This window comes from Dryobates pubescens, chromosome 25 (assembly GCF_014839835.1).
Source record: "Dryobates pubescens isolate bDryPub1 chromosome 25, bDryPub1.pri, whole genome shotgun sequence".
In the NCBI taxonomy this organism is placed as follows: Eukaryota; Metazoa; Chordata; class Aves; order Piciformes; family Picidae; genus Dryobates; species Dryobates pubescens.
This window is the reverse complement of record NC_071636.1, coordinates 1,621,531-1,749,090: the sequence shown is the minus strand read 5'-3', so window position 1 is coordinate 1,749,090 and position 127,560 is coordinate 1,621,531. Positions and strand designations below refer to the sequence as shown.

The window sequence follows — 127,560 nt, the reverse complement described above, 5'->3', positions numbered from 1 at the left end:
CCCACCCACAGCCTTTTCCCAAGCCCAGGAGGCAGCTCCCACTGGATCACAGAGAGCTGGCTTCAGCCTGGACAAGCTGCACAGCCCATGGATGACCAATAAAAAAGCCCAGCAGCTCTGGGATGCAGTCCCCCCGACCCCAGCAGCCCCAGCCTGCCCCACCGGCTCTCCAGAGGCAGGCAACTAAAACCCAGCCCAGCAGGTGATTCAATTACCAAACTTCCCACAGGGAAGAGGGAAGGGAGCAGCCCTGGCACATGGGGAGCTTTGCAGAGGAGGCAAAGGGGAGAAGGGAGGGGAATGCAGCAGCAGGACTGAGGCTGGTTTCCCCTTCCTCACACTGCCCAGACACAGTGCCCAAAGTGGGACACACACTGTCTGGGGCTAACAAAACCATCATCATGCCTGTTTAGATGGAGAAGGACTAAGCTCATAGTATGCTACACACCAACACCTATTCATGCCCATGGAGGGGTGAGTAGCTGCACACCAGCAAAGAGCTTTGTGACCCTGCCATAGGCTCCAGCCCAGCCTACAAAAGAGTCCAAATCCCTCTCTTCCCAGTGTGAGCATCTTTGAGTGCAGCCTCAGCACTGCAGGGATATGTGTGCTGGTGATTATCAGGGAAACTGGACCAGTCCCTCTTGGATGGGATGGTGGACAGATGGGGGTGAGTGCAGCATGGCTGGAGGTCCAGCTCAAGCAAGTATGACGAGTGTGATGGCACTTGCATGGTGTTCAGGGGGGCTCTGCACTGCCAAGGCCCCCCTGACACACTCCATGAGCTCCAACCACCAGCACCTCACTGCTCTTCTGTCCTGCTATTGAGGCACATGTGCAGGAGGCAAAAACCATGCTGGGGAAGCAAAGCCCTGACTGCTGGGGTGCTTGTATCCAGGTGAGCAGGACACAGCTTGCCACTGCAGCTCATCCATCCCACCCTGCAGCTTCACCCTTGGCACAATCCCAGCCCTCTCCACTAGCCCAGAGTTTAAAGGAACAAGATGAACTGTGCCCCTCTGTGGGCCACATCCCCACCATGGCAGCACTTCTTTCACCTGCAGAAAACTCCATGGGACAAAGCTCCTCTTTTGTACCATCTGGAGCTTTTCTGAATCCCATAAATCTGGGCAAGCCAGGAGCAAAGCATCAGTACAAGAAGAGAGCTGCTGGTCTGTGCATGTCCTGTGCCTCCCCCCCGAGCCAGGGAGGAGCCCCAGGTAGCCTTTTCCTCCAGCTGGTAGCCATGAGTCAGCCTCAGAGATTCAGAAGCAACTAATGAGACAGATGTTAGTCTGCAAATTAAGAAGGTGGTGCAAGACCCTCTCCAGCCCATCTGCACCCAGAGAGCCCATTCCTCTGAAGCTCTTGGTGTGACAGCAAATGTTTGTACATTCCTTTCATCCAGCAAAGAATGTTGTGGATAGGATTGCTCCACAGGGAGCATATTCCTGTAATCCTGTTTCATCCTGCTTGGGTAGCTGACAGCCCTGGAGAAGAGACTCAGCTCTGGAGAAGCACCCCTCCCTTCTTGCCAAGCCAGCTTTGTCCATGGAAGTTGCTTCCCCTCTCTCACAGCTGGGAACAAACACAAGTGGTGCCAGCAGCAAGTTATCCCCCCCCCCAGACTGCTCAGGAGAGGGACAAGCCTCCTGCCTGCCCCTCACCCAGCTGTTCCCCAGTTCCCCCTCTCCTCTGAAATCAGCTCAGCGCTGCTTGCTCCTGGCCATATGCTGCCAGCAGTCAGAGAAGCCAAATATAAACCCCAGCAGCTAATCATAGAATCATAGCATTATTTCAGTTGGAAAAGACCTAAGATCATCGAGTCCAGCCATCGACTTAACACCACCATACCCATCAAACCACGTCCCCAAGTGCCAGGTCAACACGTTTCTTGAATGCCTCCGGGGACAGTGACTCCACCACCTTCCTGGGCAGCCTGACCGAAAAGGCTCATCCGACTTTCCTCTCCCTCCTCCCCCTCTCCCTCCCTCAAACCTGGGCTCTTTTCCTGCTGCCCCTCATCCTCACCCACCTCTCTGAGCAGCCAGCGGTGGCCGTGCGCTCCGCTGCCGTGCCAAGGAGCTGGCGAAGGCTCTGCCTGGAGGGCTGGGCGGCCGGCAAGTCTGCTCGGCTGCCGAATGTGCTGCTCAGGATGCTCAGCTCCCTAAGATCCTCAGGCAGCCGTGGCCTCGGCAGGGATCACACAGCCAATATCCCCGGCAGCCGCGGCGCTGGAGTTCGGCGGCTGCCGTTCCGCTGCCACTCGCGGCGCGTTCGAGGGATTACTGCCCGGGGAATAAAGAAAGGGCTCAACATATTTATACGGAAGCTTAGGGAGGCTGTGTAACTGCACACACAGCAGCTGAGAGGGGGGTCTGGCACGGGGACTGCGGTGATTTGGGACAAATCCCAGGATTGTCTGTCCGTGCTCCAGTTTAGAGCAAAGCGCCTATGCTGGAGCTTGCCTAGAGGTGGCAGTGAGCCTTCGCTCTTGGCCTCTCCCCGAGCAGAGCAGGAGGGCTTGGGAAGTCCCCAGCTGAGCTGGAGCTTTTGCACTCTCTGCTGGATTGGCCGCAGGTGAAGTGTTTGCTGTGGGCAGAAATAAAGGTAACCTGTGCCCAGCATAGACTCCTGCTGCCTCCTTCCTCCAGCCACGTCACACACACCCACGCCACGGGCTCGGGGGGGATGCTTTGGCATCTTCTCCCCTGAAAGGTGTATGGGGAAAAGGTTGGGGTGTGATCAAATCCACACTGCCTTTAAAGCCTGGGAGGACACAGCCAAGGGATCTCACTCTCAGAAATATCCCGTGCCAGCTCCCAAGCTCCAGGACACACTGGGGGCAGGGGGAAACCCTTTGTTCCCCCAGCTTCTCTAACAACTCCACGGCTACCAGGCAGAGATGTGGCAACGTGAACCCTTCCAGCACAAACACTGACATCACCTTTCCCCACCCCCACCCCCTTCCAACAAGACACTTGCAAATCCCACCAACACCAGATTTATGTCTCAAAAAACCTCCCTGTACCAGGGGGGGTTAGAGTTCAATCTGTGCTGCAGGAAAGATTCTTTGGGAGTGCATCTCACAAGCTCCAGGGGTATGAAGTGGGTTACAGAGGCTGATCTCTCTCTGCCTCTCTCACACGTAGGCGTGGGCACACAGGCACACACCAAAATCTAATCAAAAGATATTAGTCGAAGAGTATTTGGCTTCTGGCATTCAACTATCTCCAGCTTCATACAGACACCAAAGAAATGAAATTATGGGAGAACACAAACAAGAAATTCCAGGGGGATGAATTTCTGTTTCATCACTGTTAGAGGGCAGAGAATTACCTGCCTGTCTTCCCTTCTCCTCCTTTTTTCCCCTCTCTCTCTTTTTTTCTCCTCTTGTACTTCAAAAATATGAAGCCCCTACCTCGGAAAAAAAGAGAATCACAGCAGCATGTTTCCTCCAGCTCAAAGCCCTGCCACTTCCCCGTCAAAGCCAAACTTGCTTTCATTATCGTTCTAAGGACACGTCAGGGAGGTCTAACAAAGACGCCAGAGTTCAAGGACTTGGGATAAATCCAGGGTCTAATTTCGACAGATGAAAAAACCTCTGCTTTAAGACCTCACTTCACAGGCTGAAAGGGGCTCGAGTTACTTCTGGGTTATTCAGATGCAAACGCTGTTTTGGAACGCAAGTGCTTGAGCCATCCACCGGCAGCTGTAAGTTTGGGGGCAGATGCTCGGCAGCGCGGCAGAGCTACACGACTCCACTGAAATCAGCAGAATCGAGATCATTAAAGCCAGCTAAAACCAGCCAGTCCTCGGTATTTCAATCCATCCGAGTCCCTGCTTCAAACCCCTTCCTTTCCAGTGGCATCCAGCCCCCACATGGCACCTTTTCACCTTTGGATCAATTATTGGGCTAATTACAAAGCGGGGGACGGGGGGGAATCACTTTTGTGTCAACCTTAAACAGGATATTTAGAGGTTTGTGGTGGTTTAGGGTTTGGTGGTTTGTGGGGTTTTTTTTTTTCCTCTCAAGTGAAATACTTCAGAGGGCTTGGAGGTTAAAGACTCTTTTGAAAGGACCCAAATCCCTAATCTTGAATGCAAAGTTATCACCGGAGGACCTTGGGGTGGGTGGTGACAAACACAGGAAAGGGTCCTGCGTCAGCCAGAGCCCTGGGTAAATAGGGCTGGGGAGGAGAGCGGAGGGCTTGGAGCAGCCTGATAAGGCAAATCTGCAAAGCATTCACTGCAAAAAGGAACACAAAGCAAACCCAAAAGCAGAGAAACAGCTGCTGTCAAGTTCTTAATTTCTAAATAAGAACAAGAAGGGGGAAGGAAAAAAAACTATTAAAGAAAGGCAAAAATACTCCACTACACACCAGCAGAACCACTCAAGTGCCTCCCCACGGGGTTAGGGGGGGAAGGTTCCAGCATCCCCAGTCCCCCACTGAAATGAAGCAGTGTATTTGGGACACCCCATGAGGAGGAGTGAGCTGGGCAGCCCCTCCCTCACATTGAGCCCAGCTGGAAGGAGCTGGGCTCGAGCAGCAAAGCAACACAGCCCCAGCTGCAAAGAATCAAGACCAAGGGGAAGGTGACACTGAGGGATGGACACTCCATGGAGTCTTTAGGTTGGAAAAGCCCTCTAAGGTCATCGAGTCCAAACACCAACCCGACACTACCACGGCCATTAAACCATGTCCCAAAGTGCCATGGCCACACACTTCCTGAACCCCTCCAGGGATAGAATAAACCAGGTTGGAAGAGACCTTCAAGATCATCATGTCCAACCTATCATCCAACACCACCTAATCAACTAAACCATGGCACCAAGCATCCTGTCAAGCCTCGCCCTGAACACCCCCAGCAACGGCGACCCCACCACCTCCTCTGGCAGCCCATTCCAATGGGCAATCACTCTCTCTCCCCCACCTCCCTGGGCAGCCTGTTCCAGTCCCTGACCACTCTGGCAGCAAAGAAGTTTTTTTTCCCCAATATGCAACCTAAACCTCTCCTGGCACAGTTCCAGGTGACCCTGGGGAAGGCTGCTCCCAACCCTTAAATTATTCACAGCTCCAGCAAAAAAATAAATACCCAACAAAGCCTCGGGGGCTTTGGTCACCCACCTCTGAATCAGCACCATGGCCAAACCACAGCCAAGGATGGCCTCTCCCAGCCCAGATGGGTGAGTCAGCAGCTCCCCTCCCCCACACCCCCCAAAAAAAAAGAGGGAGAAAAGGAAGAAGCTGAGAGACAGAGCTGTGATTTCCCCCCATCCACCTCCACCCCCACCACCCCCACCCCCCTTTTCTTCCACACAGCAAACAACAGCAAAGACAGCGTGCAGCCTTCCCACCGACTGGGGAGAACTTTGCAGGAGCTATGCCAGGAATTCAGATTTATTCCTGGAATGACTCTAATGGGATACAGAAACACTGCTGGGATTCAAAGGTATGAAACTGCTGCTTCTGGTTGAACCAAGCTGAAGCAAACCCTTCCCTCAAACCACTTAGCTTGGAGCTGACAAACCCCAGCGTGGCTGGGAGAGCTCAGTGGCCCGACACGAAGCCCCTGCAGCAGGTTTGAACCTGCCAGCCCCTGAGTTCACAGCTGATTATCATCATCATTATTATTATTAATTATCATAAAATTAAAGCCATTTACAACTTTTTGCCTACCTCCAGACGCAGCTCAGCCTCAGTGATTCACCTGCCTCCAGGCTGCAAGAGGCTCCTCACAGCCACTTCCTGGCTCACATGCAGCCCCTCTGGTTTGAGGCTCCTGGAAGCTAGGGCTGGCCCCACTAATGAGAGGAAACTGGGGCTGAGCATCTCACTTCATTCCTGCTTCGTTAAGCACCCAGGACCCCAGCCTCAAGCAGGGCTGACGTCAGCTCTAATGAGGTTGAGGGAGACTTTCCCTGCAGTCGAAAGCATCCCTGAGGTTTCCTTGCAAGGTCAGCAGCACCACGTGGACTTCAGTCCAAACCCCAGCCCCCTGCCTGCCATCCTGCTCAGTTTCCCCCACCTGGCACCCATTTTCAGGACTCAGCTCCCCCATTAAATGTGGCCAACATGAGCTGGATTTTGTTGTAGGACAAGGAGGACAGATAAAGCAGATGAACCCTGCTTCCTTAGGGAAGTTGTACTAAGGGTATCCCCAGAAAGAAAACCAACCCCTCCCCCCCAAAGCCTTCTAGTGTTCTGGTGCTGTTGGAGCAAGGGAAGTGTCCCTGTGTTTAAGAGCTGGAGAATTTCCACCACCCCACAGCTCCAACAGGTGATGGTAACTCCACCACCAATAGCATCACTGCTCACCAAACCCAAACCAGCTGCTCAGGGTGGGGCTAAAGTCCCCAGCTGGAGTTACCCTCCCATTGTTAAGTCCCAGGCAAGAAGAGGTTTCCTGATGGGAACACAGACCTCTCTAGCCCCACCTAAACCTGGGATCCTGCCCAGTTTGTAGAGGCAGGAAAGTGAAATCCCAGGAAACCCTGGCTCTCCGTGCCAGGAAAATGCTGGAGGGGCCCTGACTGTTTCCATTTCCAGTCTCCTGCTTTCCTGCTGCATCTCAGCACTTAGGAGGTGACTTGGTTCAGGCCAGATTAAATGGATTGCTGGGACATCAGCTTCTGACCTCAGGTTTTGCCTGCAGCCAGCTATAGCCCTGTGCTCCTTGGGCTTTGCCAAACAAGCTTGTGGATGCCCTCACCTTTCCCTCATGCTTCCTGCAGAGCTGGTTGGTGATCTGTCAGCCCAGGGCCATAGCTGTGGGACTTGTGAATCCATCTGGTTGAGCTTCTGCTTCCACCCTGTTCCCAAAGCTGGGTAAAGTAAGGGAGGTCCCAATGGGAACAACACTGCCATCCCCATCAGGCTCCCTCAGTGGTCACTTCATGCAGTCACAGAATTGCCTAGGTTGGAGAAGACCTTGCAGTTCATCATTGTGGTGCTGAGGGACATGGTTCAACACCAGACTTGGTAGAGTAAGATCATCAAATCCAACCATGGCTTCTAAAGGTCTTTTCCAACCAAAATGGTTCTCTGATTCTCTGAGTCCAACTGCTAATCCCAGCAGTGCCAAGTCCACCACTAAACTATGTCACTTCAGCCCAGGGGATGATCCCTTTGCCAGCAGGCCACAGCCAGAAGCCCTTTAGGCAATGGGAGTGGGGTTGTGGCTGCCAACCTCTCTACACTTCATCAGTGTCCCCAGACAAGGCTGTCACCATTGATGTGTTGAATCCTCCTCTGACCCCACCACTGAACACTGGGAAATCTCTTTCCTATGAGGAGAGGCTGAGAGAGCTGGGGCTGGTTAGAGGAGGCTGGGGGCAGATCTCCTCAATGCTCACAAATATCTAAGGGGTGAGTGTCAGGAAGATGGGGGCCAGACTCTTCTCAGTGGTCCCCAGTGACAGGACAAGAAGTAATGGGTACAAAACTGAACACAGGAAGCTCCATCTGAGCATGAGGAGGAACTTCTGGATTTTGAGAGTGCCAGAGCACTGGAACAGGCTGCCCAGAGAGGTGCTGGAGTCTCCATCTCTGGACATTTTCAAGGCCTGCCTGGACATGTTCCTGTGTGGTGTGCTTTAGGTGATCCTGCCCTGGGAGGGGGGTTGGACTCAATGATCTTAAGAGGTCCCTTCCAACCTCTACCATCCTGTGAGAAGAGTCCAGACAGAAGGATGGAGACCCCTGGGCTTTGCCTCCACACTGCCCAAGCACCATGGCAGGTGGAGCAAGACAGCCCCAAGCCCCCCTGCACCCATCTCCAGCACAGCAACGTTTGCTGCCCTGCTGAGCCCAGTATCAAAGGGTTGTGGGCCAGGAGGAAGGAGAGGTGCTGAGAAGCTCCCAGGAGGGCTGGCTTCCAAAACCCTCAGATTTTTATTTTATATTTAGCAATGTTATTTTCCCATCCTCATTTGAGGGCTTTTATAACAGCAAGAGCAGCTGATGGCCTGGAAACAGGCTCTGAGTTAGGAGCAGGAGGCACCCATCCATGCATCCTGAGGGAGAGCTTGGAGGCAAAAACCAGAGTAAACAGGAAACCAGCCCAGTGAATAAAGAGGCAACCTTGGACCTGTGAAGCACTGCTCCATGAAGTGCTGGAAAATCACAGAATCACCAAACCCCAGCATGGAGAGGGTTGGAAGGGACCTCTGGAGATCATCCAGCCCAATCCCACTGCTAAAGCAGGGCACCCACAGCAATTTGCCCAGCAGCACAATAGACAGGAGAGGTTGGAAGCTCTCCACAGAGCAGCCTGCTCTAGCCCTCCAGCACCCTCACACCAAGCAAGTTTCTCCTCCTGTTCAAATGGAACCTCCTGAGTTCCAGTTTGCACCCACTGCCCCTTGCCCTGTCCCTGGGCACCACTGAGCAGAGCCTGGCCCCAGCCTCTTGCCTCCCACCATTTATCTCTTGCTGAGCATTGCTCAGCTCCCCTCTGGGGCTGCTCTTCTCCAGGCTCAACAGCCCCAGGGCTCTCAGCCTTTCCTTCTCACAGAGCTGCTCCAGGCCCCTCAGCATCTTCATGGCCTCTGCTGGGCTCTCTCCAGCAGTTCCCTGTCTTCTTTGACCTGGGGAGCCCAGGACTGGACCCAGGTTTCCAGGTGTGGCCTCACTAAGTCAGAGCAGAGGGGCAGGAAAAGCTTGCTGGAGCTGCTGGTCACACTCTTCCCATCCCTCTCACCAATCCTTGTTTGAAAAGTGGGGAAACTAAGGCACAGGAGGGGCCAGGCTCAGGTAACTCGATTGCAGCTCTCTCGGGGCCAAATTCAAAGTCAAATCAAATCCAATAACAAAAACTCAAATTAAAAATTAAAAGAACAAAACAAACACATAAAAGAAAATTCTAAACTAAAACTAAACCAAATGAAAGGTAAAAGAAAACTCTAAAAAGAAAAGAAAAAAATCCAGTTAAAAATCCCATTAAAATAAAAATGAAAATCAAATTAAAATAAACCAAAATAAAGTAAATTAAAAGAAAAGAAAAGAAAACCAAATAAAATAAAGCAAAATAAAGCAAAATAAAATAAAATAATAAAATAAAATAAAACAAAATAAAGTTAATTAAAAGAAAAGAAAACCAAAGAAAAGAAAACCTAAGAAAAGAAAACCAAAGAAAAGAAAACCAAAGAAAAGAAAACCAAAGAAAAGAAAACCAAAGAAAAGAAAACCAAAGAAAAGAAAACCAAAGAAAAGAAAACCAAAGAAAAGAAACCCAAACATCCAAGGATTTTTCTGGCTCCTCTCCTGCTGGGTGAGAGACAGAGCTTGGAGTTTTCGCTGGGAGGTTAAAGGACCATCAGGAATCCCTGGAGCAGGGGAGGCTGAAATCACTCACCCAAAGCACCAGCCCCAGCCAGAGAAATCCAGCCCGAGGCTTGGCAAAGCAAAAGCTTCTCTTTGCCGTTTAGACAGAAATAAATGCGAGTCAGACACTCAGAAAGGGAGCCCAGAAACAAAACCCAGACGAGATCGAGATCAGGCAAGAAAGGAGCAGTTGCACAACCCCCCCCCGGCCCGGCGGGCAGATCTCTCCCTGCTCCTTGGGCTGCGTCGAGAGCTCCCAGCCCCAGGCCACTCCCAGCAGAGCCCAAGCTGAGAGCAGCGGAGCCAAGAGCCCAGCCCTGCCCCACGGAGCTGGCTCCTCATCCTGCGCTGAGACAAGGCCAGCCGGGGGGGCTTGGCAACGCCTGCAAGCAAGGGGATGGAGGAAGAGGGGAGGGGTGCAGCCCTAGCAGCACATGCAGTTGCATCAGGTGTGTTGCTAGAAACCCTGCAGCCGAGTTCATGACAGCCCTGCACCCCAGCCGTGTCCTCCTGGTGAGCCACGTGTCCCTTCTGCCACCAGGGCCACCCCTCAGGGCTCAGCAGAGAGCAAGGAGTGACCCCAGTGCTCTCCACAGCCCCTCAACAGGAGCAAGAGAATGTTTTCATGGGAAGGGAACTTTGAGGCTCACCCAGACCAACCCCTGCAGCCAGCAGGGACAGCTGCAACCAGAGCAGGTTGCACAGAGCTACAACCAACCTCCCCTGCAATGGTTCCAGCCATGGGGCATCTCCCACCTCTCTGGGCAGCCTGGCACAGGCTCTCACCCTCAGTGCCAAATATTTCTTCCTTCTCTCCAGGCTGAATCTCCCTCCTTTAGTTTCAAACCATCACCTCTTGTCCTGGCACAACAGGCCCTGCTCAAAACTCTGTCCCCAGCTTTCTGATCAGCCCTGGAAGCACTGAAAGGCCACCGGGAGCCTTCTCTTCTCCAGGCTGAACAATCCCAACTCTCACAGCAGAGGGCTTCCAGCCCTCCCAGCATTGATGTAGCCTCCTCTGCCCTGCTCCAGCAGGACTCTGTCTGTGCTGAGGACTCCAGAGCTGGCCCCAGCACTGCAGGGGAGGGTCTCAGCAGAGCAGAGGTACAGAATCCTCTCCCTCACCCTGGGGGTCAGCTCACAGAGGAGCTGTGTGAGTCACAAACAGGTTGTCTGAGGAATCTGCAGGCTGGCTGCCCCTGGTCAGTGAGCCAAGGCCACTCTGGGTTTTCACCTAAAACCTCCCATTATTTCCAAAGGTGAAAGGACAAATTCACCTCTGCCCTGAGTTCACCCCAGCCAAAGCACCAGGGGCACAGCAGCACCAGCCTGGGGCAGGACCGGTGCTGAGCTGCCCCAGCCCAAAGCCTTGGACTCTGCCAGCAGCCATACCCCAGACCCCTCCTAGAGAAGAGCAGAATGCTGCTGGCTTTTCCCTGCTGCAGCTAGGACTGAAACCAAAGCTCACTTTGGACATTGTTTTGGGTGGAATTCAGCTTTCCTACAAAGAAATCCACACCTTGCTGGGGCACATTTCCTCCTCCCCTGCCCAGCAGCCTGTTTCCCCATCCCTCTCCCGGATCATAAGGAAGCCTCTCTTGCCTTCTCTGAATTCTGGAGCAATATCACAACCTCAGATGTGTTTTTCTTGCTCTCAGAGTTCTATCAACCCCCTGCAGAGGAGGACAGGGCAGCCTGTTGCCCTGAGCTGCACTCACAGGGCGCAGGAGCGAGCTGCAACAACCAGGCACATGGGAGAGCTCTTCAGATCCGTGATCCAGTCGAGATAGATGGAGCCTGAGACAGCCTTTCCCCCTCCCCTTCTTCTTTACTTTTTTTCTTCCCCTCTGACCTTTTATTCCCAGTGGCCAGGAACATTTAGTCTGGCCGGGAAAAGGAAATCTCATTACAGAATTAAGGTTCATTTAGCAGGTCCCACTGGAAGCCCTGCAATAAGCACTGCCTTCCTAACAGCATTAGCCAGCGTCTCAACCTCCCGGCCCCCCTCCTGCCTTCTCCACTCCCCACAACAGGCTCGAGGGCCCCAGAAAGCCCCAGGCAGCCACTGAGCCCCATGATGCAGGTGAGCACAAAGGAAGACTGAGAGGAGCCAAAGAGGGCCTGAGGCATCCCCCAGCAAGTCTGCGGGTGGCACCGGGCTGCGTGGTGTGGTTGGCAGGCTGGAGGGAAGGGATGGCACCCAGAGGGACTTGGACAGGCTGGAGAGGTAGCCCCAAGTCAACCTCATGAAGTTCAACTAGTCCAAGTGCAAGGTCCTGCCTCTGGGTCAGGGCATTCCCCAGCACAAATCCGGGCTGGGTGAGGAGTGGCTGGAGAGCAGCCTGGAGGAGAAGGGCTTGGGGCTGTCAGCTGGTGACAAACTCCCCCAGGAGCCAGCAATGGTCACTGGCAGCCCAGGAGGAAGCTGTGAGCTGAGCTGCAGCCAGAGCAGGGAGAGCAGCAGCACAGGGAGGGGATTCTGCCCCTCTGCTCTGCTGAGACCCCACCTGCAGCACTGCATCCAGTTCTGGTGCTCCCAGCACAAGAAGGACCTGGAACTGTTGAAGAGGGTCCAAAGAAGGTCACAAAGATGATCAGAGAGATGGAGAACCTCCCCTGTGGGGACAGGCTGAGAGAGTGGGGGCTGTTGAGCCTGGAGAAGAGAAGGCTCTAGGGAGATCTTAGAGCAGATTCCCAGTACCTGAATGGAGCTACAGGAGAGCTGGAGAAGGACTTTTGACAAGGGCTGGGAGTGACAGGATGAAGAGCAATGGATTGAAGCCTGAGGAAGGCAGATTTAGATTGGATATTAGGAAGAAATTCTTTGCAGTGAGGGTGGTGAGACACTGGCACAGGTTGCTCAGGGAGGTTGGGGCTGCCCCCTCCCTGGAGGTGTTCAAGGCCAGGTTAGATGAGGCCCTGAGCAACCTGGGCTGGTGGGAGGTGTCCCTTCCAACCCAACCTTTCAATGAGAGGAGATGAAACTCCTGCCCAAAGGATTGGTACAACAGCAGCTCCTGCACTGAGGGATCAGGAGCATCCTTGCCCTGCTGCTCCAGCAAGGCACAAGGCAGTCCCTTTCCCTCACCATCTTCAGCACCTCGCTGCTGGTAGCCAGGACAGACAGACTGCTGGACAGACATCGGCTGTCTCCCCACCTCCTTACTCACATTCCCAGTGATGTGAGGTCGGTGGCAGTTTGCAGCCTCCTGGGCTGCTGCCTCCAGCAGGGGTGGTGGCAGGCCAGATGTTCTCATTAGCCACATAAACACCTTGTCCCTTTGGCCTCTTGCTCAGCTCCTGGCTTCAGGGAGAGGCTGCAAAGTGAATTACCTGCTGCGTGCACCAGCAGAACTTCTGCTCTCAGCTCTGCATTGTCCCTCCCCCTTCTCTTCCCACTGCCTCTCTCTTCACCCTCTCCTTTGTCCTCCAAGCTGGTCATGCAAAACCCATGGAGCCTCCACAACCTGCTTGCAGGAACATCCCTCTTCCCCTGTGAGCACAAAGCTCCTCTGCTGCTCCTACCTGACCCCCAGCACTTAACCCCTGCCCACACAGCTTTGTTAGCAGCGATGTGAAGGCCACCACAGCTCTTCACCTCCAGTAAAAGTCTTGCTAATGATCTCCACATCTGCTGGTGGAGCTGGAACAGCGTGGGAGCTGCAGGGGTAGGGATGCTGTGCTCAGTCTTGAAACAACAACCTAAGGTGGCCTTTTATTTCCTCCAGCACTAATGATGCTTCTCAGCCACTCCAGCTCCTTTGGAGCATCAAAGGTGGGAACCAACACTCTGGGCTCTTTGTGTCAGAGAGGAGAGGTTTGCCTGGGGGTGGGGCTGTGGTGAGCTCCAACAACTTCCAGTGCTCCCACTCCTCACTGGAGAAGGAACCCAGCAGGCTCTGGCAGAATCACACTGCAGTGGTGGAGGTTGGAAAGGACCCTCACACCCTCATGCCAAGGTGGAACTCCCTGGGTTCCAGCTGATCTTAAAGGTCTTCTCCAAGCAGCAGCATTCTCTGGTTCCATATGGGGCTTAACCTCACTGACAGCACATCTTGATAAACTCCCCTGCCCAAAGCAGCCACACAGCCTCTCCCCCTTCCCTCCTTTCCTTTTTCTCCCTCTCCTTGTTTGTTTGTTTGGCCATCCAGGCAGTTCTCCGCAGCAACAGGGTCTGGCAACCCAAAAGTTTCCCTGGGGAAGAAGTTCTGGCATCCAGCAGCCGCGTCAGGAGACTCTGGAAAGTTGCTCTGAAGCCTGTCTCATCTCACAACTTGACATATCACCGCTGTCCATTTCCCTTCCCAAGGAAATCTGATTTGGTCCAAAGTTTATAGTTTCAGTGACCTAATCCCAGCATAGTTGTTCCTGTTTCCCTCTAATTTACTGCTGCAGCTTGTATTAATTGATGGATTGCAGAGGGCTTGAGCCAAGCTTAATTGTTTTAGACAAGGGGGGGAAAGAAAGAAAGAACGGAGGAGAAGAGAGAAGAGAGAAAGGAAAGTCCCTCCCCAGCTTTCTTGGAGCCCCCTTCAGATACTGGAAGGCCACAATTAGGTCTCCTGGGAGCCTTCTGGTCTCCAGACTGAACAGCCCCAACTCTCTCAGTCTGTCCTCACAGCAGAGCAGCTCCAGCCCTCTGCTCAACCTTGTGGCCCTTCTTGGGACACCTCCCAGCACCTCCAGATCCTTCCTGGTTCAGAGGCTCCAGAACTGGACACAGAGCTCCAGGTGGGGTCTCACCAGAGTGGAGAAGAGATCCTGGGAGAGAAGAACCACCATAGCTGAGCTTGGCCAATGCCAGTTGCCACTCTGGGCTGTGTTATTACCCTGTATTTGGTACTCACAGTGTCCACTTCTGGGCTCCTCAGGGTAAGACAGACATGAACACAGCAGAGGAAGCCCAGGGGAGACCACCAGCCTGATCAAGAGCACAAAGGGAGGCTGCAGGGGGTGGGTTCCCTCTACCCCAAAAGAGGAGAGGAAGAAGAGACCTAATGGCTGCCTGCAATGATCTAAGTGGCAGCTGGTGAGAAGGCAACAAGAGGTCAGCAGGGAGAGGAGGAGATGCAACGACACCAGTTGGAACAGGAGAAAAGCTGAATTGCTGTTAAGGAAGAAGGAAAAACCAACTTTCTCCATGAAGGTGGTCAAAGACTTGGGATTGTCATCCTTGGAGTTCTTTGAACCTTGGCTGGGTGATGGCCCTGAGCGAACACCTCTGGCCCTGACTTGAGGAAGGACACCCAGAGTGCAGGCAGAGGAGGCAGGGGGGAAGGTGGAGTGCAGAGATTACCTGCACACAGTTTTGCTGGCTGGCTTTGAGCAGAAGCCAACAGAGAACAAGACAGAGGAGGAAGAGGCTTCACCTCTACCAGCTCCACCTGATGAGACCACAGTGTTTCTAGTGCTGGGCATGCAGTGTGGGGATCTGGGAGGATTTCCTCTGCTCCCCCTCATCTCCCTGTCCCCATCCCTGTCATCTGCCATCCTTCTTCCCTAGGAGAGATGAGGTCAGAAGCCAAGCCACAACACCAGGTTGAACAGAGACGTTTGGGGGAGCACTACAGGGCTGGGCACAGCTGCTGGCAGAGAAAGGCTTTGGAGATGAGGCTGCATGGAGTCCCATCCCCACCCCCAGCACATTATCAGACCCCAGGATCAAAGCCTGGCTTCCACCAGTCTCTAACACACTCTGAATCACAGCACCATCAAAGCACTGAAGATTTTGTGGCCACAAGATTGAGGGAGAGGATTCTGCCCTCTGCTCCACTCTGCTGAGACCCCACCTGCAATGCTAGGGCCAGCTCTGGAGTCCTCAGCACAGCACAGACAGAGACCTGTTGGCCAGAGGAGGCCACAGCAATGCTGGGAGGGCTGGAAGGGCTCTGCTGTAAGGCCAGGGAGAAGGCTCCAGGGAGACCTTCTTGTGGCCTTTCTGTGCTGAAAGGGCTGATCAGAAAGCTGGGGACAGACATTTGAGCAGGACCTGTTGTAACAGGACAAGAGGTGATGGTTTGAAACTAAAAGAGGGAGATTCAGACCGGAGAGAAGGAAGAAATGTTTGCCACTGAGGGTGGGGAGAGCCTGTGCCAGGCTGCCCAGAGAGGTGGGAGCTGCCCCATGCCTAGAACCATTCCAGGTCAGGTTGTTTGTGGCTCTGTGCAACCTGTCCTACTTGCAGCTGTCCCTGCTGACTGCAGGCAGGTTGCAGGAGACAACCTTCAGATGTCCCTTCCAACCCAAAGCAGCCTGTGATTCCACGATTTTCCAGGCAGGACACGTGCCCTGTGTTGTTTTCCTGACTGGAAGCTCCCCCCTCCTCCCCCCGGAGCCCCACACCTCCCTCAGGCCAGGCTCTTTCAGCAGGGCTCTCACAGAGGGGTTGATTTATTTGGGAGCAACACAGGGAGTTTCCAGATTAACACTAATTGCTCTCCCAAATGACTTAATAGTTTAAATTGCAGCCCTCTTCTTTGGAAACCATCTCAGGCAGTTCAATAAAAAACTATCAGCAAAGAGACAACTGCAGATTGATAAAAGTCCCCGGGACCAGGCTAATGGCACTGCTGCCTGGCAGATTTCTGCAGCTGAAACCAAACTGAGGAGGATGAAAACCTCACTCGGGGAGGAAGACGCTGCCTGCCACCACGCTGCTCGATTTCCTCATCCAGAGAGGCTCTGAGCGCTTGGAGAGAGCCACCGCGCTGCTGAGCCCAGCCAGCAGACCCCGACGCCTGCCAAGAACCAGCCCCAGCCTCTTCCTCGCCGAGAAAGAAACTCAACATGACCAAAAACCACATCAGAATTAGAATAATAATGCAGCCAGCACTGGTTGTGAAGGGAGGAAGGGGCTGGTGTTCCCATCTCGGGGGGAGGGGGAGGTTGCTGGGGACCGGTGTGGACCGAGGAGCTGGCTGGCAGCCACCGAGCTCCCGCGGAGTTGAAATTGTCACCCAGGAGGGGAGGGGAAAACTTGTTTCATTTTGGCCGTTTCCCAATTTCCTTGCCTCTCCAGGGGCAGGAGGTGGGATGTGGTTGGGAGGGGAGGGTGAGGAGGGACAGTTGTGAGTAGGGGGGGAGAGGGGCTCAACACCCTCCTGCTGTGAGGAGGGGGTTGCTGCCCGGGACAGCAGTACGGGCACAAGCCTGGCAGGGAGGCTGAAAACAAGCCAAAGGTGCAGGACCAAGAGAGTAGGGGCAAAGGAGGCACCAGAATGATCGGGGGCAATGCTGACCAGGAGAGACACCACCAGCACACTGGGAGCATCCCCTCTGCCATGCAATATTTGGGGCTCACTGGGAGCATCCCCTCTGCCATGTAATATTTGGGGCTCACTGGGAGCATCCCCTCTGCCATGCAATATTTGGGGCTCACTGAGAGCATCCCCTCTGCCATGCAATATTTGGGGCTTACTGGGAGCATCCCCTCTGCCATGCAATATTTGGGGCTTACTGGGAGCATCCCCTCTGCCATGCAATATTTGGGGCTCACTGAGAGCATCCCCTCTGCCATGCAATATTTGGGGCTTACTGGGAGCATCCCCTCTGCCATGCAATATTTGGGGCTCACTGGGAGCATCCCCTCTGCCATGCAATATTTGGGGCTCACTGGGAGCATCCCCTCTGCCATGCAATATTTGGGGCTCACTGAGAGCATCCCCTCTGCCATGTAATATTTGGGGCTCACTGGGAGCATCCCCTCTGCATGCAAAGTTTTGGTGTCCCAGTTCAACCCAGGAAGATCTGTCAGCAGGGCCAGGGTGGCCAGGCCAACCATTCTGGGGTGACCCCACTGGCTGACAGCCCCTCAGGACCCTGCATGCTCTGCCAAGCCCCTGCTCCTCCCCACAGCACCCTGCACTCCCTAGGACCAAGCAAGCTGCTCCTCTTCTCGATTTTAAAACCCTTTTTTGGAAGGTTTAGCTGGAAGGTGTTGGGGGAACAGGGTGTTTGCTGGCACCAGCTGACAGGCAGCAGCTCAGACCCATCTGCCTCTGAGACCACCTCCATCCGTGCCAGGTCCTGCACGGCCCTCAGCACAGGGCATCACACCAAAACCCACGCGAGAAACAGCTCGGGGGGCTGAAGAGAGGGTTTAGACAGAACACGCCGAAAAGAACAGGCAGAAAAATCCCAGCTCTTTCCCTGGGGAGCAGCATGGGAGCGAGGGGGTTACCGGGAGCCGCTGCCCAGCGCGGTGCCAGGAGTCACGGGGGTTTGAGAGAAAGCCCGGCCGATGGCTGCCATCTGCTCCTGGCACCTCATGCCGCCGCCGGAGCCCGAAAGCAAACGAGTGCACGGAGAAAACAAAGCCAAGCCAGCCCTCCTCCCTGCCACGGCCAAGAGCAGCCAGCAGCTCGGCAAGCCTGTGCCGCTGGGCTCGGAGCAGGCAGCGGGGAGATGAAGGCAGCCGAGGCATGCCCAGGCGACGAGAAGCAGCAGCAGCAGCGGCGGGGTCTGCTCCAACCAAGTGGCAAAGTCCTTCGGGGTGCTTAGAGGGCTGCCAAATGCTGCCCCTGATTGTGGTTTCACAAACGAGGACGTGAGCCCAGGTCCCTCGTGGGATGGCTGGGAGCGGTGGGGCTGAAGGAGGCAGCAGGTGGGAGGGGGAGGAACTTGGGGGGATGCTGTGGGATCCCTCCACTGGAGCTGCCCAGCCCCCTGGCTTTTGCCACCGAGGGCAACGCACCAAGACCATCACTCCTCGCAAACACCAATGCCAAGAGGTCACCGCGGGCAGGATCTCATCCTCCCGAGGACACGTGGAAACTCCTAGGGCTCAGCTGAAGCAGGGATGCAGCGGTGGAGCCCACAGTAAAGGGCACTTCCACAGCGACCTGCAGGGCTGAGGCTTTGATGCTCGTTCCCCCCCACCCCCCAGCCACAGGGAACAGCAGCGCGGAAATCCATCCCCATCCCTCTGGGAAGCCATCCAGGGGAGCTGGCTTGGCAGAGCAGTCAGTTCAAACAAGAAATGGGCAAACGGTGGCTCAGAGCCTTGGCTGCCACGGTCCGGAGGGCCTCGGAGCCGCGGGGGAGAGCGGCTGAGTTTCCTGACCCGTATCCCACCCCCCACCCTCAGGGCTCAGAGAAAGCCAAACCCTTTAAAAAACCAAACCAAACCAATATAATAAAAATAAATAAAGTCTCATTCATCACTCAGCCTCTGTTTGTTTTCTGCACTCCGCTAAGCTCAAACAAGCAAAACAGATTAGCTGGGCTCGTTTGTTTCCTTCTTAATTACACCTCTTCGGTGCTGATGGGAGATTTCAAGATTTGGGTTGCTAGGGCTGAAAATCCACCTGCCCCCCCCCCCCCCCCTCCCACACCCACCTTGGCTTTTCATTCCCATCATGAAAAAGCCCAGATGGGGTTTGTTGTTTTTTTGGGGGGTTGGTTTGGTGGGTTGTGGTGGGTTTTTTAGCAAGAAACCCTCTAATTATTGAGGAATTCAACACTCAGAATTCTGAAGCTGCCAGCGAGCGCTCAGGTTGTCAGAAGCAGATGGACGGCGGCTCCAGGTTTTGATCACGGGCTCCCAATCACCCACTCCCCCCTCTCCATCCCCCCCCCCCCCCCCAAAAACCACCACAGGGAGAAGGCGGCGGGAGTAAGGACCCCACATCTGCAGCCGCACGCAGCCCGGGATAACTTCAGTCGTTTCCCCCCCGCCCCCACCGAGCCCAGCATTGCTTTGGCATCAATAGGACTTCCCAGGAAGCCGGAGCAGCTGCGTGCCGACGCAGTTCGGAGGATGAAGGTCCTTGCTGGAGGAAGGAGCACACACGCCTCCCCGCAGAAGCTGCTGAGGTGCTTCCCCTCCCCTTTGCCTGCCTTTTTTCCACCACCCCCCTCCTCCTCCCTTCGCCAAGCCCCATGGCTGCCCCTCTGCACCCCACATATCTCTTCACCCACGCTGACGTGTGCCAGTGGTTACTCAAGGTGGAGCACACCTTGGCACCAAAGAAGCTTTTCAGTTAGAAAGAGGCCTTTGGGATCATCAAGTCCAACCTTGCTGGACCACGGTGGGTAGGAGAAGCTAAAAGAGCAGCAAGATGCACACGGGAGGGATTTTCAAGTCTCTCAGCGCAGCAAATGGTCCTGCAGCTCCCCCCCCCCACACACACAACCTATCAACCTGCTGAGCCAGGAGGCAGCTGCCGAGCTCCTGCTCCAGCTGAAGCGCTGGAGATGGCAGCGCCAGCCCCCAGCTCACCGCTGCCAAGGCCAAACTTGTGCCCGAGGGAAAGAACAAGTGAAACACCCGGAGAGCCGGAGGAAACAAACCATCCCTCTGTAATTCTCAGGCTAAGGCACCAGCAGGGCAGGAGGGCAGAGCCGGCGCCACCATCCCATCCCAGTTAAACCACACTCCGTCCACACCTGGAAACCTCCCAATTGCTTTGGGAGCCAAAGACATTCACACCCCTTCGGCGGGGTGCGGAGCCACCCACCTGCCTGCCACCCCACAGCCAGGTCCCCCAGGTTCTCCTGCCACCCCCAACCTTTCTGGTGCCCGGAGAGAACCGGCCACCGGGCAGCTCGCCCGCTCGCCCCCGCTGCAGATAGCGCTTGGCGGAGGCCCCGCTTCCACCCCCTCCCTCGCCCATGGGATTTCAGCCCCAAAAGAAAGAGCAAACAAAAGGCACAGACCGAGCCCATAGCTGCGGAGCCATCCGAGAGGTGAGGGGCTGGAGAGCTGCTGGGCGCCGAGCAGAAAGGGCTTGGCTGGCGGTGGAGCCGCGGGAGGGCTGCGTGCGCGGTGCCGAGCCGGCTGCGCGGCCCCAGCCTGCTTTCCCACGGTGCCATTCCCACACACCGGGGCCCACCGGTGGCCCCGTCCCGTCCCCTCCCCAGCCCATGCCCAGCCTCAGGCAGGGAATCGTCCCCTTAAACTCCCCGGGGTTGGGAGGGGGGGTGGGAGTTCGGATGCCCCAAATACCCGCAGGGCACCTGGCAGTGCCCCGGCGGCAGCCGGAGGAGTTTGGTTATTCAGTAACTTTTAGCCTCCCCAGGTGGAAGCTGCTTTACAAGCTGCCGAATTGCTCAAGCTGGGGGGTTTGGGCTGATTTAAAAGCATTTGGTGGAGTGGGGGCTGCCTCTGCCTCGGGCCAGCCGGTGGGGTTGGGAGAAAGGAAGGCAAGGGGGGGGAAAAGCTTCGAGTTTGAGTTTAAAACACCAAACTAATAGGGAGGGGAAGTAGAAAGTGAAAATTGAGCAGAGCCTCACTGCTGTCCTCTGCTTCCTGAGGACACAAGCACAGGGTATGAGGAACTTCCCCTCTGCAAAATGCTTCTTACAGAGCACAAGAAGCCTCAGGCTCAGGGAGAGGCTCTTTCTGCACCCACAGCCAGGGCAAGCAAGGCTCTGGTACCCCCAGCCAAAGGAATTTTAACTTTCCACAAGGAAGGAGCTGGGTTGGTTGTTTCTTTTAACCCACTTCCAGAAGAACAGGCAAGGAGCCCTCACCCTTGATGCAGCAGTGGGGCTTGGTTTGAACTTTTCACCTCCCCAGCTGGATCAGGAGCTAACAGAGGTTTCCAGGCATCTTGAAGGGTTTTGCATTGATTTCCCCTCCCTCCCCCAGCTACAAAGTGAGGGGAAGCAGAGAGGCACATGCAGGCTCCTCACCACAACTTCAGCCCCCACCTGCTGCAAGCTCAGGTGTGCCTGCACCATCAGGATGCATCCCAGGGCTGCTGCATTAATTAAACCAGGGCTCTGAGAGGAAATAATCACCTGGTGGCCTCCTGTCTTCTCCAGACACCCCCTCCAGCATACAACCAGCTTATGGGAGAGTGGCACCTTGATTCAGCATCAAGTTCAGCTCCTGCAAAGCCCCTGAACTTCCCCAGCTCAGCTGGCACAGAGGCAATTCCCTCCTGAAGTTTAAGAGAATTTAACCCCAAGCAAGAACACTCCAGCCCCAAGCAGGGAGTGACCCAAGAGCCCCAGCAGGGTGAGGGTTGGAAGGGACCTCTGGAGATCATCCAGTCCAACCCCCCTGCTCCAGCAGGGCACCCACAGCAGCTTGCCCAGCACCACAATGCCCAGGGGGGGTTTTGGAAGCTCTCCAGAGAAGGAGAGTCCACAACCTCCCTGGGCAGCCTGCTCCAGGCCTCCAGCACCCTCACAGCAAAGTTTCTCCTCCTCTTCATGGAACCTCCTGGGTTCCAGTTTGTGCCTGCTGCCCCTTGTCCTGTCCCTGGGCACCACTGACAAGAGTCTCTGCCCAGCCTCTGGTCCTTTCTCTCTTGCTGAGCATTGCTCAGCTCCCCTCTGGGGCTGCTCTTCTCCAGGCTCCACAGCCCCAGGGCTCTCAGCCTTTCCTCCTCACAGAGAGGCTCCAGGCCCCTCAGCATCTTTGGAGCCTCCACTGGGCTCTCTGCAGTAGTTCCCTGTCTCTCTCAAGCTGGGGAGCCCAGACCTGACCCAGGACTCCAGATGTAGCCTCACTAAGGCAGAGTAGAGAGGAAGAAGAACCTCCCTCGACCTGCTGGCCACAGCTCTTCATGCACCCCAGGGGACCATTTGGTTTCTTGGCCACAAGGGCACATTGCTGGCTCATGGGGAGCTTCTTGTCCCCCAGCACTCCCAGGTCTTTCTTCATGGAGCTGCTTCCCAGCAGGTTCCCCCTCACCTGTGCTGCTGCAGGGAGCTGTTGCTCCCCAGGGGCAAGACCCTGGTTGAACTTCATGAGGTTCCCCTCCACCCAATCTCCAGCCTGGGCAGGTCTCATGGAATGGCAGCACAGCCTGACAGGGTGTCAGCCCCTTGCCAGTCCCCCACATTGCACCAGCTCAGACATGGAGCTCCTGCCCAGCAGCCTCAGCTCAGCCCCAAGGAGCCCAAACCTTGCAACATAAAAATAGTTCTCAATAGTCACATCCTGCCCTGAGTGCTGTCAACACTTAGAGCTCAGGTCCCTGCTACACTTCACACAAGCCCTTCCCATCCCCAGGTGACCTCTCCAGAGCAGGAACATTGTCCTGCATGTGCTCCATCACTCACCACTTGCCTGCAAAACTCTCCACTTTAATCCTGCTTTGATCTGTTTAACCTGGCATTTTCCTCTCCCAAAGTCAGTCAGTCCCCACTGCTTTGCACCATGAGAAAGACTCTGGAGCAGCTACCTCGCCACAGAGGCATTCCCTGTTTAGTGCTCATGCCTTTAAACCCCAAGCTGTGGCTTCCCAGCCCTGGATCCTGGGATCCATCCCTGCACATCGACCAGCATCGTGGAAACAAGGAGGGGGAAGCCCAAGAAGGGGCTGTGTGCTGGTGTCTATTGGTGTAATCAACTGCAGGCATTTAGAGGCATCTTGGACCCCCTCAGCAGTGCAGGGGGAAGCCCTGGAGGGATGCCCCTGGGCTGCAGCCAGCCAGGCAGCAGCTCTCACTGGGGCAGTTGCTATCTTATCAGCTCCTCAAGCATTTGAAGGCAAGCTCTGCCCCATCCCCACCTTCTTTCCACCAGCAAAAAGTGTTTTGAGACTCCAACAACGGTCTTCATCTGCCCCTTCAGAAGTTCTGCATGACCTTCCCCGGGTCTCAGCCCCAGATTCTCCTCCCCCACCCACCAAGCATGACAGGCACCCCAAAATATAGCTCACAGCACTCATCCCCACATTAGAGCCCCTCCCAGCATCACCCCAAGCTCCTGGGCCAGTCCTGGCACACACAGACCTGACCCAGGGGTCTCAGCCCAGCAGCCCCAGCACAGCCCTGGTGTCTCTCACCACTGGGTCCAGGTCCAGGCACAGCATTGTTCCCCTGGGGGGGGAAAAAACCCCACAGGTGCTCCCTGGGAGGTTGGAGTTGAGTTGCTCACCTGCACCCACAAGGTGTAGGTGAGCAGCACCCAAGGGCCCCTCTCCTGCCAGCTGCATTGTATTTAAGGTGTGGGAGAGAGCTGGATAATGGAGCAATCCATTTTCCTCCTGGCACCCAAGGCAGGTTTGCCCTGAGCCAAGCCCTGGGGGAAAGCACCAAGAGGATTTGCCCAGCCACAGAGCAAGGGATCCCCACTGCCCAAATCATCCTCTTCCTGATACAGCAGCTGCCTGCAGCCTCCCCACATCCCTGTGGATGCAGATGAGATTCACGGTGTGCAGGCTGCAAACCAATGCTGAGCCAGCATCACCTTAGGGCTCTCCTCAATGCTCATCAAGAGCTAAAGGGTGAGGGGCAAGAGGCTGGGGCCAGACTCTTGTCAGTGGTGCCCAGGGACAGGACAAGGGACAACTACCACTGGAACCCAGGAGGTGAAACTTGTTTGGTGTGAGGCTGCTGGAGGCCTGGAGCAGGCTGCCCAGGGAGATTGTGGAGTCTCCTTCTCTGGAAAGCTTCCAACCCCCCCTGGCCATTGGGGTGCTGGGCAAGCTGCTGTGGGTGCCCTGCTGGAGCAGAGGGTGGGTGGGACTGGATGATCTCCAGAGGTGTCTTCCAACCCCCACCAGTCTGTGATGCTGTGAGCTGGCAAAGCCATGGTTTAGTTGCTCCTCCAGCACAGATGCACTGCTGTCAGGGTAAAACAAAGCCAGAAGGAGCCCAGCACGTTGGGGTTTTGTTGGGCTCTGGGTATGGAGCAGGAAGCAGTCCCTGCGTGGTAGGATGCTGTGGGTTAATCTGAGCAGGAAGCTCCTGGTGCAAGGGGTAAGCAAGGACCCAGCTGCACCCAGGATGCTGGAAAAGGAGCTGCATGGAGTGAGCAGCTGAAAATCAGAGGATGCAAGTTGGATAATCACAGAATCATAACAGAAACACAGAATGGTTTGGGTTGGGAGGGATTTTTAAGGATCACCCAGTTCCAACCCCGCTGCCATGGCCAGGGACAGCTCCCACCAGCCCAGTTTGCTCAAAGCCTCATCCAGCCTGCCCTTGAACACCTCCAGAAGGGCTTCATCCACAACCTCCCTGGGCAACCTGTTCCAGTGGCTCACCACCCTCACTGTAAAGAATTCCTTTTCAATCTCCAGCCTCAATCTACCTCTGAGAACAGAGCAGCAGCGTGGCCAGAAAGGACACCTCGCTCCCGGGGTGACTTCACCACACACACAGAGTCACAAGCATCAGCACCATCAGGGATTTGCAGCCCTGAAAATAACCACCAGCCAGTGAAACGCAACCTGGGGCTTGGCCACCATGCTGGCACCACTCTAAACTCAGCATCCAGCAGCCTGGAGGTGGCTGTCCCCTCCTGTGCCCCTCAGTCACAGGGCAGTAGCTGAGGCCATGGGAGCTCGCTGGTGCAGTGTCAGCAGATGCAGAGGAACAGAGGACCATCCAGTCTCAATCTCCCCACTTCTAGTTCTGCTCCATCCCCCCCAGTCCTATCCCTCCCTGACACCCTCAAAAGTCCTTCCCCAGCTTTCTTGGAGCCACCTTCAGATCCTGGAAGGCGACAATTAGGTCTCTTCAGAGCCTTCTCTTCTCCAGACTGAACAATCCCAACTCCCTCAGTCTGTCCTCACAGCAGAGCAGCTCCAGCCCCCTGCTCATCCTCATGGCCCTTCTCTGGACATGCTCCAGCACCTCCAGATGCCCTCACCCTGCCCTTCACCATGGAGCTGGAGGGAACAGCACCCAGATCCAAGGAAGAGAGGAGAGGCTGAAGGCTCACCCATAGTACCTGGTAGCAGCCAGGCTGCTGGGATGTTTCTCTTCATCCTTGGGAAATGAGGACATGGAGACATTAGGTACCACAGAGCACCCCTGCCCTGTAGCTGTCCCTGGGATAGGGGGCACAAGGTCTTCCTCATGCCCTCCAGGGGCCCAGCACAGCAATGCCTGGCACCCCAAAGTGCCTGGAAAGCTCAGCCCATGCCCACTAGGACAACCTCTCCTACAACCACAGCTCTCCTGATGCCACCTGCCCAAATGCCCCCTGGGTGAGCACAGCCCTCCACGTGCCCAGGCACAGCTGGGAGCTGATTTTCCAAGGGGCCCACGGGCCCATCTCCACACCCTGAGGGCCACCCAGCAGTGGGTGGAGGTCCTCACACCCCCCAGGCCACCCTGTCCCGACGGATCAAGGAACCAACAAAGAGCTGTGAGGCACTGGAGAGCCTCCAGCCAGCTGTTTGCTGCTCCTCTACCTGGTGCTGCCGTGGATCTTTAACCCTCAGAGGAAGCTGCAGGTGCAAAGCTTAGGACAGAAAGCTGGGACCTGGGAATTGCTGCTCCTTCCCAGAGCTGCCCGGAGGAAAGGGTCCTGTGCTGGAAGCCGAGCAGGAGGAGCTCACATCGTGTCCCCAAGCACAAAGCAAAAGCAGTGAGGGGCTCAGGTTTCTGTCCCGGTCTGAAAATAGAAGTGAGGAAAGGAAATCTGCTGAGCAATGGGACAGCAGGGCCACGAGGGCCAGGGCAGCCCCTTCCCCAGCAGCTGGGCAGGGGAGGGGGTGGGAAATGCCAGGGGAAAGCTGGGCAGCTCCCTGGCGTGCCCCAGCTGCTGTTAATCCCACTAAGGAGCCAGGTCGTTCTGCAAAGTGGCATCAGCTGTGCTCAGAGACACACTCCCGTTACAGGGCTGGGGGCCACCACAGAAGAGGCTAATTAGTTCATGCAGTATCAGCTGTCAGCTCTCCCCAGCCCCTCACAAAGATCTCCAGGAGGTCCAGAGCAGAGCAGCATGTCTTGCTCGTGGGGCAGGAGACCCTTTGCTGAGCTTAAATCAAGCCCTAGCAAAGGGCTGGAGCTGTGCTTTGTCCCCCAGCCTGTGCCCATGCGTGCATCACCCAGGCAAGATCTCCCCAGTCTTTACTGGGGTGGCTCTGGGGAGCTCAACCCTCCCAGGGCCTCCCCCAGAAGGGACCAGCCCCTGCTCCAGCAGTGAAGGCTCACTGAGGCTCCTGAGAAAGCCCCAGCAAGCCTGGGGAGGAAACATAAATTACAGTGGCCAAACAATACCTCATTGTTGGGCACTGCCACAACCCCAGCCCCTGCCAGGGCTGTGCCCAGCCTGGGGAGGACCAGCACCAACAGGATGGATCAGTGTTGCAGGACACCCACCAGCCCCATCCTGGTTAGGGCTTCAGTGCAAGTGTTGAGGTCATCCAGAGTGGTTTTCATGCACTGCAAACCCTGTGCAGCCCTGACCTGCTCTGAGAACCCCCAGGGCTGGGCTGGGCTGGGTGAGAGAAATAGAATGGGTGAGGGCACTGGGCTGGCTGATTCTTGCCCTGTGGGCTCACCCAGGAGAGGCATCAGGGGGGCTAGAGGCAGTGTCCTGGGGATTTAGGTCTTTTTTTCCCTCTCTCCCTGCTTTTATCCTTCTCCTGTGAAATATTAATGGCTCCTGATTCACCCAGAGCAAGGAGATGACAGACACGTGTGTGTGCTCCTGGGGCTCCACAGGCACACTCCCTGCTGTGCATCCATGCAGATCTGTCTCCAGAGGCACCTCTCATCCCCCAGCACCGTGGCTGTGGGGATATGTGGCACATTTATTCCCACCCTGGTGCTGCCATCTCATTAGCCAGGAGCGAGCTCAGCATCCCTGTGCTGGGCACAGCAGGGGCTCAGCTTTTCAATTAGCAGCTGGCCCCAAAGACCTGCAGCCACCAGGGCCCTGCCTGCCCAGTCACACCCCAGTGCCAACCAGTCATACTGCAGACTGGTGGCAGCCTCCAGACTGATCCCAGGGGAGCCTGGGCTGCAGCAAGAGAAGCATAACCAGCAGGGCCAGGGAGGGGATTCTGCTCCTCTGCTCTGCTGAGACCTCACCTGGAGCTCTGTGTCCAGTTCTGGAGCCTCTGAACCGGGAAGGATCTGGAAGTGCTGGAAGGTGTCCAGAGAAGGGCCACGAGGATGAGCAGAGGGCTGGAGCTGCTCTGCTGTGAGGACAGACTGAGGGAATTGAGGTTGTTCAGTCTGGAGGGGAGAAGGCTCCAGGGAGCCTTGTGGCCTTCCAGTATTTGAAGGGAGCTCCAGGAAAGCTGGGGAGGGACTTTTGAGGGTGTCAGGGAGGGATAGGACTGGGGGGGATGGAGCAAAACTAGAAATGGGGAGATTCAGCTTGGATGTGAGGAAGAAGTTGTTCCCCATGAGGGTGGTGAGAGCCTGGCACAGGCTGCCCAGGGAGGTGGTGGCAGCCTCCTGCCTGGAGGTGTTTGCAGCCAGGCTGGAGGTGGCTGTGAGCAACCTGCTGTAGTGAGAGGTGTCCCTGCCCATGGCAGGGGGTTGGAGCTGGCTGAGCCTTGAGGTCCCTTCCAGCCCTGACAATTCTATGATTCTAACCACCAGCAGGGTTGAACCCCCTGGCTATTGCCCCCTGTGCAAGGGATGGGGACATCACCATAGCTGCATCCCATTCGGCCTGTGAGGGAGCTGGGGGGAGGTGGCAAAGCCTCTGGCAGGGAGAGGGCATCAAGTGGTGGCACCTTACTCCCCAATCCCCTCTTTCTCTGTCCTCTGGGAGATCCATGCCCCATCACAGCATCCCCTTTCCATCCTTCCAAGGAAAATCCCCCTCAGCCAGCCATCCCCACCACCCCTCCCTGCCCAGGATGTGACTGGTTTAATTGGTTACCAGCTCCTGCAGGCTTTGAAAGATGAAAAGCCCTCACCAGGAGGAGTGTTGAGTGTTCATGGATTATTAATGGTGAGCCATCATTATTATACCTTTCAAGCTCTTGGGAGATAGTGAGGAGGGATTGGGGGGGGAGGAACACAAATCCTCGGTGATTTCCTTCTCCGTCTCCCTCCACCGGGTGCTGCCTGTGCCAGCCCGGCAAGTGAAGGCTGCCGCTGCTCTCCAACGGGCTGGGATGCAGATTTATGGTGGCTCCCCAGTAAAACAGCATGGGAGAAGCAAACAAACAAAGCAGCAGATGCCAGAAGCCTCCAGCGCTTCATCACCGGGCTCAGCCATCCCCACAGGGGGAGCAGCGTCCCTCCCCCGCCCCCAGCACCCGGCCCAGCCCCTCTGCCGAGCGCAGATTAATCTGCTGCCTGCCCTGCACTTCGCTCCACTCCCATCTTCTCAGCTGCTGCGTCTCCTTGTGGCTCCCATCCAAATGCTCACCGTGAATTACCCTCCCCAGGGGGCCAAGCTGCGAGGTGATGTGGTGGGAAGAGAGGAAAAGGAGCGGTCAGAAGTGCTTGGAGCAGACCTTAGCACTGAGATGCTCCCAGGGGTCTGATGGAGGAGAGTGGTCCAGATCCTGCCAGGGCCAAATGCTCCCACCTCGAAAGATGCTGGGGTCAAAGTGAGGACAGGGGGGAAGCACCTGAGCACCAAGATGCCCCTGGGGGCTGGTGGAGGAGAGTGGTGCATGGACAAACCCTCCCACCCCACGTCTGGGAGGTGATGCCAGAGCAAGGCAAGGGCAGGGAGCATCCCTGGAGCACTGAGAGGCTCTTGAGGGTCCAGACCCCAGCACAGACAAATCCTCCCACACTATGACTGGGAGGTGATGCCAGAGCAAGGCAGGGAGCATCCCTGAAGCAACAAGAGGCTCTTGAGGGTCCAGGCCCCAGCAAAGACAAACCCTCCCACCCCACGTCTGGGAGGTGATGCCAGAGGCAAGGCAAGGGCAGGGAGCATCACTGGAGCACTGAGAGGCTCCTGGGGGTCCAGACCCCATCACAGACAAACCCTCCCACACTATGACTGCGAGGTGATGCCAGAGCAAGGCAAGGGCAGGGAGCATCACTGGAGCACTGAGATACTCCTGAGGGTCCAGCCCCCAGCACAGACAAATCCTCCCACACTATGACTGGGAGATGATGCCAGAGCAAGGCAAGGGCAGGGAGCATCACTGGAGCACTGAGATGCTCCTGAGGGTCCAGCCCCCAGCACAGACAAACCCTCCCAGCTCATGCCTGGGAGGTGATGCAGCACAGGGAGCGAGCGGTGCGGGAACAGAGACAGAGCAGAGGGTTGCAAGGGGTTTCAGAGGTGGGGTGTGTGTGTGTTTGGTTTAGTTTGGGTTGGGGTGGGGGTTTTTTTGTGGTTTTGGCTTTTTTTATTGGCATAAATAATTCATACACTGTCACCTCACCAAACACTGCACGAGAAACCACGGGGAACAAATGGCTATCCACTTCTGCAGGTCACAGCGATTCGCACCCAGTCAGACAGCTGAAATTAGAAATAAACTTTCTTCAAGTGTAGAAAACGTTAGAAATGTTACTGTACAAATTTACAGAAGCCATCCTGCCTTTCTCAGGGTTTAGCATGTGGAGGGGGAGCAGGGAGGGGGGGAGGGGAGGGATTTTTGTTGTTGCCGTTGCTTTGCGGGGTGATTTCCCATTGATTCTTCCTGCTTTCCGCACCAGGATCAGCTGCTCTTGGCGGGGGCTGGGGTGGTTGCAGCAGAGGTTTGCCATGAGGACAACGAAATAGAGAGAGAGAGATTTGTGTGTATGGTTGTAGTAAAAGAAAGAGGGAGGGAGGGGGAGAGAGAGAGAGAGGGAAAGGAAGGGAGGGGGAGAGAGAGAGAGAGGGAAAGGAAGGGAGGGGGAGAGAGAGAGAGAGGGAAAGGAAGGGAGGGGGAGAGAGAGAGAGAGGGAAAGGAAGGGAGGGGGAGAGAGAGAGAGAGGGAAAGGAAGGGAGGGGGAGAGAGAGAGAGAGGGAAAGGAAGGGAGGGGGAGAGAGAGAGAGAGGGAAAGGAAGGGAGGGGGAGAGAGAGAGAGAGGGAAAGGAAGGGAGGGGGGGAGAGAGAGAGAGGGAAAGGAAGGGAGGGGGAGAGAGAGAGAGGGAAAGGAAGGGAGGGGGAGAGAGAGAGAGGGAAAGGAAGGGAGGGGGAGAGAGAGAGAGAAGGAAAGGAAGGGAGGGGGAGAGAGAGAGAGGGAAAGGAAGGGAGGGGGAGAGAGAGAGGGAAAGGAAGGGAGGGGGAGAGAGAGAGGGAAAGGAAGGGAGGGGGAGAGAGAGAGGGAAAGGAAGGGAGGGGGAGAGAGAGAGGGAAAGGAAGGGAGGGGGAGAGAGAGAAGGAAAGGAAGGGAGGGGGAGAGAGAGAAGGAAAGGAAGGGAGGGGGAGAGAGAGAAGGAAAGGAAGGGAGGGGGAGAGAGAGAAGGAAAGGAAAGGCGAGAGAGAGAGAAGGAGAGGGAGGGAGAGAGAAGGAGAGGGAGGGAGAGGGAAGGAGGGGGAGGGAGAGAGAAGGAGGGGGAGGGAGAGAGAAGGAGGGGGAGGGAGAGGGAGGGAAATGAAAACTGAGCTCATTCTTCAACAGTCAGAAACTAACCACAGAGAGAAGAAAGAACCAAACCGAGCAGGCCATCGAGCTGAGGCTGGAAGTGTCCAGGAGCAAGAGCTGGTTGGTGCTGCAGGTATCTCTATAGATCCATATAGAGATGTGTATATATATTTATATATACTTTATGTACAAGGAAATGGAACAGCCTACTTTACAGGGGCACTGGAAATCCAAGAAAGCTTTTTACAGTTGACCAAACTTCTCCAAAACAAACCCCAAAAAGTCACTGTCAGCCCCTCCCTTCCCCCCCCCTCCCCTCCCCCCCTCCACCACACACACAAAAATAATCAATAAATTAAAATAAATTAGAATAAATAAATGGTGGGGGGAAAAACAGAAAGGTGGAAGGAAAGTGAAGGTGCCCAGTGGAGAGCTGGATGCTGGTGGGCTTGCAACCCTCCCCCACACCCACCCACCCACCCAGGGCTCCCCCATGGCACTTTTGGGAGGGGGGTGCAGACAATATGGCACCAGCAGAAGATTGCCCTGCTCCTTAGGCTGGCCAAAGAGGCCAAGTTGGCACCGACTCTTCCGTTGCATCCAGCGAAGGCTGAGCAACTCCTCCACCACCAAGACATTCATTTCTGTCAGGCTGAACTCTTCACCAGCTCAGCTCCTGCCATGGTCAAGTATTGGGTGATCAAAAGTCATCAGGGCTGGACTCTGAGCTCACCAAGGACCACCCAGTCACAGCTCGGTGAGGTCTGGGGTAAGCTGGGGAGAAAGGTGAGAGAGAAGCAGCAGCAGGACCAGGGGACATCATTTAGCAGCCAAAGGAGGACATAGTGCTTTGGAGCCATGCACTGGGAGCGGCTTTACTACCCAGCCCTAAAGATGGTGTTCCCCATGAGCATTGCAATGCTGGGAAAGGGCAAAACCTTCAGGCAAAAGCAAGGTCAGGGACTGGGGAGCTTGGGGAAGAGCCTTGGAGGGAAACCAAAAGGATAAAGCAGCTAAGAGCTGGAGGATGGGTTGCCCAGGGAGGTCATGGATGTCCCCTCCCTGGAGGTGTTCAAGGCCAGGCTGGATGAGGCCTTGAGCAACCTGGGCTAGAGGAAGGTGTCCCTGCCCATGGCAGGGGGTTGGAACTGGCTGATCTTTGAGGTCCCTTCCGACCCAAACCGTCTACGAACATCGCTGGAGCTGCTTCACAGTTAAGAACCTGGGGATGTCCCCAGGGCTTGGGGGTCGTTTCCTACCTCTCAGGCTGCTGCTCAAAACATCACCCTGCTGAAGCCAGCACACCCAGAAACAACCCATCCCTCCTCCAGCTCACACAGCTAAACCAAGCCACCAGATGCACCTTCTCACTCCTTTGGTCCTCCTCTTAGAGGGCATTGTGGGGAGCTTCTCCCACATCCTCTCCCTGCTGAAGGGCTGCATATTTTTAAACTGAGGGGGGAAACCCAAACCTCAACCCTCTCAAAAGCCAGAGGCAAAAAACAACCAAACCCAAAGGACAACAACTGAAAATGAAGATTTGTTGGTTTGGGTTTCTGGGACAATGAAGACTTTGCAAGATCAGGCAGCGTGATGGAGGCACCAGGGCTGCACAGCCAGGGGTGGCTGCACTGAGTGGAAGGGAAGGAGCTGCTCTTTGGGCTTCATGTGGGGTAAATACAGGGCAGCTGTTTGTCCACATCAACACTATCACGCAATGGTGCAATGGCTCTGCTCACGGTCAGGCTGAGACAGTACAGAATCCCAGAAGGGTAGGGCTTGGAAGGGACCTCCAGAGATCACCCAGTCCAAGCCCCCTGCCAAAGTAGGGTCACCCAGGGCAGGTCACACAGGAACACAGCCAAGTGGGTTTGGAATCTCTCCAGAGCAGGAGACTCCACAACCTCTCTGGGCAGCCTGCTCCAGGGCTCCAGCAGCCTCACACCAAAGAAGTTTCTCCTCTGCTTGTGCCTTGGACAAGCCCCAAAGAATCAGAGTCACAGGATGTTAGGGGTTGGAAGGGACCTCCAGAGATCATCCAGTCCAACCTCCCTGCCAGAGCAGGGTCACCCAGGAACACATCCAGGTGGGTTTGAAATCTCTCCAGAGAAGGAGGCTCCACAACCTCTCTGGGCAGCCTGCTCCAGGGCTCCAACACCCTCACACCAAAGAAGTTTCTCCTTATGTTGAGGTGGAACTTCCTGGGTTCTAGTTTGTGCCTGTGGTTCCTTGTCCCATCACTGGGCACCACCAAGAGCCTGGCACCTTCATCCTGACACCCACCCCCCAGATATTTATGGACATTGACAAGGTCCTCTCTCAGCCTCTCCAGACTAAGCAGCCCCAGGGCTCTCAGCCTTTCTCCATAGGAAAGATGTTCAAGTCCCTTCACCACCCTCCTAACTCTCTGCTGGACTCTCTCCAGCAGATCCCTGTCTGCCTTGAGCTGGTGAGGGAATTGCATCTCTTGAATCACAGTGAGGGAACTGTGGGGACAAAGAGGAGGGAGCTGAGGGAAGAGCTGCCAAGATTTGTTGGCTAGAGGAGCGCTCAGCTCCTTTCAGACGCCCAAAGCCTAAGGGATTGGCTACAGAGCCCTGAGAACCTGACACCACGGAGGGGGAACCCCATCAGCATGCTCATCCATTCACTTCTTTCCTCCAGTCTCAGCTGAGAAAACAGAGCAGCCACCGTTGGGACCCCAGGGGGGCATAGGCCAAGGTGAGACTTCCCAGACAGAGACCAAACCCACAGCAAGTCCTTCAAGGCTTCCACGACCAGAAACCTGCACCACATCTATCAGGCTACAGCACTTTGCCAGCCCTGGTGCTGAGCCTCGCCCAGGGTATCACCTCCTTCATCCTTCCAACACATTCCACTCCCTACAGCTCACCCAGGAACACTCACACCTACTCAGAAACTAAAATCACTCAGCAAGGAGGACACCAACCTTCTACTGTGATCACTCCATCTGAGCAAGGTTTGGGGACTGGTGAGGCCTCCTCCTGCCCCTCCAGCAGCCATCACCTCCAGCAACAGGAGGATTGTCCTGCCCAAGGACCCCAGGACCACCAAGGGTGAAGGCATTGGTGAAAACTCAAAGAGCCTCTGAGGCTCAGTGCAACATTTATGGCACAAGTGAGCACACACTGAGAGTGGAGAGGGCAGGGAAGGGTTGGGATGGGGGGGACAGGCAGGGGTGGGGTGGGATGAGGAAGATGGTGAGGGAAGAGGAGGGATGTGGAGGAGGCAGAAGAGCCATGGAGCATCCTCCTGTGTCAGTGGGATGAGGTGATGCCCAGCCAACTGCTCTGAGCTTTGCAGCATCACACCCAGGGGACCAGGAGGAGCCCAGGCTGCCCGCTGCAGGGGGCAGTTAGGACAAACCAAGGCACATCCTGCCCTCCCCTGCTTCTCTCACTTGCTCTCAGCACCAAAGGCAGAAGCAGGTGATCCTGGCTCATCTCTGCCTCGTGCAAAACATCTGAGAGCAAGAAACAACCACATGGCACAGCAAATAGCCCAAAAGCATCTGCAGGAGGCTCAACCCTCTGCCAGCACTTGGGAGGCCAGATTGAACATCCCCTCCCTCCCTCTCCCCTACCCCCCCCCCTCCAACCCGACTTCTCCTGCCTGCTTCAGAGTTTGTACATCTGCACGTGTGCAAATCTGAAGGAATAAAAGCCCCCTCCTACACACCCCCACAATCACAGCACCATCTCTTCCTAGCTGCAATTAGGTTCCTAATCTTCATTTACTTATGCTAAAGTGGTTCAAACACTGGCTGGGGGGGGGGGGGGGGGGAGGTGGGGAGAGGAGCAGCAAACAAACCAGGGCCGGTTAGTTTTGCAGAGCTTCGTCATGTCACCAAATTAAAGCTAACTTGGAGTAGGATTGAATTATTCAGGATGGTTCCTGTCAAGCAATTATGCTCAATAAAAGCCTGCAAACACAATTTGCTATCATTGGTTGCTTGACAGCTCATCTAATGGGCTTGAGGGCCCATCTGAGCTGACAGGGAGAGGGAAATACCAGCACACAACATTCAGATGGCAACAGGGGCTCCGAGGCACTGCCCAGAGAGCATCTCTGCAGGGAAGTCCAGGGTTTGGCTGCTGGGAGGTGAATCTGCAGGGGGGGAGAGGGAAACACACTGCTGGCCATGGCTGCTTGTCCAGCAGAGATGTTCACAGCTCCCACGTGTGGGGCTGGAAAGGGAGATGCTCTGTACAACCAGAGCATGTCTCCATCCCTGGATCCAGTGAGGAGCCACAAGAGAAGGAAAGGAGCCCAACCCCAGCTGCTCCGCTCTGCCCAGCCTCGGAGCTTCCCCAAACCCAGGGCTTGGGCAGCAAAGATTGAAGCCAAGAGCAAAAGCAAGGCCGTGGGGAGGGCAAGAGGGGGAGGCTGGCTGATTAGAGACACGCTGGGACAAATGGCTAAATTGATGGGGACATGGAGATGTGTCCTGCTGAGAGGGAGAACTGAAGGGGGGGTTGAAACGTAAGTGAGGACGGCCAGGAGGTAAAGCAGCCACTTGCAAAAGGTCACCACTGCCTGTAAAAGGGCTTGACAAGGCCTGGGGGGGGGAGCAGGACTCCTCCAGCTCTGGCTCTGCAGATGCATTTCCCCACGGCAGGGGGGGGGTGGCACCCCCCTGGCCCTGGCAGGCTCCAGTGTCAAGCTTATGAATCAGCAACGTTTCCTCCCTTGTGGTTTTCATCGAAGGGGGGGGAAGAAAAAGAAAGAAAGAAATAGGGGAGGGGAAAAAAAAGGAAAAAACAAGAAGAAAGAAGGGGGAAAAAAACCCCAAAGGAAATGAAACAAACCCCACTGAGAACCCAGGAGCAACCCCTCCCCGACCCAGCACCCAGCGCTGACCATGCTGACTGGGATCAGAGGAGCCCTGGGGGTAAACTGAAGCCACTGCCTCGTGGTTGGTTGGACTTGATGGTCCTAAAGGTCTTTCCCAACCACAACGATTCTGCACCCGGTGGGGAAGGGGCCTGAGACCCCAGCCCGTGTGCACTGAGAGCTGCTCATTGTCCCGGTCCCGCCGCAGCCGGCTGTCCCCCACGCCTTGGCCGCCGGCTCGGCTCCTCCAGCCCTTGCAGAGAGGCTTCACAGGGTGAAACACTGCGGGTGAGGAGGCTGCTGCCCATCCTGCTGCTGGCAGCCCCCGGTGCCCCTCGCCCCTCTGCAGCGCCAGGTTGGGAAGCGGAGAGGAAGAGGAGAACCGCCACGGGAGGAAGGCACTGTCCCTTAGCTCCTCCCATCACAGCCTGCAAGGGACAGAATCAGAATCAGTGAGGCTGGAAAAGCCCTCTGAGATCATCAGGTCCAGCCTGTGACCTAACACCACCACAGCAGCTGAACCCTGCCACCAAGTGCCACAGCCAAGCTTTTCTTCAAGCCCTCCAGTGCTGGTGACTCCATCACCTCCCTGGGCAGCACACCCCAGTGCCTAATCCCTTCCTGGGGAGGAAGTGCTTCCTAATATCCAACCCAAACCTCCCCTGGCACAGCTGCAGGCCATGCCCTCTTGTCTGCCACAAGTTGCCTGACTCCCACCTGACAACAGCTTCCTTTTAGGTAGTTGTAGAGAGTGATAAGGTCCCCTCTAAGTCTCCCCTTCCCCAGGCTGAGCACCCCCAGCTCCCTCAGCCTCTCCTCGTATGACTTTCCCTCCAGCCCCTTCCCCAGTCTGGTTGCTCTCCTCTGGACCTGCTCCAGCATCTCAAGATCCTTCCTGAAGTGAGTGGCCCAGAGCTGCACACAGGGCTTGAGGTTTTGGCCTCACCAGTGCCCAGTACAGGGCAGAATTCCACCCCTAGTCCTGCTGGCCACACTATTCCTGATCCAGGCCAAGATGCCACTGGCCTTCCATGCCCCCCAGGCACACTGCTGACACAACAGGGTAGAGCCAGTGCTGGGAGCTTCACCCCCTGGGACCATGGGGTTTGCAGGGCAGCTCACTGCAAAAAGCCTTCCTGGATGGGCTTGCCGTGGAGCTGCCCCTGAGTGCAGCCATGAACCTCCCCAGCAGCCTGCAGAGGGTTGTCCTGGTGCAGGCAGCCCTTGAATTTAGCATTGTTCAGAGGGCAAAAAGCTTGTTGGGTACCACACACCTCACCCCATCCACAGCTCAGACTTGGTTGGGTTGGAAGGGACCTTTAAAGCTCATCTCATCCAACCTCCCTGCAGTCAGCAAGGACATCTGCAGCTGGAGCAGGTTGCTCAGAGCCACTTCCTTCATCCACACCCACCCAGGGGCTCCCCACAGCAGGACCCCAAGGGGGTTTTGACCCCCCCTGTCTCCTTCATGGAGGGATGGCAGAGATCCTGGAGAGTGCAGCTAGCTCACCAGAGCTTCTGGGTGAGAAAGGACCTTGTGGGGAAGCTGGGACTTAAGAGAATCACAGAGTAGCTTGAGTTGGAAAGAACCTTCAAGGTCATCTAGTTCCAACCCCCTGCCATGGGCAGGGACACCTCCCACTAGCCCAGGTTGCTCAAGGCCTCATCCAGCCTGGCCTTAAACGTTTCCAGGCACGAGGCATCCACCACTGCTCTGAGCAACCTGTGGCAGCCTCTCGCCAGCCTCACAGGAAGGAGCTTCCTCCTGATGTGCAACCTAAATCCCCCCTGCTCCAGTTTCAAACCATTGCCCCTCCCCTCCTGTCACCACAGGGCCTTACAAAACGTCCCCCTGCACGGGGGCAGTGACTGGAGCCAAGTGCCCAAGGAAGGAGGCAGCTCAGGTGGAAGGCAAGCACCGAGCCGAAGCTTCCTCCCTCCCCTCACCCTTGGCTGAAGAGGGGGCCTGTAATTAAGGAGAAGCTGGTGGCAGGTAGAGCGTGGCTGGGTGATTGCAAAAGCCTTCTCAAACCAAACCAAGCAATTACACAGCCTGCTGCCTTGGGGGCCATCAACCTTCAAGCTTTCCTTGCCTGGCTGCCAGAGCCACCCTGGTGCCTGCTAATTAACTTCCCTCCTGATTAACAGCTTACGTTCCGGGTGATTTGGGGGCCACCGACCGCTGGCTTCGTGCTCTTCCCAGGAGCCCCACATCAGCCCCGAGCACACAGGGGGATGGCAGGTGACACAGGGGACACTCCAGCAGCTTCTGCTGTGCCCACAACCTTGGGGCTGCCCGTGCTCCACATGCAGATGAGGAAGGGAGGAGGTTGGTTGTCAGATGCAGGAGGAGGAATCGACATCTTCAACCCTCGGTGGGGTCCAAGAGGGATGCTTGAAGCAGTCTGAAGTGCCCTCACTTCACTCCCTTAGCTCACCTTTGCCTCCTTCCTTCCATCCCTATTTCCACCCTCCATGGCCCAGGGAGGAGGAAAAACTCTCCTTTGTGCATGCAGCCCCCACAGGGGTTGGGCTTTTGGTCCTGTTTGTCACAATCTGGTGAAATCCAGGGAAGAAAATGAGTTTCTAAGGGACCCTTCTGTGCTCTGCCTGCTGTTGCCACCATGCCAGATCCTGAACCCCTGACTGGGGACCCATTTGGGTTGCTGAAGCAAAGAGAGGTGACTAAGCCCAAGTAGTGAAATGGAGCAGGACTTGGCCACGAGCTGTCTGCAGGAGAGGAAGAGACCTTCCCCTCCTCTCACTGCTGGAAGATGTGGAGGGTGCCACAAGCTGTGGGTCTGGGGAGAGACCCCAGGCAGATCATCTGCCCCTCAAATGGATCAGTCTGGGCAAAAGAAGGCAAAATAACCCTTTCCAGGAGGGAAAACTGCACAGGCAGGCACAGGAGCCATGGCTGATGTCCCCAGGTGTCATCATAGAAAGGAGCTTTAAAAGTCCTCTGCTCCAACCTCCATCACGTCCTAAGGGTGCTGGTGGCACTCTGGTGACAGCTGGCACGGGCATACCACTGTGTGGGCACCCTTTCTACCCACCCTTGCCCACTGAGGTGGCATCAAATGTCCCCACAGCTTGTTCCTCAGGGCCAACATGAGGGCAGGGGGTGAGGACTGCAGGCAGAGCTGGCATGGGAGGGCCAGGCAGGGCCAAGGACTTACTCTGCTGACTTCCAGAAGTGCCCAGGGTGGGAAAGGCGACGGTTGCGCTTTGGCAGTTTCTCCAGCATGTCCATGAGCTTGGTGAAGGTGGGTCTCTCCTCTTGCTCATAGGCCCAGCAGAAGAGGAGGATGTCCTGTAGCCACACAGGGTGAGTGCATGAGCAAACAGAGCCAGCTCCTCTCCCACAGCAACCCCTGTGCCCAGCATCCACCCTGCAAGGACCCCATTGCCATCACTGCGTCCTTGAGCAGGGCTGCAGCAGAGGAGCTGTGTCCACCCCATGAGGACACCACCTCCATCACCACAACCTGTTAGAGGGCTGGGATGGTGGGGATGTGTTCACCCCATGAGGACACCACCTCCATCACCACAACCTGTTGAAGGGCTGGGATGGAAGGGATGTGTTCACCCCATGAGGACACCACCTCCATCACCACAACCTGTTAGAGGGCTGGGATGGTGGGGATGTGTTCACCCCATGAGGACACCACCTCCATCACACAACCTGTTGAAGGGCTGGGATGGAAGGGATGTGTTCACCCCATGAGGTCCCCACCTCCATCACCACAACCTGTTGAAGGGCTGGGATGGAAGGGATGTGTTCACCCCATGAGGACACCACCTCCATCACCACAACCTGTTGAAGGGCTGGGATGGAAGGGATGTGTTCACCCCATGAGGACCCCATACCCACCAGCATAGCCTTGTGAAGGGCTGGGGTAGAGGGGACATGCAAGCTGAGCTGATACTCATGCCCCAGCATCAGGACTGAGCCCCACCAGCTGGGCAGGGAGGGCCTCTTTGTCTTTTTGCTGGCAGACCCTGAGCAGCACAGGGTCCTTTTCAAAGAGACCCTGCACCCAGGGTGTGAGTCAGTGCAGCAGGCTCCTCCCCTATGAGCACACACACAGGGCTCCAGCGCCTGCCCCGTGGCACCTACCGAGATCTCCTTGCCCATCCCTATCTGGCTGAGGTTGGGCTTCATCCCTCTTCCCACCTGCCAGATTATTGCCTCTGCTGGCTGGGTCTTGAAGGGCCACTCCCGTGCGTGCAGCTCGTACCAGATGGTGCTGTTAGGAGACAGCAAGGATTAGAGATGGAAGAAGCACAGCAGCACAGAATTGATTGGCTTGGGAAAGCCCTCTGAGACCACCCAACACCACCATGGCCATCAAGCCACGTCCCAAAGGGCCAGGGCCACAGGTTCCTTGAACAGCTCCAGGGCTGGGGACTCCACCACCTCCCTGGGCAGCCTCTGCCAATCCCTGACCACTCTTGCAGCAAAGAAATTGTTCCTCATCCCCAACCTAACCCTCCCCTGGCACAACTCCAGGCCATTTCCTCTCCTTCTATCCCCTGGTCCCAGGGAGAAGAGACCAAACCCCAGCTGGCTGCAGCCTCCTTTCAGGGAGTTGTAGAGAGCAATGAGGTCTCTCCTCAGCCTCCTCTTCTCCAGACCAAACAAGCCCATTTCCCTCAGCTGCTTCTCACCAGCCCTGCTCTCCAGACCCTTCCCCAGCTTTGTTATCCTCCTCTGGATCTGCTCCAGCTCCTCAATGTCCCTTCTTGGAGTGAGGGACCCCAAACTGACCCCAGTATTCGAGGCTGTGGCCTCACCAGTGCCCAGCACAGGGGCACCACCACCTCCCTACTCCTGCTCCTCCTCCATGCCTCTCAGGCTTCAGCAAGCACACACCACTTGAATGTCACATTCCTGGCTTCTTTAAAAACTCTTTTCCTCCAGCTGTCACTGATCCCCAAATCCCCCCCCACAAGGGAAGCAGCAGTGGCAACAACTCTCTAGATCATCCCTGAGCCTCTCAGGCTCAGCAGAGGGCAGCAGGAACAAAAGAGGAAGAAAGTGGGGAAAATCTTTGACTCTTTGAAGGAAGCTCAGGCTTTCTGGAAGGGCAGAGCTCAGGCTTGAAAGAAAAAGGAAAAGCTAAGTCTAAGTCAGTGCCTCTCACTCAGTTCAATACAGTCCCTTAATTACTACTTTATTTTTGTGCTGAAGTTATACCTCGGGAAAGAGGGAGGGGGGGAAAGGCCCTCTGGAGCTGTAATTACTGTGGGTTTGATGGGAAGCTCACCTCTGATACCAGCCTCACACACACTAATCCCTGCAGCCACGAGAAAATTAATCTGCTGCATAAAAAGGCTGTGTCTGCCTCCAGGAAGCTTTGACTGGGGCAGGATGGAGGCTCCTGCCCTCAGGAAGTGTTCAGCTAAGTGGAGAAGGCACTTTGCTGAAGGACACTCAGCAGTTCTCCTCTTCTAGACCATTTGGCATTTCCTTCCACCACCCACCTCTGCCAGACCCTCTGCAGCTGGCTGGGGAGAGAACCTGGGGATTTGGGGACTCCCAGACCTGTGTCCCCAGCTCTGCATCCCCAACCCTCTGCATCCCCAGTCCCCTGCATCCCCAACCCCCCTGCATCCCTAACCCTCTGCAACCCAACCCTCTGCATCCCCAACCCCTCTGCATCCCCAACCCCTCTGCATCCCCAACCCCTCTGCATCCCCAACCCCTCTGCATCCCCAACCCCTCTGCATCCCCAACCCCTCTGCATCCCCAACCCCTCTGCATCCCCAGCACCTTCTCATCAACACCCACTTCAGGAAGGTGCAGGGCAGAGACCTGCACCATGCTGGCAGCCCCAGAATGCTCCAGATCCCATTGCTCGAGGCCACCCTGGTCCACAGCCAAAACAGGAGCATCTGGGGACCTCGAGGGGGGTTCAGTGCAAGGTGTCTCAAAGCCAAGGTTGTCTGAGTCCTGCCCTGGGGACTCCCACGGGCAGCACACGGCGTCCCCAGCCCCTCCCAGCTGCTCAGGGCAGCCCACACCTGACACAACCCCCCCAGTGTCTCCACAGCCTGCCCACAGGGACTCACCCCAGTGCAAAGACGTCAGAGTGCTTGGAGAAGGGCAGCTTGTCCTCCTCGGTGTCCGGGGAGAGCTGCCGGATGATCTCCGGGGCCAGGTGGCACAGCCAACCGTTCTGGATCCGCAGCTTGTTCTCCCGCCTGCAGAGACACCCAGCCCCAGCCATGGGTGCCACACAGGGGGACACTGCCACCCCACACCAGACAGCACTCCCCAACCCCCCTCCCAAACCCTCCCCACGCTGTTTAAGCCTGGTTTTCCCTATGGCACCCTTGCAAAGCTAGGCTTTAACTCTGCTCTGAGACACGCCAGCGCGGTGGCTTGGCGGCTGGTGGCAGGGCGTGCTATGGGCACAGGATGGTGGTGAGGGGCACCTCCAGCTCTGCTGGCTTGGTGATGGTGAGGCAGGGTCTGCCAAGGTCCTCACGGCACTGAAACACCTGAAAACAGCAGGGGCAAAGCATTACCTGAGGCAAATGCCACCAGTGGTGATGCCCGAGCTCATCCTGCAGTGGTTTGATAAGGAGGTCGGACTTGGGACCTCTAAGAACCTCTTCCAACCAATCCCAACATATAATAATGGCCTGGAAATCAGTGGGTTTGGTTGTCTGGCCTCCAACAACCTCTCCAGTTCACCTTTGTGTCCAAGCCTCCCATGGCAGCAGCCTGGCTTCATTATAACCAGCAGCCTCTCTGCTAGCCTCAACCCCCTCTGCCTCCTCAAGCTCCCCCTGCCTGCTACAAACACATTAAGTTCCTTTGGTCAACAGCTGAGGATGCCATTGGCTCCTTCTTCATCCTTTATACCCTTCAGCAGGTACCTAGGATACATGGCTGGCTTTAAAAGGGTCCCCAGACAGTGACTATCAGTGGTGGAGACATATTAAGCAGCTTAATGATGTGCCCAAGCCCCAATCTTGCAGCAGAGTTGTGCAGCAGGCAGCTGGCAATGTCCCAGGTCACATCCAGCTAGAGATGGATGAGGCTGCTGACCTACAGGTCAAGGAATTTCTTCCTCTCTGTGCTTTGATGCCCTCCCAAAGATGGTGATCTGCAGAAGTAAGGGATGCCTGAGTGGTCATCTGTCCTCCTGAACCTCAGCCTGGGGCCAAAACTGCAGAGCCCACATCCCAGGGGACACCACCCATGTGTGGGCATCTCCATCAGCCCCTGAGGGGAGGTGACAAGCTCCACCACCAACACTTGGCTGCCTTTTCCCTCTGCAGCTGTGAGCACAATGTGCACAATCCCAAGATGACTCAGTCTGGATCCTCCCAGCCACAAAACCTCCCTAGGGAATCCAAGACTCCAGCTGGAAGGAACTTCTGGGGATCATCCAGTCCAATCCCCCTGCTAAAGCAGGGCACCCACAGCAGCTTGCCCAGCAGCACAGTGGCCAGGTGACTTTGGAATCTCTCCAGAGGAGGCTCCACCACCTCTCTGGGCAGCCTGCTCCATCCCTCCAGCACCCTCACAACAAAGAAGTTTCTCCTCCTGTTCAGATGGTTCCAGTTTGTGCCCATTGCCCCTTGTGCTGCCCCTGGGCACCACTGAGCAGAGTCTGGCCCCAGCCTTTTGTCCCCCACTCTTTATCTCCTGCTGAGCATTGCTCAGCTCCCCTCTGGGGCTGCTCTTCTCCAGGCTCAACAGCCCCAGGGCTCTCAGCTTCTCAGTCTCTCCATCCTGCTGCCACAAGAGGCATGGGCTTCCAACCCCTAACATCCTGTGATCATTCCCAAGGTGCACTTGATCTCCTGAGCATCTTCAGCAGCAGGAGATGATTTGCCACCACAGCCTCTCCAGGGGCACATCCCATCAGGTGGGGTGGTGGAGACCAAAAGGAGCAGCACTGCCAGAGGAAACCTGCCCCAGCTGCCAGCACTGCTAACATTGCCCTTGGCCCACGCTGCTCCTGACACAAAGGGTGGAGGGAAAAGCCCTTTCCCACTGGGAAAAGTCAGCAATGCTCCATTTTGTAGTTTGAGCAGAGAAGGAAAATAAAACCTTTGTTCTTTCCTCTCCCCCTCCCCCCATTCTGTTTCCTTCCCCTCCACACACCCCCAGCTTTGCTTTTCTTCCTTTCTGCTGCTGCTGAAACCTGTTGCCCTGTGATGCCTGCAGCTGGAAAACCTCCCAAAGCACTGGGAAGAAAAGACATTTCATCAGGAACATTCACCAAACAGGCTGGGCTCCAAACCCCAGAGAGACCAAAAAATGTCACAGCACTGCAAATGTCCTGGGGTTGGCTCTCCTGTTCCCTGTGTCTTGCTGCACGCCCTGCTCGGGGCAGACACCATGGCCAGATGTCTGCAGCACATGAAAGGTCACCACAGCAGCCAGGGACTGCCACAGGGATGGCACTGCCCAAGCCAAGCTGCTGCTCTGGCTGCACCATTCATCAGCCCAGAGGCAGGAGATGAAGCAAATGCTGGAGGATTATGATCATAATGTTAGGGAAAGGCCAAGGAATGAAGCAGCTTTGCTGGCCCTGGAATCATAGACTCAACAAGGTTGGAAAAGACCTCAGAGATCATCAAGCCCAACCTGTCAGCCAGCACCTCCTGACTAACTAACCCATGGCTCCAAGTGCCACATCCAATCCCTTTTTGAACACCTCCAGGGATGGGGACTCCACCACCTCCCTGGGCACCACATCCCAGTGGCAAATTACTCTTTCTGGGAAGAATTTTCTCCTCACCTCCAGCCTAAACTTCCCCTGGCACAGCTTGAGACTGTGTCCTCTTGTTCTGGTGCTGGGTGCCTGGGAGAAGAGACCAACCCCCACCTGGCTACAGCCTCCCTTCAGGGAGTTGGAGAGAGCAATAAGGTCTCCCCTGAGCCTCCTCTCCTCCAGGCCATGGTGCAACAGAGCTGGAGGAGCATCTCCCAGGTGGGTGCAGGGTGATTTGGCCATGGAAATGATGCATCCTATGGGAAGAGGTTGGGTGCAGGAGGCCCTGCCATGGGCCAGGCCCTGCTTTTCTGAACCAAACTGCTGGCAGCTCTCATGCCTTCCTACCCACCAAAAGCAATTCCAGTGCTGGCTTCAAAAGAGAAATGAAACCCAAGAAATCAAAGCAAGCCACAACTTCTGCACCCAAGGAGCAGAGCAGTTGGGTTTCACTCCTCAGCACTGAGCCCAGCCCCATCTCACTGTGGAAACCCCAACCCTGGCTTTGCCATCCCTCTGGGGCTTTGCACTGCAAGCCCAGCACTGGTGTTGAGCATGGAGCTGCAGCATGAGGGAGCAGAGGGGGATTCTGCAGGAGCTTGTGGGGCAGAAGGGCTTCTGCAGGAGCTTCACTGCTTGCTCTTTCCCCAAAGCATGCCTCCCCAGCAGTAAAATCCTGGAAGGTCAGACAGTGAAGTCCCTGGGGGCAGCCCCATCACACTCAAAGGCACCTTGTCCTCATGGCTGCTGAGACCACAGACCCACAAAGGCTCTGGAGAGGAGGTTTTGGGGCTCCTCCCCAGTGTTCCCGGCACAAAAGGCAGCTCTAAGGCACGGGGAGGAAGGCCAGGACTTCCACCACACCATGTCCTACCTGCCTGCTTGGAGGACTCCTGAGATGCTGAAGAGGCCAAAGTCTGTGATCACCACCTTCCCATTGTCATAGAAAACATTTTTTGACTTGAGGTCCTTGTGCAGGATGCCTTTGGCGTGCAGGTAGCCCATTCCCTAGGGTGGGAGAGAGAGAGAAACACCCAGGATGGAAAAAAGCAGCCCAGAACCACAGAATGGCAGAGTCCCCTTGGCTGGAAGATCATCAAGCTCCCCCCTCAGCCCAGCACTTCCAGGGCACCACCAAGCCATGGCTCTCAGCACCACATCTCCACAGCTTTAAAACCCCTCCAGGGGTGGGAACTCCACAACTGCCCTGGGCAGCCTGGTGGGAACTTGACACTTTCCTCTCATCCTGCCACTTGTGCTCCAGACCCCTCCCCAGCTTTGCTGCCCTTCTCTGGACTTGCTTGAGCAGCTCAACATCCTTCTTGGACTGAGGGACACAGAACTGGACACAGTCCTCAAGATGTGGTCTAACCAGTGCTGAGTTCAGGGCAGAATGACCTCCCTGCTCCTGCTGGCCACACTGTTCCTGTTCCAGGATGGCATTGGCCTTCTTGGCCACCTGAGCACACTGCTGGCTAGAGCCAGACCAAGGGAGAATGGTTTGAAGCTGAGGCAGAGCAGGGTTAGACTGGAGCTGAGGAAGAAGTTCTTCAGTCTGAGGGTGGTGAGGCTCTGGAAAGGGTCACCCAGGGAGGCTGGGGATGCCCCCTCCCAGGAGATGTCCAAGGCCAGGCTGGATGAGGCAAGTGCAGCTGTAGAGGCGTCGCTGGGCACGGCAGGGAGGTTGGAGGAGGTGATCTCTGGGGTCCTTTCCAGCCTCAGCCCTTCAGTGCTCACAGCGGCGCTGGGTGAGGGCGCAGGGACTGCGGCGCCGGGGCTGCGGCAGCCCCCACTCATCTTCCTGATGAATTGGTCACGCAAGGAGAATTAGCAGCACAGCAAAGTGGCAGCCACTCTCCTCAAATCCTCTGCTGAGAAATTGATGGTGATGATGCTCTTGCCTTGGTTCTCTCTCAGGGCTGGCAGCAGAAGGCTAATAAGTCAAAGCTCTCTGCCGCTATCGCTTACCCCAGCTGAGCCATCAGCGCACACCGGCACCGCCAGCCTGGAAACCAACCCTGCAGGGCTCCTGCTCCATTCCTCTCCCCTAGGAAGAGCTGCTTGGGGGTTAATTAAAATTATTGCTAATGAGGCAAAAAAAAAAAAAAAAAAAGGAGGCCATGGATGGGGAATCCAAACCCCCCTGCACCAGGCTGCTCCAGCAGCAGATCCAGCAGCCTGCCTGCCGGCAGCTCCCCGCGACCCGCGCTCGGCTCAACGGGACAGCCGGCTCTGGGAAGGGGGAGCGAGATGAAAGCCATCCATCCTGCCTTCAGCAGGGCTCCCAGGGCTGCCTCACTTGTCATCCTCATAACCAGACCAAGGGAAACTGAAGTCTGGAGGAATGCTGCTGAAGGAGAAGTGCCAAACGAGGCGGGCAAAGCGTGGGCGCGCGGAAAAGTTTCCCTCGGAGAAGACCTCTGAGGTGGTGCAGTCCAACCAGGCTCTAACTCTAGCCAGGTGGCTGCTAAACCATGGCCCTCAGCACCACATCTCTGCCCCCCTGAAACACCTCCAGGGATGGGGATTCAAGCACCTCTCTTGGGAGCCTGATCCAGTTTTGCTTCAGACCAAGTATCGGTTGTCCAGCGGTGCCCTGGGGAGGTTTGTTAGCTGAATTCCCACCAGGGCTCACCTCTGAACGACTCACAGACCCAACACCAGCACTGGCCATTGACTGGGAGAGGCTGCAGCCTGGGCAGGCTGGAGAGTTGGACAGTGACAAGGCTCATGAAGTACAGCAGGGGTTAAGTGTAGAGCCCTGCCCCTGGGGAGGAACAGCTCCCTGCACCAGTAAGGGGGGGGACCTGCTGGGATGCAGCTCCTCAGAGAAGGACCTGGGGGTGCTGAGGGACAACAAGTTAAGCATAAGCCAGCAATGTGCCCTCATAGCCAAGAAGGCCAGGGGCCTCCTGGGGACAGTCAGAAGAGTGTGGCCAGCAGGTGGTTGAGGGAGGTTCCTCTGCCTCTCTGCTCTATCCCAATCAGGTCACATCTGGAGTCCTGGGTCCCATTCCAGGCTCCCCAGATCAAGAGAGACAGGAATCCACTGCAGAGAACCCAGCAGAGGCTGACACAATGCTGTGGGGCCTGGAGCAGCTCTGTGAGGAGAAAGGCTGAGAGCCCTGGGGCTGAGAGCCTGGAGAAGAGCAGCCCCAGAGGGGAGCTGAGCAATGCTCAGCAAGAGCTAAAGGGTGGGGGGCAAGAGGCTGGGGCCAGACTCTGCTCAGTGGTGCCCAGGGACAGGACAAGGGGCAGCAGGCACAAGCTGGAGCCCAGGAGATTCCATTTGAACAGGAGGAGAAACTTGTTTGGTGTGAGGGGGCTGGAGGCCTGGAGCAGGCTGCCCAGAGAGGTTGTGGAGTCTCCTCCTCTGGAGAGGTTCCAACCCCCCCTGGCCACTGTGCTGCTGGGCAAGCTGCTGTGGGTGCCCTGCTTTAGCAGGGGGCTGGACTGGATGATCTCCAGAGGTCCCTTCCAACCCCACCACGTTGGGACTCAATGATTCTGCAGCCAGGAGGGCAGTGGAACAAGGATGTATCTCTAAGTCTGCAGCTGATGTGAAGCTGGGAGGGATGAGATTCAGAAACAGCCTGGAAACATTAGGAAAGCAACTTGAAAACCCCAGAAATGCAAATGCCCAGGATGGGGACAAAAGCCCTGCAGGAAGGTTTAGGGACAGCCAAGGACAGCATAACCCCTGAGCCAGTGAGTCAGGGGGACTTGACTGCACCTCTTGGCCAGTAAATCCTGAAGAGCTACTGCTGAGGGATGCTGAAGGAAGAAAAGGATCCTGTGCCTGTCCCTGAGATGCCACAGCTGCAGCTGGATGCCAGGACCATTCCAGGCACCAGGATTAATTAGGTGTCTCCTGGTCCCAGCACATGAAATAATGATGAGGTTTTAAAAACCTGCTTTAAAATGGTCATTGGCACCTCCACCAAGTTCTGGGGTTGTGCAAGGAGCAGCATCTCAATGCCATGAGCCTGCTCCTCCTGCAAGGTGCAGTGCAGGGTCCTGAGCTTCCGTGGGCCGAGATGATACCCAGCACCACAGGGGTTGTCCCCAGCCCCTTCCCATCAGCCTGGGTGCTCCAAGCAGGCAGCAGGGGCTTTGCCCCCATGCTCACACAGCACAGCCAGGAGCACCTCTCCCATGCCATCCAATGCAGCCAAGCCTTAGTGACTGGCTTGAGAGCAGCCCTGAAGAAAAGGACCTGGGGGTGCTGGGGGAGAAGCTCAACAGGAGCCAGCAGTGAGCACTGGCAGCCCAGAGAGCCAAGCAGAGCCTGGGCTGCAGCAAGAGAAGTGTGGCCAGCAGGGCCAGGGAGAGGATTCTGCCCCTCTGCTCCACTCTGCTGAGACCACAGCTGCAGCTCTGGGGCCAGTTCTGGAGCCTCTGTGCCAGGAAGGATCTGGAGGGGCTGGAAGGTGTCCAGAGAAGGGCCACGAGGAGGAGCAGAGGGCTGGAGCTGCTCTGCTGTGAGCACAGACTGAGGGAGTTGGGGTTCAGTCTGGAGAAGAAAAGGCTACAAGGAGACCTAATTGTGGCTTTCCAGTATCTGCAGGGGGCTACAAGAAAGCTGGGGAGGGACTGTTGAGGGTGTCAGGGAGGGATAGGACTGGGGGGGATGGAGCAAAACTAGAAGTGGGGAGATTGAGATTGGCTGTGAGGAAGAAGTTGTTGCCCATGAGGGTGGTGAGAGCCTGGCACAGGCTGCCCAGGGAGGTGGTGGCAGCCTCCTGCCTGGAGGTGTTTGCAGCCAGGCTGGAGGTGGCTGTGAGCAACCTGCTGCGGTGTGAGGGTTCCCTGCAGGGGGCTTAGAACTGGCTGATCCTTGAGGTCCCTTCCAGCCCTATGATTCTATGAAGGTATTTGTCTTGGCAAACCCAAACCCCTCGTGGTATGGCTCAGATCCCACTGCAAATTCCAGACCTGCTGCCTTCACCCCTGGGATGCTCTGTGAGCAAAGAGCTCCCAGCCCCATAATGCCTTCATTCCCTCCTGCCTGGCGTGAGCGAAAAGCCAGCTCCCTCTGCCGGCTCCTCCTCTGAGCAGAACTTCTGTGTCCCCAGGACCCTGGCACAGCCACAGACCTTGCACCCACTGATCACAGCAGATCCACAGCTCTGCTATCCCATAAAGAATACAGGATTAACCAGGCTGGAAAAGACCTTGGAGATCATCCAGTCCAGCCTATCACCCAACACCGTCTGATCAACTGAACCAAGGCACCAAGTGCCTCATCCAGGCTCTTTCTGAACACCTCCAGGGATGGTGACTCCAGGGTTGGAGCACCTCTGCTATGAGGACAGGTGGAGGGAGGGAGCTGTGTCTCCTCAGCCTGGAGAAGAGAAGGCTCCGAGGACACCTTAGAGCAGCCTTCCAGTACCTGAAGGGGGCTCCAGGAGAGCTGGGGAGAGACTTGTGACAAGGGCTTGTGGTGACAGGATGAGGGACAATGGATTGAGACTGAAGCAGGGCAGATTTCCATGGGACATTAGGAAGAAGTTCTTCATTCTGCAGGTGATGAGACACTGGAACTGGTTGCCCAGAGAAGCTGTGGACACCTCATCCCTGGGAGTGTTTAAGACCTGTTTGGCCTTGAGCAAGCTGGAAGTGGAAGGTGTCCCTGCCCATGGCAGTTGCAGAGGATTGTAGTCTCAGACTCGTCCTTCCAACCCCAACCCACACAAAGCAAAGCAACCAGCACAGAGAATGGAGTTGAGCTGAGCCATTCCCTCCTGCTGTGAACATCTGGGAGCTGCAAAACCCTCAGCACAAACAGGATGGTAGTCGGGGTGGGAGGGTGGGGGGAGTGGGAAGTGAGGCAAACCTGTGTGGTGCCTCAGATCCATTCTCCAAAGTGTCAAATACAGATCAAAACAAGAAATGAAGCAAAAAAGCTCTCAGCTCCCTCAGATAGGACTCAAACACCTGCACTTCCAAGGGGGAAGAGGAGATGTGGCCAAGAGGAGCCCTGAGCTGTTCAGGGAGCCCGTGGGAAGCCTTGGTGCCACTCCAGGTCACCTCGAGGTAGATTCATAGAATGGCTTGAGCTGAAAGGAAACTTCAAGATCCTCTAGTTCCAACCCCACTGCCACAGGCAGGGACACCTCCCAGTAGACCAGACTGCTCAAAACCTCGTTCAGGGCAGTGGAGGGAGGTCTAAGGGACGTGGATGCCGAAGCCAAGAGCTGCTGTCCTGCCTGTGCTCCTTGGCTTCTCGACTCCCACCCCCTGCTGCAGCTCAGATGGGTTCACACACAGGATGTTAGGGGTTGGAAGGGACCTCCAAAGATCATGGAGTCCAACCCCACTGCTAGCAGCTCCACTTGAGGGCTCTCAGCTGAGTGCAGCCCCTCCCCAGCTGTCCCCCCCCCCACACACAGAGCACAGCATACCTTCACGATCTCTTGTGCTATCTGCCTCGTCTTGTTCACATCCAGGACGATTTTGGCATCCCTCACCACGGAGTAGAGAGTCCTCCCCTTGCACAGGCTGCAAGAATAGAGAAGGCAGGAGGTAAAACCACAGTCTGCAAAGCCCCACTCCCCACTGAGAAACATAGAATCATAGAAGAGAATAAGGATAGGGTAAGATAGGGTAGGATAGGGTAGGATAGGGTAGGATAGGGTAGGATAGGGTAGGATAGAATAGAATAGAATAGAATAGAATAGAATAGAATAGAATAGAATAGAATAGAATAGAATAGAATAGAATAGAATAGAATAGAATAGAATAGAATAGAATAGAATAGAATAGAATAGAATAGAATAGAATAGAATAGAATAGAATAGAATAGAATAGAATCCACCAGGTTGGAAAAGGCCTCAGAGATCATCCAGTCCAACCTATCACCCAGCACCTCCTGACAACTAAACCATGGCTCCTAGTGCCACATCCAATCCCCTCTTGAACACCTCCAGGGATGGGGACTCCACCACCTCCCTGGGCAGCACATCCCAATGGCCAATTACTCATTCTGGGAAGAACTTTCTCCTTACCTCCAGCCTGAACTTCCCCCTGGCACAGCTTGAGACTGTGTCCTCTTGTTCTGGTTGCCTGGGAGAAGAGACCAACCCCCACCTGGCTACAACCTCCCTTCAGCAATAAGGTCTCCCCTGATCCCCCAAGTGATGAAGGCAGTGGCAGGGAGCTATAAATAACCACAAGAGCTTTGGCTACATTTCAAGGCAGATTGGGAGGTTCAGCATGGAAACCGGGGGGGGGGGGTGGGGAGGGGGTTTCTCCCCGGTTTGGCACTGGGAGGGGGCTGCTGCTGCTCCCCAGAGTGCTGTCAGCGGGGTGCTGAGCCCTGTGAGCAGTGCCCCAGGCTGGCTCTTCCAGGCTCTTCCCCAGGAGCCAGCAGAGCACCTGGGCCTCTTGCCTCAGACTTCTTCTCTCTTGGTGGTGGAGAAGGGGCCCTGGCTCCCCGCCTCTTCCCCCCGAGGATACAAAGCTCACAGATGTAATGAGTCAAAAGAGGAAAGGCAGGGAGGGAGGGGAGGGAGGGGAGGGAGAGGAGGGGGAAAAAAACCACCCAACCCCAACCCCAACCCAAGGCACTGTACAATGTCCTCCAATTTTCCTTCTCGTACCAATTACAGTAAAATCTATTTACAGAGACTTAATTACCAAAGGCAGCTGGAAGGGGGGGAGGGGGAGGGAGGGAGGGAGGGGAGAGGGGGGGAGCATATAAACCAATTAAAAATATATTGACATTTGAATATCCTAATGGAGTATGTGGGAGGATGCTGCCTGGGATCCTGCCCACCCCACACCCCCCCAAAAAAAAACCCACATCAAAAGGGGGGGATTTTATTTATTTTTGCTTCTTTTCCAGATCCACCCACACTGATCCCAGGCAGCTGTGGGGAGAGAGAAACATGGAATCAACGAGGCTGGAAAAGACCTCAGAGATCATCGAGTCCAGCCTGTCACCCAACGCCTGCTGACGACCAAACCATGGCTCCCAGTGCCACATCCAAGCCCCTCCAGGGATGGGGACTCCACCACCTCCCTGGGCAGCACATCCCAAGGGCAAATCTCTCTTTCTATGAAGAACTTCTTCCTCACCTCCAGCCTGAACCTCCCCTGGCACAGCTTAAGACTATGTCCTCTTGTTCTGGTGCTGCTTGCCTGGGAGAAGAGACCAACCCCCACCTGGCTACAACCTCCCTTCAGGGAGTTGGAGAGAGCAAGAAGGTCTCCCCTGAGCCTCCTCTTCTCCAGGCTAAGCAACCCCAGCTCCCTCAGCCTCTCCTCTCAGGGCTGTGCCCCAGACCCCTCCCCAGCTTCCTTGCCCTTCTCTGGACACCTTCAAGTGTCTCAATGTCCTTCTTAAATTGAGAGTCCCAGAACTGGGCACCTGTGGCCAGGGAATAATGGCACAGCTTGGGAAAGAGGCTTCAGTGAGCACACATGTGAGGTGGAGCCCCTTCCAGTTAACAAAGCAGAAGCCAGAGAATCATTAGGGTTGGAAGGGACCTCAAGGCTCAGCCAGTTCCAACCCTCCTGCCACGGCCAGGGACACCTCACACCACAGCAGGTTGCTCACAGCCACATCCAGCCTGGCTGCAAACACCTCCAGGCATGAGGCTTCCACCACCTCCCTGGGCAACCTGTGCCAGGCTCTCACCACCCTCAGTGTTAAACATTTCTCCCTTCTCTCCAGTTTGAATCTCCCTCTTTCAGTTTCAAGCCATCACCTCTTGTCCTGGCACAACAGACCCTGCTCAAAAGTCTGTCTCCAGATTTTTTTCTCAGCCCCTTTCAGTGCTGAAAGGCCTCCTAAAGCTCTCCCTGGCTCCTTGTCTCCTCCAGGCTGAACCACCCCAATTCTCTCAGCCTATCCTCATAAGAGAGGTGCTCTTTAGCCCTTGGATCACTTTGTGGCCTTCCAAACATGCTTTTGCACCCCTTCCCACTTGCCTTCCTCCTTGCCCATGTCCCAGGGCAGCCAGCATGGACTGGTCTGGATTTGTCTGATGGGAGCTACTGGGGTTTGCCCTTTTGGGATGGAAAGAACCATCCTGAGCTGTGCCTCATTCCAAGGGCTGGGGAACATCATTCCAGAGAGGTGGTAGATAGCCCAGCCTTGGAAGCATTCCAGGTCAGTCTGCTTGGGGCTCTGAGCTGTCCTGCTCTGGTTGCAGCTGTCCCTGCTGGCTGCAGGGGGGTTGGAATGGATGAGCCTTAAAAAGATCACTTCCAGCTCAAACCATTCTGTGATTCTATCCTTCTTCAGATGCTCACAGACACAAAGGACCCTCCTGCTCCTGAGCCAGAAGCTCCATGTCCCTCCACAGGCAGAAAGCACCATTTGGGAGTCAAAGCAGTGAAACAGGAACCAGACCAATCCTAAATCTCATAAGGTTTGGGAAAGACAACAGCATCCTGACCCTGCAAAGCGCTTTGCCACGGGTTGTGGTGGAAATATTCCTTGCCAGATGCAAAGGAGCCACGGGGGGCACCTTAAGGCACCTTCATAGCCCTGCAACTGCCTTCTCAGGGATGGTTTTCTTTGCTTGGGTGTCTCAGCACGTCCCTGAGCTCACCAGCTGGGCTCCAAGCCCTAGACACCGGCAATTACAAACGTGATCTTCCTCCAGCTCAACCAGCAGCCGCTTCCCAGCCTCTGCAAGAGTTGGGCTGCAGTCAAGAATGAATCTGTCTGAAGATTAGGATCCAAGCACTCAAGCTCCTACTTGGAAATAAGTGATTAAAAAGAAAAGAAAGCCTTTGGGTTTCTGCAGGCAGACTTCAAGGGGGAAAAAATAATGACAGACATGAGAGCTGGGGCTGCTCAGCCTGGAGGAAAGAAGGCTTCAGGGAGACCTCAGAGCAGCCTTCCAGGACCAAAAAGGGGGTTACAGGAGAGCTGGGGAGGGAGTTTTGACATGGAATTGTAGCGATAGGATGAAGGGCAATGGATTGAAGCTTGAGGAGGGCAGACTGAGACTGGAGATGAGGAAGAAATTCTTTGCAGTGAGGCTGGGGAGACTCTGGCACAGGTTGCCCAGGGAGGTTGTGGATGCTTCTTCCTTGGAGGTGTTCAGGGCCGGCTTGGATGAGGCCTTGAGCAACCTGAGCTGGTGGGAGGTGTCCCTGCCCTTGGCAGGGGGGCTGGAAGTAGATGATCTTTGAGGTCCCTTCCAGCCCAAACCACTCTATAAACCTCTGAATTCCTTTCCCACCAACTTTCCAACAGGAAAGTGTTTGGGCAGTGTTTGTGCTAAACAAGCTGGTCAAGCTGTAGGCTTTGGGATGCAAGAGGCTTTCTGCCACCTCCTGTGCACTTAGAATCACAGAATTGTCAGGGTTGGAAGGGACCTCAAGGCTCAGCCAGTTCCAACCCCCTGCCATGGCCAGGGACACCTCACACTGCAGCAGGTTGCTCACAGCCACCTCCAGCCTGGCTGCAAACACCTCCAGGCAGGAGGCTGCCACCACCTCCCTGGGCAGCCTGTGCCAGGCTCTCACCACCCTCATGGGCAACAACTTCTTCCTCACATCCAATCTCAATCTCCCCATTTCTAGTTCTGCTCCATCCCCCCTAGTCCTATCCCTCCCTGACACCCTCAGAAGTCCCTCCCCAGCTTTCTTGGAGCCCCCTTCAGATACTGGAAAGCCACAATTAGGTCTCCTCAGAGCCTTCTCTTCTCCAGACTGCACAACCCCAACTCCCTCAGTCTGTCCCCATAGCAGAGCAGCTCCAGCCCTCTGCTCACCCTCCTGGCCCTTCTCTGGACCTCCAGACCCTTCCTGTGATAGCTAGTAGCTATTACAAAGTCCAGGGGGGTTCCTATGCTGTTCATTAACTGTAAATCTTGTGAATCCTGCAGATTTTATCCATGTTCATGGCATCCCCTTGTAGATTGGAGTTTTTGCCTGTAAATACAGCTCCCATTTGCTTCCAGCTGGGCTGGGCTGGCAAAGTTAATGTTGGGGGGGGAGGAAATTTCCACCCAGCACATCACGGCCCAGCACCACGGCCACGGGACGTTGCAGCACTGCTCCACAGACCTCCGCAGCGCCGTCAAAGCAGCCCAGGTGCCTCTGTCCCCGCCGCGACGAACGACTCCCTCTGCACGACGCCAAGCGGCGACCACCGCGCCGCTATTCGCTCGCCCTTTCTCGCTCGACAAGGAGCTGCCAACACCCAGACAAAGCCCTGGCTGATACCTATTATGCAGCACCTGAGCCCATTCAGCCACCACCTGCGCAACCTTTTCACGGCAGAGCTCAGCAGCCTCGCTTCCCCTCGCCCGCCGCCCGCCTCGTCAATCGCTCCCCATGGGGGCGGCCACAAAGCGCTGCTCCCGGGGCGGGCACGGAGCGCGGCTCCCGGGCGGGCACGGAGCGCGGCTCCCGGGCGGGCACGGCGGCTCCTGCCTTACCTCTTCAAGAGGTCTACCTTCAACCCTGCCATTGAGGCACCAGCCGGCTGCGAGCGAGCGAGGCTGGGGAGCACCAGGCCACGGGCAGCCCCCGCCTGCCCGCGGGAACAAAGGCAGATGATCTGCACCTCCAGCCGGATCCAGGCCTATTCACCGCGGGACTAGGGCTCTCTAAACCGAGCCTTGCCTTCTAAACCTCCCCACCCCAGCCGGCAGCAAAGCATGCAAGTGTTTGGGTTGGAAGAGACCCTTGAAGATCATCACAGAATCATCAACCAGGTTGGAAAAGACCTCAGAGATCATCAAGTCCAACCTAGCACCTAACACCTCCTGACAACTAAACCATGGCTCCAAGTGCCACATCCAAGCCTTTCCTGAACACCTGCAGGGATGGGGACTCCACCACCTCCCTGGGCAGCACATCCCAATGGCCAATTTCTCTTTCTGTGAGTGAAGAACTTTCTCCTCACCTCCAGCTTAAACTTTCCTTGGCACAGCTTGAGACTGTGTCCTCTTGTTCTGGTGCTGCTTGCCTGGGAGAAGAGACCAACCCCCACCTGGCTACAACCTCCCTTCAGGTAGTTGTAGAGAGCAATAAGGTCTCTCCTGAGCTTCCTCTTCTTCTCCAGGTTAAGCAACCCCAGCTCCCTCAGCCTCTCCTCACAGGGCTGTGCTGCAGACCCCTCCCCAGCCTTGTTGCCCTTCTCTGGATGTGTTCAAGTCTCTCAATGTCCTTCTTAAATTGAGGAGCCCAGAACTAAGCATTCAAGTCCAAGTGTTCCCCCAGCACTAAGCCACATCCCTCAGCACCACATCTCCAGGGCTTTGAAACCCCTCCACAGATGGAGACTCCACCACTGCCCTGGGCAAGGCCTTGACAACCCTTTAGGTGACATGAGTCCCAGCACCCAGCCAAGTCACAGGCTCACAGATTGCATCAGGTTGGAAGGGACCCTCAAAGGTTATCTTGTCCAACACCCCTGCAGTCACCAGGGACAGCTCCAGCTAGAGCAGGCTGCCCAGGGACACAGCAAGGCTGGTCTTGAATGTCTTCAGGGACAGGTTCTCAACTACCTCCCTGGCCAACCTGTTTCAATGCTTCCACCACTCTCATTGTGCAGAACTTCCTCCTGATGCTTGGGAATGTTTAAGACTAGGCTGGATGAGGAGCTGCTCTGGACAACCTGTTCCAGCCTCTCACCAGCCACACAGTAAAGAGCTTTCTCCTGATGTCCAGCCTGAATCTCCCCTGCTCCAGTTTCAAACCATTGCCCCTCATCCTACCACCCTTCTAAAGACTCCTTCCCCAAGTCCCAGCCAGAGCTGCAGGGCAGTAGGGACAACACAGCCAAGCAGCTCAGGGAGGTGCAAAGATCCTTCTTGGGGGTGCCCAGCATTGAGGAGCCCCTCTCAAGCCACAGCACAACCTCAGCTCATAGCCCTCCTCAGTGCTAGGACAGTCCCAGCCCTGCTGCACAGATGCAAGTGTCTATTCAAAATGAGTTTTTGAAGTGTTCAGCCAAGCAAGCCAAATCCCAAATTGCTTTATAAACACTCTGCCTTTCACCAGCGTGGGCTGAAGACATCAGCAATGGGAGTAAAGCCAAAGTGACTTGCAGAGGAACAATTTGGGAAGGATGAGTGAGGAAGAGCTGGAGCACTGCCTCTTGATATTTTTCCCATTTGATGGGAAAACAGCCCCAGCCATCCCCCCTCCCACTGGAGTTTTTTCCCCTCCCTCACAACATTGGTGGTCACCACCTCTAAACTGAAGGCCACCTCCTAGCTGTCGATGGGCATCACACCAAGACACAGACTGCTGGGGGATGGAAGGGACCGCTGGGGATCATCCAGTCCAACCCCCCTGCTAAAGCAGGGGCACCCACAGCAGCTTGGGTGTCACAGGGTCACAATGGCCAGCTGGGTTTGGAAGCTCTCCAGAGCTGGAGACTCCACAACCTCTCTGGACAGCCTGCTCCAGGCCTCCAGCACCCTCACAACACACAAGCTTCTCCCAGGTTTGTTTGTGCCCACTGCCCCTTGTCCTGTCCCTGGGCACCACTGACAAGAGCCCAGCCCCAGCCTCTTGCTGAGCACTGATCAGATCCCCTCTGGGGCTGCTCTTTTCCAAGCTCAACAGCCCCCAGGGCTCTCAGCCTTTGCTCCTCACAGAGATGCTCCAGGCCCCTCAGCAGCTTCATAGCCTCCACTGGACTCTCTACAATAGTTCCTTGTCTGCCTTGAACTGGAGAGCCCAGAACTGGACCAAAACCTCCAGATATGGCCTGGCTAAGGCAGGGCAGAGGGAGAGAAGAACCTCCCTCAACCACCTCTACCACCTCTATATCGATATCCAGCACCTCTGTAGGACCAAAGACCTCAGCCTGGCTCCTGGCTCAGGAGCAGGAGTTGATTGAGTTGCACACAGGCTGCCAGGCTGTTCCTTGCTGGTGCTTGGTGCTTTTCATCCCTCTGCCCAACCATCCACATAAACACCCACTCAATTAACTAGGATCACTTAAACACCCCAAAGTGAGAAATGCCAGACCCCAGGGAGCTCCTTACTCGCTGGGTCTGCTGATTTATGGGCAACCAGCTCAGATACCATGGTGACAGCCAGCACTCTGCACCCAGGGGAGACACAGAGGGGGAACTAATAAAGTACTTTAATATAAAAATACCTCTGCTAGCAGCTTACATCTGCTCTCCAGGAAAGGCAGAGCCAAGGGAGGGCTGCTCCAGTGCTCACACATTCCCCATCCATTTACACACTCTCAGGGTTTCACAGGGAAGAAGAAATCTCTGGGGGATACTAAGAAAGAGCTGGGACTGCTCCATTAGGCAGGGGAAGTAGAATTAGGCTGGGGAAATAGAAGAGCCCCAGAAAAGAGGATGGTCCTTTTGTCCTGCACTCACTGTCTCTGCCCAATGGAAGCTCCATCCTTCGATGGCTATTGCTTAGGAAGCAGAAATGCCTTCCCAGCAGCTGGCACATGAGGTAACTACAGAGGAGGAGAAGAGAGGGAGGGAAGGAAGGAAGGAGAAGAGAGGGAGGGAGGGAGGGAGGGAGGGAGGGAAGGAAGGAGAAGAGAGGGAGGGAGGGAAGGAAGGAAGGAGAAGAGGGAGGGAGGGAAGGTAGGAAGGAAGGAAGGAGAAGAGAGGGAGGGAGGGAGGGAAGGAAGGAAGGAGAAGAGAGGGAGGGAGGGAAGGAAGGAAGGAGAAGAGGGAGGGAGGGAAGGTAGGAAGGAAGGAAGGAGAAGAGAGGGAGGGAGGGAAGGAGAAGAGAGGGAAGGAAGGAAGGAAGAAGGAGCCAGAGTCAGAGTAGAGCAGCTCTTCTACAGCTGCAGGGAGAAGAGCTGAGAGAGAGGTGACTGCAAAGCAGCCTCAGACCCTGGAGGCTTCTCTAAAGCCCTGGCTGCAAACAAGTCCTTTGAAACTGCCTGGTTCTTGGGGTGGCCCTTTGCTGCCTGCTGAAAGGGCTCTGAGAGGGCTGGCTGGGGGCAAGGGGCCGGGTGAAGGAGTTTTGACCTCCCCTTGCCTTTGAAGGAGCTTAATGTATTCTCCATGGCACCATCCTCCTGCTATTCTCAACTACAGGAAGGAACAGAAACTTCAACAACCAGCCTGCTTCTGAAGAGAGGGAAGCTGCAAGGTTTTCAAGCCAGGCAGCTGCTGTGCAAAAAAGCCCAACCCTGCTTTGGCCTAGGAACAATTAGCATTAATAATATTAATAACAATACATTGGTAACACTGTCACAGGAGGGATCTGCTGCCCTGGGCAGCTGCTTCTGTCTCTAGGTAGGAGGATGACTCACAGGTGGAGGGAGGGGATTTTACCCTTCTGCTGTGCTCTGCTCAGAGCTTCTCTGCAGTCCTCAGCACAGACCTGTTGGAGCAGGGTCAGAGGAGACCACAGCAATGCTGGCAGGGCTGGAAGCCCTCTGCTGGGAGGCCAGGCTGGGAGGGTTGGCCTTGGGCAGCCTGGAGCAGAGAAGGCTCCAGGGAGACCTTCTGGTGGCCTTGCAGTGCTGAAAGGGCTGAGCAGAAAGCTGGGGACAGGCTTCTGAGCAGGGGCTGCTGTGCCAGGACAAGGGGGGATAGTTTGCAACTAAAAGAGGGAGATTGAGAGTGGAGAGCAGGGAGAAATGTTTGCCACTGAGGGTGGGGAGAGCCTGTCCCAGGTTGCCCACAGAGGTGGGAGATGCTCCATCCTTGGAGGCATTCCAGGTGAGATTGTTTGGGGCTGTGATCAACCTGCTCTGGTTGCAGCTGTCCCTGCTGAGTGCAGGGGGGTTGGACTGGATGAGCTCTAAAGGTCCTTCCCAACCCAAGTGTGGTGGGTTGAAAATTCCTCCTACCCCCCCAAACATTAAATTTGCCAGACCAGCTCAGCTGGAAGCAAATGGAAGCTGTATGTACAGGCAAAACTTCCTTCCCACCCCACCCCAGCCCATCAGTCTGGGGGTGCCCCAGGGCCTTCCCCAGCAAACAAACCCTGCCTGGCCCCACAGAGGAACTGAGGATCCTCTAAGAAAAATAACAATAATAACAATAGTGAATCATGCTGAGATGTCACTCCAGAGTGAAGGGAAGAGCTGGCAGAAGCAAAAAGCCTTTGGTGGGACCATGTCTCAGCAGGGCACTTAATCACAGGCTTTCCCTCAAACAGCCACTTACATCCCCTGCTCTCCAGTGAAGTGCCTGGGCTCCCAGCCCCGCTGTGTTAAGTGCTTTCCCCAACAAGCCATGGCCAAAATAGAAGTGTTTTGAAACACTTCACCAGCACAAAGGAGAGCCTGTCCCTCCAGCATCCCTGTGCCAGAGGAGTGCTGCTGAGGAGCAGCCACCAGCCAGGAGCCGATGCTACGGTGCCAAAGCTCAGCCAGCACCCTGAGCTGCCCCGGCACCCTGAGCACCCTGAGCTGCCCTGGCACCCTGAGCTGCCCCAGCACCCTGAGCACCCTGAGCAGCCCCGGCACCCTGAGCTGCCCCGGCACCCTGAGCACCCTGAGCTGCCCCAGCACCCTGAGCACCCTGAGCTGCCCCAGCACCCTGAGCACCCTGAGCTGCCCCAGCACCCTGAGCACCCTGAGCTGCCCCAGCACCCTGAGCTGCCCCAGCACCCTGAGCACCCTGAGCTCCCCCAGCACCCTGAGCTGCCCCAGCACCCTGAGCACCCTGAGCTGCCCCAGCACCCTGAGCTGCCCCAGCACCCTGAGCACCCTGAGCTGCCCCAGCACCCTGAGCACCCTGAGCTGCCCCAGCACCCTGAGCTGCCCCAGCACCCTGAGCACCCTGAGCTGCCCTGGCACCCTGAGCTGCCCCAGCACCCTGAGCACCCTGAGCTGCCCCAGCACCCTGAGCACCCCGAGCAGCCCCGGCACCCCAAGCAGCCCCAGCTTGTGGTTCATAGGATCACAGAATTGAGTTGGAGAAGACCTTTGTGATCGTGGAACCCAAGCACTAACCCAGCACTGCCAGATCACCACTCACCATGGCCCTCAGCACCACATCTCCACGGCTTTGAAACCCTTCTGTGAATGGAGACTCCACCACTGCCCCAGGCAGCCTGTTCCAGGCCTTGACAACTTTTTCAGGGAAGAAATTGTTCCTCATGTCCAATCTAAACCTCCCCTGGGGCAACCTGAAGACATTTCCTCTTGTCCTATGGCTTGTTCTTTGGGAGAAGAGTCCAACCTCCACCTCACTCCAACCTCCTTTCAGGGAGCTGTAGAGAGCCAGAAGCTCTCACCTGAGCCTCCTTCTCTCCAGGCTGGACAACCCCAGTTCCTTCAGTTGCTCCTCATAAGCCTTGGGCTCTAGACCCTTCCCCAGCTTCTCTGCCCTTCCCTGGACCTGCTCCAGCCCCCCAATGTCCTTCTTGGAGTAAGCACCCAAAAGTGAGCCCAGGATTCAAGGTGTGGCCTCCACCAAACCCCCTTTTGGGAACTGAATATTTCCTCATGTCCACTTTGCTCAGGGGAGACCTCACCTGGAGTACTGTGTCCAGGTCTGGAGCCCTCAATACAGGAAGGACATGGACCTGATGGAGAGGGTCCAGAGAAGGGCCATGAGAATGCTCAGGGGGTTGGAGCAGCTCTGCTGCAAGGACAGGCTGAGGGAGCTGGGGGTGTTCAGCCTGGAGAAGGGAAGGCTCCAGGGAGACCTAACAGAGACCTTCCAGTACCTGAAGGGGGCTACAGGAAGGATGGAGAGAGACTGTTCACAAAGGACAAGGAGCAGTGGCTTCAAACTAGAGCAGAGCAGATTTAGATGGGATGTAGGGAGCCAGTTCTTCACCAGGAGGGTGGTGGAACACTGGCACAAGTTGCCCAGGGAGGTGCTTGAGGCTCCATCCCTGGAGATATTCAAGGTGAGGCTGGACAGGGCTGTGGGCAACCTGATCTAGTTGCTGATGTCCCTGCTGTCTGCAGGGGGGGGTTGGACCAGATGACCTTTGGAGGTCCCTTCCAGCCCTATGATTCCATGAGAAGCCAAACCCTCAGAGAGCACCAAGCTGCCTTTCCCCATCCCTCCCACCCTCATCACTCAGAATATTTTGGTCTCCTCCCCACCTTACCCTGCTCCACCAGCTGCCCACAGCCAGGCTGCCTCCAGGTGGAAGATCCATAGCCTTTTAATGTATGTATTAATACCCACATTGACTGTGCTGTTGTCAGTCATTATCAAGATTTCTCCAGCCTGATGGCCTCTTATTGATCGTGAAGGAGTTTGTTCCCTTGGGCCAATCCATTCTGATCCAGCCCCTGGCAGGAGATCAATACCTATTTATTATATGATCTACAAGCTCCATTATTTAACTGCCAGGAGAAGGAGGAATGTAGCAAGAAAGTCAGAGGAGGGAAAACAACCCAGAGGCAGGGCAGGAGGAGATGCTCCAGCTCCAAACCCCAGCAGCCAAGCGAGGGGAAGGGGAGGGGGAGGCAGGACCTCAAGGCTTCCCCACCCAAGAGCCACCCAGAGGTAGGGAGAGAAGGGCCAGGGCCAAAAGGCAGCTTGTGAAAACCTCAGCTCCTGGATCATAAACATGGCAGAAGCACAGAACCATTAGGGCTGGAAAACACCCTTCAAGATCACAGAGTTCCACTGTGACCCAGCTACCATGGCCACTAAACTCCAGCCTGAAGCACCACATCTGCAGCTCCCTGAACACCTCCAGGCATGGGGACTCCACCACCTCCCTGGGCAGCCTGTTCCAACCCCTCACCACCCTTGCAGGGAAGAAATGTTTCCTGATCTCCAACCTCACCCTCCCCTGGCACTCCTGAAGTCCATTTCCTCTCATCCTCTCACTGGTTACTTGGGAGGATGTGTGGCTCTAGAAGAGAGTGTGGCAGCTCTGTGACTCAGTTTCCCTCCCCTTGAGCAGGATTCAGAGCTCCTGCTGAACTTTCCAGGGCAGGAAAGAAGGCTGAGAGGACGTAGTTTGTAATCATTTGGTTGCACAAGTTGGGAGAGAAGGGCCAGAGCCAAAAGGCAGCTTGGAAAAGCCTCAGCTCCTGGATCATAAGCATGACAGAAGCACAGAACCATTAGGGCTGGAAAAGACCCTTTGAGACCACAGAGTTCAACTGTGACCCGGCTACCATGGCCACTAAACTCTAGCCTGAAGCACCACATCTTATTAAACCCAGTCTGCTTTGCCATGGAGTTAAAAATCAGCCATGGAGGAGAAAAGCCTCTGTCCCTCTGGAGCAGAGGACCTGAGGTTATGCTCATCCCCAGCTCTCAGCTCCACCTTGCTAACCAAGAGCTCCAGGGAAGGGTTTGGGAGATGCTCCCTCTCTGGTAGAAATGTTCCAGGAGCCTCTGCTGAAAGGCACCTTGGACAAATTAACTCTCTTTATACAGTCCTGCCACGGTCAAGCTTCACTCCTAATGTGCTCCAGTGTTCAGCTTGCTCCTCCTGATGCATCCCAGCAGGGCCATAAATCATGGATGGCCACGTGGTGCCTGGTGGGACTCCTCATTGCATCCTCTAGATCCAGAGTCACTCCAGCACTGCACTGTGAGCAGAGAGGAGCCAAAACCTGCCCAGAAGCATCTCAGGGCGCAGACCCCAGGGGCTCTGCTCAGGCTGCTGGTGCCACATGTGAGCTTTGAACTGAAAACCAAAGCAACCTTCTCAGAAGAGCTGCATCCACCCCCACACAAGCCAAGGGAAGCTCCAAGAGGGGCAAGCTCCAGCTCAGACCTCAATCCCCTCCTGCATTCCACATTCACATCCAACACAAACCACCACAGACCCACCCAGGAAGCTGCACCCCAGCATGCTGTTCCCACCCTCCTCTCCCCCTCCTTTCAGCACAGACCCAATGGCTCCCAGGAGGGCTCAAGAAGCCTTAAAATCCCTTTCTGGTTGTTTTTGTTTTCGTTTTCCTGGAAGGAACACCCAGAAGCCTGAACCCTGCTGCTTCCTGCAATCCATTCCCTCTTGTGGGTGGCTTGAGTCATTTTCCTAGCATAAGGAAACTGTTAGACTTTGCCTTCTGAAGGACCTCCTGGGTGGCTCAGGCTTTGCCCTCCCCTCCCCAGCGGGGGCTGGGACCAGGAGCCCTGAGGACCCGAGGGGAGCTTACCCAGGCCTGGCTTTGTCTCACTCTACACCAAGTTGTCATTTGCCTGTTCTCAGCACACAAAAAAATTGGCATTTCCCTTTCATTTCCACCAGGCTGAGGACTTTGATGCCTCTCCTGCTAATCCATTTCTGCAGCACTGGCAGCACCAAGGCTCACACTCGCTCCTGCTCCAGACTAATTAAGATGAATGTTAACCATCCCCACTGCTCATTACCCAGGAGAAAATCTATTAGCAGCTCTGATGGAAGAGCTCTTTGGAGCCACCACCTCCCCTCACCCAAAGAAGCTGAATTTCTTTCCTTTTCGACTCAGACACATTAAGAGACACCTCAGGAACCAGAGACTGGGTTGGGTTGGGAAGGATCTTTCAAGGTGACCCAGTCCAACCCCCCTGCAGCCAGCAGGGACAGCTGCAAGCAGAACAGATTGATCACAGCCCCAACCAACCTCACCTGGGATGGTTTCAGGCATTGGGGCATCTCCCACCTCTCTGGGCAGCCTGGCACAGGCTCTCCCCACCCTCAGTGGCAAACATTTCTTCCTTCTCTCCCCTCTGAATCTCCCTCTTTCAGTTTCAAGCCATCACCTCTTGTCCTGGCACAGCAGCCCCTGCTCCAAGGTCTGTCCCCAGCTTTCTGATTGCCCTCTTTCAGGACTGAAAGGCCACCAGAAGGTCTCCCTGGAGCCTTCTCTTCTCCAGGCTGCCCAAGCCCAACTCTCTCAGCCTGGCCTCCCAGCAGAGGGCTTCCAGCCCTGCCAGCATTGCTGTGGCCTCCTCTGGCCCTGCTCCAACAGGTCCCTGTCTCTGCTGAGGACTCCAGAGCTGCCCCAGCACTGCAGAGAGGTCTCAGCAGAGCACAGCAGAGGAGCAGAATCCCTTCCCTGCCCCTGCTGCCCACACTGCTGAGGATCAGCCCAGGGCAGGGCTGGCTGTGGGCTGGCAGCACACATTGCCAGCTCATGTCCAGCTTTTCACACCCCCACCAGCACCCCCCAAGACCTTCTCCTCAGGGCTGTCCTTCATTCCCCAGCCTGGATTGATACCAGGGGTTGCCCTGACCCACGTGCAGGACCTTGCACTTGGCCTGGCTGAACCTCATGGAGTTCACACAGCCTCACTTCTCCAGCTTGTCCACGTGCCCCTGAACCATATCCTGCCCCTCAGGTGTGTCAAGCCCACCACTCAACTTGCTGCCATCTCCAAACACGAGGAGGAGGCACTCAAGGCCACCATCTGTGACACTGGTGAAGACATTAAGCAGCGCTGGTCCCACCCACGATGCTTGATGCAGAGGAAAATCAGACCATTAACCCCAAGCATGACACCACCAGCCTGCTTCTGCCTCAGTTTCCCCACCCAGCTTTTGCCTGTGCACAGTGATGATTGCAGGGGGAGGGGCTGGGGGGGAGATATCTTCCTGCTAATGAGGCAATCCTTGAATATCACAAACGAGCAGGAAGGAAAACGCAGGGACGTGGAGCAGCAAAAATAAAGCCTGCTATAAATAATCCCCCTCCAGCACGGCTGGTGAAGCCCCTTCCAGGGCTGGGCAGCTGCTTGCAGCCTGCCAGCAGCAAAATGGAGATTTCTTTAACAGCTCCAAGGAAATTGCTCTCTTTTTCTTGCTGGGGGGGAAAGAAGCAAGCCATCCTAGAGCGACCGGCCCTGGGCACCCAGATGGAAAGGCTGCAGCACGCAGCCGGTCCTGCCCCAGGGGTGTGCAGAGAGCTGAGCAAGCCTGGGCACCCTGCCTCGGCAATCACAGAACTGCTTGGCTTGGAAAAGACCTCAAAGATCATCCAGGCCAACCAGCATCCCAACAACCACCATGGCCATTAAACCATGGCCCCCAGGTGCCCTGGCCACAGGTTCCTTGAACAGCTCCAGGGCTGGGGACTCCACCACCTCCCTGGGCAGCCTGTGCCAATCCCTGACAGCTCTTGCAGCAAAGAAACTTTTCCTAATCTCCAACCTAAGCCTCCCCTGGCACAACCCCAGGCCATTTCCTCTCCTTCTATCCCCTGATCCCAGGGAGAAGAGACCAAACCTCAGCTCACTGCAGCCTCTTTTCAGGGAGTTGCAGAGAGCAATGAGGTCTCTCCTCAGCCTCCTTGTCTCTACACTAAGCCACCCCAGCTCCCTCAGCTGCTCCTCACCAGCCCTGTTCTCCAGACCCTTCAGCAGCTCTGTTGCCCTTCTCTGGACAGGCTTCAGCAGCTCAATGTCTGTAATTAGCTCCATCAGAGAGCTGGGACTGATTTTCCTTCACTCCAAGCAAAACCTGTCCTATCCCTTAGGAAAGACCTGTTCCAGGGAGCAGGGAAACATGCATGGGATGGAGACCTCCACGTGGTGAGAAGGCTTTTCCCCACAGGAGGTAACCACGGATGCCCCAAGAAGCTTCCAGAACTCTTCAACCAAGCAGAGTCCACACAAGGGCCAGAGGTACAAGGAAGGGAGCATCCCTAGGACATGTTAGGGGAGCTTTTACCCTGAAAGCCCAAGGAGTTGCTCCTGGAGAAGCACCAGCAGCACAGAGCCCTGTAGGAAGCCTCAAAAGGGAATGAGTTGTGTCTGGAGATGAGCTTCAGGTACCAAATGTGCTCTCCTGCAGTCCTGACCCTCCTAAAAATGGCTGGAGACTGAACTGAGCCCCCTTCCAGGATCCCCCTTCCAGGATCCCCCTTCCAGGATCCCCCTTCCAGGATCCCCCTTGGCTTTCCCTCATCCTCATGGCCAGCACCAGCACAGGCCAAGAACTGATCACATCCCAGAGCTATCCCAGCAGGAGAAAAACCAAACAGGCTTCCAGCTGCAACTGAAAAGCTGTTGTGGTGGTTTGGATCAGACTTTTTCTAGTGGTGCCCAGGGACAGGAGGCACAAACTGGAGCCCAGGAGGTTCCACCTGAGCAGGAGAAGAAGAGTCTTTGGTGTTGGAGGGTGCTGGAGGGTTGGAGCAGGCTGCCCAGAGAGGTTGTGGAGTCTCCTTGTGTGGAGAGCTTCCAACCCCCCCTGGGCACTGTGCTGCTGGGCAAGCTGCTGGGGGTGCCCTGCTTTAGCAGGGTGGGGGTGGACTGGATGAAGCCCAGAAGTCCCTTCCAACCCCCACCATGGTGGGATTTAGTCTTCAAAGGATAGAGATAAGAGCAGGTTGCTCCTTGCAGGCAAAGAGGTGGTGATGCTCCAAGAGGTGTCAAGCACAGGTTAAGTTTAGGGCAATCCAAAAAAGTTCTACTTTAACCTCAAAAAGAGGACCAAGGGGAGGTGGGAACACGAGCAAGCAGCACTGGACACTTCCCAACCCTGGTGTCAATGCAGCAGCTGCTGCAGCACAGGTATTCATTTTGTCAGACTGTCAGAAGTGTCACCTCCCTGGTTTCATCTAAAGAGGCATCAGAACAGACAACACTTTACAGCCAGAGAAAAGCCAGGATCTGTTGCCCAGGTTTGGGTATTGAATAGGACTGAAAAGCTGAGCACAAAGGGGCTATGAAGGGACCATGGAGGGGAGCAAGCTGGAGAAGCAGCAGCAGCAGGGAGGAAGAGAGGGCTGGGGGGGCTCTGACGCACAGATCAATACCTGTGTTTGCAGACTTAGCATAAAGCTTTTGGACAGGAGCTGATTGATGGAGACCTGAAAGGCTGCTGAGTTCTCCCAGGTGGCTGTTTTGTGCTCCAAAATCAAAAGCCTGGGTTTTTTTCCAGTTCACAGGTGCAGAAAGACAGCCTCTGGTTGGAGTCACCCTGCCACAGAATCATTGAGTCCCAGCGTGGTGAGGCTTGGAAGTGACTTCTGGAGATCATCCACTCCAAGCACGGCACCCACAGCAGCTTGCTCAGGGTCACAATGGCCAGGGGGGGTTGGAAGCCCTCCAGAGGAGACTCCACAACCTCTCTGGGCAGCCTGCTCCAGCCCTCCAGCACCTTCACACCAAACAAGTTTCTCCTCCCCTTCAGGTGGAACCTCCTGGGTTCCAGTTGGTGCCCATTGCCCCTTGTCCTGTCCCTGGGCACCACTGAGCAGAGTCTGGCCCCAGCCTCTTGTTCCCCACCCTTTAGCTCTTGCTGAGCATTGATCATCTCCCCTCTGGGGCTGCTCTTCTCCAGGCTCTCAGCCCCAGGGCTCTCAGCCTTTGCTCCTCACAGAGATGCTCCAAGCCCCTCAGCAGCTTTGGACTCTCCCCAGCAGTTCCCTGTCTCTCTTGAACTGGGGAGCCCAGAACTGGGAACTTTCCAACCAAAACCATGATCCTGAGCTCTCTCCTGTTAGTCCCACACTCAGTTTGGGGGTTGACAGAGAAAACAGCTGGGGAAAGGGATGAAATGCTCCAGGAAGCCACGATTTGTCTTGAAGGGTCTCCCATCTGCTTGGGAGCGAGGAGGCCCCAGGGATGGGCTCCAGTCCCATGGCACACCAGCTTTCCTTGCTAGGCCAGGTTTTCCCCCCTCTGCTGCCCCTCTGGCTCTATTCCAGCCCATTGGACTACCACACCTGCCCAGGCTTCAGACACCCTAGATGCTTACACAGCACCCAGGTTGTTTCATGAACCCTGGCGTTCACACGTGGCCAGCTGCTTTTAGAGGCTTTTCCATGCTGTGGCAGCACAGGAGCAGGGTCCAGGCTCCAGCACCCATCTAGGGACTCAACCAGGGCACCATGCAAAAAGAACAACCATGACAGAATTCCATCCCAGCACTTCCACCCCTCCTGGTTCACACAAACCATTCCTGAGACCCTGGTTCACACAAACCATTCCTGAGACCCTGGTTGAGACAAACCATTCCTGGGACCTTGGTTCACACAAACCATTCCTGGGACCTTGGTTCATACAAACCATTCCTGAGACCCTGGTTTGCACAAACCAATCCTGTCTCAAGATCACTTCCCACCGGAGATGGATCTGCCTGGACCCCCTGGGATGGGACTGATGCTTCCCAGCATCGATCCCAGCAGATGGAGAACATCCCTTTACTGCAACATCGGGGTTAGTCTCTTCTACCAGGCACCAAGCACAAGAACAAGAGGACACAGTCTCAAGCTGTGCCAGGGGAAGTTTAGGCTAGAGGTGAGGAGAAATTTCTTCCTAGAAAGAGAGATTGGCCACTGGGATGTGCTGCCCAGGGAGGTGGTGGAGTCCCCATCCCTGGAGGTGTCCAGGAGGGGATTGGATGTGGCACTTGGAGCCATGGTTTAGTTGTCAGTGGGTGTTGGGTGACAGCTTGGACTTGATGATCTCTGAGGTCTTTTCCAACCTTATTGATTCTGTGATTGTACAACAGGGAAGCACAGCCAAGGGGGTCGGGGAAACCAAAACCGATTGCAGCTCAGCAGGAGAAGGCTTTGGGGCTTTACCTGGTGATGATGGCGAGGTGGGGAGGGCTCATGCAGGCTCCCATGAAGAGCACCACGTTTTCATGGCGGGTCTGCCTGTAGGCCATCACCTCCCTCTTGAAGGCCTTCAGCTGGTCCTCGTTGTCGCGCTCGATGTCGATGAGGCGGATGGCCACCTCCCCGTGCCAGCGGCCGTGGAAGACCTGCCCGAAGCGGCCCTTGCCGATGAGCTCCCCGATCTCCAGCTGCTCGAAGGGGATGTCCCACTCCTGCAGGAAGATGCTGGTCTGGCTGGCCTTGCGCGGGAAGTTGCGAGCGGAGAGCAGAGAGAGGTTCATCTCCTCGAAGTCGTCCTCCGACTCCTGAGCCTCCTCGGGGCCCTCCTCGTTCTGGAGGAGAGGGGGGAAAGGAAACAAGAGGGTGAAAAAAAGGAAGGAAAAAAGAGGGTGAAAAAAGGGAAGGAAAAAAGAGGGTGAAAGAAAGGAAGGAAAAAAAGAGGGTGAAAAAAAGGAAGGAAAAAAGAGGGTGAAAGAAAGGAAGGAAAAAAAGAGGGTGAAAAAAAGGAAGGAAAAAAGAGGGTGAAAAAATAAATAAGAGGGTAAAAAAATGAAATAAAAAAGAGGGTGAAGAAAGAAAAAAGGGGGAAAAAGGAAGGAAAAAAGGGGGGGGAAAGGAAGGAAAAAAGGGGGGGAAAGGAAGGAAAAAAGAGGGTGGGAAAAAAGAAGGAAAAAAGGGTGAAAAAAAGAAGAAAGAAAAAAAGAGGGTGAAAAAAAGGAAGGAAAAAAGAGGGTGAAAAAAGAAATAAAAAAGAAGGTAAAAAAGAAATAAAAAAGAAGGTAAAAAAGAAATAAAAAAGAGGGGGGAAAAGGAAGGAAAAAAGAGGGGGGAAAAGGAAGGAAAAAAGAGGGGGGAAAAGGAAGGAAAAAAGAGGGGGGGAAAGGAAGGAAAAAAGAGGGGGGGAAAGGAAGGAAAAAAGAGGGGGGGAAAGGAAGGAAAAAAGAGGGGGGGAAAGGAAGGAAAAAAGAGGGGGGAAAAAGGAAGGAAAAAAGAGGGGGGAAAAAGGAAGGAAAAAAGAGGGGGGAAAAGGAAGGAAAAAAGAGGGGGCGGAAGGAAGGAAAAAAGAGGGGGGGGAAGGAAGGAAGGAAAAAAGAGGGGGGGAAGGAAGGAAGGAAAAAAGAGGGGGAGAAGGAAGGAAGGAAAAAAGAGGGGGGGAAGGAAGGAAAAAAGAGGGGGGGAAGGAAGGAAAAAAGAGGGGGGGAAGGAAGGAAAAAAGAGGGGGGGAAGGAAGGAAAAAAGAGGGGGGGAAGGAAGGAAAAAAGAGGGGGGGAAGGAAGGAAAAAAGAGGGGGGGAAGGAAGGAAAAAAGAGGGGGGGAAGGAAGGAAAAAAGAGGGGGGGAAGGAAGGAAAAAAGAGGGGGGGAAGGAAGGAAAAAAGAGGGGGGGAAGGAAGGAAAAAAGAGGGGGGGAAGGAAGGAAAAAAGAGGGGGGGAAGGAAGGAAAAAAGAGGGGGGGAAGGAAGGAAAAAAGAGGGGGGGAAGGAAGGAAAAAAGAGGGGGGAAGGAAATAGAAGAGAGGGTGAAAAAATAAAGAAAAAGGAGGGTTAAAAAAAAGAAAGACAAAAAGAGGGTAAAAAAAGAAAGAAGAGGGTGAAAAAGAAGAAAGAAAAAAGGGGGGGAGAAAGAGAAAAGGGAGGGGGAAGAAAGAGAAAAAGAGGGTGAAAGAAGAAAGAAAAAAGAGAAGAAAGAAAAAAGAGAAGAAAGAAAAAAGTGGGGGGAAAAGACAAAAACAGGGTGGAAAAAAGAAGTAAAAACTTAGGGTGGGGTAAAAAAAGAAAAAGCAGGGTGAAAGAAAAAAATACAGGGTGGGGAAAAAGAAAAAAAAAACAGATTGAAAAATAAAGAGAAAACAGGGTGGGGGGAAAAGGAATGAAAAAAAAAGGGTGGAGAAAAAAGGAAAGAAAAAACAGGGTGGAAAAAACTCTCTTGAGCAGGGGCTGCTGTGCCAGGACAAGAGGGGATGGTTTGATACTAAAAGAGGGAGATTCAGGGTGGGGAGAAGGGAGAAATGTTTGAACTGAGGGTGGGCAGAGCCTGTGCCAGGCTGGCCATCAGGGAGGTGGGAGATGCCCCCTGCCTGGCACTATTCTGGGTCAGCTTCTCTGGGGCTCTGAGCAACCTGCTTTAGTTGACTCATAGGATCACAGAATTGCTTCAGCTGGGAAAGACCTTTAAGATCATTGACTCCAACCATTAACTAACTGTCAAGTCTGGTGCAGCTGCCTGGAGGTGCTCAGGGAACGTGGGGATGTGGCACTCGGTGACACGTTTTAATGGTCACAGTGGTGTTGGGTTAATGGTTGGACCTGATGCTGTTGAAGCTCCTTTCCTACCAAATCAATTCTCTGATTCTATGACTCTGTGTCCCTGCTGCCTGCAGGGAGGTAGAATCCAATGGCTTTTAAAGGCCCTTTCCAACCCACACCAGTCAGTGAGTCTAAGAAACCAGGCAGGTACCTTCCAGGTGGGCAGCTGTGTTTCATGCAACCCAGATGATGCCAGGGTTGAGTGTGAGAGCATGATACCCCCAGAGCATGGGCTGCTTCTGTCTGAAAGCAGCATTTCACCCTAGCCTGGCCAAGCTGGGTCAGGAACTGGCTGGAGGGCTGAGCCCAGAGAGTGGTGGTGAATGGTGCCACATCCAGCTGGCAGCCAGGCACCAGTGGCGTCCCCCAGGGATCAGTGCTGGGCCCCATCCTGATCAATATCTTTACTGATGATCTGGAGGAGGGGATTGAGTCCACAATCAGTAAATTTGCAGATGACACCAAGCTGGGGGCAGGAGTTGATCTGTTAGAGGGTAGGAGAGCTCTGCAGAGGGATCTTGCCAGGCTGGACACGTGGGCAGAGTCCAACAGGATGGCATTCAAGAAGTCCAAGTGCCAGGTGCTGCACTTTGGCCACAGCAACCCCAGGCAGTGCTACAGGCTGGGGTCAGAGTGGCTGAGAGCAGCCAGGCAGAGAGGGACCTGGGGGTACTGGTGGACAGCAGCTGAACATGAGCCAGCAGTGTGCCCAGGTGGCCAAGAAGGCCAATGGCATCCTGGCCTGCATCAGGAACAGTGTGGCCAGCAGAAGCAGGGAAGTCATTCTGCCCTGGGATCAGCACTGGTTAGGCCACACTTTTCCAACCTGGTTTATTCTATTCTATTCTATCAGTTCTGGGCCCCTCAGTTTAAGAAGGACATTGAGAGACTTGAAGGTGTCCAGAGAAGGGCAACAAAGCTGGGGAGAGGCCTTCAGCACAGCCCTGTGAGGAGAGGCTGAGGGAGCTGGGGTTGCTTAGCCTGCAGAAGAGGAGGCTCAGGGGAGACCTTCTTGCTCTCTACAACTCCCTGAAGGGAGGCTGTACTCAGGAGGGGGTTGGTCTCTTCTCCCAGGCAAGAAGCACCAGAACAAGAGGACACAGTCTCAAGCTGTGCCAGGGGAGGTTTAGGCTGGAGGTGAGGAGAAAGTTCCTCCCAGCAAGAGAGATTGGCCACTGGAATGTGCTGCCCAGGGAGGTGGTGGAGTCCCCATCCCTGGAGGTGTTCAAGAGGGGATTGGATGTGGCACTTGGAGCCATGGTTTAGTTGTCAGGAGGTGCTGGGTGCTAGGTTGGACTTGATGATCTCTGAGGTCTTTTCCAGCCTTATTGATTCTGTGATTCTAAGCTGCTCTCTGCTAGCACCAACTGCTCCCAGCCTGCTACCTTCTGGGTATCCTGCCCCCAGCCCCCCAGGACAGCTCTGAACTCTCCCTTCATGCCCTGAATAAGCTTTCCACAGGACTTCCAACACCCCTGAAAAGCTGCATCCCACATCCTCCCCCTCCCACCATGTGTTTAAGTCACCTCAGCAAAGCTCATTGAATTCTAAACGGGAGGGGGGGAGGGACATGGAGCCCCTGGGGGTTCCCTCTTGGTGGGGTGGGGACACGGCTGCCTGGGCAGACCCCGGGGCTGGCTGTTAATTCAATTAGCAGTAATTTCACTGCACAGGTGTTCAATGGCTCTGGTCCCCGTGAAATGTGCCCCAGGGTGGAGATAAGCTGCAGGGCCATTAAGCACAGGAGCCAGGCTGAACGTCTCACCTCCGAGGTGGGCTCCACTTCAATTTGAAGCAATGGGTTTCCTTCCAGGCTGTTGAAAGAATTATTGAGTTACCAGCAGGTCACAAACACTTGTGCACCTCGAGTCCTGCTTCCCACACCATCACTCTGCACCAGAGCTAAAGGGATCAGGGGGAGAAGCACCAGGCTGGCAGCTAAGCTGGGAGAGCAATCCCTTTCCCCCCTTCTCCCCAGCATCCTGGCCACAGCCACCCCGAAGGACAGCCCTGGGGGTGCTCACAGAGGAGAAGGGAAGAGCAATATCAATTCTTGCATTCATTAACGTTTGAGGTGGGAAGTTCCAGGCTGGATTTGGGGATGTGGGGAGCACACAGCCAGCTCTCAAGTGCACAGTGTGCAGGATGCAGCACTGCCGTGTCCTGGGAGGTGTCAGCCTGGCCAGCCTGGGCTGAGGGACAGATTTACACCCTCCCAGCTTTTGAACCTCTCCAGGCATTGCTGGAGCACACACTCACTCGTGTGGCATTCCAGAGGAGGGCAAGGAGGCTGGGGAGGGGTCTGGAGCACAGCCCTGGGAGGAGAGGCTGAGGGAGCTGGGGTTGCTTAGCCTGCAGAAGAGGAGGCTCAGGGGAGACCTTCTTGCTCTCTACAGCTCCCTGAAGGGAGGTTGTAGCCAGAACGGGGTTGGTCTCTTCTCCCAGGCAAGAAGCACCAGAACAAGAGGACACAGTCTCAAGCTGTGCCAGGGGAGGTTCAGGCTGGAGGTGAGGAGAAAGTTCTTCATAGCAAGAGAGATTGGCCACTGGAATGTGCTGCCCAGGGAGGTGGTGGAGTCCCCATCCCTGGTGGTGTTCAAGAGGGGATTGGATGTGGCACTTGGAGCCATGGTTTAGTTGTCAGGAGGTGTTGAGTGACAGCTTGGACTTGATGATCCCTGAGGTCTTTTCCAGCCTTATTGATTCTATCACTCTGAGGTGGTTTCCAAGATCAGAGTTGCCCTTCCCAGGGAACACCAACCAGCATGGGGCTGATGAGCAACCAGGAGAGAAGAACATGGGGGGGTTAAATCCTTGACAAGTGGGGATTTTAAAGGCAGCACCCAAACCTGTCTGCTTGCCAGATCCCTGGGCCAGGAACTTCTCCACTTAAACCTCCCCTGATCAGGGTCTTCCTGCACCCAACAGTGAAGAGGGAATTAGGGAGATTCCATGGGGAGGAGCAGCTGGAGCAGCTCCAGTGCTTTCAAGCAGAATATAAATACATTCTAAATCATTATTATCATTAACCTAATTAACAGCATCCCTTCCTAGAGGCAGCAAGGCTCACAGGAGAGATTCCCAAGCTGCTTGAACATCCTGTGCTTCATATCCTCTTCCTACCCAGTGATTGTGAGCTTCCTATCCCCATCCCACCCAGTGGTCCTGGGCTTCCTATCCCCATCCCACCCAGTGGTCCTGGGCTTCCTATCCCCTGCCCACCCAGTGCTCCTGGGCTTTGGTGTCTCAGGGCTTTGCTCTTGGATTGAAAGTCTCTTTCTTTTCCCTGGTGGTGAAGTGCTGGGTGGGTGCATTGCTGTGGTTAGAAACCAATCCCCTGCCCTCTCCTCCTCACATTTCTCCTCCCCAGGACACAAGCCAGAGCTATGAGCTGGGTTAAGGCAGCCCAAGCACCTCAGCCACCCACCCCAAAGGGCAGCCCTAAGCCCCAAGCTGGTGCTGCAAGGTCAGGGGAGCACCCATGGGTGCTCAGAGGGATGCACTGCTCTGGAGGGGAAAGGAAGGCAAGTCAGGAGGAAGAGGAGGAGGAGGAGGAAGAACTTACATGGGGTTGGAGTTGACAGGGTGGAGGATCACCTGTGGGGCTCGGGTTGGTGTCTCAGGCACCACATCTGGGGAGAAGAGAGTGGAGAGAGTCAGCTGGGAGGCACCAGGAGCCCTTTCCAGTGCTGGAAACACCCACAAGAGCCAAGTCCCACCAAACCCCTCCCTCTGTCCCCAGCTCCCCTCCAGTTACACCCTTAGCTACACAGCTGGGGCCAGCCCTGCAGCATCTTCAGAGCCCTGCACCACCAGAGGTGCTCTGGGGGGCAAATCCCAGCCCAGAACAACATCCAGGGTCAGGAGAGCCAGCTGAGATCTCCTCCCAAAAGGAGAAGACTTTGGAAGAGACTCACCTGGGAAAATGAACTGCTGCTTGTACTTGTAGTAATGAGAAGCTGGAAAAGAGAAGAGAGGGTCAAGCACTGACCTCCAGATCCAGATGCTGGAGAGACCCCAACCCATGCCAGTCCCAGATCTGGGTGTCCCCCCACCCCACTGCATCACCCAACCTCTTCCACCTCCATCTCTCCAGAGGATGCCATCCCCAATGGGTGCCCAAAAGCTCAGACCTTAGCCCTCTAACTACCTGCCTGGATTAGAACTGATTATTTTTGCCACCCTCAGCTGCTGCTCTGTACCACAGAGAGGGTCTTGATGTCATCTACAAAGTCATTGGTGGGATTTGGACACCTTGCTGCCAGCAAAAGCCCTCAGGGTTTGAGTGCTTGGCTCCCAAGCAGCCTTTGGGAAACAGACTCTGAGCTGCTGCCCATTTCTGCCCCATGCAGCACATCCAACTCTGCCTTTTTGCCATGCTTTGGAGAATTGTCCTGCCTGGGCTCTCTTCCTGCCTCCAGGCCCACTGAAGGAAGTCAGTGGTTGTCTGCAGCCCCAGGAGAGCCCTGCAGAAGGGCTCAGGGTGCTTCTCCTTAAGCTTCAAGACCTCAAGCAGTGTCCCTCAGTGTCTCCTCTCCAGCTTTGAGAGCCTGCAGAGTGACCTCACCTCTGCAGCAGGACCTGAGCACCCCTGAGCTGAGATCAAAGGAGACTCAAAGGCAATTCTGGCAGGAAAAGGTCACCATGTGGCACTGGCCAAGCTCAAGTCCTCATCCCCAAGATGACCATCTTGATGAGGTGACCTTCCCCCATGGGAAGATGAAAGCACACTAAGCCCTGCTCTGTCAGGCCAGCTCCTCTTCAGGCATGAAAGCAGGGAGCAGCCAGGGTCTGATCCTGCCCTGGCTCCATCACAGCCAGGCAAAGCTTCCAGGGGCTCTCTGTGCTGGCATCAACAGCACCTCCAGGTCCCCAGGAGGGGCAGTGGTCAGTGCTGCTGCCCACTTCAGGGCATTACTTTTGTGATTCCTTCTTCAAACAACATGAAATAACTTCTCTGATGACCTGCAGGGAGGGCTCTTCTCTGCATGATGGGGTCTCCAAACACTGAACCCTCTGTCCCTTCCCCACCCAGAGCCAGGCAGGGTCCAGGGCTTGCCCAACAAGTGGTTTGGAGATGCTCTTCACTGTGAGCTTGGCTGAATTGCTGTTGAGACAACAGGATGCTTCAGCTCTGGCTGGACCACCAGCAGCATGGTTGTGGCAGCAAGGTGCCCTCAGGTTGGCAGCCACCCTGGTTCCTGTGCTCCTTGGTGACTCAAAGGTGAAATCCCAGCCTGGGAGTGGGAAATGGAGCTGAGTCCCTCCTTGGCAAGAACCTTGGGCTTCTCAGTGCTTCCTCAGCTCTTCCACCATCTTCCTCATGCCCCTTCAGCATCCTGGGCACTCCAGAAAGTGAGACTTGTACCTGGTCAAGGCACACCAGGACCTGTGTGGTTTGGCTGGTGGTCTCTTGGGTGCTTCCCAGCACACCAGGACCTGTGTGGTTTGGCTGGTGGTCTCTTGGGTGCTTCCCAGCTTTTGGCAATGTTTGTTGTCATGCTGATGGATCCTGCCAGTCAAATCCCCACTCATCTCCCTCCTCCTCCTCCTCTCCAGCTGAAGGCTTGTCAAGATGGAAGGGAGGAGTCTCCACAGTGCAGCAGGATCAGCAGAGCATGGTGGTGCCATCTGCTTCCTCTGGAGATGCAATCCTGATCCTCCTTCCCACCAGAGCATTTCATTAACCCTGGGGATGGGGATGCAGGAGGGATCCCAGGTCCCAACAGAGGCTCAAGGCCACAGACCTGCTCCAGATCAACAGCCTTGGAAGAGCTGCAGTGCTCCAGCACCTCAGAGATGGGTCAAGGCTGTGGCTCCTTCTCCTCTCCCCTTGCCAGGCCCTTTTAGGGAGCAGCTGGAGATGCAGGTGAGGGATGAAGGACACTTTCAACTGAGCCATTTACCTCCAGGAAGGGACCTGCCCTGGAGCAGCAGCACTGCCTCAAGGCCAACCCAAAGGCAGCCACACTGGGACAGGCTTCAGCACATCCTCAGGCCAGAAGGAGCTTTTTTTAGCCACTTAATGTAACTCCTGTGTCCTGGCAGCCACTGTGACCAAACTGCCTCTTCCACCATCCCTCTAGAGCTGGGGTTCCAGCAGCAGATGTGTTCCAGGTACCCAGGCAAGCCTCATCAGACACAGCCAGCATCAGCTGCTCCCCACCAGCACCCCAAGCTTGCTGGAGGTCCATCACCCCAAAGACACAATGAAGCCAACCCAAGCTACCCTTGCAGCTGGGTAGGACCTTGTTGAGGAAATGCAGCAGGCATGGAGAGGTCAGGTCTGGAAAGCTTTTTGTAGCCTCAGGCACCAGCAGGTTGCCCACAGAGCTTGTGTGGCTCCATCCTTGGAGGTCTTCAGGACCAAACTGGATCAAGCCTCAAGCTCTGACCCTCCTTCAAGCAGGAGGTTTGACCAGAGGCTCCCAAGCTCCTTCCTGACCTGAATTATCCTGAACTCATCTTTGCTGCTCACTTCTGCTTCCAGCTTTTCCCCATCCAAGTATGAGCCCAGGAGGCAACAGCAGCACATCCAGGTCCCCACAAGGAGACTTTGCTGCCCTCTCTGAAGGTCACTCCTGTGGTTTCTACTTTAAACAACATCTCAACAGGCCTGAAAGGAGGTTTCTGCTCCAGAGGTGATGCATGACAGGGTCACCAAATGCTAGAGCTTCTGTCCCTCTCACCTAAACCCAGGCAGTGGGGGAGCTGACAGTACCTGGCAGGTTGAACTGCTCCTGGTGGGGCAGGGAGGGAGGTAAGGAGCTGACAGTACCTGGCAGGTTGAACTGCTCCTGGTGGGGCAGGGGGGGAGCTGACAGTACCTGGCAGGTTGAACTGCTCCTGGTGGGGCAGGGGGGGAGCTGACAGTACCTGGCAGGTTGAACTGCTCCTGGTGGGGCAGGGGGGGAGGTAAGGAGCTGACAGTACCTGGCAGGTTGAACTGCTCCTGGTGGGGCAGGGGGGGAGGTAAGGAGCTGACAGTACCTGGCAGGTTGAACTGCTCCTGGTGGGGCAGGGGGGGAGGTAAGGAGCTGACAGTACCTGGCAGGTTGAACTGCTTCTGCTGGCGTGGGCACTGCGGGGAGGGGTGCAGGGGGGACGGGGGCGTCGCGCTGGGTGGCAGAGGGGGGGCCGGCGAGGAGGGTGTGGAGGAGGTGGTGGAGGAAGGGTTGCTGCTGGAGTCTGGCTGGTAGGGCACTGGGATGTGGTCCTGTGGGACACAGGGATGGAAAGAAGAGAGGAGCAGGTTAGAGAAGCATTGACCAGTGCCCCACCAAGGTCTCTGGTACTCCCCAGCCTCAGAAAGCCATCGGCACCACCCCAAAACAACCACAGAGCAGAGCATCACACCAAGGACCTCCTAAGAGATTCAGGCTTAAACAACTGCAAGCAGGGGAGCATCACCTGGTAGCCAGCCCTTGCTGAGAGAGGATACCTCACCTGTGTCCAGCTATGGGACCCCAAACACAGAGGGACATGGACCTGCTAGAGCAGGTCCAAAGGAGGCCACAAAGGTGATCAGAGCTCTATGAAGCCAGGCTGAAAGAATTTGGGCTGTTCAGCCTGGAGCAGAGAAGGAACCCAGGGAGGCCTTAGAGCTGCATTTCAGTACCTGCAGGGGACCCTCCAGGGCACTCTGGGGAGGGACTGTTCAGAAGGGCCTGTGGGGATAGGACAAGGAGCAAGGGTTTGAAACTGGAGCAGGGGAGGTTTAGGTTGGACATCAGGAGGAAGTTCTGCACAGTGAGGCTGGGGAGACTCTGGAACAGGCTGCCCAGGGCTGTGCTGGAGGCTCCGTCCCTGGAGACATCCAAGCTCAGCCTGGCTGTGTCCCTGGGCAGCCTGCTCTGGCTGGAGCTGTCCCTGCTGCCTGCAGGGGGGTTGGACAGGATGCCCTTGGAGGCTCCCATCCAACCCAATGCAATCTGTGAATCTGAAGATGCTGAGGTCCAGCAGGACCTGTGGGTCATGCCAGGCACTGAGAAGTTTGGGGGTTGATGGCTTGTTCCCCATCTCACCAAGGGTTTCCTTTGCTTTGAGCACTTCCAGGCTGCAGAAGCCTCCCCCTGCACCACCTCCCGTGAGAAATTCTCTGAAGGCAACGAGCTCTAAATTTCATCTTTCTGAAGGCACCAGGCTTTAAATCTCATCAAGCAGAGCCCCAGGCTGGTTTTACTGCTGTCAGAGCAGGGCAGCAGTGAGGGAGGCAGGTGCACTGTCAGGTCTGGGCTGCCCAGCATCGACCACAATCAAATTCTGGGCTTGTTCTAATTGTGAGGATAAATCGGTTGTGTATGGCAGGCTCAGGTGGTGGCACAGGCACCAAACCAGCCCAAATTCAACTGAGACCTGCAGAACAAGAGGCCACAGTGGAGCAAAGCTGGTGGGACACAGGCTGTCCTCAAAGTGCTCATTCCATTTTGCTGGGGAAAGCCAAAGGAAGAGGGGCTGGCAGCTCTGCTGCTCCTGCCTCAGCACTGAGCTCGGCACCACTCTGCTCCTTCAACCAGCACCAGCCCATGGCATTGCTGCTTGAATTTAAGCCTCCAAGAAGGTTACCAGGCAGTTCCCACCCCACACACATCAGTGCCATAGTGGTGGATGTGCCTGGAGACCCATGGAGACACCTGCAAGACATGAGCCAGCAATGTGGACTTGCAGCCCAGAAGGTCAGCTGTGTCCTGAGCTGCATCAAAAGAAGCCTGGCCACTAGGTCAAGGGAGGGGATTCTGCCCCTCTGCTCTGCTGAGACCCCACCTGCAGCACTGCCTCCAGTTCTGGTGCCTCAAGCACAAGAAGGACCTGGACTTGATGGGAGTGGGTCCAGAGGAGACCACAAAGATGATCAGAGGGCTGGAAAACCTCTCCTAGGAGCCAGGATGGGAGAGTTGGGGCTGCAGAAGAGGAGGCTCCAGAGAGACCTTAGAGCAGCCTTCCAGTACAGGAGAGCTGGGGAGGATACAGGGGAGCTGGGGAGGATACAGGGGAGCTGGGGAGGATACAGGGGAGCTGGGGAGGATACAGGGGAGCTGGGGAGGGACTTTTGACAAGGGCTGGGAACGACAGGATGAGGAGCAGTGGATTGAAGATTGAGGAGGGCAGATTGAGACTGGAGAGTAGGAAGAAATTCTTTCCACTGAGGCTGGGGAGACACTGGCACAGGTTGCCCAGGGAGGCTGTGGCTGCCCCCTCCCTGCAGCTGTTCAAGGCCAGGCTGGATGAGGCCTTGAGCAGCCTGGGCTGGTGGGAGGTGTCCCTGCCCATGGCAGGGGGTTGGAACTGGATGATCTTTGAGGTGCCTTCCAAGCCAAACCACTCTCTGAGCCTGTGTTTCGTGGGGGTGGGGTGACTCAGGGGGTGGCAGGGCAGGGGCAGCAGCTCACCTTGTTGAGTTTGTTGGTCTTGGGCAGCGTCTGGCTGACGTGCAGGTCCGAGTACCGCGGCGGCTTCCGCAGGGGGTTGTTGATGTCGCAGGGCACTGACTCTGTCCGGACTAACCTCGCTGGAGGGAGAAGGGAGAGAGGGACAGAGGGGATGGAGAGGAAGGGGAGAGAGATAAAGAGACATCAAAGCTTTGAAGGAGCTCTCGGGGGTCAACCCTGAGCTTGCAAACCGCTCTTGAATCGCTCTCCAAAGCAATCCAGACGCCGCTCGGCTCCTGCCCCGGGACGGCAGCCAGCCTTTGGCCTAGCCCCTGCCCCAGGATACAGCCAAACCCCCCTGGGGTGTGGGGGGCTTAAAGACCCTCATGCTGGGAAGAAAGCTGCATCTCTCCTCCTGCTGAGCAGCTGCAGTTCAGGGAGGCTCGGCAGCCACCGCGGCCACCCCACGAGCTGGGGGGGTCAGGCAGCAGCAGGCACCATCCTCTCGTCCTCTTCCTCACTGCAGAGTTTCAAGGCAGGGGGAAGGAGCTGGCTCAGGGCAGCCTGCTCTTGGAGGAGAGCTTTTTGCAGGGGAACTAAAAGCAAAAGACCAGCCTGCAGCCTGGGGGACCTGAGAACAAGCTGGCTGCAGGGGAAAACATAGAGGAGGCTGGGGGGAGGTAGGGAGGGTGGAGGCTGTTTCATTGATGCTGAGGCCACCCCAGAGCTAAAGCACACAGCAGGCAGCCCCAGCTCTTGCAGCACTGTAGATCACAGCCACAACCCCCAGTTTCTGCCCATCTCAGGAGCCTACTAGCCCCTGGCAGTGTGAGACTCTTGCTTTCCCTGCCTCCTGGTCAGCATCTGTAGCAGCTCAGAGCATGTCAGGGGTGGTTCTTCGACCCTCTTCTACCCCAGCTTGCTGCAAGCAAGGGTATGAGGGCCAGAGCAGAGGCTGCAGAGTTGCCTCCCTCCAAGCTACAGATCCTCACTCGTCTGGCAAGGTGCCACCAACACAATGCCTTCCCCCACGATGCAACCCACGAGCGTGCTTTTGGTGGCATTTAACACAGAGCAACGGCCTTAAGAGCTTAAAAGTCAAGGCAAAGGGGCCTGGAAGCCTTTCCCTTAGGCGGTCTCAGTCCTCTGGCCGTCGGGGAGCGCTCAGCCAAAATCTGGAAGAAAAGAGGTGGGAAGCGCCGCCTGTTGTCCTGCTGCAGACTCCTCCCTCCTCTGTGGATATTTTAGGCTGGGTCAGAGCAGGGCAAAGCAGCTCCAAAAGCACCACGAGCATCCGCAGGAGCACGGCCACGGCCCCACGGGCAAGGGGGACACCCCCCATGCGCCCACAACAGCGCCGTGGGACAGCGTTGTGGTTGGAGGGTTGTTTGGTTTTGGTTTTGGGGGGGTGGGGGAGAGGGGAAGGAGGGGGTCCCGCACGGCTGCCCTAAGCTCTCGACGGTAGCAAAAGGCTCAAACCTGTTGCGACTTACCCCGGGCGGTGGGGAATCTGAAAAGAAAAGGAGGCGGGGGAAGGGTGGGTGGAAGTGGTTTGCAATGCAAATCTGCCTCGCCCCGCACGGCTCGTCTCCCTACAAGCGGAGAAAAACGGTGGGTAAAGTTTTCACCGAGCTCCCAAAGCGCTTCGGGAGCCTCCAGCCCACCCACCGGCAGCGAGCGTCGGGGCTCCCGAACCGCCCCGGGGGGCTTCGGAAAGTTTTACCTGCTGGCAACATCCCACGGAGGCAGAAGGGGGAAGGAAGGTCCTTACCTCCGCGGTGGATGATCAGCAGGTGACACGGAGGGGCCTCTTTGGTGCATTTGTTGTGGCACTTGAGCCTGGCAGGGAAGAGACAAAAGGGTGTGAGAAGCAGAGGGGAGGGGGGAGCAATCCTGGCGTGGCCAGAGGCATGCAGCTAGGAAGCAGCAAAGACCTGAAGGAGCAGGTCCAGAGGAGGCCACCAAGAGGATCAGAGGGCTGCAGCACCTCTCCTACAAAGACAGACTGAAAGAATTCAGCCTGGAGAAGAGAAGGCTCCAGGGAGACCTCAGAGCTGCCTTTCAACATCTGAAGGGGACCTAGAGGAAGGCTGGGGAGGGGGTGTTCAGAAGGGCCTGTGGTCAGTGGTTTGAAACCAGAGCAGGGGAGGCTTAGGTTGGACAGAGGAGGAAGTTCTGCATGAGGAGAGTGGTGAAACACTGGAACAGGTTGCCCAGGATGGACAAACCCTCCCACATCCCTGTGGGCCTGCTCTTTCTCTGCCATGGACAAATCCTCCTGCACCCCTGCAGTCTTACTCTTCCTCTGCCAAGGACAAACCTTCCTACATCCCTGTGGTACTGCTGGGGCATCAGGATGGGCTGGCTAGGAGGACACAGGCTGGGAGGCTGTGTGTCCTTGGCAAACAGGAGCCTGGCTGGGTGCACCTGCCCCAAGAAATGGGCAGAAGAACCCCCAAAGCCTTTCTCTGCTGGCTGCAGGGCACCAGGGCAGCCAGCAGCCAGCTTGAGGATGCCCAAAATGGTCATTTCTACTGACCCACACTCAGGGCAAAGCCAATTCCCCAGACCACCATAGGAGAGGAGGGCCTACCCTATGGGGACAGGCTGGGAGAGTTTGGGGCTGTTCAGCCTGAAGAAGAGAAGGCTCCAGGGAGACCTTAGAGCAGTCTTCCAGGACCTGAAGGGGGCTACAGGAAAGCTTGGAAGGGACTTTTTCCAAGGGCTTGTAGTGATAGGATGAGAGGCAATGGATTGAAACTGGAAGAGGACAGATTGAGACTGGAGATCTGGAAGAAATTCTTTCCACTGAGGCTGGGGAGACTCTGGCACAGGCTGCCCAGGGAGGCTGTGGCTGCCCCCTCCCTGCAGGTGCTCAAGGCCAGGCTGGATGAGGCCTTCAGCAACCTGGGCTGGTGGGAGATGTCCCTGCCCATGGCAGGGAGGCAGGAACTGGATGATCTCTGAGGTCCCTTCCAACCCAAAACCATCCTCTGAACCATCTATGAACCATCCAGAGCTAAGGCTGCTTTATCCTTAATTGAATTCCGGGGCAGCAGAGGGGAAGGAAGTGTCTGCCCTGGCCCTTGTTGGCTCCGGATGAATCCCTGCCATTGTGCCCTCCCCTCCTGCCTTTGTGAGCAAGGCATTTAGCAACAAAGAATGAGAGCATTTATGGCCACGTTGAATATTCTGCAGAGCTCTGCCCTGCTTTCACAGAGCTGCAGCAAGGGCTCCGTGGAGGGCTTCACCCCTGGGTCATGCATATAGGCATAAGCAGGCTCCCATCGCCCCACAACCTTTTTGTTCCTCCTTAATTAGGGATGGAAAGGAGTCCCTGGCTCCTGCTCTGCTGCAGAGCAGAGAGAGCCTCTGGGGAAACAGGGAATGAAAAAAAATAAAAGAGATCTTAAAAAATAAATAAATAAAACAACCAAGGGGAAAGATGGAAGGGGGGGAAGGGAAAAATAAACCCAAACCAAAGGCAGTGGCTGCAAGCCAGTGAGCTGGGTAATGAAAATCCAGGAGCTGCACGTGTTGCCTTTTATTGCAAAGCCATTCCTAGAGGGAAAGGAAGAGATTAACCTGGTGCTTGAGGACTGGAGGGCATGTGGGGGCTCCGTGGTTGGTTTACCTGCTCATTTCCCCCCTCCCCTCCCCAGTTTCTGGGAGCTTTGGTTGTTTTACTTACTCCTTCCCCCCACCCCCCCCAGTTCCTGGGGGCTGTTTGTTTCTGTCTCCTGCTCATTCCTCTCAGTTTCTGGGGGCTGTTTGTTTTACCTACTCATTCCCACCCCCTGTTTCTGGAGGTTGGTTGTTTTACTTTACCTGCTCATTTCCCCCCCCCCCCACACACACACTTTCTGGGAGCTGTTTGTTTCTTTTACTTGCTCAATCCCCTCAGTTTCTGGGGGTTGGTTGGTTGGTTCACCTACTCATTCCCCCCCCCCAGTTTCTGGGAGCTGGTTTTTCTTTTACCTTCTCATTCCCCCAGTTCCTGGGGGCTGTTTGCTTGTTTTACCTGCTCAATCCCCTCCAGTTCCTGGGGGCTGTTTGTTTCTGTCTCCTGCTCATTCCTCTCAGTTTCTGGGGGCTGTTTGTTTTACCTACTCATTCCCACCCCCCAGTTTCTGGAGGTTGGTGGTTTTATTTTACCTTCTCATTCCCTCTCAGTTTCTGGGAGCTGGTTTTTGTTTTACTTAATTATTCTCCCCCAGTTCCTGGGGGCTGTTTGTTTCTTTTACCTGCTACTTTCTCCCCCAGTTTCTGGAGGTTGTTTGTTTTACTTACTAATTTCCCCCCAGTTCCTGGGGGCTGTTTGTTTGTTTTACCCTCTCATTCCTCCAGTTTCTGGGGGCTGTTTGTTTGTTTTACCTTCTCATTCCTCCAGTTCCTGGGGGCTGTTTGCTTGTTTCACCTACTCATTCCCCCTCCAGTTCCTGGGGGCTGTTTGCTTGTTTCACCTACTCATTCCCCCTCCAGTTCCTGGGGGCTGTTTGCTTGTTTTACCTGCTCAATCCCCTCCAGTTCCTGGGGGCTGGTTTTTGTTTTACCTACTCATTCCCACCCCCCAGTTTCTGGAGGTTGGTGGTTTTATTTTACCTTCTCATTCCCTCTCAGTTTCTGGGAGCTGGTTTTTGTTTTACTTAATTATTCTCCCCCAGTTCCTGGGGGCTGTTTGTTTCTTTTACCTGTTACTTTCTCCCCCAGTTTCTGGGGGTTGTTTGTTTTACTTACTAATTTCCCCCCAGTTCCTGGGGGCTGTTTGTTTGTTTTACCTTCTCATTCCCCCTCCAGTTTCTGGGGGCTGTTTGCTTGTTTTACCTGCTCAATCCCCTCCAGTTCCTGGGGGCTGGGTTTTGTTTTACCTGCTCAATCCCCTCCAGTTCCTGGGAGCTGGGTTTTGTTTTACCTGCTCAATCCCCTCCAGTTCCTGGGAGCTGGGATTTGTTTTACCTGCTCAATCCCCTCCAGTTTCCAGGGGAAGCGGCACCAGGGCTGGGTGGTTACAGCAAATCCAGCAAACCTAATGCTTGGCATTCACCCAAACCTTCAGCACCCAGGGAATTTATTTACTCTCTTCTGAGTGACTACAGGCAGCAGGACCCACACAGAGCAGGAACATAGTGAGGGCAAGTCCCAGCATCCCTCCCCCTGCACAGGGACCATCCCTCAGCAGCTCCAGCAGGAGCAGAGCCTCCAGCTGCTGGAGCACTGGATGCAAAGGCAATCATGGCTTTAAAAATCACCAGCGTTAGAGAATATCCCTTCCAGCACCCCACAGTGCAGGGTAACCAGGGATTTCTGCTCCAGGTTTATATCCCAATGTGCTAACTCATCAGCATTTAATCAACCCCAGCACCGATGGTGATCACTTCACAGCTCCAGCTAACTCAGACTAGCAGCCTGACACCAGCACCCAGCCCCGGAAAAGGCAAGCCCTGCCTCCAGCAGCAGCTTCACTCAGTGCTGGTGGCTGTGTGATACTGGGCTCCACTGGACTGAAGGCAGCAGAAGTGGCCCCAGCCTTTCCTCACTCTCTTTTCCCTGTCCTGCCCAATTTTACAGCCCCCTCTCGGCTGCACTGCAGCTTAAATGTGGTTTGGGGTGGGTTGGTGCCAGAGCATGGCCAAGAAGCAGAGGCCACTGCAAGACATTTTTCTGCTGCAAAAACCGGAGGACAGAGCCCAGGACCGCGGGCAGAACCCATCCTGTGCCTGCAGCTACCCTGCACGCAGGCAATGCTCCCGTCAGAGCCGCTCTCCACCCACCTCCTGCAGGTAACTCCACCTCTAGCCCCACACCGTGGGCATCTGAAGCCAGGCCAGGGGTTGCAGCGAGCAAGGAAGCTGTCAGGATCTGACTCAGAGCTCTGGTGCAAGCAGAGCCAAGGTCTGGTGAGCAGCATCCTCCCCAAGGAGCCTGCTCCCAGCCCCACCATGCACACCCGACCTCAGCCTCACTTTGTGGGAAGCTTCCCCCAGTTTCACAGCTCATTAAAGCTTCCTGCAAGGATGAGCAGGTGAGAGGCTGCTTGGTCTCCCTGTGCCCAAGCTCCTGCTCAGCTCCACCAGCAAACCCTTCCATTTCCCCCACCCACCCCCCGCCTTGTAACATCAAGGAGCAACATGAACAGCTCCATACTTGCAGTTTTTGCACTTTAAGCCAAACAACATTCCTTTCCCACAGACAGTGCAGGTCTGGGACATCCAGTACTTGGTGGAAAACCTGTGGAGAGAGACATGGAGAGTGGCCAGGGGAAAAGATGAAGCTGCACCACCTCATCCGTGCTCCTCACAGGAACATCTGCCAAGCCATGCTTATCTCCCAAGCCCCAACTCACCCTTTCCTTGCTGCCCTCAAACACTGCTGCAGGTGCTGAGGCATCTTTCTAGGGATGCCAGAGGACAAACCTGAACCCTTTGATGGTTACACAGAAGGGCACAGCCCACTCCAAACTGCCCAGGATGAGCACCATCCACCAGCTTGCTACAGTTCTTCAGCTTTACCCATCCCAGCACCCCCCAAAACCCCCTCCCTGTCATGGGGACTTCACTTTCCAGCCCACCAGAGAAGTGGTCTCCCCACTGAGTAGCAGCACCAAGACTATCTGAAGTGTTTTTCCTTCCTGAGGTAGCTCTGGAAGGGCAATAATCCGGAGCTGGGGAATTTGCTGAAGGTCAGGGATAAGGGCACAGCTTTTATCGACAGGCACTCAAGCCTTATCTACAGCAGATCAGAACTGAAATGGAATTTAAATGGGCTTCTAGGAGAGGATGGGATAGCATCCTGGCCCAGAGCTGAAAAGGGAGGTGCTGATCCCCCAGCAAGAGGGGGGATTCACTCGGTGCTGCAGCATACCTGTGCTTGATGGAGTTTCCCAGGTCTCGGCGGGGGATCTGCGGGGACCAGCGAGGCACTGACAGAGTATCTGTGGGGGCAGAGAGGGAAAACCATCAGGGGGAACACCAAGGTGAGCACAGGGGCTCAGCTTTCTGGAGAGGGGAGCAAAGGATGCCCACAGAAAGCAAGGTTTGTTGGATATTGCCCTTTAGAGACAGCCTTGCTGGGTCTCCCTGTCTGCAAAGCAAGAACCTTTCTGCTTGTGGCTGTTGGCAGCTGGGGTCTCCCCCACCCAGCACCCAGAGGTGGGAGGTGATGCCCCATGGGTGCTGCACCCACCTGGGCACCAAAGAGGACTGCAAAGCTGTCAGAGCCATGTCCTGATGACTCAAGAAGGGGAAAATCAAGGCAAAACAGCAACTCCCTCATTTATTAAGAAGACATCAATGCAACTGAAGAGAGAGCCAAGTGTCAGCTGCTCAGAAGGCAACTGAGCTGGGATTGAAACAGCAGAACAGTGAAAAGCAGCCTCAGTGCTCTCCTTCTAGGGGAAAAGGAGGGAGAAAAGGGAACAGGACCTTGGCTCACTAAAGAAAATGAGATAAGTTCATCAGTGCTGGCTGCAGAAGGCAGGTAATTAACAACATGGCCATGCCAGTGCCACGGACTCACAACAAGAATGACAATGAGGTGCTGGAGCAGGTTCAGAGAAGGGCAATGAGGCCAGTGAGGAGGTTTTGAACACAGGTCCTATGAGGAGCAGCTGAGGGAACTGGAGTTGTTCAGCCTGGAGAAAAGGAGGCTGAGAGGAGACCTTCTGGCTCTCTACAGCTCCCTGTTGGGAGGCTGCAGTGAGGTAGGGGAACAAGTGTCAGGACAAGAGGAAACAGCCTCAGGTTGCCCCAGGGAAGGTCTAGGTTGGACTTGAGGAGCAATTTCTCTCCTGAAAGGGTTGCCAGGGCCTGGAATAGGCTGCCCAGGGTAGTGGTAGAGTCCCCATCTCTGGAGGTGTTTAAAAGACATTAGGATGAGTAGCTTAGGGATGTGGTCTAACAGTTGTGGAGATGTCAGGTTATGGTTGGATTTGATGACCTTAAGGTCTTTTCCAACCAGGCAATTCTATGATTCTGTGACTGCCCCTCCTGTCTCAGCAAGGGCAGAGACCTTCATCCTCCTCCTGCAGGCATGCACAAGTCATGGGAGAGGTCCTGCCCTGTGGGATGCTCAGCCCAGGAAGGGCATCGACTCTGGGGACTGGGGCACAGCATCAGTGTAAGTTTCACACACCCCCCCCTCCAACCTGGCACTCCTGGAAGAAAGGGAGCAGTCAGTCTTGATCTCAAACCCTCCCAAGGCTTCCTGCCTTAGGGGAGAGGAATCAAAGTCATTTTGTGTCTTAATTCCTTGTGTTACTCAGTGTAGGAAAAACCTACTTTCTGAACTTCAAAGAACCTCTGCCTCCTCCCAAGCACTGGACAGAGCACTCTGCTTTCCCAGCAGACATTTCTGCAGCTGCTGCACCCCTCTGCACACCAAACCCTGCAGACAGGGAGAAGGTTTGCACACACATCACCCCGGGGCAAATGCATTCGTGCAACCAAGTTACAGCCACGAAGTCCAGGCTAGGACCAACAAACCTAAGCACAAATCCTGGGTTTGGCTTTTGATTCTGCCGTGGGCTGAACACAGCCTCATCAACTCATTCATGTCATTAATTGTGGAAGGATGTGTGATGCACCCCGGCAGGGCTCTGGCTCTTGTCGTGCCAATCAACTCCTCATTCTTTTTTTAAAGTCAAATTCACAGCAGCAGAGGAAACTCATCAGGTGCAGAGATGGAGACACAGAATTAAGCAGGTGTGTGAATAGTCTGCTTCCACCCCCTAGCACCAGGGGAGGGTTAGGTTGGAGCTTAGGGAAAAAATTCTTTGCTGCAAGAGCGGTCAGGGATTGGCAGAGGCTGCCCAGGGAGGTGGTGGAGTCCCCAGCCCTGGAGGTGTTCAGGAAACCTGTGGCCATGGCGGGGTTGGGCTGAAGGTTGGGCTCGACGATCTTAGAGGTCTTTTCCAGCCTTAACGAGGCCGTGGTTCAAAGGCTGGGTTTTCAATCAGGGCTTCGAGAGGGTTCCCAGGACCGAGAGAGCAGCCCTGAGCTCGGAGCAAGCCGAGCCGTGGCGCGGAGCCGGGCGGCGGAGCTGGGCTGTTTGCTCAGCACACCAGAAAATCCCTCGGCAAACAGGCTCCCTGCCGGCTCCCTGCCTGCTCCCTGCCCTCGGGGAGAGCCTCTGTTTGCCTCCAGCTCCCGGTTTAATATCGCGGGCGGGCGGCGCTCCGCTTGCGCTCCCGCTCTGAAGGTTACATTTACATTGCCGCTGCCCGGGAAAAGCTTTGGGAGCGCCCCCGAACCCGGCCGGCTCCTGCACCTCCCACCAGCAGCTGCTCTGGATCCTTCCCTTTACTCCACCACTCCAGCCCCCATCACCCCTCCAGCACAGCCAGCAATTAAGACGCTGAAAGACAATAGAGTCGATCAAGGTAATTGCTGCCCCCAGGCCTGCATCTGCTCTTTGACACCAGACCAGCAGCTCGCCAAGATTTGTGAGCCAGGCTTCTCAGCAGCCCTTCAGACAACCCACCTCGGGCTGCTGGACCACCACCTCCCCACTACCCCCTTATCTGAACCTGCCAGGGATGCCCACAAGCCCTGGAGATTCATAGGATGGTTTGGATTGGAAGGGGTCTCAAAGCTCGTCCAGTTCCAACCTTCCTGCCATGGGCAGGGACACCTCCCACCAGACCAGGTGGCTCAGGGTCCCATCCAGCCTAGCCTTGAACACCTGCACCACAACTTCCCTGGCCAACCTGTGCCAGAGTCTCACCAGCCTCACTCTAAAGAACGGATTCTTAATCTCCAGTCCAAATCTGCCCTCCTCAAGCTTCAATCCATTGCCCCTTGCTCTGTCACTTCCAGCCCTTGTCAAAAGTCCTTCCCCAGCTTTCCTGTAGCCCCCTTCAGGTACTGGAAGGCTTCTCTAAGGTCTCCCCAGAGCCTCCTCTTCTCCAGGCTGATGCTTTACAGAGCAGGACCACCCCATGCCTGTGCACTATCCCTCCCTACAGAAACTGCATCCTGGGCTGCACCAAAAGCAGCATGGCCACCAGGTCCCAGGGGGAGATTCTGCCTTTCTGCCCTGCTCTGGTGATACCCCACCTGGAGCACCGTGTCCAGCTCTGGGGTCCCCAGCACAAGAAGGACATGGACCTGCTGGAGTGGGTCCAGAAGAGGGCCACAAAGATGATCAGAGGGCTGGAGCACCTCTCCTATGACATCTGGCTGAGGGAGTTGGGGCTGTTCAGCCTGGAGAAAAGAAGGGTCCAAGGAGACCTTAAAGCTGCATTTCAGTATCTGAAAGGGACCTACAGGCAGGCTGGGGAGAGACTCTTTAGAAGGGCTTGGAGTGGTAGGATGAGAGGCAGTGGTTTGAAACTGGAGCAGGGCAGCTCTAGGTTGGACATCAGGAGGAAGCTGTTCACAGTGAGGTTGGGGAGACGCTGGAACAGGCTGCCCAGGGAGGTGTGCAGGTCCCATCCCTGGAGACATTCAAGGTCAAACTTGATGTGGCTCTGAGCTACCTGATCTAATTGGAGGTGTCCCTGCTCACTGCAGGGAGGATGAACTAGATGACCTTGCAGGGTCCCTTCCAGCCCAAGGCACTCTCTGATTCTGCTCCCTAAATGCCTCCTGCTCATCAGCAAATGACATTACACAAAATAAAGTCCTCCCTCCAACACGGATCCTTGATGAACTAAACACCCAGGCAAGAGCAGCTCCTCTCCTAGAATGAAATTACCACCTCTGCTTTATCAGCCACGATTTATTTCCACCAACTTTCGGCTGGCCTCAATTAAATCCTGCTGGCCTGGGGAGGGGGGGGGTGGAGAGGGGACGCAGGCAAAGGCAGCTCAGCCTTTTAATTACTTTCTAAATGTGGTCGCTGCAAAAATGTATTAAAGTGTAGCGGGGATTTTAACCTCCTCACCACAACGAGACCTCGGCGATTCACGGCTAATTATCTTCATTAGAGGCAGCGATACGGGGAGGAAGGCAGCAGTTAACAATAGACCTGCTGTTGGCAGAGCTGGGAGGGGGGGGGGGGGGAAACAAGCCAAGCAGGGCAGGGGAAGGCACCCCCCGAGCGGTCCCGAGGGTTTGGGGTGTGGGGGAGTGAGGTTAATTGGAGATTCTCCCCTTTAACCTGTGTGATGCTCAGCCGGGGGGAAAGCTGCTCCTGCCTGGGCAACGTTAAATGGGGGTGATGCCTGAAGGGGTTTTAGGCGAGGGGGGGATGCAGCTACCCCTCCACCAAGGGAGGGACTCTTGTCACAACCCCCAAATCGCCACAATTAGAGGGAACTGCAAGAATGAAAACCAGAATCTCACAGCTAGGACCCACCGCTGCCGGGGGAGGGGGGAAGGGAAGCGGAGGGAGGGGGGAGGACACACCAAGCTTTGTCATAGGGAGCCTGTGATGGGGAAGAGCCAGCTGCAGAGTGCTGAGGCACCTGGCTAAAGCTGACCCTCTCAAGCTTTGAAGCATGACAGCCAGCTGCCCACCTCCCTCTGTCTTCGGCTGGCAGCTCTCCAGCCCACGCTAACAACCCTGAGCTGCCCCGCAACGATTGATGGCTCCTGACCTCCCCTGCCCTGGTGTCAGTCACTGCTTAGAGCGTTTAGCACCAGCCACCTCCTCTGTGGCTGGGAGATCAGAGCTCTCTGTGCCCTAATTCCCCTGCATGCAGGTTTAAGAATTCCCTCTCCCATCTCCTCCTCCAAAGTGCTATCTAATGGGCATGGATGTGCCCTATGGGGACAGGCTGGGAGAGTTTGGGGCTGTTCAGCCTGGAGAAGAAAAGGCTTCAGGGAGACCTTAGAGCAGCCTTCCAGGACCTGAAGGGGGCTACAGGAAAGCTTGGAAGGGACTTTTTCCAAGGGCTTGTAGTGATAGGATGAGAGGCAATGGATTGAAACTGGAAGAGGGCAGATTGAGACTGGAGATCAGGAAGAAATTCTTTCCACTGAGGCTGGGGAGACACTGGCACAGGCTGCCCAGGGAGCTTGTGGATGCCCCCTCCCTGCAGGTGCTCAAGGCCAGGCTGGATGAGGCCTTCAGCAACCTGGGCTGGTGGGAGATGTCCCTGCCCATGGCAGGGGGGTTGGAACTGCATGATCTTTGAGGTCCCTTCCAACCCAAAACCATTCTGTGAATCTAAGAACATAACTAGCACCCACTGAGTAGCATGATGAGGACATCCTGGCCAAGCCCCCATCCCTTTGCCTCCCTCCATGCACCTCCCCAAAAGCCAAACCCTGCCCCCCAGCACCTTGCCACCCAGCACACCGATCCTCCCAGAGCAGCAGCAACCCGGCCGCTGGGCACCCGATGCCAAGGGGTGCCACCCTCCACCCCAGCACCCCAAAGCCTCTGTGCTCTCCTCCTCTGCAGCATCACACAGGCAAAGGTCAGGGCTCCTGCTCAGCTCGGCAGGGCTGAGCCTTGAGTCAACAGCTTGATGGGATCAGACGTGCCAGGAGGAGAGCGGGGAAGGGGGGAACGCAGGCGGGCGCGGGGTGACAGCCGCCTCCGGCGCGTCTCTGACAGCCGCCGTGGAGAGGAGCCCTGCCACCCGGCTCCCAGCGGTGACAGGCAGCTGTGACAGCCGCTGCTGGGCCCTGAGTGGCACCCACACACCTTGGAGGTGACGGGGACCGGGCTGCTGCCTCGGCCGTGACGCCCTCCTCGCCCCTGCTGCCATCCCGCCGGCTCCCCGCCGCCTCTCGCCTGCCACTGCGGATGTGCTCCCGTCACTCCCTGCTGCCAGGGCAGCTCCTGCGTGGGCAAGAGCAGCCCAGGCTCCCCTGTGCCGCTTGTTTAGGTTTCCACCCTCACCAAACACACCAGGAGCATCACCTGGGGCTGGCAGCCATGCCAAGCCACGCTGATGGGGACCACGGTCTGGGAAGGAGGAGGCTGAGGGGAGACGACTCCCTGAAAGGTCAGAGTGAGGAGGGGGATTGGTCTCTTCTCCCTAGCATCAGGTGATAGAACAAGAGGACATAGCCTGAAATTGTGCCAGGGGAGGTTTAGGCTGGAGATCAGGAAAAGTTTCTCTGCTGCAGGAGTGGTCAGGGATTGGCACAGGCTGCCCAGGAGAGCCACCACCCCTGGAGCTGTTCAAGAAATGCGTGGCCATGGCACTTGGGGACGTGGTTTAATGGCCACGGTGGGGTTGAGTCAATGGTTGGCCTCAATGATCTTAAAGGTGTTTTCCAACTCAAACAGTTCCATGATTCTGTGGTTCTGCTTTGGCACAATGTGCCCCCTTCTCCTGGCACCTTTCTGGGTGCCCAGGGAGTTGGTGTGAATGTGTGATCCATCACGGTGACAGCTCGATAAACAAACCCTCCTCCTCCTACTACAGCAAACAGAGTCAGGCAGTGCTCACATTATGAATGGGATGGATAAAATCGATGGAAAGGAGCTTGGAAAGCATCCCAGGAATCACCACGAAGCCAAGGAACAGCCAGGAGACTTTGTGATGCTACTGTGGAGCAGAGATGGGGTGAGGTGTCACCCCCAAACCATGAGCAGTGCTGCTCACAGCACCTACAAGCCCTGTGGAGCAGAGATGGGGTGAGGTGTCACCCCCAAACCATGAGCAGTGCTGCTCACAGCACCTACAAGCCCTGTGGAGCAGAGATGGGGTGAGGTGTCACCCCCAAACCATGAGCAGCGCTGCTCACAGCACCTACAAGCCCTGTGGAGCAGAGATGGGGTGAGGTGTCACCCCCAAACCACGAGCAGTGCTGCTCACAGCACCTACAAGCCCTGTGGAGCAGAGATGGGGTGAGGTGTCACCCCCAAACCATGAGCAGTGCTGCTCACAGCACCTACAAGCCCTGGCTTTGTGGACCAGCAGGAAGAGCAGCAAAATGAGAGCAGGAGACCTGAGGACTCACAAAGTTCCATGTGCCCAAGCTGGAGGAAGCCACCCAGGTCTCCTAACGGCAATGCAGGGCACAGGAAAGTCCTCCCCAGCTTTCTTGTGGCCCCCTTCAGCTACTGGAAGGCCACAATTAGGTCTCCTCAGAGCCTTCTCTTTGTGCCTTGCTCCCTTGGTCTGCAAGTGCTCAGCAGCCTGGTCTGCAAGTTGAGCTCAGCTGATGCCACAGGGGGAAGAGTGATGTAAAAATACCCTTTGCTCCAGGCACAGCTGCTGGCTCTGCTGGCCACACAGCTCCAGAAATAACATCTCCTGCCTGCAGAGCTCCTGCCAGGTCCCCCTGACCCCAAAGCCAGGGAAACAGGAGAAAAATGATGCTTGAGGTGGGGAAAGAAATCATTCCTCATATCCAACCTAAACCTCCCCTGGTGCAATTTGAGGCTGCTTCCTCTTGTCCTGTCACTTGATCCTTGGGAGAAGAGTCCAACCCCAGCCTCGCTCCAGCCTCCTTTCAGGGAGCTGTAGAGAGCAATGAGGTCTCCCCTCAGCCTCCTCCTCTCTAAGCAGAACAACCCCAGTTCCCTCAGCCTCTCCTCACCAGCCCTGTTCTCCAGACCCTTCCCCTTCTCTGATCACCCTCCAGCCCCTCAATGTCCTTCTTGGAGTGAGTGGCCCAAACCTGAACCCAGGGTTTGAGGCATGGCCTCACCAGTGCCAAGCACAGGGGGTGACCACTTCCCTCCTCCTGCTGGCCACACTCTTACTGATCCAAGCCTGGATGCTGATAGCTACCCAAACACATGCTGCTGGCTCATCTTCAGACAGCTGCCAACCAACCCCCCACCCAAAGGTCCTTTTCTGCCCAGAACCCCCCCAGGTACCTCTGCACACGAGGGCTGTGCTCGCTCAGCAACGCTCAGCCAACATCCCCAACCCACCCCGTGCAGGCAGACAGCCCGAGGCTACCACAGCCACGTTCTCTGCTTGGCAGCAACCATCCCATGGCAAAAGGAACCTAGAGCAGGGGGTGGGTGGCACTGGGACTTACTTGCTGAGAAGGTGGCTTCAGTGTGGACAGGAGGGGTGGAGGGGAGGAAGGGTGGATACCCCACGAAGAAGGAGCGCAGGGAGCGCTCGGAGAGGAGCGGCGAGCGCTGCGCCGGGATGTTCTCGCAGCTGCCCACGCTGTTGTGGATCTTGAGGTTCAAGGGCTTGTTCTTCTTCTTGACTCTGGGAGGGGAAAAGAAGGGGAAAACAAGAGGAGACAGAAGTGAAGGGCTGAAGGAAGGGCAGGAGGGGGTTTGCTCGCAGGTGGGGAGGAGGAAGCGAGGCAGGGAGGGAGTGGTGCTGCTCAGGTGGGGAGAGGCTCCCATTACCCCTGAGCGTAGGTGAGAATCAGACCCACCTGCCTCCAAGAACCTTCAATCCTCCCTCCTCATCCAAAAAGAAAAGGTGACTTTTCCTTATGGAACACAGTGATTTCCCCTGCAAAACCTGGCTGAAAAGGGTGAGCACAAGGTGCCAGCTCGTGCCCAGCTTCTCTCCCACCAGCAGCCCTTCATCCCCCAGCCTCTGCTGATACTGGGAGCTGCCCTGACCCAGGTGCAGGACCCTGCAGTTCACCTTGTTGAACCTCACAGTGCTCACACAGCCTCACTTCTCCAGCTTGCCCACATCCCCCTGGATTACACAGAACCATGGAATTGTTAGGGCTGGAAGGATCAGTCAGTTCCAACCCCCTGCCCTGGGCAGGGACCTCTCACACCACAGCAGGCTGCTCACAGCCACCTCCAGCCTGGCTGCAAACACCTCCAGGCAGGAGGCTGCCACCACCTCCCTGGGCAGCCTGTGCCAGGCTCTCACCACCCTCCTGGGGAACAACTTCTTCCTCACAGCCAATCTCAATCTCCCCATTTCTAGTTTTGCTCCATCCCCCCCAGTCCTATCCCTCCCTGACACCCTCAGAAGTCCCTCCCCAGCTTTCCTGTAGCCCCCTTCAGATCCTGGAAGGCCACAATGAGGTCTCCTTGGAGCCTTCTCCTCTCCAGCCTGCACAACCCCAACTCCCTCAGTCTGTCCTCACAGCAGAGCAGCTCCAGCCCTCTGCTCCTCCTCCTGGCCCTTCTCTGGACACCTTCCAGCCCCTCCAGATCCTTCCTGGCACAGAGGCTCCAGAGCTGGCCCCAGAGCTCCAGCTGTGGTCTCAGCAGAGTGGTGCAGAGGGGCAGAATCCCCTCCCTGGCCCTGCTGGCCACACTTCTCTTGCTGCAGCCCAGGCTCTGCTTGGCTCTCTGGGCTGCCAGTGCTCACTGCTGGCTCCTGCTGAGCTTCCCCTCCCCCAGCACCCCCAGGTCCTCTTCTCCAGGGCTGCTCTCCAGCCAGTCCCTGCCCAGCCTGTGGCAGTGCCTGGGATTGCATCCTGTCCCTCGGGCACATCAGCCTCACCACTCAGCTCAGTGTCATCTCCAAGTGCACTGAGAGTGCCCTGGTTCCTCCTCTGCATGTGTCTGATGAAAATAATGAGCAGTGGTGGTCCCAGTACAGACCCCTGAGGGACACCATCTCCAACAGCTCTTTCCTGCAGACACCTAAGTGCTGTTTCCAGGCACTGGGTCCTGCTCTGCTGCCGTCAGTCCAGTGCCATCCACCAGAGATGAACCTAAGCTCCACCACCCACCCCTGACCAGGAGTGAACCTTCCTCCCTGGGGCCATGCAAATCCCACTGCCCAGGTCCCAGCAATGCCCAGTGGCATCTGGCCATGCCAGTCAGGAGGAAATGACAGCACTGGGCTCAGCAGCCTGCTTCAGCAGAAGAAAATTAAACACACACCCTCCCCCCCCCCCCCCCCCCCCCCCCTTCTAATTAGCTAATTGTTTCCTCACACAGGAAAAGCTGCTGCCTTCAGGGTGGCTCTAATGGCTTCTTTGGGTATGCTGGGCTCAAGGATGGAGCTGATGGTTTCTTCCAACCAGGTCCACCAGCACAACCCTCCTGAGGAGGTCAAGGTCTGAAGCACCATCACCACCACGGCTGATGCTTGCCAGGCTGTGCCCTGCCAGGAGATCTGAGCTGCCCCTAAACCTGCAGTCCTTAAAGCATCTCTGCAAAGCACTAAGGTGAGGCAAAGCCTGGTGGCCCCCAGAGCTGGTCCAACCCCCATGGAGGGCTACCAGGATGGCTGAGGGACTGCAGCACTGCCCTGTGAGGAGAGGCTGAGAGACCTGGGGCTGCTGAGGCTGCAGAGGAGAAGCCTGAGAGGGGATCTAAGGAATGCTTCTAAATCTCTGAGGGCTGGGGGGCAGGAGGCAGGGCACAGGCTCTGCTCAGCTGCAGCCTGGCATAGGCCAAGGGGCAAGGGATGGAAACTGCAGCCCAGGAGGTTGCAGCTCAGCAGGAGGAGGAACTTCTGCCCTGGGAGGCTCCCAGAGGCCTGGAGCAGGCTGCCCAGAGAGGTTGTGGAGTCTCCTGCTCTGGAGCCTCTCCAGCCCCATCTGGATGTGTTCTGTGAGACCTGTGCTGGAGTCTCTGCTCCTGCTCTGGCAGGGGGCTTGGACTCAAATGATCTCCTGAGGTCCCTTCCAACCCTTAGCATCCTGTGAGTCTGTGATCCTCTGTTGTTGCCTCTTAAGCTCAACTCCACCACAAGGTCTCCACCAAAGCTCCTGGTGCAGGCAGGTCCTTGGCTCCCCAGGGGCACAGCCCCAGCTCCCCATGGGCATGGTCTCAGCTCCCCATGCTTGGCCTCAGCACTCAGCCCAAAGCACTTCCTGCAGTGTGGTGATTAACCACTGATCTCTTTTTTTTCCCTCCTCCTGCCCATAAATCAGTTCCAGACCAAATATTTACCAGGAGCATCATTTCCTCACCAAGCAGGGCTGGTGACAGCTCTCATTATGAGGAAAGATGAGTGATTTTGGACAGAGAGAGATGTTTCTCTCTCCCTGTTTGTTCCTCAAAAAAAAAAAGAGAAAAGAATAAAGGTGAAGTACTAAATCCACACAAACCCCATGATCTAACTGGGTGACCACCAAGGGTTGGCCCCACCATAGCCCTGACCCCTTTTCCCTGCCCCCAAGGAGGGGGAGCAGGGACCTGAGCCTAGAGAGGAATGGGATGCTGCAGCTGAAGCATCCTTACCCATGGGCAAGCAGCCCAACAGTGGTGCCCCCAGCTGCTAGAGACCCCCAAGGCGTCCCTTGGGTGCTGGGGGACTGGTCTGGGGACTGAGAGCAAACCTGCACCTTCATTTCCCTGGGTGTGCACAAGCTCTTGGTGCTCCTCCCTGGGCAGCCTGCTGCAGTGTTCCACCACCCTCACAGGGAAGAACTTCTTCCTGATACCCAATCTCAGTCTGCCCTGCTCTAGTCTGGATCCCTTGCCCCTGGTCCTGTCCCTGCAGGTCTTTGGGAACAGTCTCTCTCCAGCCTTCCTGTAGCCCCCCTCAGGTACTGCCAGGCTGCTCTTAGGTCTGCCCAGAGCCTCCTCTTCTCCAGGCTGAACACCCCCAGCTACCTCAGCCTGGCCTTGTAGCAGAGCTGCTCCAACCCCCTGAGCATTTCCATGGCCCTCCTCTGGACCCTCTCCATCACAGGGCTGTATTGAGGGCTCCAGACCTGCACACAGTACTCCAGGTGAGGTCTCACCTCTGGATCTGGCAGCAACACCACTTTTGATGCACCCCAGTATGTGATTTGCCTTCTGGCCCTGCTCCATCAGGTCCATGTCCTTCAGCCTCTTCTGCCACCTCTCCCTGGCCCCTAACCCTCTGCACAGCCCCCAAAACCTCAACCAATCCCATCCTCATTTTCCCTGTGCCTCTCTTGGTGGGGACACCAAGCCTGGACCAACCTCATAGGAGCATCAAAGGCTGATTTCTGCCCTGGCTGCTCAGGAAAGCTGGGGCTGCTGCCCAGGAGCCAGAGATCAGCAAATGCCACCTCTCAGGGCCATCATTTCGTGGCAGAATTTGCTAAATCCCTGGTGATGGCTTTCAAATAAAGTGGGGGAGGAGGAGGGAAAGAACAGAGCCCAACCCCAAGCCCAGCTAGTTGATAGTGCTTCATGCAAATCTCTTTGGGTGTCAATCCAGGCTGAATGGCTTGGTCCTGCCTGCTCTGTGCAATCAGTCAAATGCTTATCAGCAGCTGCAGAAAAACAGCCAGGTTTCACCAGGTGCTGCAAAACACGAGGAGACACCCAGGACAAAGGGCCTGTCACTCCTCTCAGCCCCAGCCCAGGCTCTGCACAGATCCAGGAGGCAAAGCAGGCACTGACAGGGGCTGTGGTGGGGGTTGGGGTGCTCTGGGTGCTGTGGGGTCCCTGATAGAAGGGTTCCCGGGGAGGATGTGGGGAGCTTTGCTGTCCCTGAGCTGGGGCACCCCTGGGGGGCTCAGCTGGGGGAGCAGGGGGGGCTGGGGGAGCAGGGGGGTGCTCACCAGCAGACATTGGAGTCTAAGAATGGGCATGAGGGGGTCTGAACAGAGCCACAGAATGGTTTTGGTTGGAAGAGACCTTGAAGATCATCAAGTCCAAGCGTTAGCCCAGCACTGCCAGGGCACCACTAAACCATGGCCCTCAGCACCACATCTGCACGGCTCTGACACCCCCTCCAGGCATGGGGAGTCCAGCACCGCCCTGGGCAGCCTGGGCCAGGACTTGACAACTCTTTCAGGGAAGAAATTGTTCCTCATTTCCAACCTAAACCTCCCTGGGGCAACTTGAGGCCATTTCCTCTTGTCCTGTCACTTGTTCCTTGTGAGAAAAGAGCAATCCCCACCTGGCTCCAGGCTCCTTCCAGGGAGTTGCAGAGAGCCAGAAGGTCTCTCTTCAGCTTCCTTTTCTCCAGGATGACCAAGCCCATTTCCCTCAGCTGCCCTTTTCTCCAGACCCTTCAGCAGGTTTGTTGCCCTTCTCTGGACAGGCTCCAGCCCCTCGATGTCCTTCTTGGAGTGTGGGACCCAAAACTGAACTAAACACTCCAGGTGCAGCCTCAGCAGTGCCCAGGGCACAATCCCTGCCCTACTCCTGCTGCCCACACTGTTGCTGATCCCAGCCAGGATGCCGTTGACCTCCTTGGCCACCTGGGCACGCTGCTGTGTGAGACTCAAGGCAGAGCATCCATGCCTGGTGCCACCAAGCATCTCTCCCCATGCAGCACAGCTGGCAGCAGCTGCCTGAGCATTTTGCAGGGTTTCAAGGCAACCAGGTTCAAGGTGGAGCATTTGAACCTGCCTGAGCAGCAGAAGTTTCTTCATTACCCAGCCAGATCTGAAGGAGCTCTGTGCAATACCAGCTTGATATTAAAAAGATAAATAGAGACTACCCCCCAGAGCTTCCAGCTCTCCTCCTCGTTAGTTTAAGAGCCAACAAACCCCCTCCTCTTCCTCCTCCTCCCCCTCCTCCAGCCAGAGCAGGAGCAGGTTCTTCATATCAAAGCCTCCACAATGAAATATTCATCCAAGTGCCCATCCCTGCTTCCCAGGACGGCTGAATTTCAAGGTTCAGGTCTCACTGATCAATTATTCCCTTTTCCTAGCACAAAGCCTAACTTTTTATTACAGCTGCAAATTATCAAGCTGGGAAATTCTTTGAAGGGAGCTTGAGCCAAAGAGGACTTTCCCCCTTCCCCCCCCCCCACCCCCTTTTCATCCTCCTAAACTCCTGGGACTCTTGTGCCAACGAGGTGGTGCTGCAGCAGGGCAGCAGGAAAGGGGCTGGGAGCAGAAGCAGGTTGCTGCCTGCAAGGAGCTGGAGGAGCTAATAGCCAGGCTCCTTAAGCAGGTCCTGGGGCTCATTAAGTCTCTTTTGTTTGCTGTGTTTCTACCCTGAGGTGTCTTTGAGGGACGGCACAAAGGTGGTGGTGGAGGAGCACCACCAGCTGTGTCCAACCAACGATGGTGAGGTCGAGTGTCCTTTTGTCCCGGGGTGCCCCTCCTTTGCAGCCAGAAAAGTGGCTTTCTGCATCCCTGAACACCACCACCTCAGCCAGGTGGGACAGCTCTGTGGGCTTAGAATCACAGAATTGTTAGGGTTGGAAGGGTCCTCAAGGCTCACCTAGCTCCAACCCCCCTGCCATGTCTTCAGCCCTCGTTCCCCTGCTGGGAGGCCAGGCTGAGAGCTGGGCTTGTTCAGCCTGGAGAAGAGAAGGCTCCAGGGACACCTTCTGGTGGCCTTGCAGCACTGAAAGAGGCTGCTCAGAAAGCTGGGGACAGAGTTCTGAGCAGGGCCTGTTGTGCCAGGACAAGAGGTGATGGTTTGGAACTAAAAGATGGAGACTGAGAGTGGAGAAAAGAGAGAAATGTTTGACACTGAGGGTGGGGAGAGCCTGGCCCAGGTTGCCCAGAGAGGTGGGGGCTGCCCTGGAAGCATTCTAGGTGAGGTGTTGGGGCTCTGAGCAACCTGCTCTGGTTGCAGCTGTCCCTGCTGGCTGCAGGGGGTTGGACTGGATGAGCCTTAAAGCTCTCTTCCAACCCCAACTATGCCATGATTCTCCAATCCACCAAGCTCCTGTTCACCACCCTAGGACACTGCCCACAGCACAGCCCTCCTCTCCCACAGCCTGGAGGCAGCACATCAGGTGACAGTGCCAGCAGCAGGAGAGCTCTGCCACCTCTCCCCCCCCCTGAGGTGTTAATCCTTATCTCAGTTCCCAATCACACTCTCCCACTTTCCAAGTGGTGAAAGGAGGCTCAGCTTCCCATCAGAGGACACGGTGAAAAGTTTCTCCTCCAAGCATGTGAAAGCTCCTGCTCCTCTTGATGGAACACCACAGCAGTAATTAACATTAATGACATACCTAAGGAGAGCTGCAGCCCGGAGCAGTGGGATAATTGCAGCAGAGAGCCAGCCTGTTATGGAGGCAACCCATCACTGTCAGCTCATGGAGTGCAGACCATACATTGAGCGAGCTGGAGACAGCCCAGGACCTGTGCAAAACTCTCCAGCCAGCCCTCCCTCCCTCCCCACCACCAAAGGCACTGAGATTAAGCTGAAGGATTCTCTGGAAACACACAGGGAGATGCTGCCCACTTTGCCCTCCAAATTCCCTGCCTTCAACCCTCTCCCCCTTGCAGAAGAGCCACAGAATCAGCCAGGCTGGGAGAGACCTCCAAGATCATCAATCCAGCTGATCACTCAGCCCTAGCTAATCAACCAGACCATGGCACCAAGTGCCTCATCCAGGCTTTTCTTACACACCTCCAGGGATGTTCACAGGCTCACAGGATGTCAGGGGTTGGAAGGGACACAAAGAGCTCATCGAGTCCAAGCCCCCTGCCAGAGCAGGACCACAGAATCCAGCTCAGGTCACAGAGAAACACATCCAGGCAGGCCTTGAAAGCCTCCAGAGAAGGAGACTCCACAACCTCCCTGGGCAGCCTGCTCCAGGGCTCTGTGACCCTCACAGTAGTTTCCCCTTGTGCTGAGGTGGAACCTCCTGTGCTGCAGTTTCCATCCATTGCTCCTTGTCCTATCACAGGGAGCAAGTGTTGAGTCCACCACCTCCCTGGGCAGCACATTCTAATCTCTCTTGCTATGAAGAACTTTCTCCTCACCTCCAGCCTAAACTTCCCCCTGGCACAGCTTGAGACTGTGTCCTCTTGTTCTGGTGCTGCTTGCCTGGGAGAAGAGACCAACCCCCACCTGGCTACAACCTCCTTTCAGGAAGTTGTAGACAGCAAGAAGGTCTCCCCTGGGCCTCCTCTTCTCCAGGCTAAGCAACCCCAGCTCCCTCAGCCTCTCCTCCCAGGGCTGTGCTCCAGACCCCTCCCCAGCTTTGTTGCCCTTCCAGGTCCAGGTAGACCTCTATGCACTCACACTGCAAAATGCCCTGTGAGGAGAGGCTCACTTGGAGCCATGGTTTAGTTGTCAGGGGGTGCTGGGGATTAGGTAATAGGTTGGACTTGATGATCTCTGAGGTCTTTTCCAACCTGGTTGATGATTCTGTGCCGCACATGGAGTTGTTTGCACACATTGGAAGCATCCTGCTGAGTCCACCTGCTCTGCAAACATCCATCTCTTGCTCGTCCCCAATGCCAAGAGCCCACCTGCCTTGCCATGCCTGGGAAAGGTCAGAGAGGCACAGGAGCCATCTCAAGGCTGCTCCATCGAGCCCAGCCCACACAGAATATCAAACAATTGATCTGGCAGGCAGCAGTGTGGAAGGGAATTGATAGAAGAGAGCAGGGCGTCACTCGGAGGCTTGCGGAGCAGCAGAACAAATGACCTGGCACTCAGCAGCAGTTAAAGCCCAGTGCAGATGATTAACTCTGAAGGACAAGTCAACAACAGGCTGCTTGGTGTGGTGGGGATGGTGGAGAAGACTTCAGGCTTCCACAAGCTTAGGCTGGAGGGGAGGAGAAAGTTCTTCGCTCACAGAAAGAGAGATTGGCCCTTGGGAGGTGCTGCCCAGGGAGGTGGTGGAGTCCCCATCCCTGGAGGTGATCAAGAAAGGCTTGGATGTGGCACTTGGAGCCATGGTTTAGTTGTCAGGAGGTGTTAGGTAATAGGTTGGACTTGATGATCTCTGAGGTCTTTTCCAACCTTATTGATTCTCTGAAAGTGTATCCAAAATGAAGCTGCCTTGAGCTGGAGAAGCCTCTTCCCAGCCCAAACCTGACCTAGGTACACCATGAAGCTGCACATCCTCTCCAGCAGCTGCTCCACATCAGTCCTGGGGAGAGCTGACACCTGCAAGAGCTGAGGCCCAGAGGAGGTCACACAGCTTTGGTTCACCATCCACACTCTGGGATCCTCCCTCCCCAGCTGCTCACTGGTGGCTGTTCCAGGAGGTCATGAATTGGGCCAGGCACCAGCATGGCAAAAAGAACCCTGGGAAGCAGATGAGGTTTTGGGCTCAGCTCCTCTTCTCAGGGGTGTAAGGATGAAGGCTGACCACCCAACCTCCAGTTTGGGGCAGGACCCCACAGGGCTGATCTTGCTCCAGGGGACTATTTGACAGGCAGCCTGCTAAGGGTTAATGAGAGCTCTTGAACTTGCTCTCAGCTGAGTCTGACTTTTCTTCCCCAATTAATGTGTTTTTAAGCTCTTCCAGGCAGAGCCTTGGCTGGGCTTTTTTGTTGTTGTTCCTTTCCCTCTCTGACTCCTTGCTGATGAATAATCATTAACTATCCATGAAGGATTTCAATGGCCCATGGAATTCAGGAGGTAGGAAATGAGCATTATATTATCAAGCACTCAAAATGTTTTCTTTCCACCTCAAGACCACTCATGAGATGTTTATGGACTGCAGATTCACAGAAGCCAGGGGAATCTTTTTAGGAGTAATGTTCTGTACCCCAGAGTTAGGGCCAGCAGCTGGAGGTTGTGTGCAGGAAAAGCTGAGGCTCTGAGCTCCAAAGAAACTTAACCTCTGCTTCAGCCTCAGAGAATGGTTTGGCTTGGAAGGGACCTTCAAGATCATCCAGCTCCAGCCTCCCTGCCATGGGCAGGGACACCTCCCACTAGCTCAAGGCCTCATCCAACCTAGCCTTGAACACCTGCAGGGAGGATGGAGCCACAACCTCCCTGGGCAACCTGTGCCAGTGTCTCACCACCCTCACTGCAAAGGATTTCTTCCTCATCTCCAGTCTAAATCTGCCCTCCTCAAGCTTCAGGTGACCTCTGGAGGTCATCCAGTCCAACCACCCTGCTAAAGGGGCACCCACAGCAGCATCACAATGGCCAGAGGGGTTTGGAAGCTCTCCAGAGAAGGAGACTCCACAGCCTCTCTGAGCTGCTTGCTCCAAGCCTCCAGCACCCTCACAACAAAGTTTCTCCTCCTGTTCAGATGGAACCTCCTGGGTTCCTGCTTGTGCCTGCTGCCCCTTGTCCTGTCCCTGGGCATCACTGAAGAGCCCAACCCCAGCCTCTTGCCCCCCACCCTTTATATCTTGCTGAGCATTGATCAGATCCCCTCTCAGGCTGCTCTTCTCCAGGCACCAGGTCTCTCAGCCTTTCCTCCTCACAGAGATGCTCCAGACCCCTCAGCACCTTCACAGCCTCCACTGGACTCTCTCCAGTAGTTCCCTGTCCCTCTTGAACTGGGAAGCCCAGAACTGGACCAAGGGCTCCAGATGTGGCCCCATTAGAGCAGAGTAGAGGGGCAGGAGAACCTCTCTCAACCTGCTGGTCACTCTTCTTAGTGTGCCCCAGGAGACCATTGGCCTTTTTATCCCCCATCACTCCCAGGTCCTTCCCTGAGGAGCTGCTTCCCAGCAGGTGCCCCCTCACCTGTACTGGTACAGGGGGTTGTCCCTCCCCAGGTGCAGGACCCTAGGCTTGCCCTTGTTGAACCTCAGGAGCTTCCTCTCCACCCAACTCTGCAGCCTGGCCAGGTCTCACTGAATGGCAGCACTGCCTGATGGGGCATCAGCCACTCCTCCACACCAGCTCATCACAGCCCTGCAAAGGTCCTTTTTCACTGTGCCAGGCCAAGCAGTAGCCACCATCTCCAGGTGAATGCAGAGCTCGAACTTCAGAGTGCCTCCGCTAGAGAAAGGGGGAAGCAGCAGCAGCTGCCTCTTTAAACACACTAATTACTATCCCCAAACACTAATGGGATTAGCAGGCAGGATTTAGTGGTTGCCTCCTGAAAAACCATTAAGTGCCATTAGAGAAAATTAACCTCCCCTGTTCTTGCAGCAGCTTTTGGATCCTGGATCCTTCCGCAGCCACAGGATGAACCCCAGTAGGATACCAAGGCAGTGAGCCCCAGCAACCTTGCCTTCCTCCTCTGTTGATTCACTAACCAGCACTGGAGTTTGCCTAGCACCACCAGGAAGGATGCTGGGCAAACTGGGCACAGTCAGACAGGGACTGAAGGAAAAGGGGCTGACAGTTGATGGAAAACTCAGCATGAGGCAGCAGTGGTCGCTGGCAGCCCAGCAGGCAGCTGTGTGCTGAGCTGCAGCCAGAGCAGGGAGAGCAGCAGCACAGGGAGGGGATTCTGCCCCTCTGCTCTGCTCAGACCCCACCTGCAGCACTGCCTCCAGCTCTGGTGCTCCCAGCACAAGGAGGTCATGGAACTGCTGGAGAGGGTCCAGAGGAGGCCACAAAGATGATCAGAGGGCTGCAGAACCTCCCCTATGGGGACAGGCTGAGAGAGTTGGGGTTGCTCAGCCTGGAGAAGAGAAGGCTCTGGGGAGAGCTTAGAGCAGCCTTCCAGTACCTGAAGGGGGCTACAGGAGAGCTGGGGAAGGACTTTTGACAAGGGCTGGGAGTGACAGAATGAGGAACAATGGATTGAAGCTTGAGGAGGGCAGATTGAGACTGGAGATGAGGAAGAAATTCTTTGCAGTGAGGCTGGGCAGACACTGGCACAGGTTGCCCAGGGGAGGCTGTGGCTGCCTCCTCCCTGGAGCTGTTCAAGGCCAGGTTGGATAAGGCCTTGAGCAACCTGGGCTAGAGGAAGATGTCCCTGCCCATGGCAGGGAGGTTGGAGCTGGATGATCTTGAAGGTCCCTTCTGACCCAAACCATTCTCTGAACCAAGGAGGTCTCCTCTGCCACCCTACACCGAGGCAGCAGCAGGGCTTGCTGAGCACTGCCAACAACGGAGCCTGAAGCAGATACAGAGGGAGTGTGGTGGTGCTGGGAGCCCATTCCCTGCGCAGCAGCAGCCTCTGCCGGCATGGGAGCTGCAGAGCAGCAGGAAGGAGCACGGCATGGCCAGAGCCTAAGCGGCCACCTGCCAGCACCGTCAGCGACAGGAAAGATAGCAGAAGGTCTCTGAAGTGTCATATCCCCAGCCCACTCCCACTCCCACGCAGCTCTTATGGCTGGGTTGTGCATCCCCACGCTGCACTGCAAAATCCCACCACCCACCCCACCCGTGCCATGCTCCAGCACACAGGGCCTCTGCCAGCCACCTGGCACATTGGTGCCCCCCATCCACCCCCACGCTCCCAAAATGTGGTCCCAGGAGGGCAAACTAAAATCACAGAGCCATCTCGGTTGGCAAAGCCCTTTGAGATCCAGGATTCCAACCATTCCTTAACTCTACCCAGGCTGGTGCTAAGCCATGTCCCTCAGCACCACATCTCTGCCTCTTTTAAACACCTCCAGGGATGGGCATTCAACCACCTCCCAGGGCAGCCTGTGCCAGGCCTTGAGAACACTCTCAGGGAAGAAGTTTCTTATCATGTCCAAGCTAAACCTTCCCTGGTGCTATTTCAGGCCACTTCCTCTTGTCCTGTCACTTGTTCCTTGGGAAAAGAAACCCACTTGGCTCCAACCTCCATTCAGGGAGTGGTAGGCAGCCAGGTGGTCTCCCCTCAGCCTCCTTTTCTCTAGGCTGAACAACCCCAGTTCCCTCAGCTGCTCCTCACCAGCCCTATTCTCCAGACCCTTCCCCAGCTTCATAGCTCTTCTCTGGCCCTGCTCCACCCCCTCAATGTCCTTCTTGGAGTGAGGAACCCAAAACTGACCTAAATACTCAAGGTGTGCCCCAATACTCAAGACAAGGTCCCAGCACCATCCCCACTGCCTGCTAGAGATGCAAAGGGCTTTTCCACATCAGAGCTCAAAGAGCATACACCACACCCCAGCACTGAGAGACCAAAACCCTCTTCCAAAGGAACTGGGATGAGTTTCAGAGAGTCACAGAAACATTCAGGTTGGAAAAGACCCTCAGGATCACCAAGACCAGCCCAGAACCCTGCTCTACAAGGGTTACCCCTAAACCATAGCCCCAGGCACCACATCCAAACAACCTTTAAACACACCCAGGGTTGGTGACTCCACCACCTCCCTGGGCAGCACATTCCAACCCCTGACCACTCCTGCTGGGAGAAAGTGTTTCCTGATGCCCAGTGTAAACCTGCCCAGTGGCAGCCTGAGGCCATTCCCAGAACTGGCACTGTTTAGTCTGAGGAAGAGGAAACTGAAGGGAGAGCTTACTGCCCTCTACAACTACCTGAGAGGACAGTAGAGAGGTAGGTGCTGAGCTTTTCTCACAGGTTATCAGTGATAGAACTTGAGGGAATGGCCTCAAGCTGCACCAGGGGAGACCTAGGCTAGACATGGGGATTGTCTCACAGAAAGAGTGGTCAAGCATTGGAACAGGCTGCCCAGGGAGGTGGTGTAGTCACCATGCCTGGAGAGCATAGAATTGCTAGGGTTGGAAGGGACCTCAAGGCTCAGCCAGCCCCAGCCCCCTGCCATGGGCAGGGACCCCTCACACCACAGCAGGCTGCTCACAGCCACCTCCAGCCTGGCTGCAAACACCTCCAGGCAGGAGGCTTCCACCACCTCCCTGGGCAGCCTGTGCCAGGCTCTCACCACCCTCCTGGGCAACAACTTCTTCCTCACATCCAATCTCAATCTCCCCACTTCCAGTTTTGCTCCATCCCCCCCAGTCCTATCCCTCCCTGACACCCTCCAAAGTCCCTCCCCAGCTTTCTTGGAGCCCCCTTTCAGATCCTGGAAGGCCACAATGAGGTCTCCTGGGAGCCTTCTCCTCTCCAGCCTGCACAACCCCAACTCCCTCAGTCTGTGCTCACAGCAGAGCAGCTCCAGCCCTCTGCTCGTCCTCGTGGCCCTGCTCTGGACACCTTCCAGCACGTTCCAGAGATGTTTAAAGGTCGTTTCGATGTGGTGCTTAGCAATAGGGCTCAGTGGCGGACTCACAGAGTAGGGTTAATGGTTGGACCTGATGACCTCAAAGGTCTTTTCCAACCTGAATGAAGGATTGCTCTGAGCAGCCTGCTCTGGTGTGAGGTGTCCCTGTCCATGGCAGGAGGGTTGGCACTGGATGATCCTTGAGGTCCTTTCCAGCCCTCACAATTCCATGATTCTAAACTGCCCCCTCCCTCACAGCAGCACCCCGGGGGATGGGGTGGGGGCCCCCCACTTACTTGGGGGTGTGCGCCTCGTCCACCCGATGGCCCAGCTGGAACTCGTGGGACTTGCTGCGGTGCAGGGCGGTGAAGCCGGGGAGGAGGTGGATCAGTTTGCGCGAGGAGGGCGGGGGGGTCCCGGGGGGCTTCAGCTTGTTGCGGCGGCGCACCGGCGGCGTGCCCGGCGGCGTCATGGTGGTGACGATGTTGGGGGTGCGCGGAGGGGTGTGAGCGGCGTGGCGCTGGCGTGGGGAGGGCGGCAGCGAGCGGGGGCCGGGCTCGGCGGGCGGGCACAGCCCCGCGGGACCCTCCACGGTCAGCCTGTCCGCCGGGGGGGCGTGGGGCGAGCCCGCGTGGCAGTGGTTCTGCCCGCACTTGGGTGGGACGCGGGGGCTCTGCAGGAGGTGCGTCCTGCCCCACTGCCCCGGCTCCGGCGGGCACCCGGGGCTGTTCTCCTTCCCCGGCTCCGTCGTGGGCCACTGGATGGTCCAGTCCTGCTTGGAGAGGCTCCCACCTGGGACGGAAGAGAGAGACGCGGCCGTGAGGCATGGCAGAGGCTGCGCGATCCGCGCCCCGGCTCTGAAGAGCCAGCGTCAAGCTGCTGCACGGTCTGCACCTGCAAAGCCAGGCAGGAGCTCTGCCCAGGGTTAGAGAGGGACTCCCCGGGGCGCTCCAGGGGGGCTCTGCCCAGGGTTAGAGAGGGACTCTCCCTGGGGCGCTCCAGAGGGGCTCTGCCCAGGGTTAGAGAGGGACTCTCCCCGGGGCGCTCCAGGGGGGCTCTGCCCAGGGTTAGAGACTCTCCCCGGGGCGCTCCAGAGGGGCTCTGCCCAGGGTTAGAGACTCTCCCCGGGGCGCTCCAGGGGGGCTCTGCCCAGGGTTAGAGAGGGACTCTCCCTGGGGCGCGAGTGGGGCTGTGCCCGGGGGCGCTCCGGAGGGGCTCGAGTGGGGCTGTGCCCGGGGGCGCTCTGGAGGGGCTCGAGTGGGGCTGTGCCCGGGGGCGCTCTGGAGGGGCTCGAGTGGGGCTGTGCCCGGGGGCGCTCCGGAGGGGCTCGAGTGGGGCTGTGCCCGGGGGCGCTCTGGAGGGGCTCTGCCCACATTTCCCCACCTTCTGAGCTCCCTCTATGTGTCCCTCCACTATCGCCGAGCTTATCACCATCACTCCAAAACATGCCCTGGGGATAGGACACCCCTTGCCTGCCCAAGGCCAGTGCCTTGTCTCACCCCTGCCATTTACATACAAAAGAGGGACTGTAATTAAGGGGGGAGGGAGGGGGGGCCCCGGCTCGTAATTATCCATCTCAACCAGCACGGAGACCAACAAAGGGCTGCTGGCTGCAACTTCAGAGCACCAGGGGGACAGATCCTACTCGGATCTGTCTACCTACCTTTGCTGGTCCTTTTTGGCTGCCTCGACCAAGAAAAGCCTCATAAAACCATCACCTCTGTATTTTGAAGAGCATCCTTCACAGCTCCCTTTTGATAATTAGTTACCTGGCCTCCCCTCTTCCCCTCCATTCGAGGGGAACATTTGATTTCAAGCTCCAGAGGAAAAGGAAAGGAGAAAAATCCTTTGGAAATGGAAGGATTTGTGCCCATTCCTTTTTTCCTGTCCCTGGGCACCACTGACAAGAGTCCAGCCCCAGCCTTTCACCCACTGCCCTTTTTCTCTTGCTGAGCATTGCTCAGATGCCCTCTGGGGCTGCTCTTCTCCAGGCTCAACAGCCCCAGGGCTCTCAGCCTTTCCTCCTCACAGAGAGGCTCCAGGCCCCTCAGCCTCCTCTGGACTCTCTCCAGTAGTTCCCTGTCTCTCTTCAACTGGGGACCTCAGAACTGCAACCAGTTCTCCAGATGTGGTCTCACCAGGACAGAGCAGAGGGGCAGGAGAACCTCCCTCAACTGTCTGCTGGCCACACTCTTCTTCATACACCCCAGGAGATCTTCTTGGCCATGAGGGCACAGTGCTGGCTCAAGGTGAACTTGTCCCCCAGCACTCTCAGGTCCTTCTCTGAGGAGCTGCTTTCCAGCAGCTTTGCCCCAAATGAGGACACTCAGCTCCTCTTCTGTCACTCATCACCCTGCCAGACCCTGCACTGTTCCCCAAGCCACCCACAGCCCTCCCAGAGCTGGGCCAGACCATAAATATTCAGCCCAGGATCATTTTTTTCCCCCTGTAGAACAGCTAAGAACCTCCACACAGAACTCACCAGTCACACACCATCAACTCCTCAACCCACAGCTCAGCTCTTACTTAATATTCAATTAATCCCCCTCCGAGTGCCAAGCTGGTGCCTCAGCTGCTAATCAAATCCTGCTGCTGAGCAGGAGGGAGGCTTCACAGCCCAAAACCCTCCCAAACACCATCAGCTGGGCTTCAGCACCAGCTTCCCACCATCTCTGAGCAACAAACACAATGTGCTTTTGGTCTGTGAGGTCCTCCAGGGCTTTCCTTGCTGCTGGGGATGCTCACTTTGCTCCTTCCCCACCATCAAACCCCATCCATCCTGGCAGAATTCATCACCAGTGAAGTGATGAACATCTATCACAGGAGGAGAGTCTGAGAGAGCTGGGGCTGCTTAGCCTGGAGAAGAGGAGGCTTGGGGGGTGGTGGAGTGGAGGGATGTAGTTTCTTGTTAATGCTTACAAATATCTCAGGGGTGGGTGTCAGGAAGATGGGGTCCCCAGACTCTTCTCAGTGGTCCCCAGTGACAGGACAAGAGGTGATGTGCATAAACTTGAACACAGGAAGTTCCATCTAATCATGAGGAGAAACTGCTTCCCATTGAGGGCACCAGAGCATTGGAGCAGGCTGCCCAGAGAGGTGGTGGAGTCCCCATCTCTGGAGACTTTCAAGGCCCACCTGGAGATGTTCCTGTGTGACCTACCCTTGGTGACCCTGAGTTCTCCCCTGCCAGGACAGAACTGGCCTGGGAAATTAGATGTCTCCAATTAATGACTCAATAAATAAAGATTGATGGGGAAAAGAAGTTACTGCTGCTCCTGAGTCCTGCTGCACTGACACTGAGCAGGGCTTCTGGAGACTGACCACTGACTGCTGCAGTTGGAGGAATTAATTATTGCCACGTTTTGAAAGAGCCAACAAGTTGCTCATTGATTGTGGGTTTGGAGCAGAAATACTTTTGCTTGACAAAGAGGCAGAATGTAGGTAAAAAGCTGATCCCATCACTACATCCCAAGAGAGCAGCATGGTCACCCCAAGGTCCTACACCTGGGTCAGGGCAATCCCAAGCACAAAGCCAGGCTGGGTGAGGAGTGGCTCAAGAGCAGCTTGGAGAAGGACTTGGGGGTGTCAGGTGGTGACAAACTCCCCAGGAGCCAGCTGTGGTCACTGTCAGCCCAGAGCCAGCTGAGTGCTGAGCTGCAGCCAGAGCAGGGAGAGCAGCAGCACAGGGAGGGGATTCTGCCCCCTGCTCTGCTCTGCTCAGACCCCACCTGCAGCACTGCCTCCAGCTCTGGGGCCCCCAGCACAAGAAGCTGCTGGAGAGGGTCCAGAGGAGGCCACCAAGATGATCAGAGGCTGCAGAACCTCCCCAGTGGGGACAGGCTGAGAGAAGAGACATCCTGGCGAAGAGAAAGCTCCAAGGAGACCTTAGAGCAGCCTCCCAGAAGATGGCTACAAGAGAGCTGGGGAAGGACTTCAGACAAGGGCTGGGAGTGACAGGATGAGAGGCAATGAGTTGAAGCTTGAGGAGGGCAGATTGAGACTGGAGATGTGGAAGAAATTCTTTCCAGTGAGGGTGGTGAGACACTGGCACAGGTTGCCCAGGGGAGGTTGTGGCTGCCTCCTCCTTGGAGGTGTTCAAGGCCAGGCTGGATGAGGCCTGGAGCAACCTGGGCTGGTGGGAGGTGTCCCTGCCCATGATAGGGGGGTTGGAACTGGATGATCTTTGAGGTCAACTCCCAACCCAAACTATTGTATAAGTCAATGACTAAGCACCCAGCAGCTCCTCAGCACTGTGCAAACCTCCCAAGCACCCAGCTGGGTGCCAGCCACTCAGGTGTAACAGAGCTCCTGGGAGCTGGAAGGAGCAAGGTAACCTTGAAGGGCTGGTGGCACATTGGTTGGAGTCCCAGGGGACACTGAGGGGATGCAGGTTTGCCAAGCTCTACATGGGCCAGGTCAGCTCTTAAGGCTGGTGTAGACCTTCCTGGCCTGTGCTTAAGAGACAGAGCGAGGCTGGTGGCCAGGCACAGAGCTGTGAAGCCAGTCAGCAGCTCAGCCTCTGCTGAAACACGTGGAGGGGGTGGAAGGGCTGGAGGACAGCACTGTGTTTGTGCACACATGATGAGGGCTCTACAGCCCTGTCACTGCCCAGTCCCAGCTGCTCCCAACAGCACAGGGGGACATTGCCAACATCCCAGAAACTCCTTTCTGCCAGTTCCTCACCCCTGCAGCCCAGATCCCAGAACCAGCACTGAGCAGGTGCATGGCAAGGTCAGCTCCCACCACCCAACCTCGGCCTGGGGCACCTGCTGAGCAGCTCATGCTGAGCCAGCCAGAGGCCATCTCCACACTTGCACAAGAGGGGCAGGGACTACTTTCCCTTCTCCCAGAGGGTTAAAAAAAAGTTGGGAGACTGCTGGGATGGGTCCACCTGGCCAGGCAAAGGCTCTGCCCCAGCAGACCCAGCAGTGCAGAGGCAGGGGACATGCAGCCATGAGGAAGAAGGCACAAGACCACCTGCCAGTCCAGGTGGAGCTTTCTGCACCCAAATCCTCCAGAAATTCAGGGAGATTTGGTCTTCTCCACTACCTGGGGAGCTCCTGTGTCTCACAGGGGCTCTGCACTGCCCCAAACTGCCTGTCCCCAGGGCTTGTGTTGTCCATTGGATAATGTTCCCAGAGGTTTCTCCACCAGCAATGACCATTGTGCTGCAGAGCCCAAAGCCCCAGTCCCAGCAGAGCAGCAACAGCCTCTACAGCATCTCTGCACATGCTGGGGGGGACAAAACAGCAGCCCCCAGCCCCCAGCCCAGCCTGCAGCCCCCCCTCTGGGAGCAGCACGATGATGGATGGGATTAAATGGAGCCTGGGGAAGGCAAACACAACTTCCAGCCTGGAGAGCAGCAAACTCCCTCCCACAGGGACCCAATGGGCCACCAAGCTGCATCCTGCTGTGAGGGCTGCCAGCCCCATCACCTGCCCCATTAAAAAGGAAATGAAGCAGCAAGCATCCCACAGCCCCTCCTTCTTCCCCTGCCCCAGTACACCCCATCCTTGCCAGCCAGAAACCACCAGAGGGGCAGAAGATGCTTCAACATCTTCAGTGCAGCTGCTGAACCAGAGGCTCAGGTGGATTTTCCAAAGCAGAGGTCACACCAGCATGTGGAATTCATAGACTCACAGAACTGTTAGGGTTGGAAGGGACCTCAAGGATCAGCCAGTTCCAACCCCCCTGCCATGAGCAGGGACACCTCACACTAGATCAGAGCTACATCCAGCCTGGCCTTCAAAACCTCCAGGGATGAGGCTTCCACCACCTCCCTGGGCAACCTGTGCCAGTCTCTCACCAGCCACATGGGGAAGAACTTCTTCCTAACATCCAATCTGAATCTACCCATCTCCTCTGGGCAAGCCAGCAGAGGGGCAGCAGCTGGGCTACAGGGGCAGGGCTGAGCCAGGACAGCAAGTAAAGCAAGATTTGTTTGCAACTGGCTTTGAAAGTCAGAGGTGTTTAAGCAAAGAGCAGGCTGAGAGCCTTCCCTGGGCTCTGAGGGAGGCACTGAGGCCCTTCCTCAAATAGTGGAGATACTTAGGGGAAATGCCAAAGGGAAGGAGGGCAGAAGCACAGGCAGGAGCTGGAGTCAGGACCAAGGGAAATGTCAAGCTGGGTTCAGCCATCTCCATCCTGCCACTCCAGCAGAGGGCTGGAAGAGGATTCTGCACAAGCCTACTGCCACTGTCCCCCAGCACAGACACTGCCGCGCTGTGTCATGCCATGCCACTCTGTGCCACACAGCATGGGAAGGCCAAAGGAGTGGCAGGAACCACAGCAGGTGGATGTGGCTGAGACCCCTCCAGGGAAGGTGCTTGGACCCCTGCCTGGGACATGTCAAGCCAAGCAATGCTATTGTGGGCACAGTGCCGGCCCCTGAAAGCTGCTTCCTGGTGGAAACAAATCACAGCACCCTCCTCACCACCAGCCCTGTCCCCTCCTGTCCCCAAGGACTGCTCTGACCCTGCAAAGCCAATCCCCAGCAGTTACACCCCAGCAAAGCTCATCCTCCATTCCCCCAGTCCTGGGATGCAGCTAAGCTGGAGGAGCTCCTCAAGAGGGAACAGGAGGCAGGCAGAGGGATCTGGGATCCCCAAGCTTTGGGGTCTGGGGGCCCCTACAGAAGGGGCTCCCAGCAGGGTCCACAGCTAAACCAGCACTCTGCCATCACCCCAGGCTAGGACCAGCCCTCGGGAAGGGGAGAGAGGAGGAGTGGTTTAGGCTGTGAAATGGAGTTTCACCATTCCTGCCGGCTCCTCCAAAAGGAGGCACTTGGGGAGGCCAGGCTGGGCTTCTGCTTGAGGAGGCAATGTGTAGGGAAGAGCCCCCCAACACCCCTCCAAGGCCAGCCCCAGGAGAGGAAGTGCCAGGACAGCAGCATCCAGCAAGGCTCAGCTGCCTTGGGACAAGGTGTCAGAAGAGAGAGATCCTGCACAGCACCCCCGGCGCCACCACGCTGCATCGCTCCCCCCCTTCCCCGGTGCCGCAGCCCTCGGCCCCGCCGCCGGGCTGCCCCCGCAGAGGGTCGGAGCTGCTCCGGCTTCGTGCAGCTGCTTCTGCAGCGGAGCTCTGCTGCCACCGCCCGGGCACCGCCTGCCAGCTCCGCGGCACCCGCACCCCCCCGGTGCCTGCAGCGCCCCCAGCTCCCGCAGCCCCCTGCACCCACATCGCCCCACAGCCCCCAGTCGCAGAATCACAGAATTGTCAGGGTTGGAAGGGACCTCAAGGATCATCCAGTTCCAGCCCCCCCGCCGTGGGCAGGGACAGCTCACACTGGAGTCCCCATTCACCCCCTCCCAGAGGCCAGGGAATCACAGCATCGTTAAGGCTGGGAAGACCTCCGAGATCGAGTCCAACCACTGACCCAAAACCATTAAACCACATCCCCAAGTGCCATGGCCACAAGTTTCTTCAACACCTCCAGGGATGGCGACTCCACCACCTCCCTGGGCAGCCTGTTCCAGTGGGAAGGGCTGAGGTGCCCTGGGAAGGTTTTGGATGCAGGGGCTTCCACCTGCAGCCAGCAGTGCTGGGTGGTAGGAGCCTGGTGAATCTCAGGAGCTTGTTCTGAGCATGCCAGCTGTGCTCCTGCAGCAAGAGGGAAGAGGGGAACCCCAAAAGAAGCTCTGGACCTGCCTTGGCTGAAGCCTCCCTGCAGAGATCTCACAACTCATCACTTCCACAGGCTCCCGAGCCGCAGGGATGCACCGTGGCAAAGCTGTGCCCTGTGGGCAGAGGGCAGCCAGCCATGCCCTGGTGGTGCAGGAGCTCTGCCACCCGTGCCCTGGTGATGCAGGAGCTCTGCCACCCGTGCCCTGGTGGTGCAGGAGCTCTGCCACCCGTGCCCTGGTGGTGCAGGAGCTCTGCCACCCGTGCCCTGGTGATGCAGGAGCTCTGCCACCCGTGCCCAAAGAATAGAATAGAATTAACCAGGTTGGAAAAGATTTTTGAGATCATCCAGTCCAACCTATCACCTAGCACCATCTGATCAACTAAGCCATGGCACCAAGCACCCCATCCAGGCTCTTCCTAAGCACCTCCAGGGATGGTGACTCCACCACCTCCCTGGGCAGCACATCCCAATGGCCAATCACTCTCTCTATGAAGAACTTCTTCCTAACGCCCAGCCTAAACCTCCCCTGGAGCAGCTTCAAACTGTGTCCTCTTGTTCTGGTGCTGTTTGCCTGGGAGAAGACACCAACCCCCACCTGGCTACAACCTCCCTTCAGGTAGTTGCAGGCAGCAACAAGGTCTCCTCTGAGCCTCCTCCAAAGTATTAAAGCCACACTCCTGGTGCCACCACCGTGGGACAGTGCCACTCACCCCACCCAGCCGAGGGGGACCCGGCCAGGCGCGCAGGAGGGCAGCGGACTCACCGGACTTGTGGACGCTGCGGAGGCAGGAGAGGGAAGCGTTCAGGCGAGCACACTCCTCACTGTTGGCCCCAAACTTCTCTATGGTGGCACAGACCTGGTCATCAGTCATGTCCAGCAGCTCCTCCAGGCTCAGCTGCCCTGGAGCAATTTCCTAAAGGACGAGAAAAAGAGAAAACCAAGGCAGGAGTGAGAGAGGAAGAATAAGGCTGCCTGGAGCAGCTCCTAACCAGCACCTCGGGGCACACAGGTGAGAAGCTGTTCCCTCCTGCTACCCTCTTGGGGTCACAGACCCAAACCCCTGCATTCCCCACCTCAAACCACATGGAAACCAGAGGGCCCAGCTTGAGCCTCAGCTTTACCTCAAGTTTTTACAGGCTTTAGGTCCACCCAAGACCCAGCTCAACACTGGGACCTCTCAGAGCACCATGCAAACCTGCCCTGAGCTTGGGCAGCTCCACTAGAGGCTTTCCTCTTCCCTGTGGAGGGTCTTCCAGGAGGACCTCTGGGTGCCTCCCCCCTGCTGCACCCATCACCTGCAGGAGTCCAGGAGGTGGCAGAAGGATGCTGTGATGAGGACATGGAAGATCCCCCCTGGGAGGGGTAAGCAGTGCCCCCCTGTGGGGGGTGGGGGTGGTGTCCTCACCGGTGGGTGGAGGAGAGCTGCAGGGTGGCCTCGGCCAGCACATCCACCCGAGGCCTTGCGGCAGCTTTCCAGGCGGTAAAACAAGAAGGTCTCTCTGCTCTGCTGTCCCAACCTGACCCCACCACTGCCCCCAGGCCCTAAACCTGTGGAGGAAACACTGCCTGAGAGGTTCAGCATCCTTCCCCAGGCCACTGGCTGCCCAGCCCTTACCTCCATCACCTCCTTACGGATGTCCACGATGCGGAACCAGTGCAGGAGCTGGGGGAAGCCTTCCAGCTTGGCATTGCGCTCCTGCAGGGCAACCTTCCTCTTGCAGGACAGCTGCCTGCTGAAGTATTTCACCAGCTTGCTCTGGAAGAGAAGCCAAAGCAGCTCTGTGAGATCCTCCTGCCATGCCCTCCCCCTCCAGCTCACCCCATGGCAGGAAGGGGCTGACTGCTGGCAGCGTGGGCTCTGCCCTCCCTCGGCCCCATTGCCACCCAGCCCCTCCTGCCTTCAAACCCCCTCCTGTTATCTGCTGCCAAACTACTGCAGCCCCCTTTGGCATCAAGCTGAGTGTTCAAAGGGGGCATTTCTCCACCACCACCCCCAAAAAAGCCCTTTCTCAGCTCCTTTTATCCCTAGCCCAGCATGGACCAGTGCCAGGGTCTCACTCAGGGCACAGACAGCCCTTGTCACCTCAGGGACCCCACGGTGGGTGGCTGGGGTGAGGAGGGAGGACAGAGAACACAAAGACATCACTTGTCCCACACATCAACTCAGAGCCCACTCCTTCCCAGTGCTGCCCAGTACCCAAAGGCCACACTCCCCTCTTTTACACCCAGGCTCAGTACAAAGAGACCCTCCCCCTCCCCAGCACCCCTCACTGGGAGCAGCCACAGCATGGCACAGCATCACACCCAGCACCACACCCCCCTCCACCACCACACAGTGTCAAGACCAAGATGAGGCTGCTTGCTCCTCATCCTCACCCCATACCTGACCCAATCCTTCTTCCTCCCACTGCTCTTCATCACCATGACCACAGCCACCAAGCCTTCTTTGCTTGCCCAGGGTCTCATCACTCCACCAACCAAGCTGCTCCCACCATGCAACTCCCCCCCAAGACCTCCAACCACGGGGCCAAAGATGCCTGACAGCTCCCAAAATACCAGCACCAAGCTCCTGGCCTCCTTTCCCTGAAGCAGGGAGCAGAGCCTAGCTGGCTGGAAGCTGCTGGGAATTCTTGCTCCCGCTTTTCCAGCCGGGAGATTCCTGCTCCTGCTTTTCCAGCCGGGAGATTCCCTGCTCCAGCAGCACTAGGTGGTGCTGTGCCTCTGCTCTGTGAACCCCAAAAACAGCTGAGCAGAGTGGAACAGAGACAAGCGGGCAAACCCCAGCGTGGTGTGGGGGTTGGAAGGGACCTCTGGAGATCGTCCACTCCAACCCCCCCTGCTTCAGCCGGGCACCCCCAGCAGCTTGCCCAGCAGCACAATGGCCGGGGGGGGTTGGAAGCTCTCCACACAAGGAGACTCCACAGCCTCTCAGGGCAGCCTGCTCCAGGCCTCCAGCATCCTCAATGTAAAAACGTTTAGGTGGAAGCAGGGAGGGTGAGATGCTCCACCACAAGCAGCAGCCCCTTCCCCTTGGCTACTGGTGGCTTTGGGATCCCCCCCTCTCCTTCTTCTCTCCAAGGCAAAGACTTGAAGAGCAGGAGCCCAGCAGGTTCCTGCTGCTCTGCAGGGATGTCTGCTGGCAGGGGAGGGATGTCCCCACTGCACATCGCTGCCCTGGGACCTTGGGTGACCTCGGCGAGGGGAGGGGCTGGGGTCACCCAAGACTGGAGCCCTCTTCACCCCTGTTCAAAGCCTGGTGGCTCCTCTCCCTCGGGGGGGGGGGGTTCCAGGCTCCTCCCAGCACCCCAAGCAGCATTTCCCCTCGGCAAGGCTCTCACCCCAGACCCCGGGGCGGGGAGAAGCGGCGCTGGGAGCAGATCAGCCGTCTCCAAGGAGCAGGAAGGTGGCTGCAGCATCCTCCCCCCGCCCGACCCCCCCAGCACAGCCCCCTGACGTCAGCAGGGCTGGAGACAGCACCCAGCCCTGCCTGGAGACCGGGAAGAGGTGGTGGAAAATCCACCTGTGAGAGCAAGAGGGGAAAGTTAATTAACCTCACACAGGCAAGGCAGGCAGGAGCTGCCAGCACCGGGGAGGGGAGTCTGCTCCTCTCCTCTGCTCTGCTGAGACCCCACTTGCAGCACTGCATCCAGTTCTGGTGCCCCCAGCACAAGAAGGACCTGGAATTGTTAGAGAGGGTCCACAGAGATCATAGAATCAACCAGGCTGGAAAAGACCTCAGAGATCATGAAGTCCAACCTGTCACCTAATACCCAACACCGCCTGACAACACAACCATGGCTCCAAGTGCCACATCTAAACCCACCTCCAGGGATGGGGACTCCACCACCTCCCTGGGCAGCACATCCCAGTGGCAAATCACTCTATGAAGAGCTTCTTCCTAACACCCAGCCTAAACCTCCCCTGGAGCAGCTTCAAACTGTGTCCTCTTGTTCTGGTGCTGCTTGCCTGGGAGAAGAGACCAAGCCCCACCTGGCTACAACCTCCCTTCAGGTAGCTGCAGAGAGCAAGAAGGTCTCCCCTGAGCCTCCTCTTCTCCAGGCTAAGCAACCCCAGCTCCCTCAGCCTCTCCTCATAGGGCTTGTGTTTGAGACCCCTCCCCAGCCTCGTTGCCTTTAATGATGATCAGAGGGATGGAGAACCTCCCCTATGGGGACAGGCTGAGAGACTTGGGGCTGTTCAGCCTGGAGAAGAGAAGGCTCTGGAGAGACCTTAGGGCAGCCTCTCAGGGGGCTACAGGAGGCCTGGGGAGGGACTTTGCACAAGGGCTTGTGGTGCTAGGATGAGGGGTGGTGGATTGAAGCTGGAAGAGGGCAGATTGAGCCTGGAGATTGGAAAGAAATTCTTTCCAGTGAGGCACTGGCACAGGGAGGCTGTGGATGCCTCTTCCCTGGAGGTGTTCAGGGCCAGGCTGGATGAGGCCTTGAGCAGCCTGGGCTGGTGGAAGGTGTCCATAGCAGGGGGGTTGGAACTGGATAATCTTGAAGGTCCCTTGCAGCCCAAACCAATCTGTGAATCTCTGCCTCTGCAAGATGTCAAGAGGGAGCCTGTGCCTGCCAGGATGCTCCTCCTGCTCAGCATGGCAGGAGCAGCACATGCCTGTGCTGGATATTCCTGGATATTCCCTCTAAGCATTCCTGGCACAGCAGCAGGTCACAGCAGATGCCTTCCTACAGCGTGTAGCTGCAACCAGAAAGCCTCCTCCCTGGCTCCTACCAAGGGGCTCATTATCCCACTGTCACCTGGAGCACCTTCAGGCTGGGAATACTTCACCATGGCTCTGTTTGCCCTCCCCAGGCTCTTTCCAGGCCCTGCCAGGCTCATGTGCCATCTTCAGCTCTCCACATCATTTCTTTCCAGCACTGCTAAATGGTCCCCAGGGCTCTCTGCAGGACTGCAGGGGCCAAAGTGGCTCAGCCCAGCCTGCTGGAGGTGCCTGGCTCTCACACAGGGTGCAGAGCCCAAGGCTGAGTGTGCTGTGCTCACCCCTGGTATTAGACACCAGAGAATCCACAGCTACCCCAGCGCTGAGGCAGCATTTCCTTTGGCCACAGCCTGTGACAGTTTGGAAGCAACCACAGCTCTTCCCCAGGTGTCTCTTCCCATCCTCACCCACGTGTTTGTGCAGCAGCCAAAGGCATCCTGGGAGGGTTCCCCCTTCCCAGGTGGAACAGAGGAGCCCAGGCAAGGGGAACCAGCAGTCCTGGCATCATCCTCAGAGCCACTCACTGCTTTCTGGGAGCCCTGACCCAGGCTTTGAAACAGGGAGGAGAAGTGACCCCCCTGGTGTAACACAGAGGGCAGCATGGCCAGAAAGATCACCCAGTGCTGAGCAGCTCTTCCTTCTGGCCTCCAGCAATGCAGGGCAGCAGCAGCCTTCTGCCCTGCTTACACCCTGAACCCCAAATGTATTGCTGCAAAACCCAGCTCCCACACTCAGACAGGGAACAGGGCTAATGGGATGGCAGCTCTGCTTCCACCCTCCTGCTCCAGCCACAGAGCCCAGGGCTGCTGCTCTTCCCTAGGGAGCAAACTGGCCCTGACTCCCACCCTGGATCACGTTTTGGTCCCAGCCTCTGCCTCAGTTTCTCGTGGAGCCTGTCCCCAGTTGCAGGCAACACCTAAAAGCCTCCCAGCCACGAGGCTGCAGACAGTGGTACCCCTCCTGCAGGGCAGCAGGAAGGACAGGGAACTGTTGAAGTGGGTCCAGAGGAGGCCACAAGGATCAGGAGAGGGCTGGAGAACCTCTGCTGTGAGGCCAGGCTGAGTGAGTTGGGGTTGTTCAACCTGGAGAAGAGAAGGCTCCAGGGAAACCTCAGAGCAGCCTTCCAGTACTTGAAGGGGGCTACAGGAGAGCTGGAGAGGGACTTCTGGCAAAGGCATGGGGTGACAGGCCAGGGGTAATGGCTTCAGACTGGGAGAAGCTGGATTTAAGTGAGACATTAAGAAGAAATTCTTCCCCATGAGGGTGGTAAGGAACTGGAAGAGGTTGCCAAGAAGTTGTGGAGGTTCCAAGTCTGGAAGTGTTCAGAGGCAGGTTGGATGGGGCCTTGAGCAGCCTGGTCTAGCAGGAGGTGTCCCTGCCCATGGTAAGGGGCTGTGACTGGATGATGCTGAAGGTCCCTTCCAAGGCAAACCATTCTCTGATGCTATGGTTCTATGGCAGGATGCTGTGCCCTGCCCCACACAAGCACAGCACACAAAGGATGGGGACTCAACATCCCTTAAGGGAGTTTTAAAACACAAAAGAATGCAAAAACTTCTCTAAAGCCAGCCTGTGAGGGGGAAACATGTCCAGAGAAGGGCCAGGAGAATGAGCAGAGGGCTGGAGCTCCTCTGCTGTGAGCACAGACTGAGGGAGCTGGGGTTGTGCAGGCTGGAGAGGAGAAGGCTCCCAGGAGACCTCATTGTGGCCTTCCAGTATCTGCAGGGGGCTACAAGAAAGCTGGGGAGGGACTTTGGAGGGTGTCAGGGAGGGAAAGGACTGGGGGGGATGGAGCAAAACTAGAAGTGGGGAGATTCAGATTGGCTGTGAGGAAGAAGTTGTTGGCCAGGAGGGTGGTGAGAGCCTGGCACAGGCTGCCCAGGGAGGTGGTGGCAGCCTCCTGCCTGGAGGTGTTTGCAGCCAGGCTGGAGGTGGCTGTGAGCAACCTGCTGTGGTGTGAGGTGTCCCTGCCCATGGCAGGGGGTTGGAACTGGCTGATCTTTGGGGTCCCTTCCAACCCTGACAATTCTATGATTCACTCAGCTGATCCCAGGCTCACACTGAGGCAAGGGCTGTGCAAGGTCTCCCTGGGGTGAGATGACCTCCCAGGCTGCCCATCACCAGCCATCACCCCAGCCTGGCTCTGCTGGCACCAGCTGGGAAGGACAGAAGCACAGAGCAGGCCTCTGTGTCTGCGTCATGGCCTTGGGACAGGGACTCAGGGCCAAGCTCAGCTCCTGCTTGCGCTGGCAGCAGCCCAGGGCAGTGCCACCGGCAGCCAGCTCAGCCCCACACCGATGAGCCAGCACCAAGAACCTGTGCTGGGTTCACCTGTTGGCATTCCCAAACTGGGGCTGGCCCCTTTGCTGTGCTGCCAAGCAATGGGTGAGCTTCAGCAGGGCTGCCCATGCCTGAGACATCTGTTTTGGGGGTGTTCTAGGGAAGCTGATGCCAGCTGTCCCCACGGCGGGCACGGCACGGCCCATAGGGGCTGGAGAGATGCTTCCCTGCAAGCACCTGGGATTTGCAGAGCAGCATCCCCTTTGGCCACCTCCAAACCCTCTGGCTGACACCAGGGCACTGTTTCACCCATGTGGCATCACAGGATGCAGGGAAGGATCATCCCACTGGGGTGGCTTCACCACGCTCCTCAGCTTCCAGCCATGGGGGGCAAGTGGTAGCTCCTGAGCTGTGCTGACCCTGCTGAGGCCATCACTTGGGATGAGCTTCTCCTGAACTGTACCTTTGGGCATCATCTCCTCTAGGGAGCCTTCAAGCCAGCTTTGCCTCCAGCAGAGTTTTCTACACACCCCAAAACCTTCATCTCCACCTCCCTCTCCCTCCTCTGAGGCTGTTCTGGGGTCACTCACAGACCAACACCTGGAGGCTGAGCCCACAGGCCCTGGCATGGAGGGGTGGGAGGGGACAGGGCTCAGAGCAAAGAGAGGGGACAGAGCCAGGAGCTGCACCCCAGCCCTGGGGGTGTGCTCATGAGGGATCCAGCAGTGGCACAGTGATGTTCCCACTGACTTGGGTGCTCTAGAAGCAAAAGCAGCAGGATGGGAAGCTCTGGTTGTGGTCCAGAGATGAAAAGCACCCCGCAGAGGGGTTGCAAGACGCTGGCAAGGTCCTGTGCAGCCGAGTACAGGGACCAGAGTGCCACCAGGGCTGAGTTCTCAGGTTTGGAGGCACCAAACGACAGCCCTGAGCAGGGCCAGGCTCCAAAATTCCCCCACCCACAGCCCTGGCTCCACGTCAGCCACCCCCACACTGCCACTCTCCCCGGGGTCACGGCACCGGCGCGGCCATGCCTCCGCTCACCTCCGAGCAGCTCAGCACCTTCCCTGCCCATCCCAGCCCATCAACCTCCTGCTGAACCCCAAACCCATCCCCTGGCACATTCCATAGGGGAACTCTTCCTGTGGGGCCACGAGAGACAGGGCCCCACAGAGCAGCTCTCACTCAGAGGTGCTGTTCCCATCTCTGAAGCATAAATAAACCCATCCGGTGTTCCCCTCAGCACAGCCCTGCTGCCTTCGCTCCACCAGCATCCAGGCCAACATCTGGGCCTCTCCTGCTTCCAGGCAGGGCTGGAGGGTTTGGGCAGAGGATGTGGTGGAAGAACCAGGGGTCACAATGCTGGGGCTGCCTCCCAGTGAGGGGCTGGAGCCCAGCTGAGGGGATGCAGCTGGCACGAGAGGAAGGAATACAGGGGGAAGGATGTAGCCAGGCCAAGGGAACGCTGCCTGGTGGGGAGGTGAGAGCCTGTGGAAGCAATGTGGCCAGGCCAGAGGGATGCAGCTGGGCTGGGGGCACACAGGTGAGCCAGGGGGGTGCAGCCTGACAGGGAGATAGGAGCCCATGGAAGAGATGCAACCAGGTGGAAGGGATGTAGTCTGGCCCAAGCAGGAGCCTGGTGGGAGGGATGCAGGCAGGCCATGGGGATGCTGCCTGGTGGGAGGGATGCAGAGGAGATGCTTCCTAATGGAAGAGATAGTTAAGACACAGGGATGCAGTCCAGTGGAAGGGATGCAGCCAGGCCAGGAGGATGTGGTCAGGCCAGAGTGATGGAGCCCAGCAGAAGGAATCCAGTGGGCTGAGGGAATGTAGCCTGGTGGGGAGGTAGGAGCCTGATGGAAGGGATGAGGCCAGGCTAGAGAGATGAAGGCCAGTGGGAGGGATGCAGGTGGGCCTGAAGGATGCAACCCAGTGGGAAAGGATGCTGGTGGGACAGAGGATGAAGGTGGGACAGGAAGATGGTGCTTGGTGGGGTGGTAGGAGCCTGATGGAACAGATAAGGCCAGGCCAAAAGGATGAAGCCCAGCACGAGGGATGCAGGTAGGCCAGGGGGATGCAGCCTGGTAAGGAAGTAGGACCCTATGGAAGGGATGCAGCCCAGGGAAAGGGATGCAGCCAGGCTGGAGTGATGCTGGTGGGATGGAATGATGCAGGTGGGCCAGGGGGATGCCAGTGAGCCAGGAGGATGCCGGTGGGATGATGGGATGCAGGTGGGCCAGGAGGCTGCCAGTGGGATGGAGGGATGCAGGTGGGCCAGGAGGATGCCAGCAGGCTGGTGGGATGCCTCCCGGTGGGTCCATCGGCGCTTGGAGGGAGTGATGTGGCCGAGCTGGGAGGACGCTGTGGGGCCGAGGCCGGGCCAGGGGGATATCGGGGGCGGGGGGGACACACACCAAAGCTGGGGGCAGGGCTCCGAGGGCAGCCCCCACAGGAAGGTTGGTCGGGGCCGGACCCACCTGCAGAGCGCGCAGCCTCACTCGGGCTCACCGCAGCGCCGCGGGGGAACCCGCCGCGGCCTGGGGGGGGAAGGAGGGGGGGGTGGCTATAGAAGGGGAAAGGGGGGAGGGGGGGCGTCGGTGGGCCCCTACCTCCAGGGTGCGGATCTCCTTCTGCGTGAGGTCGTTGGAGGCGGCGCACTTGGTGCGGAGCCCCTCCAGGTTGGAGATGCTGATGTCGATCATGTTCTGGACCAGCTCGCACTGCTGCAGCGCCTTCTGCAGACTCAGCTCCTGCTCCTCGCTCCTCGTCATGTTGTCCTCATCCATCGCTCGCCGCGCCCCCCCCTCCCCTCCTCCTCCTCCTCCTCCTCCTCCTCCTCGTCCTCCTCCTCCTCCTCCTTCTCCTCCTCCCCTCCACCCTCCGCCGCGCCCCCCCCCCCCCCCGCCGCCGTTCAGCCCCTCTCCTCCGCGGCCCGCAGCATCGCGGTCCCGCCGTGCCCACCGAGCGTCCGCCTCCCCCCCCCACCCCCCCAACCCAACCCACCATCCCCCCCCCGCCTCAACCTTCCCCGGGCGCGGCGCGGCGGGGGCGGGGGCGGCGCGCTCCGGTACCACGGGGCCGCGCTCGGTGCGCGCCGCTCCGCTCGGTAAGCACCCCTCTCCCAGCATATGCATCCCCCCCCCCAACACACAGACCCCCATCAACACATACACCCCCCCAACGCACGCACCCTCCAGCACACACACCCCCAAAACATCCCCCCCCGACACACCCCCCCCCAAAACATACCCACCCCCAAAACGCCCCCCCAACACGCACCCCCCAACACCCCCCCCCCCCAACACCCACATCCCTCAACACTCAACCCCCTCAACACCCCCACCCCCTCCCCAAAACACACACTTTCCCCCCTCCCATCCCTGCAGCAGCTCCCCCCTGGGCCCGGGGGCA

General features: G+C 56.4%; 1 protein-coding gene across 1 annotated transcript; it reads right to left on the bottom strand.

Moving 5' to 3' along the window:
• Nucleotides 1-38,496: 38,496 nt before the first annotated feature.
• Nucleotides 38,497-126,972, bottom strand: KSR2 (kinase suppressor of ras 2). Its single transcript, XM_054173076.1, has 19 exons — nt 126,759-126,972; nt 118,765-118,905; nt 117,912-118,062; nt 109,821-110,316; nt 96,016-96,197; nt 87,986-88,055; nt 87,269-87,352; nt 82,896-82,963; nt 81,146-81,264; nt 78,804-78,972; nt 75,674-75,715; nt 75,322-75,388; nt 73,522-73,570; nt 69,417-69,784; nt 50,464-50,560; nt 44,934-45,067; nt 41,397-41,528; nt 39,442-39,571; nt 38,497-38,634 (listed from the first exon to the last, which is right to left on the bottom strand). Exons 1-19 carry the CDS (start codon nt 126,933-126,935, stop codon nt 38,497-38,499), a joined length of 2,814 nt encoding a protein of 937 aa, XP_054029051.1. The 5' UTR covers nt 126,936-126,972.
• Nucleotides 126,973-127,560: the final 588 nt, after the last annotated feature.

Bases quoted from the DNA above. Each gene is read 5' to 3' on its own strand.
- KSR2 (XM_054173076.1), bottom strand. From the start codon at position 126,935: ATGGATGAGGACAACATGACGAGGAGCGAGGAGCAGGAGCTGAGTCTG. The intron at 81,265-82,895 runs GTAAGGACCTTC...TTCTCCCTCCAG, and splicing joins GCTGATCATCCACCGCGGAG to CGAGGTTAGTCCGGACAGAG. The intron at 78,973-81,145 runs GTGAGCTGCTGC...TGTGTCCCACAG, and splicing joins AGACCAACAAACTCAACAAG to GACCACATCCCAGTGCCCTA.